Genomic DNA, 144,179 nt, shown 5'->3' on the forward strand with positions numbered 1-144,179 from the left:
ACATTATAATGTATATAATGTATATTATATATTTTATAATGATATTTATATAACTTCATAAATGCATTATTATTATTTAATTATTATGTAAATATTTTAAACTGGACAGATTTTAACTAAGCTGATGGTATGATTTCTGACAAACTTATTTTTTTTTTTTTTATTTCTGACACACTTAAATGAGGCCTGGGTAATTGGTAATTATGGCCTCAGAAAAAAAAAAAAAGAAAAAAAGATTTGTGGTTGAAACAAAGAAAGCACAGAAATCAAATGACTAACTTAATCTGGTCAATTAATAGGAAACCAAGATGGCCAGATTTGTATCCCCAAATCATTAGCTGGTAATTAACCTTCCCCACCTCCACTTTTTACCAGAGCATTTTTTTTTCCCTAGGGAATTCCCATGAAAAATTACAATCATCTATTGTTTTCTAATATGTGTATCACCACCCTTAAATTATCACAATTAAAATAATCAATTATTTCTCTGATGGGACTGCAGTCAGGACTGAGGTTTCTCTAAATGAGATTGGACAAGTTGCGTGTGTTTGTGTGTGTGTGTGTATGTTCCAGCTTTTAAACCAGTTCTTTCCAAGGGGGATCATCAAGACTCGTGCTCTCATGCAGCTTCATCTAGAATTTAAAATCTGAACTTACTCTTCCTTTCTTTCCTGCCAAAGTGAGCACAATGCTCCTCATTAAGAAGAGGAGTAGGTGGTGTGTGTGTTACAAAACAAATGACATAGGAACATGGAATTGCCATATTCCAACAGATTCTTAGCGTATTAGCCCAGTATTCCATTATCCATCTGTATCCTAAAGGATGTGTTTTGGAAATGCAACACTATTATCTCTAATTTCAATCAAAAAGGAAAGGCATTCATCTGTTTTGCTCACAGCTTGATATGGTTTTTATCAGTGACTAATGTGTTTAAGTTCTTCTTCAACCCATTTCCAGGTTAGGGCCATAGATGATAATATTTTACAAATTTACATATTCAAATGGGCATTATCCATTTAGAAGAGTGACTTTGAAACACTACACATTTTCTTAGGATGCTATTAATTCAGAGTGTAGCTAGAAGAATGCTGGATCAGGAGCCAGGCAGCTAGGCTCCTAGGTGTGAGTCCACTACTGATTATAAAGTGTGTCCTTGATCGAAGCTCTTCCCCTTGTCCGCTCTCAGTTTTCTCATTTCTAATGTGAGAAGACTGATGTTCTCTTAAACCCTGCAGGGTCTAAAAATACACAATGCTATAGCTTCTATGTCCCAAACCTAGGGGGACTTTCGGAAATTGCCTTCTGTCCCTTATGATATGCTCTTTAGAATTTTCTTAATGGTTGCAACTTTATTTTTTTTTCCCTTGAAAGCAAATTTGATTGGCACCAGCTAAATATCATTGAGAGCTGAGACAAGGGACTCAAGGCCTTGATCAAGCTGGTTATGAGCACTTTAGGTCAAAAATGAGCTGTGACCATCAACTAATAACATTAGTTATCTCAATGTGTCATGTAAATTTGACTTTGGGAACCTAGCCCAAAGACCAGTTCCAAAAAGAATTCAAGTACTGACAGCTTAACAAGGATTGTTTTGAAGGGAAAATAATTTTCATTTGGCCCAGGACAAACTCAAAATCGTCTCATCGCTTTTTAGGACTTTTTAGAACTGTAGTTTGGATGTAGCAAGCCAGAAATGCTTCTTCTTATATAAAGTAACAAAGCGGTTGTGGCGTAAAGTACTGCCACACTTTTTTTATTATAATAGTTACCCAGATTGTGAAGAGGTTGCTCTTGTCCATTGTTCATTATAATTTTTTATAATAATGGTATTTAACATGTATCTGGCGTGCCTATCTCTTGTATTTCCCCAACTCTACAAGATAAGCAGATGAAGAGACTGTGTGGTTTCTGAGAGGTCAAGTGACTTATTCAAGAAAAAAAATTAGAAATCAGCTCAACAATGTCAGAAAGTTTCTCAGCCCATGCAGTATTCCATGGTATATTGTTGTTATAAATTTAGAAATTCAATTATTGGTAAAAAAAAAAAAATTCTTAATTGTATTTCGCCTCGATCTTAGTCTGTGTTGCTCCAAAATGTAAAGCTCAAGATAAAAACTTGAGTGCAGACTGTTTATTTGGTGATAATATCCAAAGAAATGGCAGTGAGGGAGTTGGAGGGGTGAGGCAAGGAAGGAGGATTATCCAGGTTGCTGCTGGTGGCCACGAGGGTGCAGTTCTGTGGCTCGCTGGAGGAACACAGAGTGTAGCCTGCAGATCTCCGCCCACCACAAAGTGTCCATTGGCTGGGGGTTGCCCCGGCTGGGGGTGGTTCTCCGAACTTCTGGTATCAGCTTGTGCTCAGGCTGAGTGGGATGCTCATGAGAGAAGATTCTACTGCAGAACAAAGATGTGGGGCAAGCTTATCCTGGAGATGGAAAGGGCAGAACAAGATGAGCCTGTGCATTTAAACAATTGTCTAACCTGACTGCTCCCGGGACGTCCACTCCAATCCCTACAATGTTCATGCTATTGAAACTCCCTCTCTTTCACCTTTGAATGTCCTCCCTCTCTTTTTTATTGAAATTCCACTCATCCTTAAGGCGCAACAGTGCCACGTTCTTTGCGAAGCCTCTCCGGCCCTGTGACCTTTTCCCTCTGACTTCCTACTATAGTCCAGTCATGAGGTCATGAGATATTCAAACAACACAAGGGTTAGCGGTGCTGACTCCTGCATTGTTGAAAATCTGACTTGACTCCCCCAAAATGTAATTACTAATAACCTACTGTTGACCAGAAGCCTTACCAATAATATACACAGTCGAACACAGATTTTTGTATGCATATCTATATACATATCTATAGGAATACAGGCAGTATTCCTATAATAAAGTAAGCTAGAGAAAAGAAAATGCTGTCAAGAAAATCATAAAGAAGAGAAAATACATATACACTATGTATTGTATTTGTTGAAAAAAATCCATATATGAGTGGACCTGCACAGTTCAAAGCTGTGTCATCCAAGAATCAATTGCACTTGCTCACAGGCCCGCCTTCCCCACTGAGTCCGAATTCCTTGAGGACAGGAGTTGCACTCATTCATGACCATAGCACAGAGCCAAGACCATTGTAGATCCCCTACACATTTTTATTAATGAAATACAGAAGTGAATAAAGATCCACTATCCATGGTTTCTTGTATTTCCATCCTGATCCCCTTTCCTTCGCTTTCTCAGGCTAAGACAGCAGAGTACTAACCCTTCCTATCATTTTTGGTGCCTTTCCCTGGACGTTCTCCAGACCTCTTTGATCTTGAGATGTGGCATCCAGAACTGCTGAGAGTGTTCCAGGTGACAAGGCACCACAGTTGTACATATCGGGGTAGTCCTGGCATCTGTTTCCCTGCCTCTCGATCCGACAACAGCAACTTCCTCTTCATTGCTGGCAATGGTTTTGATGCCCTGCATTACAGTGATTCATGGACCGGCCTCTCTTCTCTAATGGACTGCAGACTCCTGAGGGGAAGGCGATTGTCTTATTCATCTTCTGATTCCCACACCGGTGAGAAGGTGACATACTGAATGGTCAAGGACAGCCACCTTCTCATATAATAGTAACAATAATGGAGATAACTAACTATGATTAAGCATTTACCATGTCCCGTCTCTCTGAATGCTCAGCACAAATCACATCATTTTCTCACTCCAACCTTTAAGATGGTCTGATTATCACCCCCATTTCACAAGCAAGGAAACTGAGGCTCAGATAAAGAGACTTGCCTGTGAGTATGCATCTAGCAAATGACAGAGTCACAAATGGACTCAGGTCTCCCTGACCCTAACCAAAGTCTGTGCAATTATAAAATCCAATCCTGCATGGTCTGCTGAGGGCTCTCAAAGACAGAAGAGAGCAGAGATCACCAAGGGCATTGAGGGAAAATTTCTGTCTATTCGTTTAGATGAGAGGTTCTCAACCAAGGGCGATTTCACCCTTCAGGGAAACATTTGGCAATGCTTGGACACATTTTTCGTTGTCACAGCTAGGGAAGGGGGACGGGTGCTGTTGGCACCTACTGGGTGGAGGTCAGCGGTGCTATGAAACATTCTACACGGCACAGCAGAGAGAATCATCTGGTCCACATTATCCGTCGTGCTGAGGTTAAAAAGCCCTGGTTTACCTGGAAAAATTGAAGAGGAAGAACGAGGAGGAAGTAGGTCTAACACAACACAGAGCAGGGTGGAATGACCCACTGCATTTCTTAATTTGCCATTCACTTAACCATGCTGGCTCAGGCTGACCTATGGCAGCAACTGCATGTTCAAGTGCTTTGTAAACTGTAATGTTCTCACAAAGGTTAGATTCTTATTGTCAGCACCGCCTCCCTGCTGAGCCCACGTTAACTGACTTCTCAGGACTTCTTTAGAACTTGCCTGAATCTGTTCAAGCTTTCAGAACAGAACTTTTCTGCAACAGAACTCTGAGTCCTCTCTCCTTGACCATCCCTACCACTACTGCGTGAGGTGAACACCGAGAATCTTATCATCTTATTTGTCTCTAACTTCCTTTGTGATTTTTAATGGGGAATGGCCTTCTTAGCTGGCATGGTACTCCAGGCTACTGTGTTCAGGAATGTTCTTGTCCTTCTGGGCCTCATACCTGGTTTGGTTTCATTAAAAATACAAGATCTGTCAACTTGGGTCATATTTATAATCTACTCTGAGAAAGGATTTATTTCTGGACACCTTATTGTTGGCTTCTTCAAATGATCCTGGCATCTGACAAGGCCTCCCATCTCCAGAACTCAAACAGGTCCTCTTCAACGTACATGCTCTGGCCTGACACTTGATGTTGGCATCTAGCATAGTTGTGACCTCTACAGGATTATTCATCTTGACCCCAAGTCTCATTGCAAGCACTACTTGTCTTGAAGGCCTCCTGAGGACATGATACTATGGGTGGGACCTCAGCCTTCTTAGACTCAATTTCTTGCCCAAGCCCCCTACTCACCAGGATAGCAAGATCAGACATATCTTTCACAGTGAGATTGCAGAAGGCCAAGGATCCAGTTTGCAACCAACTTTCGAGAACTTTACTCAGTATTCTGGGTCCCTTTGAAATTTGTAGTAGATGTTTCATCCATGATTTTCTCTGTACCTTTTTGAATTTCTGTGTTCAGGCTGTAATAGGTTACAATCAATCAAACAAGCAAGCAAGCAATCAATAATCTAAAAAAGTAAATAAATACGAATTCTGCAACTTACTTCTCACCACATGAAACAGCAGTGTCAAAGAAATGTTCCAGAGTTGCAACAAACAGGAGCATGTCCAGCTGTGTGTAGTTAGAAGAGGTGTTGGGTGTGATGAGAAGACAAGGGTGGAACATGCACAGTTCCTATAATTCCCTTTTCTCTTTTGCTTTCTACCCCCCATTCTCCTGTAGTTAAATATACAGAGTAGAATGATCTGGGCTTAAAAAAAAAAAATCAAGCTGGCTTGAAGGAAACTAAAGTCTGTAGCTTTCCATACTATATCTGGTATCATCATTCAAACCACAACATTGATTTTTTTTAGTAGCAAAACTGCTGCTTTGAGACCCCAGGCAAGCTACCAAGTACAGAAGTTGGTTTGGCTGGTCCTCCCATCTCCCCAAATTTGTATCCTACCTGCTTTTTTTCTCCATTTATTATCATAGAAGGAGATAAATTTTGAGCACCAAGGGTAGCTCTGCTTCTGCAGCTGGCCATTATGGTCATTAGAAAGGACGGAGTCCTCTTCAGCAGCAGAGACCCCAGGTCCCTTCTTTTTAAGCACCTGGGAAGGCTCTTTTTGCATCATCTTGGCAACTGCTCACTGGAGTTCCGCTTGGAACTAGGACCAAAGACAAGCCAGAGTCAACAGCAGAGTAACTTTATACTGAAGCTATTTATATTCCAACTTTGAGGTCAATTTCTCCATCTTTTATATTCTTGCCATCATTAGATACTGCCAAAAAATTCAAGCCTATTGGTCATTTACTCTTCCATTTCAGGCTTCTCTTTATGCTATGTGATGTTAAGCATTATGTATGTATGTATATATATATATATATATATATATATATATATATGTATGTATATTTTACCAATTTGTCCTACCTCTGCTCCTCTTTCCTCCAAATGCCATCTGGAACCCCAGTTTCACAGTTAACAAACTCCTCTATCTCTGCAAGTCTTTACAGTCCCTTTCCTCTCTCTTTCTCTCTGGCTTTGGGTGAATCCTGGCAATCACTCAGGAAGGCTGCAGTCTAGTGTGGGTGTTAAGAGCTCAGATTCTGGGTTCAAATTCCAGCTCTGCCACTCACCAAGTATGTACGTAGGGCTAGGTACAAAATTTTTCGTAGTCTGAGTCTCTGCATCTGTAAATGAGAGGAAAAGCTCCTTCGGGATTATTATGAGGATTAAATGAGTATATGCATGAAGTACTTAGGACAGTACCTAGCATGTTGGAAGACTTTAGAAACAAAAGTATTTAGGGGTGCCTGTTTAACTCAGTTGGTTAAGGATCTGACTCTTGATTTTGGCTCAGGCCATGAACTCAGGGTCATGAGATCGAGCCCTGTATCAGGCTCCATGCCCAGGGTGGAGTCTGCTTAAGATCCCCACTCTCTCCCTCTCCCCCTCCCCTACCCCATGCACACTCTCTTTCTAAATAAATAAATACATAAATAAATATTTTAAAAAACAATAGTATTTAGTTAGTCCAGCAATGACTGCCTATATCCCGTGCACTTCAGTATTTATTTTCTTGGTGGCTTTCAGTATCCTTTCAATGATGCATTTCCCTCTTCAAGCCATTATCCTTCACTCTTATATAAGAAGGACAGGTGGTAACTACACTTTTCATGGTGAACATGGCATGATGTATACAATGGTCAAATCACTATGTCGTGCACCTGAAACTAATATCACATTATATGTCAACTACACTTCGATACAAAAATAAAAATATAAATTAAAATTAAAAAAAATAAAAATTAAAAGTACCTCTTGCTACAAGGCTCATCATTGAAAGATGGATCGTTCTTTCTGCTTTATCCCTGCCACAACCTCACATTTATTCAGGACTTCTGCATCATGTCACAGCACTTCACTTTTGAGTCCCACCTTCATACTGTGTGACATCTGTGATGGCACAACTGTTCATCCTCCTGGAAGCCACCTCGGTGTGTTGGTTTATCTCCTCAGCACCACAGCTTCATCAGCTTCATCAGCTCCTGAATACCACTGGAGGTGAGGACACACCTTGCTGCCACTCATTCACTGTGAATCAGGATTAAAATACCCTATTTTACTCATCTCTGAGGAGACGAGGCTCAGTCTTTTGCTCCAGAGCACATGGCTAGTAAATAATTAAACCCAGATCTCCTGATTTTACATGCAGACACTTTGTACTGCACCAGAGCTGCCTCATAGGACTTTCTGAAGCTTATGCACATTGGTTTGGCATTTTAGTACCCCAAAGAAACACTCAGTGTCATCTGAAAGCTTAAAGATGCTACTCTTCTTACCTGTAAATTACTTTTTTTTATATAAATGGCCCTCTTTCATTGTCAAATATGCAATTCTTCCATGAAAATTCTATAACTCTCCTTTCCTAGCCTTTGGGGATGTATCTATAGTCCCATTTCTCCGAGCAAAGGGGCCCATTTTACCATGGCAGCAGTACTAGGAAAAGGACAATCTTCTTGGCCCTCAGCCCAGCGGGGTTATCACCCTATGAGACTTACCAGCAAGCTGATTGTCATTCTAGGTACAAAAGTGGCTAATGGCAACACTGAGACAGGGGGTGAATGATCCACTGGGAGTGAGCTTGTGGCTGAGGGCCCATTGCTAGTTGATTGGGTTTTTAATTTTCTCTTTGAAGGAAGGGGAGTGGGCATGGCAGATGGATCACCTAGTAGTCTCGTGGGACAGAAAGTGGCCTGAGGTGTTATCCAAGGACAAATTGATGATATCTTCTCAGGCACAGAAAGTAGGAAATGATTTGGTGCTCGGTGCATAGCTACAACCTTCTGAATAGACGTTCATAGGAGGTGACCGTGAGTATATTGCAGCCTCACATCTTCACATGGAGAGAACCAAGTCAGAGGACAGAAATGTTTATTTTGAGAAAACATGAACTTCTGGAAGTGAGGCTCCAATCACCCAATTAAATGAAACTGATTAATCACAATTAATTCTGTATTAAAGATTTACTGTGTACTGGGAAATAATGAACTTAACAAGAATGAAAAAAAAACAAAACAAAAACAAAAACAAAAAGTATCTTCTACCCTTAAGGAGTTGAATGGGTGACGGGCATGGAGGGGGACACTTGACGGGATGAGCACTGGGTGTTATTCTGTATGTTGGTAAATTGAACACCAATAAAATTTATAAAAAAAAAAAAAGGAGTTTATGATCTACTCTTAGGAACCAAGCAGCAAACAGCAAAGATGATTTCACTTAACCATTGAGGTGGTCCCGGGAATGCCCATATATGACCAAATGTAAACTACCCTCTTAGAGACCACTTAATCATAGGACTTTTTGACTTCAGAGATGAGAGTCCTTTGAGGATATGTGTATTTATTTTTTGTTCTTTATGTCAGATAATCAACATTGTTCTGGTTCACTCCTGAAGGCATGCATCACATTTGTTTTCAGTACTCCAAGTAAAAGAAAGAAAAAGAGAGAACTGATAGAAAATTATTTATCGGGTACTGCTTGTAATTATTTTTCCCAGTCATGTAGAAAATTGGGATTCACAGGAGAACCCAGGTAAGCACTTGGGACATTGAAAAAGTTTACATCTGGGGTTCATGTATTACGGTGCACAGGGGTAAGTGGGGGAGAGACAGATTTTATTCAATAGTGAGAGGAAGGTTTTACTGTGCCCAGAATTGTAGTCAACTGCCTTCCGAGACAGTGAAGGGCTTGTCACTGAAAGTATTCGTGGAGGAGTTGGAAATACACCAACAAGGATGATGAGGATGAAGGCAATTTTTGGGACAAGAGTGTTGATTACTTGCCTGTGAGTACCTTTTTACATCTTATGACATCCAATTGCAGTGAAAAATCCCAGAAAAATAATTCTTACCTAGATTCTTAGATCCCACCCCCCTCCTCCCCTCCAGTCACAGTTCAGAACACCTTTGGAATGTTTCCATAGGAGTAGATGCAGGCTACAGAGGAAAGAAATATTATTTTGCAGCAACTAGTGCTCCATCAAAACAGAGGCCTTGTGAAATGACGGCAGACATCAGTAATCGCCAAAGCGCTGGCCTTATTTATAGGTTTGAGGGAAAGATAAATACTGTACACTCACATTCTAATTAAGGCCAAGAGTTCCCAGCATGCATAGCTCTGCATCTCATTCCCTCTGTCACTGCTGCCACAGCTCTCATATTTTCTGTGGTTTCTCCTGGTTATTAGTAATGCTGTGCTGACTAAAATGGATGGAGTCCCAAGCTGGCTGCAGGGCACAGGGATTTGATCTTCTATGTGGCTACAGCCTGGATTCACAAGTACCACAGCTGCACTTGCCCTTGTCTTCAGGACATTTAGACCGAGGATGGTGATGTAGGGTGTAGGATGACCTGTGAAAGGACTCCAGCTCCACCACGGAACAATGGTGGAGGGTAAGCAGTGAAGCAATCCATAGAAATGGCTCCCTTCTCAATTCCATTCGTGTCAACTAAGCATCTGTTGGGTTGGGAGGAGAGATAGAGTCTGTTTCCATCAGGTACATTTTTAAGATAGATTTCTAAATGGCATGAAGCTAATGCTCTTTTTATAGTCTCCTCTACCTATTACATAATGAAAAAAATTGAGCACGTGCCACGAGCATATGACTAATGGCCCTTAAAGAAAGTCCAATCCTAGCTTTGATCTTTGGGGGATGAGGACATCATAATGTAATGTAGCTAATCATGTCAAAGGCACAATCAATAAGCATACACTGATCTCACAGTGTAATTAAGTCTCCATAAGTTCATTTATGGACCAAATCAATCAAGAGTAGTCAGTCTGACCAGGAATCCACATGGAATCATTAATGAAAAAAATCAAGATTTGTTTTGCAAAATATTAATATATTGTTATTAAAAAACTTATCTATTCTTAATTTCTTATATAGACCCATGGCGATAAAATCTGTGGTCTTTTCTTGGCAATAGCATGACTTTTCATCACCACAGAAAAAATTTAATAAAAGTATTTTCTTCTTCCTATGCCTTTTGGAAGCCCCATCATTTTATTCCAGAGCTATATTCAGGTCATCCTCAGATCACGTACACATAACATAACAAGCAAGGACAAGGCAGAGATCTGGTTTTTTGTTCGTAGCTTTCTTCGGCCAAAGTCAAGAATCAAGAAAAATATAGAAACACAGGAAAACATAGGGCCAACCTAGGGACGGAGCCTGGTTTTCTTCAAGACTTTTGCCTTGAATCCAACTGAAAATGTGTTTGAATTATCAGATAACCTTTCTTCTATTTTTTTTTTTGTTAATATACTGACCAGGACCAGATGTCTGCCTATCTGTATGTATACCTATGTGTGTGCGTGTGCGTGTGTGTATGTGCATGTGTGTGTGTGTTTATGCATATGCAGGAAGGCTAGCTACATGGCAAAAAGACTTACTAATTGAGGAGTACATTTGTTCTCAATGGATATAGCAAATCCAAGTGTAAATCTCAACTTAACAGAGTGTGTTAGAGTTTGTAGTGCACCATTTTTCACTCTCCAAGATTCATTTGGATAATTGCAGAAGCTTAGCACCACATCTTGGGAGGCATCAGCATGCAGTGGGGTGGAGGGAGGAGATTGATATTCATATTACAGCTACATAACCAACTTTATAACTGACAAAGACCAAGATACTTTGCATATTTGGCATCATTTTTTCTACATTGTGAATAGTTAGTTCCTATCTCTCAGCATAGCAATTTTTATTCATATTTTACAGACAAGATTATTAAAGCTCAAGAAATTAAGTAATTCTGCAGTATTTCATGATTAGTTGTGATCAGGGATTTACTCAAACCTCCGGAAATCAGGCATGGGAGTCTGAGTTTATCAGAGAGGACTCATGGATGTAATTTGGTAGGGTCAGAGCTACAAAGGATCATAGCCAATTTTTAGCACAGGGCTGCATACAGTAGGTGGTCCAACAAAACTATTGAATGAATAACTTGGAAATCCAGGCCCATCAACCTAGTTCTGACAGAGTGAAGGAACAGTGTGTGGTGTCAGGGCTAGGACTGCTTAGGCATCACCCCAGGTGGAGAGCAGTAGCCAGAAAGTGCTGATTTGATTCTGCAGACAGGGTTAGAGGTACAGGAAAACAGTCAAAAAAATGAAAACAGTCAAAAAAATTGAGCTTTAAGCACATAAGATTCAATTCAGAGTCAATTGCCATTTATTGAGTAGCTGCTATGTCCTAGGTTCTTATTCTTCTCCACAGCTTTCATGTTCTCTTATTTCACCTTTATAACAATCATGGAGGAAATGGAGTTTCCTGAAGGAGTGACTTTCTCAATATCACAAACCAATGTGTGGTGAGGTCAGTGCTTGAACCCAGGTCTCTTGACTCAACTCTGACGTTATTTATGTAATGTGCAGAGTCTCTTTTTAGGAGGCATCTGTCACCTACATCTAGCAATTCAATGCTCTCTGCTTGTTTTCCTTTTATTTCACCAATAGCTCTTTTTCCATTTCCTCTGTCAGCTCCTTCTCATTCCATTGACTTCTGAACACTGGACTGTCTGTAGTACAGATTTGGTACTTTTTTTTGTTTTCTAACTGCATTCATTCCCTTGATGAGCTTATCTAGCCTAATGGCTTTAAGTGCCCTTGTGATGACTCGAACATTAGATCTCTAGTCCAGAGTTTCCTTGGGAGCTTGTTACAGCTCTACTTCAATGACTAAAACAGCAACTCAAATTTAGCTTGTCAGTACTGCATTCCTGATATGCCCCAGAACTTGGTCACTCTTGCTCTATCTTCCATCTTCGTTAACCTCCCTTCCAGTTGCTGAGGCTCAAGCCACAGAATCATCTTTAATGCTCTCTCATCCAGTCTATCTCTAGTCTGTCAGCAAGTCCTGTTGGCTGTGTCTTCAGAAAATGACGAAGACCTGATTACATCTTACTGTTCCTACAATTATCCTTTTGACCCAGTGCACTGCCAATTTTTTTGGAATATTACAAAATTGATTGAATTTGCCCACCTTCAGTCTGTTCTGCATATAGTAGACAAAGTAACCTGATAAAAGTTCAGTCAAATTATGCCACTTTTCAGCTCACAACCAATTCACTTAGGGCAAAATTCAATATCCTTACACTGGTATACAAGGCTCTACATGATCTGGCCTCATTAAACATAAATTTCCACCTTAAAGATTTTGCCCATGCTATTCCCTTTGCCTGGAACATACTTCCCTAGACATTTGAATTACTTGTTCCTTCACTTTTTTTTTTTTTAGGTCCTTCTTAGCCATGCTATACAAATTAACATGATTTGGGGCACTTAAGTAGTTCAGTCAGTTTAGCATTTGACTTTTGATTTTGGTTTACATCATGATCTCAGGATCCTGATGTTGAGCTCTGTGCTGGGTGTGGAGCCTGCTAGGGATTCTCTCTCTCGCCTTCTGCCCCTTTACCTCCCATTGCTCATGCTCTCTCTAAATAAAAGAAATGAAAAATAAAAATAAATAAATAAATTTACATCATCTTCACAGTTACAACTCTCCATTTTCTTCCTCTATTTTTCTGCATAGCAATTTTGCTGTCTAGCGCTTCACTCACATACTTTTTTAATTGTCCCCCTCCCCCTATAAAAATGAGCACTGTGAATGAAGAAGGTAAGGATTTTTGCTATTTTGTTTGCCAATGCATCTCCAGGAAAGGAGAGAACAAAAAAGAGAGATGCCTGGCACCTAGAAGAAATAAAACAATGTATATTGGTTGTATGAATGAGAGGGAGAGAGCCATAAGGATTCAGCACAGCAGGAAGGGGCATGAAACACAATATAACCCCTGATCAACAGGCAGCAGCCGAAGCAGTTCCAGAGAGGTGTGAGGAGTATCTGCATCAGTCTAGAACCTCACATATTCATTTTTCAGAAAATTGCCCCCAATATCCTGACGCGAAGTTCTTATGTCTCAGGAGAAAATACATTAACTCTTAGAAACCTGATGGATCATGAACCATGAAAGTACTTGTAAACAGCTGTATAGGTACAGAACATAAGTCCTGATTCTATTTCTTCTGTGATAGTGCACAACTGCAAAAAAAACAAAAAACAAAAAGTAGAAAATAGAAAAAAAAAAACCCTTGAGAATCTTTTCATGGAAACCCCCATTACTGTCTTGCCTCCACCCACACACAACACTGTCCCATTAAGGCACTCTCTACGGTGTTGTAGACAGCACAGCCTAGTAAAAAGAATACGGATCCTGGCATCAGAGAGACTTGACTTCACATTGTGGATCACAATACTTGCTAACCACAGAATATTGGTGAATTTTCTTGACACTTCTAGGCCTCAATGTTTATTTGTAGAATAAGTAGCATAAAGTATTCTTTATAGAATAATTATGAAGGTCAAATAGTGTATAACATATATATCTATGTTTGTTTGACACAATGTATAACTGATTAACTATATAATATATATATATGTATGGCAATTAATTCCTATTTCTTAAAATTTGATTGATATTGACTGCTTTGAGATAATAGGAAAAAAAAATATATATGTCTCTGCCCCCATTGCTTGGTTCCTAAAACCCTTGTAATTTCCTAAATGAAAGGCACTAGAAGCATCTTTTTGTTCTGATGTTTGGTCTTTGACCTTGGCTCCTACAGAGTTCCCAAATCCCTTGGAATCTCTTGGGTGATTGCAGTGTCTTTTGTTTTACTGAGGTGACTTTTGGTGGGCTCCTGAATGGGGACCAGTCACCAGAAAGACTAAGCAGAGTGGAAGCTTGGAATTTTTGACCTGACCCTCATTCTCTATAGATAAGGAGAGAGGCTAAAATGGAATTAAGGTTCAATCATACCTACATGATGAAATCTTTATAAAAATCCAAACAGTATAGGATTCAAAGAGCTTCTGGATAGGTGAGTGAGTGGAGGTATTGGGAGAGGCATATGCCCAGAGAGCTCAAGGAAGCTCCGTGCCCTCACAGAACTTGCCCTCTCCATCTTTTCTATCATGGTGTTTATCTGTAAGCTACATCATGTCTGTCCATAATTACCTGGTAAATAGTAAATAAACTGTTTTTCTAAATTCTGTAAGCCACTATGGTAAATTAACTGAACCAAAAGACAAAAGAGTCATGGGAACCTCCAATTTATCACTGATAGGCCAGAAGCACAGGTGACAAGCTAGACTTACAATTGAAATCTCAAGTCTTATGGGAAGTCTTGTGGGACTGAGCCCTTAACTTGTGAGATCTGATGCTATTTTCTGGTAGATAGTGTTAGAGTGAGTTAAATTGTAGGACATCCAGTTGGTGTTGCAGAATTGTTTGGTGCCAAGGAAGGCCCCACACAAGTGGTGACCGAAGTGTTGTGAGTGTGGTAATTATAGTGTGAAAGTAAAGGAGAAACACAGGAGGAATAGAGTGTAGGTTTTCTACACAAGTGCCAGCCAAATATATATATTATTATATATAACATTTGTATATTATATAATATACACATGTATATTATAAATTATTATATAATGTATATTATTACATATAACAACATATCGTGTATTATATATTTTTGTTATTTATTTTTAAAATATATAATGTAAATATAAGTATAAATATATATATGCTACTATAAATACTTGATACTTAAAATTTTCTAAGTTCTCTGTGCAAAGAAAAGAGTATTGATGGAAAAGTGGAGACTGAGACTTAGTGTCGTATCAGAAATAAGGGTTACAGCTCCTGGCCTCATCTTTTCCCACATGTATTGAACTAGGGTCCATGTCCTAAGAAAACATTGGTATACCAATAAGATCTGTCTTAGAGTATGCTGGAAGGTCTAGCATTTGCACTTAAAATTATGTACTATAGTAGTTTCTAAGGATCATCCAGGCTTGGTTTTGCATTTTACAGACTTCAGTCTAAGATAAGTTGGAATCAAGAACCGCACCAAGTGTATAGGCTTTGGCAAGTAGTTCTGGTATGTGACCTGGTGTTATATTCCTGGGCTGGTTGTCCAATCAACACTGACAACTCTGAGCACAGAGGTCCTTTCTGAAAGAAATGTATAGGAAATGGTTCTCCTCAGTTGTCCTGACACCAGCAGGATTACTGCCTCTGGGATCCTCTGAGGTCTCAGAGCATGACAGTAAGAACAATGATTTGTGTGGCCAGCAGAATCTTAAGAAATTTCACTCAAGTCATGATGTCCGTAGGCACCGTGAGAGTAAGCAATGTGATTTGAAGTCCAATTCAAAGGAATAACATTTGAAACTTCTTTATAAAATAATGACTTTTTCCATATCTCATCTTCTTTTAAAATTTCTTCTCAATTTATCTCTCCCAACACTGCAAAAGCCAGCATCTCTTAGCAAGCAGTGGGTAGGCATTGTGCTCTTATCCATATGCATGATCTATTCTATTTTCTTCCCAATTCAGATTCTTCCCATCATTATAAGAAAAAAAATGTGGTGTGGGCTTATTAATAAGAAAGGAATAGTGACCCTCTGGGGAGATAACTTAATCCAGTTTAAATAATTTTTTCTCTGACAGATGTTTGCTATTTGGGTTTTCATCCAGCTTTCTGAAAAGCCAGTGCCTCCCAAACTTGTGTGCACACAGAATCACCCGAGGAGCTTCAAAAACTCCTGAAGCCTTTTCTACCCCAGAGACTGTGATGTGATTGGCCTGGACTTTGGAATTTTTAGGATCATCAGGTAACTCTAATTTGCAGAGAAGTTTGTGAATCACTTCCATGGGCCCATGATATGAACCAGCCATTCATCACTGAAAAGTCCATCCAAATCAAAGTGTTTCTAATTTCATGGAGCCAGAGATACATTCAGGCCACAAATATCTTTGCCAATGTCTGGCATCAGTATATAAAGCCAACATAGCTAATTCTGAAGGCTGAAGGATTATAACTCTCTCTAGTAATACTGCAGTAGCAAATTTATCTAAATTATAGAAGGAAAAAAAGGATTTTTAATTATAAAGGAAACAGGAACACCTAAATTATATGCAGGTTCTCTGTCAGCAGCAACTTAACCATTACAGGAGTGCTATTTGAAGGGAAAAATGAAAAGAAATACAGGCTTTAGCTGGCTGATGGTAGACCTCTGTTTCTTGAACTGAGAGCATATAAAATCAGTTTGGGGGTTCCTGGGTGGCTCAGTCCGTTAAGCATACAACTCTTGGTTTCCACTCAGGTCATTATCTCAGGGTCATGAGACTGAGCCCCACTTTAGGGTCTGCACTCAGCAGGGAGTCTGCTTGAGATTCTCTCCCTCTCTCTCCCTTTCCCTTAGGGCCTCCCTCCCCCAACATAAATAAATAAGTCTTTCAATAAAATAAAATAAGATCGTTTTTGAATATATCCTTCTTAAAACTTATCCCAAGAATCAGGAGTAGAGAAATTAGGAACATCTAGACTTGAATATGAGAACATTAATAATTCTGTGGCCTTTTGTAATTTGGGCTATCCCCACTGGGACTTTGAAGTAAAGATCAAAGCTAATAAGTTTCAAACCACCTTCTACCATATGAACTTTCACAGGAGGTGACCACTCTGCATAGCACAGGGCTACAAGACAGGCCATCATTCCTTGGGTCTATAAGCCCATGAGAACAAAAAGGATAAGAGCAGCCTGACCAGAATTAGAATCCTCATGGGAGGGTTTGAGGGTCTGAGCACTCCTACCACTTTCCTTGTGAACCCATACTCAAAGAGAGAAAGATGTGTAAGACAGTGCTGTTCCATGAAAATAAAATGTGATCCACCTGCATACCTTACAATTTTCTGGGAGCCACATTCAAAAAAGAAACAAATGAAATGAATGTTACTGTGTCTTATGTTACCCCATATATATTACCATTTCAGCACGTAATCAATATAAAAAATATAAAAATCAATACATTAAAATTATTTTACATTCTTTTTTTTTTCCTACCTGGTCTTTGATATCTGGCATAGGTTCTACACGCTTACAGTATATGTCAGTTTGGACTACCCACATCCAAGTGCTTAGTAGAGCCACACGTAACTACCATCTACTGCTTTGGACACTGCGAGTATAGAGGAAGATCACAAGGTCTGAGCAAAAAGACCTGTGTTCTAAGAGGTCTTTAATTGGTGGATTATGTTAAGTGGTCTTTAGAGTGCATTTTAGCCCTTATGTTCTCTGATTCAGTGGCAAGTCAGGAATATGGATTCATCAAAAAATTGGAGGAGGATGGCCAAGCCTCTCTGCAGCTGGGACAGTCCACAGGTCAAGTTCTGCATTGGTCTGCTATTTCTATCTCAGTTTAGGGAAATAAGAAAAAAAAAAAGTGTCTTCATCTTGCACCAAAAGAGCAGATTCTGAGCAGAGGGTGGGATCTCTGTCCCCTAAAGCAAAGGGATTCTCTGGGATGTGGTTCCAGAGAAAATCTCACTCTAGGGATTTGCGTAATTGGAAATTAAACTTTGTTGTTTACCCGAGAGGTCAGGCGATGAGCAGTGTGGCATAAATCAAACCCTTGACTTACAAACAGAAAGCAAAAAACCCTTTTGAGTAGTTGTTGCACAGCTTTATTTAAAAGAACACAGCACACTGGTAGAAATCACGAGGAACCATTGCCCACCCCCACTGCCCTTGGCTTTCAGAGCAATAGGAAGCTCAGGCACAGCATAGCTCTGTCTTGCCTCCTAGCCTGGGGTAGCCCTGGAGCTATTAAAAGTCTCTATTCATCGCCCCACTTTCAGATGATTTTGCTCCAATGGTTGTCTATTTAGACCGCAAGTCACGAAACTTCTGTTTTTACTGGTGTGATGCGCAAGTGGCAGTGGAGAAATACTTGAACTAAATGAGAGAACGGAATGCTCAGCCCATCTGTTCTCCTGAAGCACCGTGTGACCTTAGTCAGATGTCTCCCCACGTCTAGACTTCAGCTCTTCCCCATGTAAAACAAGTAAAGCTCTTTCCCCTTTGATGGTGAGGATCATACTCATGGAATCCTGGCACATTTCACGAGAAGGTTTAAGATAAATGCAAGACACTTTGATGAATCATTTCAACAGACCCCAGGGAAGAAGCAGGATGGTAAATAACTGTCAAATCTGGGTAAACAGTTCAGACAGATGAGGAGCTGTGTGATACCTTGATGGGCAGGTCAAGGACAAAGGGGGAGGCGAGGGGAGAAGGAGGAAGGCCAGGGAGGGGACTGGGGAACGCTCACCGCCAGGACACCGAAGCCTAATGCTGCCAAAGTTTGAAAACCTTGCCTTTTCTGTTCTGGGAGGACTTGAAGAACAAAACTGATTAGCTATAGAATATCATTTAAATCTCCTCTTAAAGCAAATCCAAGTCTTTAATCATTATCTCCCAAACCACCAAACAGCTCCAGACACACACCAGCCTCACTGAGAGACTTGTCAAGACTGAAACAGTAATTCACAAATTCACTAAAATTCCCTGCTCCACGGAGCAGTATGACAGCTCCAGCGACCGCGGTAACATTTCTATTCAAACTGGCTTTGGAGCCGAAGCTATAAATATCCTTGCAATATTTCCTGCTTCAGAACATAAAGACAGCTTTACAGCACTGATAAAATAGAAATTACTTTCTCTCTGAGGTCTTGCTGGAATTTTAATGTCTGTTTTGCAATAAAGCAGCTCCTACACAATTTGATTTGAGGGAAAGAAAACAAACGGTCTAATTTAGTTACAATAATGACTCTTCTTGTATTGTTTGCCCTACTTGCTTCTCTGGCTGCTGGGCTGTTAAAGTTTGTAGTGGAGAGCAGAGGGGATGATGTTTATGAGAATATTAAAATGGTTTCTTTATTATTTAAAGATACATTGTCTCCATCCCTACTCACCACAAAGCAACCTAAATTTTTTTTAAAAAAAAGGAGAAATAGAGAGTAGAAAATAAAGTTTACAGCCCTTAATAGCACTTTGTGAGAATTGCTTGTTAGAACTGTAAAGCTATTGACCAAAGATGACATGAATTTAAAAGGCTTTTGAAAAGCAAAAGATCATAGTGGCTTTAATTATTCCATACGTGTTATCCCAGTTCTTGTTAGTGCCTTCAAAGCTGAGCAAAGCATCTTTCCTTTCTTTCTTTTTTAAATCCATATACACTCCTCTGCTTTCTGGATTACATGACACAGAAGGGGAAAGAGAGGTTTGTGTTTGCACGATGTGGACAATGTGCTGAGGGCATAGGGAAGTGGAGCTGAGAACGAGACGCTAAGGATGGAGCAGGTTGTCTGGGGATAGGAATTAAAGGGTAGAGGGAAGTCGTGGCTTGATTAGATCCTGATTAGAAATGGCACTAACCCAACTTCCTGGCAAAGGATGAGGGTTAGGGTTAGGGTTGGGTTAGGGTTCAAATTAGTGTTGGATAGGTTTTGGGTTCCCACTAATTTATCTTGGGACTAAAAAAGGATTCCTCCATATTTGAAAACGCCAGGACCACCTAACATCCTCCAACCCATTTTTCAAGGAAGGGTATTTCTCCCAGGCCTGATGGCCCCAAGCAAGCCCATTAAGCAGAAGCTTCTTCCACAATCCGCTTCCCTTCTTCCTTTACTCATCTTCCATGCCCTGTTTGTTCTTCTTGTTCCCCTTTGCTTACAACAGATTGCATTACCTTTTCCCCTTTCGTTTCTCAAAATCTCCAATTTCCTTCCATCCAAACGTTCCATCTAGCTGTGCAGACATCCCAAATCCTGATACACCAAATATTCTTGCCCTTATTCTAACTCACTTGGTGCTTCTGTGTCGTTACACACCACAGACCCATGAGATATTTGGTTCAGAAGGGAATTGGACAACTGCCTCTCTTTTGGTTTTTAAAATATATTTCTAGGACCCTTTAGATATCCCAAAAATATCTCAGTGGACTGCCTCTAGGGAGGAAGCTGGGTGCTACACTCTTAACGTCAATCACAACACCCACACTTTTATCAATTTAGTAAAAGGAAGTCTCAAATAGTTTTAAAGTGGTCTGCTGCCTTAAAAAAAGTTGGGAAATGACCTTCTCGTTTTGCAGAAGAGAAATCTGAGTTGCGGAAGGGGGAAATGATCAAATTGCTAAGAGCTGAATAACAGCAGGGTGGAAACGAGAACTCAAGGGGGCGTAGTGTTACAAGCAATAGGGTACGAATCTCCAATAAACTAATTCACACCAAAGTGTAAACATCTTTATGATTTATTCATGTTAGGGATAGCTAATTAAAATAAAAAGTCATGATGATCATAATGCCTTTGCCAAGGAGACATTTTAAGAATAGATAGTGTACATCAGCAGTTCTCAAAGTATGGTCTGAGGATTCAGTGGGGAATGAACTTCTCCACAGATAGTGCTGAGGAAATGAAATCTATACATGCAGTGAATAAAACCAGATCCTTACCTTATACAAAAATGGACTCAAAATGAATCAAAGACCTACATCTCTAACTGCAGATCTCTTAGAAGAAAACATAGGACAAACTTCATGATAGTGGAATTGGCAATGGTTTCTTAAGTGTAACACCAAAAACAGAGGCAACAAAAGAAAAAAAAAATTGGACTTAAGGAAAACTTTAAAAAATTGTGCATCTAAGACAATATCGGCAGCATAAAAAGACAACCCACAGAATAAAGAAAGTATTTGCAAATAATGTATCTGACAAGAGGCTGATACCCAGAAAATATAGAGAACTCCGGAAACTCAATAGTAAAAACCAAACATCTCAATTCAAAAATGGGCAAAGGACTTGAATAGACATTTCTCCAAAGAAGATAAACAAATAGCCAATTAGCACACAAAAAGATGCACATGCACAACAAAACTCATCATCAAGGAAATATAAATCAAAACTATAATGATACTACCTCCCGCTTGTTAAGATGACCCCTATCAAAAAACAAACACAAAACTCAAAAATAAGCAACCAAAAATAACAAGTGTTGACAAGGGTATAGAGAAACTGGAACCCCTGTGCACTGTTGATGAGAATGTAAAATAGCATAGCTGCAGCGGAGGGAGTCTGGCAGGCCCTCAAATTCTTAGAAATAGAATTACTATAGGATCCAGCAATTCCACTTGTGAATCAGAAAAAGTATTTTCAGATGGCCAATGCATGTTGTTACAAAATCATGCCTCGGTAAAAGATCCACTTGAAGTACGAGATAGACAACTAATTTTGACATAGTAGAATACGAAAAGTTTGTCGATATGGTTTCAGATTCCACACTGCAACAGGTTTCAAGAATCTACTGATTCAGTTCCAGTGGAATGTTGAAGATGAATATCTATAATTATGAAAAAGATATTAAAATACTCCTTCCTTCTCCGGTGACATATCTGAATGAAGCCAATTTTCCTCGTATACTTCAACCAGGAAATACACGTCGTGGTATATCTCATATACCACAACAGATTGATGGCAGAAGAATATTTGAACAATACAGCTGTCTTTTATTCAGCCAGAGATTAAAGAGATTTGTAAAAATGTAAAATAATGTGACTTTTGTCACTCATTTTTCCTTGTTTGGAAGTAACAAAGAGGTTCTGAGAGCAACAGGTTTGAGAACCACTGTTGTAGATGTCAGAGATTCTGGACAAAGAATGTCAGTGTTGGATAGGACCTGAGATGATCTGGCTCAGCCCTTCTGTTTCACAGTCAAGGGAACTAAGGGGCTGGCCAGAAAAATGATTTCTCCAGGTCACTTGGTTGATAGTGGCTCTTCATGACACAGGCATCTTGACTCCTTGTTCCTCTCCCATCTTCCCCATGGCTCTCAGCTTTGGGGGATATGCACAAGGAAGCACTGAAATTCCTATTTCTGAAATGAGGCAAAGAGGCCTCATAGCAATGAACAACTTGCCCAGTGTCACAGATCCCATAGTACTAAATGTCCAGTAATTTAATCCTTTATTTAAGCTTCACACACCAAAGCTGAAGCTACATAGGACACTTACACAATATTATACAGAGCCCTCCTAACTGTGGTGGCTTCTGAATCCCAGGACTGTTTCCTTCTCTTGTCACTGGGCTCCCTGTTTCCTGAATGAGATTTCTAAGTGTTTCAGAAGCATTTACAAATCCCCTACAAGCCCACTTACAGCTCTTTGTATTGATTCAACCACAGAGTTGTGGCCCCAAGTGAGAGATTTTAGAGAATAAGAAGGGAAACTTGGTTTCTAGAAGAAATAAAACACAACCCAGAAGCCTCAGCATGGGAAAGAAATGTTTTGAACTAAAATAGACAAACAAAATACTCTTTGATCATTCCTAAAATCTTCCCATGTAGGGATGATAAAAGAGGGCAAATACAATGGCTAGACTGATGATGTGCATTCTGTGCCACAAAGCAGAGCTTCTCCTTGGTTAAATCATTTCAGCGAGCAACTATGCTGTGTATTATTGTAAAGAAAGCACAAAGCCAAGTATTAGAACATATTAGCTCTAGTCCTGGTTTTATCACTCAAAAGCTTTGAGACTGTTAAATATATCATCCATGGAAGATGGTAGATTTCTTTTGTATGCACGGGGTGGTAAATAGGAAGACCATTGGACCAGGAGTATTAGGAAATAAGCATCAAGTGTATCGCAATGTTCCTAACACATGGGAAATGCTTCACTAGCAGAATTTTGGTATTTACTTTGCATTAATAATACTATGGGATCTGTGACACTGGGCAAGTTGTTCATTGCTTTGAGGCTTCTTTGCCTCATTTCAAAAATAGGAATTGCTGTGCTTCCTTGTGCATATCCCCCAAAGCTGAGAGCCATGGGAAAGATGGGAGAGGAACAAGGAGTCAAGATGCCTGTGTCATGAAGAGCCACTATCAACCAAGTGACCTGGAGAAATCATTTTTCTGGCCAGCCCTTAAGTTCCCTTGACGTGAAACAGAAGGGTTGAGCCAAATCATCTCAGGTCCTATCCAACACTGACATACTTTGTCCGGAATCCCTGATGATCCCACAAATGTGAAAACTCTTTCCTAGATTACTTACTATGTTCGAGGCAGAGCTGAACCTAGAACCTAGGTCTTCTACCTTCTGAATGTGTAAGTGGATTATTCTGTCTAATGGGATTTTCCAAGATCACCTGAACACCTGAAAAATGCCATCTCATTGACTCTTTCTTAAAGGTCAAACTTTGAAAACATGAGGGTCTCTGGATAACTTTTACAAAGAAGCCGGGGGAACTTTTTTTTAGTTAAATGAGGAAAGGAGACGCTGTCTCCCGAGAACCAGCTGTCTGGTGAGACTTCAAATACTTCCTAGTTCCAATGGGTTGGAAATGCCACAACAACATTCGTCCTGGTGTCATTTTCTTAGTTTCAGTCCCAACAGCAATCAGAAAGTGCAGAGGAGTGTGGCAACAATGAAACAAGAAATTAATCAATCTCTCTCCAACTGCACTGAATGGGGGAACAGTAAGACCAAAGCTATGACAGGATTATCTGGAGAAACGGAGAATATCTGCTCTATGTCTTATATCCATTTTATTAGAATAGTAATGGAAGTTAAGTTACCAAAAAACAAAAATATACATTTCCTTAGATCTTAGAAAACTTTTAGTTTTCATCCAAATCATTTGGAACAGATTCCATGTCTACATTTATCTTCTATAGGAACAATGAATCAATCTCTTTTTTTAAATTAATTAATTAATTAATTAATTTGATTTATTTATTTTTTAATTTTTCTATTGAATCTTCCTCCCCCTCTTTGCCATGGGAATGATCAGTTTCTGCAGAGTTGATCAGATCAACCAGGCTATTGATTTGATTTGGTCATTGAAATGGTCTCTGAAGTAGATAATTTAATGTTTTTCATCTTATAAATGAAAATCATACTCACCTAGTGTTTCTTAAAAATATGGTCTGTATTCTTCCTGCATCAAAACCATGAGTAGTGCTTGTTGTAAATGCTGATCCAAAGGCCCCCTCCTGAGTCCTCCTAAATCAGAATCTCTAAACGTGGGGATTCAAGAATCTTCTTAACAAGTTTTGCGGGTGATCCTTCTGATGGTCACCAATGTCCTAACTGCCAGACCAATACCATCTTTGTAGTCCTCATCCATCTGAAACATCCTGAAACATTTGATGCTGCAGACAACTTCTTCCTTCTTGTTGCCTCAGAACAAACTTCTAAATCTAGATACAATCAACTTTAATTTTCTGATTATAAATATGAAATGGCTCCAGACATGAATTCATACCATGGAATTCAAGAATTTTGTTGTTGTTGTTGTTGTTGTTGTTGTTCTGAACTCCTATGGAGTCCCTTATATGATAGCCTAACCACAGTGTTCTTTCTTCTATAAATACTTTACACCTTCTTGCTTCTATGCATTGCCCTATGTAAGTCCCTTAAGCAGAAATAATTCATCCATGTCCATCTTTGTCAGAAAAACGATCTTATTAATCCTATTGATCTTTCAAATTCTATTTTAGGTGCTACCTTTTTTAAAATATGTATTTTTTAAAGTTTTTATTTATTTGACAGAGAGAGAGAGAGCACAAGAAGGGGGAGTGGAAGAGGGAGAAGCTGGCTTCCCACTGAGCAGGGAGCCTGATCCGGGGGCCCATCCCAGCACCCTGGGATAAGGATGTGAGCCGAAGGCAGATGCTTAACTGACTGAGCCACCCAGGCACCCCTAGATGCCCCTTTTATAATCAACACTTCTTACTGAGTTACTTCTAAGTGGAAGTTACTGAGTTGGGCATGCAAACAGATGTCCTTTGCCCTTCATGGCCTCTGAGTTTAAGAATTGCTTCATTAGGCCAATCTCCCTCTCCAGTTTTTATTTAAGCTGGTTTACTCCACAGTGGTGAAGCTGAACTCATCCCAATTTATAATTTTTTAAAATGCATTTAGAATATGCCCTACTCCTGTGAGTAGACTGAAAGCTTTTGAGTGGCTCAGGTCAAGCATCAGACAGCTTTCTAGCTCTCAAAGGGTTCATAGTAGCTGCTCAGTAAATGCTTGCTCTGTGAGATTGGATTTAATCTATCCCAAACTCTTAATTTGAGAGATGAAGAGAATGAAGTGCAGAGAGAGTTAAACCAGTACTCAAGGTCGATTAGTTAATTGGTAGTAGAACCAGAACAAATACCTTTATTTCCCTGACCTTCTCTTATTCAAGTCTGAGTCTTAGCATGGAAGAGGAGACTTGCTTGTGTATTTTGACATTTGTTCCTTTCACATTGTGTGTTTGCACGTGACATTCCCATCCCTTCATATGTATAGACAAACTATATTATTGCAGTTTATCCTAAAGCTAATTCTTTCTTTCTTTTTTTTATTCTTGTGATTATTTTCATTTTTGGTCTCTGGATTTCCTTCCGTCCTGTCACACATATCTCTCGCTGAGTGCATCAAGGTTACATGCAGTGTTCCAGCTGCAGCCACATCATGATTCTGTACACAAAATAATAATGTTGTCTGTGCCTTCCCAGCCTCCTTTCTGATCATGTCCAGGTAATTGCTGGTCTTTTGGCAGCAACAGCAGCACCTGGAGCAGCTAGTTAAGGGAATGGATACAAAGGTTCCAACATTCCTATTCCACATTGTAACTGCTATTGAACCCATCATCATACAAATATCATCTGTATTTATTTTTTTCTCTAAATGCATTCTCTACACAAGCTTATACTGAAGCTCGTGGGCTAGATATCTGCCCTGTCTCACAGCCTATAATTTACTTGCATTGGCTCGGTGCATTACTACATGGAATGGTTTAGTTCCACCTGCAAACTTCACTGTGTACCATTTTCAAAATAATTTCTTGAAAAATAATATAAAACACATTCCAGTATCAATATCCCATAGGTTGTTCTGTTTTTGCTGCACCGTCCAGAGAAAGCATCTCATTGACCTTATCTTTTGTTTCCTATCTTTTACCAGTACTTTAACAATATTAAAAGATCTTTTTCCTTGTCCATTCCATGCATAATGAGCTCTAAAAAATCCACTAGAAAATTGACAGAAGGCATCAGGAATTTTTACAGAATTTATCGATTGGCTTTCTGTGTTTATATTTACCATGCTCTTCAAACAGCTCTGGTAGATCGATCAGACATGATTTCCTTTCTCAATACCAAAAAAATAAAAAATAAAAAATAAAAAATAAAAAAAAATAAAGGTAATGTTTACTTTGTATTCAGTAATCCCTCTTCATAGTATAGAATCTTCCAGCCACCTAAGGTGTATGTCACACAGGCTACTCTGGAGTCCCCTAAAAAGTGTCCAGCACAGTGCTCGGGCCATGTAGTACCGAGAGGCTAGTTGTCTTTTCCTTCTGTTCTGATGGTGCCTTTGGTGCCAAAATGGACAGGAAACCCAAGAACTTGGGGCCCAGTCCTGGTTCTCTGTCTGTCTCTCTTTTTCTTTCTTGTAATAGGAGCCCAGAATGATCTAAGTAGCCTCTCCATGGCTTTCCTCCTTTTTAGATCTATATGCACAGAATTTTAGATGAGAAATACATTTGAAAGATACATGCCACAGTCAAAAGAGCATCAAGTTTTTATTCATAAGTCTTACTTAACTGCTCTGACTTTCCATATGAAAAAAGAAAAGCAATGATAAAAATACTAAACACTTTTCTGAAGATTACACAAGCAAGAGTAGCAGGCACACTGCATACGTCTCTGTCTTGATGTTGGTTATTGTCATTATATAGTCCTCTGACCTTCTCGTTGGCTTGGCAGCCCCTAGGAAACTGGTGCTTGGATTCATTTTTGAATTCTAGTTTGCACCCGGCATGTTGTATGTTTTAAAAGAATGTCCAGAACAAGCTTTTCTATTTCCACATAGGCCATCTTTCCCTCTTTTAAAGCACAATGCCTGTGCTCTGACAAAGGCCTCTTTCCTATGATAGCCATTTGCTGAGGGTTTTGTCTGAGTGCCTGTTCAAGCAGAACGTGTGATTTACTGTTGGTTGTGAAGGTGAAAGAGATTTTGACAAGTGGAGAAATGGAGAAAGTCTGAGTTTTGTTCATTAACATGCAATCCTCTTTGTATTTATGTGGGGGGCGGGAGACAGAGTGGGGAGGGTTAGACATATGAGTCCTAAACTTGAAGTCTAATTTGGTTATGGAGACAGATCTGTGTCTGGCAGAAACACATGGCACCCCAGTCCTCAACCATCAGTGTTTGGGAAGCCGGCTTCATTTAATTGGTAAATCATCTGTCTTGCATTGTTCTCCACCAGCATTATCTGTGAGGCAGCTGCCCACCTTGGCTAATTTAAATATGATTTAGCAGGATAGCCTCCTGTCCCTCCTGCCAGGACATTCATAGTACCAAATTTATGTTGATTGGCATCCCCCGTCCCAGCCACTGGTGATTCATAGATAAGTTTCTGTGACTGCTCTGCACCAGGAATTAGATGAGGATATCTTTATTGCCTCCTTTTCATTGGAGAGGACTTGACCCATTATCCATTTGCTAATTTTCTTTATTTGTCTGCAAAATCCATTGTGTGAGCAGCTGTTATGCATGTAAGTGGGGACTCCTCAAAGGATTCTGGGCAAATTCCCACGGTTCCAGGCCACTTTCCTGATTTATCTTTCTCTTGTTCAAACAGTGCAACTAACCCTTCAGGTGACTGGGAAAATTATCTTTTCCCCTTTTGCAAAGTCTAATGGAAAGATCATTCATCTGATGCAGTAAATATGCTTCTAGGGATCACCTTTTATGTGTCAGGCATTGAGCTGGGGACTGAAGGTGATAGATGTGTGGGCCACACACCATGCCCTTAGGAAACAGTAGTCTAGATGTGTCGGTGGGTAACCAACTACGCTCGGAAATGATCAAGAGCCTGAGCAAGATTTTAGTGATATTCATGCCTGAAACCCCATCCACTTTTACCACTTAGATTCTAGTCCTCTATCCACTTCTTTCTTCCCTCTCTGTTCTGCTGTTTTCCTTAAATGTTATTTCAGGTTTCTTTCCCCTGATAGCTTAAGTTACTGTTTTAAAAACTTAAATGTAAAAAAAAAACCTCTGATGATTTTGTACCACTCATGTGCTGCCACATAGGCAATTTTCACATTTGATTGAGAAATTCACTTTACAAAGAAAGTGTTACTGATAAAATTAGTGACTTCGATCTTCTTCATCTTCCATGTCCTTCTTTTCTCTACAGAAGTTAACACTATCCGGAATGTGGGATGTAGGAATCCAATCCATGTTTTGTTTTTCTGTTTGTTGTTGTTGTTGTTTTAAATTTATTCTATTTGAGAGAAAGAGAGAGATTACAAGAGAGAGCACGAGTGGGGGAAGGAGGTAGAGGTAGAGGGAGAAGCAGAGTCCCCGTGGATCAGGGAGCCTGACGTGGGGCTCGATCCCAGGATCTGGAGATCAGGACCTGATCCAAAGGCAGACACTTAACCAACTGAGCCCGGTGCCCCTCAAATCCAAGTTTTTTTTTTTTTTACTTTAACTGTGTGTACATTTATCAATACTAACATGGAGTATCATGACATATTTTTTTAATTTGTAAAGATTATATTGCACTGTAAATATCCTTCTGTGACTTGCTTTTTCTGTCAGTATTATGATTGACAGATCTGTATGGTTACACTTGGTTCTATTTTATCTGTTTTAACTACTGTGTAACATGTCACATACCACTTTTTCCTCTCTTGGCCTAATTTGCTTTTCCTACCTTTTTTTGTTTGTTTGTTTTGTTTTGCTTTCACTATCTGTGACTAACAATGCTTCACAGAATATCTTTGAAGATATCTCCTGTTGCACGTGAGGGAGTATTTTTCTAAGGATAGATATTTAGAGATGGAATGGCCAGGTCATAAGCTATGCACACATACAGTTTTCCTAGATTTTTCCAAATTGCTCTTCAAAATAGTTATGCCAATTCATATTCTCACCAGCAGGGCTTGAGAGTTCTTATTTCTTCTCTTCCCTGCCAAAGCTTGGCAGTGTCTGGCTTACGGATCCTTGCCAGTGTGATGGGGTTAAGGAGTATCTTGCTGATATTTGCATTTGCCTGATTAGAGCTAGGTGGAACATTTTTTTCATATTTATTGTTACTTTGAGTTTCATCTTCTGTGAATTGTCTACTGCATCTTTCATTCATTTTTCAATTTTCCCTATCCAAATTGATTTGTAAGAGTTCCTTTATATTGAGGATATTAATATTTTGCCTTTTACATATGCTGTAAATCGTCTCCCAGTTTGTGGTAGATCTTAATTTTGTTTATGATTTCTGTTGTTCTACAGAAAGTTTACATTTTAAGGATTTCTGCTTTTGTTGTTGTACTTAAGAAGTGCCTTCCTACTTCAAGGTTTTACTATTCCCTGCATTCTATTCTAATAGTTTAATTCCCCCCACACACACATTTAGGTCTTTAAGACATTTGGAATTTGTTTTTGACTTTGGTTGAGGTGGAGTTTAATTTTGTCCTATTTTATATAGGAACAAACAATTGTTTCAACATCAGTTTGATCCCAACTGATTTTAGATGCCTCCTCCAATCATATACCAAGGTCTCAGATACGTCTAGATATCCTCCCGGAGTCCCAATTTTTATTTCATTAACTGTTGTTCCACTACTGTGTTTATACTATGTAATCTTAATTTCTGTGTCTTTTTCAATATAGTTGGTATTTTTCAGGATAAATCTATAATTTTAATTTTGGTTTTATGGGTGTTCTGCTAGTCCTTTCTTCTTACCTTAGGAAAAAAAATTATAACGATGTTTCTTTTTTTTTTTTCCTGTTGCAGTCTCTAGGCTTCAGAATCTGTGTCCTCAAATAAGTCACATAAATTTTACTCTTCTTTATCTAAGTATGAATCCTCTGTGTTCTTGCTTACCTGAATTTGAATCTCAGCGTCTTGGATTTTGATCACCGAATCAAAAGATCCCTACGCTATTTCTTCTAAGACATCTAGGGACCACCAAGGGGATTAGACTCCTGGTGATAATTCCCTGAACTTCCAGGGCAAACATGTTCTCTAAGCTCCCAACACATGACTTTCTGCAATGATATTACCTTTTACAAGGCCAAAATCAAAATCAAGCAAACAGTTATGTGTCCTAGGAGATGTCAGTGTTGAAATGAGAAGTTCAAAATGGAAAGTAAAGATGAAGTTATATCTGGCAGAGCAATCAAAGAAAACTTCATAAGTATGATGATATTTTAGTTGAAACTTTGAAAATAGGCAGGATTTTCACATGTAGGAATTGGAAACAGCATCCCTCACCTAAGGAAACCATGGTTAAACCTGTGGTAACAGAATATAAAATTGGAACTCTGTCGAGTTTGGCTCAAGACCAAAGAGGATTCCAGACCACCTAGGTGAGATTTGCATAAGAGTTGGCCAAAAGTCAGTTCCATGAACAAAACATATTTTCAAAAAACATAATTTATTACTTGTACCTTCAATCTATGAAAGAGATTGGAGAGGGTGGGAGAAATTGAAAAGACTTACGGAGAGAGAGAATTTGTTGAGATGCTCTCCCCTTACTCTCCCATGCACACTGGAGTAGGTGTTGGGGAATACCTACTCCTTACCTTAAGACAAGTGAGGACTTCTAAGAAAATGTGTTAATCATGTCTTTTTATGACACGTTGGGGCCCTGTCGACACTGGAGGGGCTGTCCCTCCCAAGGCTGGCTAATTCCTAGAGATGGCAAACAACTCAATGTGGCAACATGCCTTTTCATATGCAAAACAGCCAGTCCAGAGCCTGTACCCTCAACCACCTTCTTGATCATGCTCTCTCATTCTAGCCACTATTCCTCTGCCATAATCATCCCCAAGGACCAAGTACCTGACAGCTAGGGACAACTTCTACACCATAGAGCCCACTTTAATTATTCAAACAATCTAATCTTAAGCTTGCTTATTCTGCTTGGCCTATTTCTCCCAACAGAAATCACAATAAAGATTCTGAATCATGTCCCTTTGCCTCCTGACAGACCCTGCTGCTTCCCCATGTGGTGCTGCATGGCATACTGTGCTTCTTTTTTCTAACAGTCTATGAGTATAACCAATTTCTTCTTTCATGACAATCATTGTCATGTCTTCATGTCTTCCCATATCTGATTAAACCATATCCCAGGTGCCCTATGACAGGAGACCATTTGGAAGCTTGATGTGGAACATGTGTCCATGATGGATTGAACTCATAATCCGTAAATTCTAAAGAGTAAGCGCAGCCTGTGGTTGCTGCTTTTGCGGAGTAACTTTGCCATTCAGGTCCTCCAAAAAGCCCATGCCAAGATGAGATCAAAGGTGCAAAGTATTTATTGGGAGAGCTCCTGTGAAGGATAAAGGAAGACAAAGCAAGAGTAAACAGAGAGAAGCTTCCACCATGATGTGGGTCTAATGCCTGTGAAAAGAGAGAGGAAAGAATTAGGAAGAGCCTCAGGTTGCTGCTTAGATCTGGAAAGTCTCAGCTAGACTGATGGAGAGTCCTTGAGTTGAAGTCACCTACTAGAAAAATCCTGCATCAAGCAGTACTGCCTATTTCCTAGGACCCTTGCATATGCTCAGTCTTTGTGTAGGAGCAGCCCAGGAGAGAATGGCCTGGGACAAATACCCTGATCGGTCCAGAGCTACAGCACTTCAGCTGTGCCCTGCACAGCAGTTTCTCTTAAGAGACATCTGAATGGAACACTTCCATGTGCACCCAGATTGTGTATTGCTCACGAACTAGACATGGTCACATAAGTGACATATGATATTGCCCAGCAGACTCCTGGAGGTGCAATGAGATCTCTGTAGCAAAAGGCTACAAGTGGGCATCTTCTTAGAGAAGGACAGACAGAAAGACAAGGCAAAGAGACACAGCTTAAGTATAAGTAGATCACATTTCTTTTTCTCCACAGACTTCTCACTTGCAATAGGTTCAGAACAGATAGAGGACTCTCCTAGAGAGCAGTCTAAAATTTAAAATTTCCCCCTTCTGGTTTATTCCTAGTGACATTTTAGTCACCAGTGATGTCTTAACCTTTGTGGTAGATCATTGCTTTATGCATCTTTGCTGCCCTTGGCCTGGCCCTCTCCTCGATCCTGTTATGTTTGATCTCAGGTCTTGGGGCTCTAGACCTCACCATACATTTCTTATCATTTAGTTTCCCTTTGTAATTTCTTACTTTCTTGCCCAGTTTAGATTCCCTCGTTTGTGTCTTCATACAGTCTTTTGACAGATCAGTTCAGTGCCTCACTACTAATAAATCACACTTATGCTTTGGAGTAGCATGGGGAAAACATACAGCCATGCAGATATTACCACTATAAATTTGCGGCCTTCACCAAATGGTTCCTTCAATACTGCTCATTGGACCTCCTGTCTCCTAGTCAGAATTTTTTCTCTACAATTCTTAAATATTTGAAAACCACCTCTCCTTTCATCTCATTCTCAAATACTCTATTCCCAAATCATGTAGAAGGTAAAAGCCATCAGCTTTTATACCGCAAAATGTACCACTTGCAAAATAAATATATAAATAAATAAATAACCACTTGCATCTGGATTATTGCAACAACCTCCTAAACACTTACAGTTTGGTCATATTCCGATCCATTTCCCATTCTGCAGCCTATCGGATCATGTCCTTTCCTTGCCTGAAATCCTTCCAATTCCTAGGATAAAGCACAAACCACCCGACAGGGTGCACGCTCCTTTGCAAGACCAGCTCCCACTTATCTCTATCAGCCTCATTTCTCTCCCTTCATTACTGTATTCACAATTGACATTCCCACTACAGGGAACTGCAGTTCCTAAGTGGACCACTGTATAGCCCTCTCTGACCTCCAGGCCTTCCTTCACATATACCTGGAGCCACCTTCTTTCTCCCTCTTTACCTCGCCAATGGTGATTTATTCTTTATGACTCAGCTTAAATGCAGCCCCTCCTCAAAAACTTTCCTGCTCCCCAAATCTGTGTCTGATGGCCCTTCTGTAAGCTTCGTAGTGCTCTGCATGTCCTTTCATAAGCTGTAACACATAAGATGTGTTAGCATTGCCCTGACTGTCCTAGCTCTAATAGGGGAAAAAATAATGTCTCTCTTATTTATAATTTATTCCTAGATCCAAGCAGAGTCCCTTGCATATAGAAGGCACTCAGTAAATGCTCATTGAGTACATAAATGTGAATAGTAACTTGAAAATTCTTTTGTCACTTAGGAGGAAAATAAAAGCATAGCAGAATAGTCTATAGTCAGAGAAACCTGGCTATGTATCCTCCAAAGAAAACAAGTTATTTAGAAACATACCAGCATAATCTGAACACTCTATGGGTATTTATACATGTGATGAAAGTTGTGAACTCAGGCCAGAACTGGTGCGCTTCTAAGGATCCACCAAATCAGCAGATAATTGTGTACCTTATACCACAAAGAAGCCTGCTATTGCAGTTGGCTGACGTTCATAATTAATATCTTGTAATAACCCAAATGCCTTTATTTCTATCTGAATCTCTATGATAAAACTGCTAATAAACCTCTTTCTCAACATGAATAACGATTACATCTCCTCTGGTAAAAGACATGCAAGTGTATTTCCCTTCATAAATGAGAGTTAGAGTCAATGAAAGCAACAACTCTTTATCTCTACAACTCTGCTGCAGTAAAATGGTCATATAGAATTTTAGCAGAATGCCATACATTATTTCCTCCTTAAAAATTAGCATCTTTAGTGCCACAATGAATACTAATTTATAGACTTCTTAAATATCCTCTTATAACATTTTTTTAGCATAAGATAGCTAACATCTCTGAGTTAAAACATATTAGAATAACATTACCCAAAGCAGCCACTATGGAACAGTACCTTCCCAGCTGAAAGATGTCTTTTCCTGCTGGGCTGAAAACGAATACAGCATTAGGAAAGCCCTTGCTCTTGGTACTTTTATTAGGTGGTAACTACAACCAAACAGGACTAATTGAGTGAGAGAACTGTAATATAAATCATTTTAATCCTGAGCATTTTCACAGACTGTGAAGATAGCTAGCTGGTTGGTTTAGGGATTTAAACTTTTAAATTAATTCCAAATTTAGTTTGTTTGTGATATTAGGCTTAGTTGTTTAAGGGGAAAATAGTTCACCCAGGAATGAGTTATGCTTCAGAAAGTTGGGAAGGGGACCCCCATGGTCCCTTTCCACTGTGCACCTGGGAACAGAAAATTCTTGTGGCAGTAATGTGCCAGCTAGAGGCTGTGGGGTGGGATCTGGGACACAGAAAAAGGCAGAGTTCCCTTAGATACTGTGACTCTTACCTATTCCTCAATCCTACTTTTAGAAGAGACCAAGAGAATCCTGATTTCATGCCCTGACTGAGCAGAGTTATACACCAATGAAACTCCCTCTTCCTGTTTAAAAGAACAATGACAACACCAACATTAATGGAAAACTCAGAAAACTCTTTATTTAAACAGCTCTTACCTGTTTTCCAAGCACTCTCTAGGACTTTAATTTGGCCTTTGCAATAATCTTTCCTCCCACTCTGTATTTTATAAGACAGCAAGCAGAGCTGTTACTTTTCCTATTTTACAGATAAGAAACTGAGGCTTAGATGGTGTATTGGCTTGCCCTGGGTCACACAATTAATTAATGGTGATGTTAATGCTATTTGATTCCTGGTTCAATTCTTATTTTAAATACTTCTTTAGCTGCAATACCCCCTGTTGGCAATATATTACCAAATTTCACGATTAGGAATATATATCCTTCCTGTTACCCAACTACAATTTTTCAATCTTAAGAAGTTAAAGATGGCCTTCTCTTATCTTATTCTCAGTGAAAAACAAAACAAAACAAAAAGAAAGAGAAAGAACTGATACACATATTATACAGGCCATCTTGGTTTATTTCTCTCTAGAAAAAATGGCCATATTTAGCAAAGGACAGGCTAAAATGTTAGTAAATAACAGTATAAGATGAATGCTGAAGAAGCTGAAATAAACTAAAACATTCTGAATCAAAACCTTTAAAAAGTGCATAAAAATATAGAGAAGAGCTTCAGGTAATACCAGATCTCTAGAGAAAGAAACAATTAGAAGCCAGTAAGATGCATTTATCCTGACAGAGTACTTGGAGACAAAAGAATCCATCCATCCAAAATCCATCAGGATTTTTTTTTTCTTTATAAGGGCTGAGGTCACTGTTAGACAGGCAGCAATCCTGGCTTATTCTCCTTTAATCTTCCTCAAATGTGGCCTTCAGGTGGAACAGACTTAGATTTGGTAGCATTCTGATGGTGCAAAGCTGTTGCAAGCAGGAAATGTTGATCTAGGAAGCTAGTTTTTCATGTCTGCCCAAAGGTCATATTTCCAAAGTCTACTGGGTATGAGGACCTGGCTTCCAGCATGAAAGGGGAAATGAGCATTTGACACAGAGGGTAGAATGTGAGGACAAAAATGGCAGAGTACTGATAGGTCAGCAAATGGACACTGACATTGCCAATACTGGTAATAGAGGGCAAGACAAAGAGGAAAAACAGTGAGTCAGTCACTGAAAATTTTAAGGATTAAGGAATGATAATACTAAGCAAGAGGAGCAGGTAATGAGGTCTGATGACCTGAAATTCAATGGAGGAAGAAAGAGAAAGAGAAGTTTTTTGAATATTGGAAAGCAAAGAGCACACCTACCCCTTCTTAATACATGGAGTGTAGGAGGACAGATAACTTTCAAAAGAGGGTACCATTTTTCATTTGGGAATATGAAGAAACCCAAGAAGAGGTGTAAGGGATATAGAAAAGACAATAAATGCCATACATTTCACAAGTCACGTTGGAAATTTTGAGAGGCCAGGGAGAGATAGGACATTGGTGACATTATGGATGTACTGAGCAGTGAATGTGGTACATAGACACAGAGAAGTATTATTCAGCCATGAAAAGGGATGGCAACCTGCCATTTGTGACAACATGGGTGGACCCTGAGCACATTATGCTAAGAGAGATGTGTCAGACAGAGAAAGATAAGTGCTATATGATATCACTTATATGTGGGATTTAAATAAACCAAACTTGTAAAAAAAAAATAGAGAATAGATGGTGGTTACCAGGGATGGGGTGGGAGGGGAGCAGAACAGATGTTGTTTAAAGGTACAAACTTAAAATGAGTAGCAAAGAAGCCCTAGATATATAATGCACAGTACAATGAATATAGACAACAATATTGCATTATAGTCCTCAGACTTGCCAGGAGGCTAGAATTTAATTATTCCAACTACTAAAATGAAATGATAATTATGTAATGTGATAGAGGTGCTAATTATCTCTACAATGGGAATCAATTAACATGTCCTACAACTTAAATTTACCCAATATTATATATTTAAAAAAATGTTGGAGGAGGTCATCAAGAGGATATGACTACTAGTTGACCCACAGGAGGGACCCAGACAGCTGGAGGGTTCTCACCCCCTCTCTTGCCCTTGCAATATATGTTCTACTCACTGTTCCCTTTACGTGTCGTTGAAACCATCTGGACAAATATGTGACTAAATGTAGTTAAGGCCTCTATACAAACTTTTAAGATTCTGGCCAATGGGTTTGAAGATCTATTTGTCTAACAGCTGCTCAAGGAAAGTCTCATAGGGAAGTTTTCCTGCTTATTGAACCTGTCACTCACCAGTCTGGAGTAGTCTGTCCCTTGTACTCTGTATATGGAGCCAGTTTCAGAATTCACCTGGGAAATTCCCGAGTTTGCAAAATCAACAGTTAAAAAAATGAGAAACAAATTGAGCATACTTAGACTTTCTGACTGTACCAATATATTATGTGCATTATAAACAAAATTTTAAAATAACATTAAAATGAGATAAATGATATTTTAATGGTCTTTAAAAAAAGGGTGTGAAGAATTTCAATGCATATTTTACCTGAATTCCCTCATTTTAATATTTTACAGTTGCTTTATAATCCTGTCTCTCCCTGTGTGTGTATATGTGTGTGTGTGTTTTGTGTGTGGACTTAGATATTTACTAGCTCTCTCAGCTGTGAGGGTCTAGAAGCAATGACACTGAGTACCAATGAGCACATCTATCATCCAGATCTTGATTTCTAAATGCTAAATAAACTTTCAAAGAAAATGAAACAGAGTTACTTGGAGAAAAACAGGGAAGACACAGACCCAAAACTTCATCTTGTGTTAAAAAAAAAATAGTGCTCAAAGAATTCATAATCACTAATTTTATATGTCAATTTGTCTAGGCCACAGTACCCAGATATTTGGTCAAACATTATTCTAGATATTTTTGTGAAGATATTTTTTTTAGGTGAGATTGACATTTAAACCAATGGAGTTTGGTTAAACCAAATAACTCTCCATAATTTAGGTGGGCATCATCCAATCAGTTGAAGACCTTAATAGAAAAAGACTGACTTCTCTGGAAGAAGAGAGAACTCTGCCAGTGGATGGCTTTCAAGCTGGAACTGCAACATCAACTCTTCTATGAGTATCTGCCAATCTACCATGGAGGCCTTGGACTTAATAGAATCCATAGATGTGTGAGTTAACTCCTTAAAATAAATCCTCCCTCACCTCCTCCCTCTCTCTCCCCCCCTCTCTCTCCCCATGTACACACACACACACACACACACACACACACACATTCTGTTTTTCTGGAGTACCCTAATATAGAATGATAAGAACATGTCAGGAGCAGCCTGCTTGGAGGGGCTCTCACTGGCCAAATCTGGGAGATTTAGCAACAAAATAAAAATGATGGTTTAGGTAATTTTTACTGAGCTATTTTCAAGTTGATGGTTTTTCCCCAGCTGTGCCAAGAGCACTAAGAAGACTGTAGAAATCATTCTGGATCTCTTACTATGATTTCCGCTATTAATATTTTTAGCATTTTCATTTGATTCTTTCTTAAGGTTTTCATATCTCTGCTAAACTTCTCCCATTTGTTTATACATGTTGTCTCCTTTTACAGCAGATCATTTAACATAACAGTCAGAATTATTTAAAATCATCTGTCTGATAGTTCCATTATCTGGGATCTAGCTGTGTGCGGGTTTTGTTGATTGCTGTGATTTTTGACAGTATCGCATTGTGCGTGTGCCTGAGTATGTCCTTTTTTGTGTGTGTTGCTTATAATGCTGGATTAAAAGTCAGACATTGAGTACAAGACAGTTGAGATTCAAGTAAATAGTATTTATGCCTGAAAATGGGCATACTCTTCTGCTGGGCTTTCAGTGAGGGGAGTTGAGTCAAAGTAGTCAAGCGTTGAGCTAGTCAAAGTTTGGGTTTTGCTGAGAAAGTTTTCCTCAGCAAAACACTCGCTTCAAATTCTTCTAACATTACTTTATGCTTAGGATGGTATCTTGGTTGCTGGTGGATTTTTTTTCAGTGTTTCTTTATCACCTTTAGCTTCATGTTTTTCCTGTGAATCTGCACGTTGAAGTTTCTCTCTCCATGTTCTTGCTCCTCCAGGCAGTGAACTGTTCTTATTTGTTACTATTTGATGCTTACCAGCCTGGTAGTGGGACCCAGAGGGACTTTCTCTGTGGTCTCGGTTCAGCCTTAGTTTTGGACAAACACAGAGCTCCTGAGTCTCTTGGATGGGCTTCCTAAGTCATCTTCCCCTCCCTTGGTGTCAGAAGATCTCTAGAGGCCTGAGCCTGAATGATTTCCTGCCCCTCCTATAGAGATAGTTGTTATTTTCTGTTTTGTTCCCCTAGACACAACAGGTGTTTACCTGTGCTCTGGAGAAGATAGAGCTTACTACCCTCTCTCAGTGGCATAAAAAGAAGGATGTGGGCAGGGCTTTGCATGTTTTCTGCAGTAATGGCTACTCTTAGCCTCCAAGCCAGCAGCACAAAGGATCTCCTTAGAGTCTTATATCCTGCCTCTAATCTTCCTAATGAACCCCCAGTGAAGTTAATAAAAAAGAATTTTCAGTGGTTGCAAACTGTCCTTGTGCCAATGGCTTTATACTCACTCTTCCTAGCAAATTGATAAAAATTATAGCTGAAATGTCTTTGCTTGCATAGTGGCACCAATTTCCTTCTATGTACTGTTCCAAGTAAGGCAGTGCTCACTAACCTCCTGCATCTGCCTGAAGATGTCTGCTTTGCCTTATGTTTTGCATTAGCTGGTCACCGTGCAACTTCAGCTTTCAGATACGTTCAAGAAAACTTGTGGTTTTCACCCCTTTCTTTTTGTGAAGTTGGCAGCAATATTCTTTTCAGCTTTCCACAGCCTAAGTGGAAGTTCGATGTTCTGATGTAATCTTTTTAACAAAGCTGTGGCCATACTCAAAAATTCTCAAGCCACTGATGTTGGGAATCACAATGAGTATGAAAGTGAGGTGACATATGCTCACTGAATTTTAGAATACCATCAGTACGTACACTGAGTATATTGGTTATTGGGACTGAAAAAAGAAACTAAATAATAGCTCTTTGGAATTGATTATCCTTGTCTTTAGTCAAGTTTGGTAAATGTTTCTGGACACTTGGAAAGGTGCATTAATTTTACAGTGATTAAAATCTGCCTTATAGTAATTAAAGCTGCCATTAATTTTTCATTAATAATATTATTTAAAACCTGTGTCTGCTCTCAAATTCTCGAATTGCCAAACTTTTGTTCACTTTGTCCTCATAATTTTAAGTTTGAATAAGAAAAGCTAACTCATCTTAATGCAAAGGAAGAAATTCAGCACAGTCTTCCTTCTTTCAATTTACCTTTATATGATCTTTCTAACATAATGTAAAGTTATCGACTGGGTATTATTTTTCTTAGACACTACTCCTTCCAGCTTTTATTTTGGCACTTATTTGTGTTAGATAAATAATTAAATAAATGTTTCAACTAACTTCACTGTACTTGCAACCCTTTTATCCTCTGACTTCTTTCCTGGGTTTCCACATATGATTTATATGTTTGTCAGCTGGATTACACCTTAGAATAACTTCTTCAGGAAGGATACATGGGTGGAATATTTCTTGAGCTCTTACACATATGGGAATATATTTCTGCTGCCACAATTCATAAACTCCTTTTTCATCTTCAGCCATTTTTGCATTGCTGCAAGTTGGAGGCTTCCAAAGAGTTTCGGGGACACAGTAAGTACTGATGAGATAAGGGATTTTGATGAAGGTCATATCCCTAGGCATCTCGGAAGTCAGTGCCCTGTAGCAGGAGAGAGGCTATCAGGCTATTTGGCTGGAGCATGGACTCCATATATTGAAAATAAGGGTAAAATATATGAGTGGCTAGAAACCTGCTCCCATTCCTTTTTGATGGATTGTTTTATTTTACAATATGTGAATCATTTTTCTATCTTGCCCGGACACACTAGAATAGGAGTATTTCCTCCAAGAAACTCACAATAGTTTGAATGGTGTCATTGAATGATCTCATCATTGGTTTTTGGCAATCTGTTTTCTGCTTTTTCATGGGTATTCAATAGAAGGACAAAATCAAGTATGGACATCTGAACTTTTTCATAGGCTTTAAAGTTACTCCCTTATGGGGTTCCTGGGTGGCTCAGTCAGTTAAACCTCTGACTCTTGGTTTCAGTGCAGGTCATGGTCTCAGGGTCATGTTCTTAGGTTGGGAGATTGATTTAGCCACGCGTCAGGCTCCATACTGAGTGTAGAGTCTGCTTAAGAGTCTCTCCCTCTCAGTCTGCCCCTCCCCCTGCTTGCTCTCACTCTTTCTTTCTAGAATAAATTAAATCTTTTAAGTTTTTTTAATAATAAATTTATTTTTTATTGGTGTTCAATTTGCCAACATACAGAATAACACCCAGTGCTCATCCCATCAAGTGCCCCCCTCAGTGCCCGACACCCATTCACCCCCACCCCCCGCCCTCCTCCCCTTCCACCACCCCTAGTTCGTTTCCCAGAGTTAGGAGTCTTTATGTTCTGTCTCCCTTTCTGATATTTCCTACCCATTTCTTCTCCCTTCCCTTCTATTCCCTTTCAGTATTATTTATATTCCCCAAATGAATGAGAACATACACTGTTTGTCCTTCTCCGATTGACTTACTTCACTTAGCATAATACCCTCCAGTTCCATCCACATTGAAGCAAATGGTGGGTATTTGTCATTTCTAATGGCTGAGGAATAGTCCATTGTATACACAGACCACATCTTCTTTATCCATTCATCTTTCGATGGGCACCGAGGCTCCTTCCACAGTTTGGCTATTGTGGACATTGCTGCTAGAAACATCGGGGTGCAGGTGTCCCGGCGTTTCATTGCATCTGCATTTTTGGGGTAAATCCCCAGCAGTGCAATTGCTGGGTCATAGGGCAGGTCTATTTTTAACTCTTTGAGGAACCTCCACACAGTTTTCCAGAGTGGCTGCACCAGTTCACATTCCCACCAACAGTGTAAGAGGGTTCCCTTTTCTCTGCATCCTCTCCAACATCTGTTGCTTCCTGCCTTGTTAATTTTCCCCATTCTCACTGGTGTGAGGTGGGATCTCATTGTGGTTTTGATTTGTATTTCCCTGCTGGCAAGTGATGCGGAGCATTTTCTCACGTGTGTGTTGGCCATGTCTATGTCGTCCTCTGTGAGATTTCTCTTCATGTCTTTTGCCCATTTCATGATTGGATTGTTTTAAATCTTTAAAGTTATTCCTTTGTTAAATAAATATTTATGAAGTAACTTATTAAAGCCTGCAATATATTTCAAAAAGTTAATTTAAGCCTATTTTGGAATTTTCACATATAACTGCCTATTAAGAAACAATATTTAAGAGTAGATTTTTATGTATGGAATTTCTAGGCCAGAGGTTTAGTCATTTACATCTCTCTCTCTCTCTCTCTTTTCACTTTACATCTTTTGATATATAATGCTGAATTACTTTCCCAATGAAGAATCTGCCACCAAATAGTTATGTTAGAGTTTAGCTTCCCATTAGGGTATCAGAAATTATTCCAATCACCACGAATGTGGCTACCATGAGGGAGCCAATATCAAAGAACTCACTGAGCAAAGAAAACTCCTGTCCTATGGACAATGTGATAGAACTGAATAGAGGCTGGAACACACCCCCTGAGCTGAAGTGTGAGAAAGAGAATCAAATCAGAGATGAAAGTCAAAGGCATTAAAGAAACCAAGGAGAGAAGATGAATGGGTTAAACTGTTAAGAAGAGAGGATAAGATGGAGAGTCCAAGTAAGATGTTGAAGTCACAGGGACAAAGTGTAGATAATGCCAGTGTAATTCTCAAAAGTGAGTGAAAACTGGAAAACAGGCCAATGTGGCCAGATAGACACAGATGCCTTTGTCATGGCTTCTGCAGAGGATTTTCGAGAAATTCTTTCAGAACGGTCAGCAGCTAATCCTTTCTATTCTTAAAAAGCCTTTACTCCTTCTTACAACAAAAGCCATGGCACTTTCTTTGGTGTCCTCACTAACTCAACACAGTACTGGGATGGCAGTTAGTGCTCAGGAAACATTTCCAGTCTGCTCATTGAACCCAGTTTCTATATTGGAGAATTGCAGAGGGGAAGACTCTTATGAACATGCAGACCAGCCATGCCCACCACTTTCCCCTTGCTGGGCTGTAAGTGTCAAAAGAAAAGGAGGAAGTTTCAAGACCAGCCACGGACAAAGACCGATGAGCTCCAGACTGGGTGTCCAAGCCCTTGCAAAGGGAAAGGCTCCGAATATAAAGAAGAGCCCTGGGGCTCGGCTAGAGGCTTCGTTTTTATTTTAAAATGTGATTAGATGCTAAAGAAGCTGATGCTTTTTAAAACATCTTGACTCCAGCACCCACAGTAGCACTGAATCATTTGGTGGCTTAATTTGGAGCAGGCAAGTTGAGCAGCGAGTATTTTTCAGTAGTAGTGGTTGAAGTAACATTTTCCAAAAAAGATTTTTTTTTTAAGCCCACAGAATAGTCACTGAATAGCTCATTATTGCCTCTGAAAAGGCTAGACTCTGCAGGTTGTCCCCACCTTTGCAATTCCCTTGGTGGAGTGGGCTTCATGCAGTTCAGTCCTGAGTGCTCAGGTTGCTTCGGCATAAAAGATCTCTGACTTTGAATCTCTACACCTGTACCTAAAAAACACCTAATGCTGATCCAAACTAATCTAGGCATTTCCAGAGAACTCTAATAATGCAGTGATAACCGCACCTCAAAATTGCACTCCACTATCCCATTTTCAAAGAATTTCACGTGTAAGATTTCATTTATAAAGGTAAAATTAATATCTCACTTTGTGAGAAAGGCAGTTGGATTTTACAGATGAAACCCTTAGACCTAGAGAGGTGACTGACTGACCTGTCCAAGAGAAGAAGCCGGCTAGAAGCTAAATTGGGAAATGGGAAACAAACTGACCAACTATTTCCTCTATAAGCTCACATATTTTTCTCACTGAGGATGGAAAACAACTTAATTAAAGGAAGATGTAAGCACTGGAGGGCAAGTGGGATCTCCAAAGCCTTCTACCAAATGTGCTACTTTTCCAGAACATTCCTGTCTCTTTCAGGGAGGGTATGTCCCACATCCCAAATCTGTTAGCTAGCAATTTCTTCACCAACCAGTTTCCATCAGGCCTTTTCCTGTGAAAAACCAAACCCCCTCTGTCTCTGTCCAGGTGTGTCCGTGAATTACCCTCAGTTAATTCTGACATTAGGCTGTTTGCAGGATTATTCTGTAGGAAGTCTATTTCTGGTGGTAATATCAGAGTCTCCAAAGATGAAAACTTTATATGCCATGTGATACAACAACTTGGGCAATCTCGCGTTAGCTTGGGAGCCTGGACAATCAGTAGCGTGTACTCCTCAGGAGCAAGGGTGGCACCATGTGGGAGAAGGGAACACCAGAGCTGGGGAATAATTCAGAGAGCATGTAAACCAATCTCCTTCATGGACACATGTACAAATGAGACCTTGAGTTGGTGGTAGAGTCATGGTTAGGAACCAAATCTCATGATTCCCAGCTTAATGTTCCCCTTCCCACCACCTACCCAATATCATTTTGCTGATCCAAGTAAGAAGAGAGTAGTATGGGATCTAAGCCTTGTCCACTACCTAAAGAAATGACATGTGGAGGTTTCCTTAGCCTTCCTTGGTGTGATCATTTCCACGCTTACTGGTTCTCCATTCTGGCTGGGACCAACTTCTATGCTCAAAAATCATAATATCACAGTACTAGTGCAAAGGGATGCCTGTCTCTCTCTAACAGTGATGATAGCACTACACGCATGATATTGTGGAAATACAGCCTTATTGATGTTGTCTGCTTAATGGGAAGTTGGCTCTTTTAGGGACCTTTGGAGGAGGGAGGGAATCAAATCTCTCTGTTTTATTCTGTCCACCATCCTGATTTCCGAGTTTGCATTACATTTCAAAGCATGATAACCCCATCTCTTCATCTCTTGACAGAGGCAAGAATAACATCAAACAGATTGATTTCTATTCTCTCCTCTCTCTGTGGCCATTAGACATGTGTTCCACTGGAGCCAGCCCAGTGTGGCCTTGATTAATGCCCACCAGTTACTGTGTACTACTTTCCTTCCTACTGGCATTTAGTTCTTGAAAGGCTGGTCATGGACAGAGAGCATAATGCAGATGCATGCCAATGAATCCTGATGGTGTGGAGTAAGTCAAACTGGAGGCATAGAGCCATATCTCTGTCTGTTCTCTATCCATACAGGCATGGCTTATTTTTTTTTCCTCCTGTGCAAGCAAGGACATTTATTCAAAGGCCCACATCTGTAGTTAAAAGGTCATGATGTATTGAGCAATCTCATTTAATACCCTAAATCTTGACTATCTCTTGCCCAATTCAGTGATTTGCTTCTGTCCAGTTTCTTGCTTCCATAAGGGAGATCCATAGAAATGCCACAGAGACAGAAGCCAGAGGCATATTATGGCTGAACAAATGAAATTCAGGATATATATATAAAAAAAGCTCAGTCCAACCTAGATTCTAATAAGTGACATGAACCTAAAAAGTGGGGAAAAAAATCACACGTATACACACACAAACACATACACATACATATACACACAACTGACCCTTGAAGGAAAAAGGGGGCATGCTGACCCTTCTGTGGTCAAAACTCAACAACGTTTGGCTCCCCCAAAACCTAACTACTAACATCCTACTATTGACCAGAAATCTTACTGATAACAGAAACAATGGAATAATAAGCCCTTTGTATTTGTGTATATTATATACAGCATTCTCAGCAATAAAGTAAGCTGGACAAAAGGAAATGTTATTAAGAAAATCATCAGGAGAAGAAAATATATTTGCAGCAATTTACCATATATTTATTGAAAAAAATTCTGAGATGGTGGGGACAGGAGTGCCAGCAGGTCTGTGGTGGAGGGCCTGTCCTGGCTAATGGTGACGATCCACTTCCTGGAGGCCTTGGATCAGTAGCAGCATCAGTTGCTAGGCTGGCCATGGGTGGGGACAATAGCATAGAGTTGCAGTACAGCTGCCCCATCTGTCTGGAGGTTTACCAGGACCTGTGGCTGTGGCAGCTGCTGCAATAGGCAAGTGCCTGGCCTCCTGGAGCCTGGGAAACCAAGAGTCAGGGGCATAAGAGAAGGGATCTGTGCCTGGCCCAGGAGGGTCCCAGGCTCAGTACTGCCTGGAACAGCTCCAGAGCCAGGAAGGGAGAACTCAGGCGAGGACTCTGGACGCAGGGCTCCCTGTGCAGCACTGTCCTGCTCTCTGAGCTAGGTCTTCTGCTTCGCCTCAGCCTCCTGCCTACCTGTCCCCACAAGGCGCTGGACCAAACCATCCCATAAGTACATAGGACACACTGAAACAGGGCAACCTGGGGTCTGCTGAGCCTCAGCATTCCTCCTGGGTACTCAGAGGACAGCAGGCCAACCTCTATGCCAGTTGCCTTCTTTGGGTCCTGTGGAGACTGTGGTGGGCAGTCGTAAATAAATACCTTGTGGCCTTTTCTGTCAACTCTTAAAAAAATCCTGGCATAAATGGACCTACACAGTTCAACCTCAGGTTGTTCAAGGGTCAACTGTATATGTTAAATATATATGATAAATATATCTTTCACCTTTGCCCATCAGTTCATATGCAACTCTCTATTTCTTCAAGGATAATCTCAATGCAACATTTCCATAAGAATTACCAGTTGAAGGATGCCTGAGTGGCTCAGCTGCCTTCATCTCAGGGCTTGATCCTGGAATCCAGAGATTAAGTCCCACATTAGGCTTCCTGTGAGGGGCCTGCTTCTCCCTCTGCCTATGTCTCTGCATCTCTCTCTCTCTCTCTCTCTCATGAATTAATAAATAAAATCTGAAGGAAAGAAAGAAAGAAAGAAAGAAAGAAAGAAAGAAAGAAAGAAAGAAATTAAAACCAGTTGATTCCTGTGGCAGATTGCAGTCATCAAAAATGGTCACCGCAATATTTCCAACCAACATGCTTTTCCAGAACCTTGCCACTCTGCATCAAGAAGAAAAAGCTGTTTTCCTTCCCTTTGTCCTGCACAGTTTTGTGATGTGTCAACATAGAGAATGTGGTAGATGTGGCAGCGTGTGATTTCTAAAGCTACCTTAGAACAGGAGACAAAGCTTCTGCCTGGCGCTCTGCTCTTTTACTTGTACTCTGCCTTGGAACCCAGCTGTCATGTGAGGAAGCCCAACCACACTAAGAAGCGCCTGTATATGTTCTGGTTGACATTCCCAGTTAATATTTCAGCAGAGCATCAACGTCCATCAACTCCAGACACTTGAGTGAACAAGCCTTCAGATGACTCTAGTTCTCATTATTCAAGCTGCTGTAGGGAGGAGACAAATTATCCCTGCTGAGCCTTGCTCAAATTGCAGGTTCGTGAATAAAGTAAGTGCTGTCATTGTTTTAAGCTGTTAAGGTTTAAAGTGGCTTGTTATGCAACCATAATAACTAGACGGATTTTGGTATCAGAGGTGGAGAGCTCTCATCAAAAACCAAAAGTGGTTTTGGGACCAAGAGGAGGGTAGACATTGGATAGCCATTGAAGAATCTGTTAGTTGAGGTCTGATGGCCCTGAGGAGGTTGTCTCTGAGGGTTTTTTAAAAAATGAGGAAAGTAATAAGGTAAGCTCATGAAAAGGGGCCCTTGTTATAATGTGACAAAAAGTTTAGCAACATTATCACCTATAATGACATAGGAAATAGGAATTTCACCAATGAACTGCAAGATATAGCTAAGGAGAGTCCCAGGCAGAGTGTTAAAGGTGTTATTTAGCTTCTTTTTGTTATTTGTAATGTAATACAAGAAGAAAACAATAAACTGTAGAAAGCTTTATTAAATTAAAAAGAAAAAAAAAAACAAGTCTTGCTGTTTCTCAGTACTATCCTCTCCAAATGGTAAATGATGCTAAAATTAACAAATGGTTTTCAAACAGAAGTAAAATCCAGAGCTGCATCAGAAAGGGCAAAGCTAGGGCTTCATCTAAAAAGGAAACCAATGTTTAACTGAACAAGTATTCAGATCTCAGAAAAATTTAAGATGGTGTCTCCAGCTCCCAAAAATATGTTGGTCCCATGATTGTAATGTCATGCTTTGCAGAGAGTGTCTTTAAAAAAAATAATAATAAAACTAAGAATCTGAAGGGTATTGTCTCATAGTAGACTTACGGAACACCCAAAGTAGAATTTCTCAAAGAAATTTTGTGGCTATGTGGCTACTCTTGTTTGAGGGATTAGACCTTAATGAAATTTTTAGAATAAAACATAAGGTTAAAAAGAGCTCAGCAAACTAGGAATAGGATTGAAGTTCTTCAATCTAATAGAGGATAACCACAAAAAATGTACAGCAAAAACATCAGACTTAAGAGATTGAATGCTTTCCTCCCTAATAATAAGGAACAAATCAAAGATGACCACTCTCACCATTTTTTTTACAACAGATATCTAGTCAAGACAATTAGGCAAAATAAATAAGTATGTAAATAAATAAATAAATAAATGAAGGGGCTCCCTGGGTGGCTCAGCAGTTTAATGCCTGTCTTTGGCCCAGCGCATGATCCTCGGGTCCCAGGATCGAGTCACACGTCAGGCTCCCTGCATGGAGCCTGCTTCTCCCTCTGCCTGTGTCTTTGCCTCTCTCTCTCTCTCTCTCTCTCTCTCTCTGTGTGTGTGTGTGTGTGTGTCTTTCATGAATAAATAAATAAAGTCTTTAAAAAATAAATAAATGAATAAATAAGAAATAAAAGACATCAAGATTAAAAAGGATGAAATAAATCAATTTATCTCTATTTTCAGATGATGTGGTATTGCATGTATAAATTCTTAAAAATCCACCAAAAATTGATTGTTAGAATGAATAAACAGTGTGTGATACATGATCAATCTACAAAATCTATCATATTTCTATATACTAGCAATGAATAATATGAAATGAAATAAGAATAAAGTTCCACTATAATAGTATCAAGATGAGTAGAGTACTTAAGAATAAATTGAACAAAAAAGGTTTAAAACTTAGACTCTGGAAGCCACAAAACATCATTGAAAGAAATTAAAGAAAGCCTAAGTAAATAGAAATACATCCCATGTTCATGGATTGGAAGTCTTACTATTGTTAAGATGGTGATATGTTGATCTATAGATTTAATGCAATCCCTATCAAAATCTCAGCTCTCATATTTTACAATAATTGATACGTTTGAGATTCATATAGAAATCAAAGGACCAAAAATAGCCTAAATAATCTTGAAAAAGAAAAACAAAGTTGGAGGACTCACACTTTTCAATTTCAAACTTACTACAAAGATATAGTAATCAGGATAATGTCATAATGGCACAAAGGTAGATGCATAATCAGTGAAATAGAATAAAGAGTCCAGAAACAAACCTTTTCATTTATGGTCAGTTGATTTGAGACAAGGGTGTCAAGACAACTAAATGGGAAATCCATAGTCTTTTTAATAAATGGTGTTGGAATAGCTGGATATCCATATGCAAAAATACACAAGACACAAAAATTGCCTTAAGGGGCACCTGGGTGGCTCAGTTGGTTAAGAGTCTACCTTTGGCTCAGGTCATGATCTTGGGGTCCTGGGATCGAGCCTCTCATCATTTTTTTTTCAAAATCGATTTTATTGCAGCCAAAACAGTGGAATTAACTGTACATTATATATATATATATATATATATATATATATGCACATTTTAAGTTATAGGGAATAAAGTTTATTTTGGCAGATAGTTTTAAACAAAATTAAAGTTGCATACATTAGTAACATAACTCAACATCCTTAATTTGGTATAAGTGTGACACATTTTCCTGTTTTCCTGTGTTCTGCTAAATCACCATAACCTCCTGAGCAGGGAGCCACTTATCCCTCTCCCTTTGCCCCAACCTCCTGCTTGTGCTCTCTTTTTCTCCACCAAATAAATAAGATCTTAAATATATATATATATATATATATATATATATATATGTATATATATATATATATATATCTTGAAAAGGATCATAGACCCAAAAGTAAAAGCTTAAAATACAAAACTCTTAAAAGAAAACATAGAAACTGGGGTACATGGGTGGCACTGTCAGCTGAGCACCAGACTCTTGGCTACTGCTCAGGTCGTGATCTCAGGGTCATGAAATTGAGCCTCCTGTTGGGCTCTGTGCTCAGCTTAGAGTCTGCTTAAGGCTCTCTCTCCCTCTCTCACTGACCCTTACACCTCAATAAATAAATCTTTAAAAAAAGAGAGAGAGAGGGATCCCTGGGTGGCGCAGCGGTTTGGCACCTGCCTTTGGCCCAGGGCGCGATCCTGGAGACCCGGGATCGAATCCCAGGTGGGGCTCCCAGTGCATGGAGCCTGCTTCTCCCTCTGCCTCTCTCTCTCTCTCTCTCTCTCTCTCTCTCTCTCTCTGTGTGTGTGACTATCATAAAAAAAAAAGGTAAAAAAAAAAGAGAGAGAGAGAGAGAGAAAAAACATAGAAGTAAATCTTCATGACCCTGGCTTGTTAATGGTTTCTTAGGTAGGACACCAAAACAACAGCAACAAAATAACAAATAGATAAATCAGATTTCACCAAACTAAAAACTTTTTGATACAAATGGTTTGATACATCAACAAAGTGAAAAGACAACCCATAGAATGAGAAGAAATATTTTCTAGTCGCATATCTGATAAGGGGATTGCATCCAGACTACATAAAGAACTTACAGGACTCAATAATAAAAATAGATAAGTAACCCAATTTTAAAATGGGCAAAGGATTTGAATAGACAGTTCTTGCAAGAAGATATACATATGGCCAATAAGCACATGAAAATATTCTCAATATTGTTAGTCATTAGGGATGGTCAAATAAAAAATCACAATGAGATAAAACCACATCAGACGTATCTGAATAGTTATAATGAAAAGGATAATAATGTGTTATTGAGGAAGTGCAGAAGTTGTAACCTTCTTACATTGTTGATGGCATGTAAAAATGGTGCTGCCAGTTTGGAAAAGAGTTTGGCAGCTCCTCAAAATGTCAAATGTAAAGTTATCATATGATTCAGCAATTCTACTTCTTGTTATATACCCTAAGAAAATAAAACATACTTTCATCAAAAAAAAAGTCATTACATAAATGTTCTTAGCAGCATTACTCATAATAACTCAAAAGTGGAAAGAACTCAAATGCCTATCATCCAATGAATGGATAAATAAAATATGACATATCCATCCAATGGAATTTTACTTAGCATTAAAAATTATTAGATCTAGTATATACTATAACATGAATGAACTATGAAAACAATATGTTAAGTGAAAGAAACCAGACACAGAAGACCATGTATTGTATGACGTCATTTATATGAAATGCCCAGAAAAGGCAAGTCTTGAGAGTTAAAAAGATGATTATTGGTTGCCTAGTGCTGCGAGTTGGGGAGGACAAATGGGGAATGGATGTTAATGGATAAGGGTTCTTCCGGGATGATAAAATGCTCTTAAATTAGATTACAGTGATCATCATACAATTCTTTGGATATGTTAAAAACCTTAATGGATGACTCGTATGATACGTGAATTATAGTTCAATAAAGCTTTTCTTTTAATTAAAAAAAATCAAGGTTGTGAAAGAAAAAAAAAAACAGACTGCAAAACTGTCACAGGTTAGAGAGGACTCAAGAGACATTATAACTAAATGCAATGCAGTGTCCTGGGTTGAATCCTGGAATTTCAAGACATAAATGGAAAAATTAGAGGAGTCTGAATAAAGTCTATAGTTTATATTAGAAAAGAAAAGAAGAAAAGAAAAGAAAAAAAGAAAAGAAAAGAAAAGAAAAAAGAAAAAAGGCATCAGACTTTCGAATGACTATAGGTAAGAACTAACCACTTTTAGAGCAGGGAAGCATTACGCAGAAGGCAGAAGCAAATCCCAGATGGCAGATCCAATAATAATAATAGTGAATCACTCCCAGGAAGTAGGACCAAGCTCTAATCAGGGATTGACAAAGATTTCATATTTATCATTTACCACAAACCAATGAATATTGGATGCTTCCAGTTTTCCCACTTCATGAATGGTAGATGTATTATGGTACCTGAATGCTTGTCTTACAATTTAGGTTAGTTGTGTAAGGTTCAGACAACTCCTCTCTTTCATTCTCAGGCCTTCATGTGGAGAGGAACTCCACTCAAGCCACTGTACTTGAGGAACACACCAAAGAAGCCTTCTCTACCGATGGATCTGACTCAGACAATAAGATATTAGGCCTTGAACCTGAATATGATGCTGATATGGGATAAGACTTTGAAGGGTCTTGGAGAAGGGACAAGTATTTTGCATGTGGGAGGGAGGTGAATTAGGCCAGATGATAATCTGTGTCAGGATGTATTTTTCATAACAATATTTCCAGTCCTATATACTCTTCTAGAACTTTGCCATTCCCCATCAAGAGTCGAAATCTCCTTCTCTGTCTCTTGAGCCTGGGCAAGCTTGTGGCTACCCCCAACAAACAGAAAGATGGAGGTGATGCAGTGTGACTTCCCAAGCTAGGTTAGAAAAGGTGAGACAGCTTCTGCTTGGATTTCTTTCTCTTGGATATTCACCCTTGAAACTCAGTCATCATGCTGTACAAAAGCCCAAGTCACATGGAGAGGTAATGTGTAAGTATTCCCCTCCACAGCCCACTATTCACTACCAGATGTTTGAATAAGTGAGAGATGATTCAGTACCCAGCCTTCAAGCTGCCTTGGCTGGTGCTGAGTGAAACAGAGATGAACTATGCCTGCTAAGCCCAGCCCAAACTTGAGCAAAAAATATAAGGCCATTGAGTTAAGCCATTAAATTTTGGAATTGTTTGTTATACTGGGATGTACTAGGATGTTATGCTGTTAACATAACAATGAGAACAATCCCACTGGCAACTATTTCTCTGTACCTAGCATATGGCATGGATTACTTTTCTTAATCAAAATATAACTTGAATACAAAAGTGCACAGATCTCAAATTTTCAAGGAATATGATGAGCTTTGACATATATATATATATATATATATATATATATATATATATCCACATCCCAAAAGAAGAAATAAAATGTTTTTATCGTCAGAGAAATTTTCCTCATACTTTCACAGTAGTGTGTTGGAGCCAGCTTGCAAAGCCTCGTAAGAATCAATTGTGTATATCTATTTCCAACTCCTCATGCAGTCATGTCATGGTGGCAGCTGGAAATCTTGAAATTGAGAGTATTTATAGCATGAAAATCAGCAAATGTTATAAATCAGGACTTTAACCCCACCCCACCTGCACTAGTTGTTAAACATTTAATAGACACTATTGCTCATGCCTTCTTCTAGTCAATTCTTCCATGCTCCTGAAGCAGACACTTTTTAAATTTTCTCACTTTAGCTTATGTTGTCTATTTCCGGATTTCTTTTTTTCAGATTTTATTTATTTATTCATGAAAGACACACACAGAGAGTAAAAGAGAGAGGCAGAGACACAGGCAGAGGGAGAAGCAGGCTCCATGCAGTGAGCCCAATGTGGGACTCACCCAGGACTCCAGAATCACACCCTGAGTCACAGGCAGATGTTCAACCGCTGGGCCACCCAGGTGTCGCTATTTCTGGATTTCTTATTGTGGGCTCACACGGTGTGTATTTTTCTGTGTCTACCTTCTTTCACTTAAAATAATGTTTAGAAATTTATTCATGCACCAGCTTCTATTAATAATTCATTCCTTTTAAAATTCTGAGTTGTATTCATTGTATGAATGCAACAATTTCATTATCGTTTGTTGGTGAACATTTGGGCTGTGCCCCCAATATTGAGGTACTATGAATGAGGCATGGTAGTATTATGCCTGTCTTCTTGTGGACATATGTCTTCATTCCTCTTGAGTAAATATCTAGGAAGTATTGCTGGGTCACAACATAGATCGATGTTTAGCACTATTAGAACAAGATCAACAGTTAACCAAAGTGGCTATAACATTGTCCTCAGCCATAGGCAATGTACAGTTGTTTGTAAAGAGTTTCAGTTGTTCACATACTTGTCAAAATTTGTTGTAACTGGCATTTTGATTTTAGATATACTCATAGGCACATACGGTATTTCATTTTGGTTTCACTGTGTGTATCTCTGACAAGATGTTAAGCCTCTTTTCATGTCATCAATCTTGTGATCAATGGCCATTTGTAGCTTCTTTTTTAACTGTCTGTTCAAGCATGCATTTTTTTCAGATTGTTTGTTTTCTTATAATTCATTTGTAGAGGTTCTTCATATATTCTTTAGGCATGTCTTTTGCTCTACCTACCTACCTACCTATTTATCTATCAATCATATATCTAGCTATCAGTATTTTCCTTCCAGTTTTTGGCTTGCCTGTTCTTTTCTAGCTATTGCTTTTCATGTTCTGTAAAAACATAAAGTTCTTTACTTCACCTAGGTTGGAAAGACATTCTCTTATGCTTTCTTCTAGCAGTTTAGAGTTCTAGCTAAAGGTGGGATTTATTAGACATTCTAAATCAATGTTAATGAGCTCTAGCTAAAGGTGGGATTTATTAGACATTCTAAATCAATGTTAATGCATGTTGGTAAGTAAGATAAAGGTTGGGATCACTTTTCTAAAAAAGATTTTATTTATTCATGAGAGACACACAGAGAGAAGCAGGGTCCCCACAGGGAGCCTAATGTGGGACTGGATCCCAGGACCCCGGGATCCCAACGTGAGCCAAAAGCAGATGCTCAACCACTGAGCCATCCAGGTGCCCCAATTTATCCAACTTTTTGTGTCCTATCTAAGAAGACTTTACTTATTCACAAATTATTATTTTTAATATTATTATTAAAAGGATATTAATATTATTAATATAATAATTATATTAATAATAATATATTATTATTATGTCACAACATTTTTTCTCTAATATTTCCTTCTGGAAGTTTTAGAGTTTTACTCTAGAAAATACCCAATAGTATTTTAATAATAGGTTATAATATAACAATTACTATAGTAACATAATGATGATAGTAACTGGTATAACTGAATGAACTTTTTCAGAAAAGCAACTGGGCTTCAACAGCATCTTTATATTGCTTTTGGATTATATTCAATTGATAATATACATCTAAAATTATTTTTTAATTTATGCTAAGTGAAAAAGTCAGACAGAGAAAGACAATACCATATGATTTCACTTATATGTGGAATCTAAAGACAAAACCAAAACAGACTCAAATTCAGAGAACAAACTGGTGGTTGCAAGAGAGAGGGTGGGTGGGGAGATGGGTGAAATAAAGGGCATTGTGTGGTACAAACTTCCAGTTTCGAAATAAATAAGTCAAAGAGATGAAAAGTACAGCATAGGGAATATCATCAATAATATTGGAATAATATTTTATGATGAGAGATGTTGACTACACTTATAGTGGTAAGCACTGAGTAATGAATGTATGGAATTGTTGAATCACTATGTTGTACACCTGAAACTAATATAATATTGTAGAATTTGCTTTTACTTTTAGGACTATAATTCATTTTGTATTAGTTTTTGGTTACAATGAAAGTTAAAGGTTAAGGTTCATGTGTTTCCTTAGGAAGGAGTAGTTGTTCCAGTATTATTTGTAGAAAAGATTCTATTTCCCAAATAAATTACCTGTCCTTTTTGTCAAAAATCAATTATGTGTGGTTTTATTCTGGACTTTCTATTTTGTTTCATAATCTATGTTTGTTTTGCCCTTTAAAAATTTCTATCAGCAATGTCTTATAGTCCTCCACGCACAGGTGTTTTATATATATATATATATATATATATATATATATATATATAGTGAAATTTATCCACAAATATTTTATATTTGGATGCCATAAAAATGGTATTATATTTACTATTTCCATTTCCAATTTCCCATTGCTAGCTCATAGGAATATTAGCCTATTATGCTGCTATCTTTCTAACCGCATGTATGCGGGTAGTTCTTAGTAGATTATTTAGAATTTTCTAAGGTACATGATAATGTGAACTGTAAATAAATATAGTTTTACCTTTTTATTCCCAAAATGTAGATTTTTGAGTTATTTTTCTTGCCTTAGTACACTAACTAGGAGCTCCACTAAGAATACAAGTCATGGGAATGGGTATTTGTGTTTTTTTAGCTTGGGAAAACATTCAATATTTCATCATTACATATGATCTTATCACTAGGTCTTTTTGGTAGAAGCTTCTTATTCACATTAAGAAATATTACTCAGCCATCAGAAAGGATGAATACCCACCATTTGCTTCGACGTGGATGGAGCTGGAGGGTATTATGCCGAGTGAAAGAAGTCAATTGGAGAAGGACAATCATATGGTTTAACTCATAGGTGGAATATAAGAAATAATGAAAGGGATTATAAGGGAAAGGAGGGGAACTAAGTGGGAAAAATTAGAGAGGGAGACAAACCATGAGAGACTCCTAACTCTGGGAAACAAAGAGTTGTGGAAGGGGAGGTGGGGGAAGGATGGGTTAACTGGGTGATGGGCACTGAGGAGGGCACTTGATGAGATGAGCAGTGGGTTATACTATATGTTGGCAAATTGAATTTAAATTTTAAAAAGCCTACAAAATAAATAAATAAAATACTAAAAAAAGGAAATTATCTTGTATTTCTACTTTGCTGAGGCTTTTTAAAAAATGATAAACGTATTTACATACAATTGAAGTACAGCAAACTTCACATATTCAAATTTTACAATTTGGTCCACTTTGACAAAAGTATGCATTTGTGAAGACATCACTACCATCAAAATAATAAACATTTCTATAACTCGAAGAAGTCTATTCATGCCCCTTGATAATCTATCCCTCCACTCCTGTCCCTAAGTGACAACTGAATTGCTTCTTGTCACCATAGAATATTTTCCATTTTCCTCAAGCTGTATATAAATGAATCATCATGGCATGTACTTTTTCATATCTGGCTTCTTTACGCAGTCCAATTATATTGATTTTCACTGAGGCTGTTGCCTATATTAGTAAATAGTTTTTTTTCTTTCTTCTTTGCTTTGTTGTTTTTTTGTTTGTTCATATTGCCAAGTAGTATTCTATTGTATTGCTCTACCATACTTTGTTTATCCATTCACATGCTGCTGGACATTTGGGCAGATTCCAGTTCTTTGATACTACAAATAAATATGCTCTGAACACTTATGTACAAGTGTTTGTATGATCATATGCTTTCATTTCTCTTAGGCAAATACCTAGGAATAAGATAGCTATGTTACATGGTAAGTATGTGTTTATAATTTTTAAAAAAGCTACAAACTATTTTTTTCTCAAAATTATTTTACTATTTAACATCTCATCAGAAATTGAGTTCTATATGCTCCACGATCATACTGAAACTTGGTATGATCAATCTTTTAGGTTTAGACATTATAGGAGGAATATAGATGGTAGGTCACTTCAAGTTTCATGTTCCCTAATGATTAATGATCTTGAAATTCTTTTTGCCATTTGTACTTATTTGATATTTTCATATCTTCTTTGATGAAATGTCTAGTCAAATCTTTTGACCATTTTTTACTTGACCTTCTTATCTTCTAATTATTAAGTTGTAAGAGTTCTTAATATATTCTAGACATATATCCTTTATTGGATATATATTTTGGAAATGTTTCTCTCAAGACTGGGGCCTACCATTCATTTTAGTAATAGTGTTTTGAAGAGCAACTTTAAAAATTAATGAGAATTCCAAGTTATTTAAGTTTTCTTTTAAGGTTCATGCTTTTTGAATCTTAAGACATATTTGCCCAATTCAAGATTTTACTAAGGCTTTCTACTGATTTTTCTAGAAGGCCTATATTTTTAACTTTTTCATTAAGTTTATCATCTTTTTCTTTTGATTTCCTTATTTTTATATACTGTGGGAGAAAAAGATTGAGGTTAATTGTAAATGGCAATCCAATTATTGCAACATTGCATTTTGAAGACTTTTTCCCCATAGAATATTGCCTTAACAGCTTTGTTGAAAATCAGTTGACTACATATATGTACATCCAGCATTCAGTTTTCTATTCTGTTTCATTGGTGAATATGTACATGTGTTTTTGTCAAGCCATACAAAAGTAACTACTTTAGCTTTGCAATAAGTATTGAATCATGTTTTTTTCTTATTATTTTAAAGCTATTTTTGTTATCTTACAAAGTTGCTTTTCTACTCTAGGTCTATTACAGCTATGTATAATTTTCAGAATCTATTTTTTTAAAATGAAGAAGAAGAAGAAGAAGAAGAAGAAGAAGAAGAAGAAGAAGAAGAAGAAGAAAAGAAAGAAAGAGAAGAAAGAGAAAGAAAGAAAGAAAAGAAAGAAGAAAGAAAGAAAGAAAGAAAGAAGAAAGAAAGAAAGAAAGAAAGAAAGAAAGAAAGAAAGAAAGAAAGAAAGAAAGAGCAAAAGCCTACCACTGTTTGGGATTGCACTGAATCTGCAGATTAATTTGGGACAGTTGGCATTTTAAAAATATTGAATCTTCTTATCCATGAACATGACATATCAATTTATTTCAGTATTTAACTTATTTCAACAGTGTTTCATAGTCTCCAATATAACAAATATTACTTTTTTGTAATATTCATATTACATGAATATACTAAGTATACATGATATAATAAATATTTCTTTGTAATATTCATCTTAAGTATTTTTGTATATTAATTTCATATTCTATAACTTATTGGTTTTATATTATTTTATTTTTTAAAAAGATTTTTATTTATTTATTCATGAGAGACACAGGGAGAGAGAGAGAAGCAGAGACACAAGCAGAGGAAGAAGCAGGCTCCGCGCAGGAAGCCCGACTGGGACTTAATCCTGGGTTTCCAGGATCACGCACTGGGCTGAAGGCGACGCTAAACCGCTGAGCTACCCAGGCTGCCCAACTTACTGGTTTTAGTAGCTTTTTTATGGCTTCCATAGAATTTTTTACATGGATGACTGAAGATAATAAGAATTTCTTTCTTTTTGATCTGTATGTCTTTTATTTCTTTTTCTTGGCTTATTGCATTAAGTGGAACTCAAGTACAATATTGATAAGTACTGTTGAATATGAATACCTTTGCCTTATTCCTGATATTAAGAAAGAAGTATTAGGTCTTTCACAATTATGTATGATATCAGCTACAGGCTTTTTTCAGGGATGTTTTTATCAGGTTTGAGAACATTCTTGTCTTTTTAAAATTTGTATGCATGGTTGTTTTTGAATAGGGATTCTAGTTGTGTATTCCACTTTTTGAATACCCTGCTGAGTTCTTACAAATACTCTTATGATTTTTTTTTCCCCTGGGATGCAGTTAAATCACTTGGAAATTGTCTGGTTATTTGTATGTTTTGTTAGTTGAAACCAGAGCAACCTTTAATCTAAGGCTAATTTTTCTCCACTCTTGAAGTAATACCTGTCCAAGTATTCTACTGGTATCCCACAATTTATCAGTTTTTTTTCTATTTGGATTGTAGAAATACTGTTCCTAGTTCTGTGCAAGCTCCAGAGATTGCTGCTTCTGCTTCTATCAGGGGATTCTAGTTTCAGGCAGTATCTTCACATGCATGTGCTGACCATTATTCAGCTGAACATCAGATAGGAAACCTCTACAGAGTCACTTGATTCTTTTCATAGAGTCCATCTCATTGGTGAAACTCTCCATGTATTTGAGTATGTGTCTAACATGTCTCCGAGACCCCTTAATATATTTGTTATAGTTATTTTAAAGTTCCTTTATGATAATCCCAATACCTTGGTCATCTTTGTATCTACCTCTCTTGACCAAGAATTTCATTTTCTTGCCTCTCTATGCATAGGTTGGTAACAAGCTTGTCTCTGAAAGATCACTGGATACTAAAATAAATAATATTATGTCCCAACTTGGACATATCTATTCTGTCAGACTGTGGGGATTAGGTCAATTTAATCTCTAGTTGAGCTTGGTTTGGCTTTTGTTGCAACTTAGATTCAGTTTTTCAATGACTTCAAATGTTTTGAGAACTAGATCAGGACTTTACTACTACCAAGGCTAGGATCTGAGCCCTCGAGAAACCTTACACATATTTAATGCTTTGCAGTTCCACTGCTAGAATCCTGAACCATGAGAAATCCCTCTATTTTGGTCCCTAGAGAGTTCTCTTGCTCACTAGTATCACCTTAAGATCTCAAAACTTCAGAAAATCTATTTCTACTCAGCTGCCTAGCCACCAGCCTTTGAAGGGCAGTGTCTTATATACTATATGGGGTCAGAATACTTTGTATGGATTTTTATCAGATCCTTTCCCATCCACAATCTCCTGAAAGTTGCAGCTGTATTCCTGATGATGGCCTTGCCTGACTAAGGGGAGAATCTCAGTTGTCTGATTCTGCCCTCATCTTTTGGTATAATTCCCCCATATACCCAATTAAGGCTCAAAAGGAAAAATTGAAGGGCTGGCTGGTATCACCCTTGCTTCAGTTTTCTATGTAGTTTTCCTCATCCCATAACACTGGCAAAAATAAGAGCAGTCATGGGCTTCTTCTCTTCTAGGAAGAGATTTTTCGCTTTCTGAAATTTAGATTTCTTGCACTTTCATCTCTCTGATGGTCTTGAAAGAAAAGACCAATTTTATAGCTTATCTGGCTTCTTCTCATTATTAAGATGAAAGTAACAGTCTCTTATCCACAATTAACTAGGAATAAAAGCTACTGTGGGTCTCTTCTCTTTTAGGAAGGTGTCATCACTTTCTGGAGTTCAGCTTTCTTTATATTCTCATCTCTGTTGTGTGTTTAAACACACACACACACACAGTATGTATTTGTAGCACATTTGGCTAATTCTCTTTGTTAAGATGGCAGTAAGTCTTTTGTGACTTTCTACATAGTAGGTAGAAGCAATATTATTTGCACCTTAAACACCCAGTATATGCTTTCCTTACCTAAAATAAACTATATGCTTCTTGAGGGTAAGAAATACAACTTAAAAAATTCCTACATGCCTCGCATTTACTCAGTACATATTTTAAATGTATATCTCACATTACCTAATTTTATCAACTCATTGGTCCCCAAGGAAACCCAGACAAAAAGTAAAATTATTTATAAAATTTACTAGTTGGGCCCTGTCTAATGTAGATCTCCTGGATCCCAATAATTTTGTTGAACTATGTTGTATTTTATTTGTAATCCTAATGATATTCCATGTGGTATTTATCTCCAAGGTGCTATATTATCATCCTCATCATCACCTTCATCTCCTAGGCATGAAGTTTATGTCTGTCAATATCTACCTGTTCTGTTTTCCATAGGAATTTTGTGTCCCATTTTTGCTATTTTAATGGAGTTTTTTCCCACATGACCAATTTTTGAAAAAGTTAAAAATATCAAAGATGGCACTAAAAACTCATTGGGAGAATAAAATATGTAAATACAGACCTAGCCATGAGCTTTTCTATAGACGTGATATAGATATATATCACGTATGTACATCAGCTTGCATCAAATAAAGACACAATTTAAATGCTTTTGATAGCATAATTTAAACACCTGATTCTTTTTTAATAGCAATTTCATTTTTTAATGTTTTACATGCCAATTTTCCTTCTTTTAATCTTGCTTTTCTTTCCAGATACTGCTATCCTGTCTTGAACAGGAGGGCTATTACGGAGCAGGCAAGTACTTCTTTAATTGAAACACTTATGGGGTGCACTAGAAAACTATAAAGACTTTTAAGAAATAGCAAAGCTTTAATAGGTTCTTGTGTACTCGTGTTGTAACCTAATTCAGTGCTCTTTCAGCAATGCTGGAGGATGTTGCTAATTTATGGGTGTGATGAGCAATAAAGCAATAATAGTAATCGAAAGGTGCAATATTCCTTGTTTAGGGGGCATTTATGGTTATGTATTAAAACTATAAATACTTCAAGAGGCTGCAAAACTGATCTATAGAAAATGAAAGATAAGATCTCACAGCCTTCTAAAAGTGCTTTCCTAGCAGAAATCTGAACTTGACTTTATGGTTTATAAATATAAACAAACCAAAAGTGAAATGTTCAACATGTCTACCCCTCCAAAGGGACCACTTAAATAACCACCAGCACTCAAACCTAATAAGGACGGGAAAGTTCCTTTCCCTCTTCTTTTATTTTTCAACTATTTCCTTCTCCTTGTTGCTTTATAAAAATTGTTCTTCCTCTCTCCTTCACATATTTTACACTCTTCCTTCTCTCTCTGTTTCTTCTCTTCTTTCTCATCTTCCCTCACATTACCTCCTATACCCATGTTGGATGAAAGAAACAAACTATGTTGGGGTGGAAAGAGAGTCCAGCCTACATGAGAAATATGAGGAGATCAAAAACACATACATTTGCAGCCCATATGGCAGAAGGCCCCAGGACTCTAGGTAAGTCTTTTCTGACTGATGCTCTTCTTAGAGCAGCCCTAACCTCCAGACTGCCTGTCCAAGAAAACTGTAACATTAATACCTGTTCTACACAGTTATCCAATATCCCTGCCTCTTTTTACTTATCCCTACCACTTTGTCTTGTCCTTGCACATCTCACTTTGACTCCTGTATTCCCATCCTGCCTTTGATATCTGCTATGGGAATGATTCTTTGGTAGCCCATAAGGTACCCTTCTTCTCTTCTTAGATTGCAATTGTCTAAAATATGTGTTTTTGGTATGTCACATCTCAGGCTGGTACCTCACTTGTCCCTATGGACTTCAGTCCCATCAAGGAAAAAGGGGAGAATGCAGATAGGTTGATTGATTTCTAATGCAGTCAACATTCTACTCATTCTTTAAGGTTTGGGTCAGCTTGTTTCTCTGGTTAGGTACTTCCTCTGAGCCCTCTCATGGTTTCCTATGTGTTTTTCTACCATTACCCCTTTTAGGTTATATCTGATCATGTATCACACAGGAATATGAGCTCTGTTTAATTTCTAGCACAGGGCCTAACCACAGGGGTCAGTCCATAAATGTAAATTAAATAATTAATATAATGCTAAGCTTTATTTCCTCAACAAATATTAATTGAACATCTGCTTGGTACTATGTACTGTTTCCAGTTATATGGAATTTAACAGTAAACAAGATAGTAAAGCCTCTGTCATCATCAGACATATATTTTAATGGGGCATTCATACATTAGATAAACAAATAAATAGAAAATGAAACATCATATAGTGATAAGAACTATAAAGAAGAAACTAGAATAATAGGTTGAGAATGATAGGATGCCATAAAACTGAATTATAAACATGAAGAAATCTAATGGCACTATACTGGTCTATTCTTTCACAGAAAATAAAGAAGCCAGAGCCCCTAAACTTGGGGTTTTTAACCTCCTTTCCTGTACTCCTGCTTCTTTCACTGATAAGGAAGTATTAGAAAATTTGGAACAGACATATATCCTGCAGAACTCCTACATGTATCTCTCTCTCTTCCATTGAGTTCTTTCTTTTGGAGTCAGCATCCAGATGGGCTCCTCAGAGTTGAGAATAAAGGATCGCAAGTCCCAGTAGTTTTTGTAGGCTCTCAATCCCACATGCATAGTATGACGGAGACTTCCAGGAGAATCTACCAGAGCAGGTCAAATTCTGCCCCCATTGCAGCTGAGACTCCAGAAACAACAGAGGAGGAGAAGATCATTCAAATATTCGTGAGAGGGAGCAGCATGCATATGCTCCATAAGAATAAAGTGGAAAGAAGTTTTAAAACAGCTTCTGACAGAATGAACAAATAACCTATTTCCGTATTTGCCTTCCTTTTGCTCTTCCATAGAAGTCCAGGCAAGGAAAAGTAAAAGAAACAAGAGAATTATGTCTGCATTAGGTCAGCTGATGAATGTGGGGTTACTTCAGAACCATGTGGCTATGCTATAAGGAAAAAAACTGGGGGACCAAACTCTGATTTGAAACTCTTTTTGGGCAGCCCGGGTGGCTTAGTGGTTTAGCACTGCCTTCAGCCCAGGGCGTGATCCTGGAGACCCAGGATCTAGTCCCATGTCAGGCTCTCTGCATGGAGTCTGCTTCTCCTTCTGCCTGTGTCTCTGACTCTTTCTCTCTGTGTGTCTCTCATGAATAAAAAAAGAAAAGAAAGAAAAGAAAAGAAAAGAAAAGAAAAGAAAAGAAAAGAAAAGAAAAGAAAGAAAAAAGAAAGTCTTTTTAACAATGTTCCCCCACTTAGAGGAAATTTGCAGTGGCAAAATGAGAAAAAAAGAAGAAGAAGAATTAAAATGGAGGTTTGACTGTCTCTATGTCCAGTGCTAGGTTGAGAAAAGTCATCACCAACAGCCCCTTATGGCAAAGGCATCATTCTTAGGTGTTCTGGCTCTTTGTAGACCACTCAAACTTGAAGACTTCACCCTTTCTGTCTAGCATTACCTCCTGGGATCCTCAATATACATTCTGTCTGCTTTTGGATATGTCACCTCACTGTCCTACGACACAGCATGTTCATTCTTGCCCCTGGAAGTAGTAGGATTCAGTGAAAAGAACATAATCTCTGGAGTCCAAGAGATTGGTTTTCTATCTAGGATGATCATTTACTGTGTGACTTTGGGTAAATATCTTACCTCTTTGAACCCATGTTTTCAAGTCTTTAAAACAAAGATAATAATATATCTTCTCAAGTTCTTGTATACAATACTAGAGGCATTGTATACACATGTGTCATCTAGCACCATGTCTTGCACATGGTCACATCTTTGTCTACCCAGTGTGCCCTCGTCCTCCCTCTTTCATCCTACAAGAGTGAGCTTTAAACCCAATCCCTATAACCTTCCTCACTGATCTGCTGGACTCTAGTTTCCTCTTCCTTTGGAGACCTGTAACAAGTGGTCTGCAAAAACAAGGTGACCATTTAATAACCTCAAGTCTTGGCCCTTCTAATGAATTGTTTCTTGGAGAAAAAGAGCATCTTACTCTTCTACATCATAATTGTCAAACAGAGATCTTAAACACAAGCATATTGATGAAAATGGGACACAGATCATGTCAGCTTTCTCCAGTGATGTCTAGGTTTATTTTGATTCAAACAAAATGAAACAGTTTTGAAATTATGTAGATAATATGAATCTCTGAATCCTAGAGACTGGCTACCTGAGATAATTAAGGCAAAAAGGAAACCCTAGTTTGTCATGACATTTCACCTATATTATTTTATTCAATCAACATGACATTTCTCGGGATCCCTGGGTGGCGCAGTGGTTTAGCGCCTGCCTTTGGCCCAGGGCGCGATCCTGGAGACCCGGGATCGAATCCCACATCGGGCTCCCGGTGCATGGAGCCTGCTTCTCCCTCTGCCTGTGTCTCTGCTTCTCTCTCTCTCTCTCTGTGTGACTATCATAAATAAATAAAAATTAAAAAAAAACATGACATTTCTCTGTCTTAAGTGTATTAAATATGTATATTTCATCATAAGGATACTGAGGTCAGGTAATCAGATTATACAACCAACAGAGGTAGAAAGAGGGTGTGTTATAAAAGGAGAGTCAAAACTGGCAATTCTGACTCCAGATCACAAACCCCATGCATCTTATTTATGCAACTTTGCCTCTACCCTTCAATCTCTTAACTGCTTTTTTTAAAAAAATATTTTATTTATTTATTCATGAGAGACACAGAAAGAGAGGCAGAGACATAGGCAGAGGGAGAAGCAGACCCACTGCGGGGAGCCCGATGTGGAACTTGATCCCAGGATCCCGGGGATCATGACCTGAGGCAAAGACAGATGCTCAACCACTGAGCCACCCAGGTGCTCCCAATCTCTTAACTTCTTTTAGGTGTCATTCTCCTGGAGTTTTCTTCCTATCTGCAAATACCCATACTCCAAATATCAAACTTGTCTGCACTGGGGATAAGGGACATTTGGTTCTGCCCATTGCTTCTAAGTATTTAAAGTTTCTTGGCTTTCTCATTAGAAACAAGTACTCAAGATAGCAAAAATAATCCTTGTTTTGATATGCTAGAGCCCATTTGTGTGGTGTCTTAGGGCTTCCGGTTCCTGAGAATTCTCCAGATAGTAGTTTCTCATACTTGCTTCCCTCTAGTAAAAGGAAGGAAACTGGCAGAATGACTATGTTTTACTATTTCAAAAGCTTGAAGTCACTGATTTTCAATTCACCTTCTCACTGCATTAGCCATACCTCCAGACACTGATGGGAGGAGGGATGTCAGTGATTGAGAGAGACAGAGATAGAGAGACAATGAGGGGGTAGAATACAAACCGGTGGCTTGAAGGAATGATGCATGCCTAGGTCTATTTCAAAAGAGACAGCCATAAATAATGTGCTAACATGTGTAGAGACAACAGAGCTGACAGGCCAAATTTTTTGCTTTCTTTCTTGTGTCTCCTTACTCTGCAAATGTGATGCTCTGTTACTTAAAAAGAAAAGTTTTCAAAATGTTGGAGAATAAACTCAAGGCATATCAGTTAGATATAGTGTAAGCGCATGCGCACATGCACACCCCCCCCCTTGCAGGAGTTTAAACAATTGAGCACTTATACTTTTGCATGGCTTTCCATGTCAGCTGGATGGTGCTAATCAGCTCCAGGCTTTGCACATCTCAGCCGGGCTTGTTCATACATCTTGGGTCACCTGGTTGGTAAGCTGTGGACTGGCTAGACTAGAATGGCCTCTCACATGTCTGAATGTCATATGGAGTGAGGGCAGTGATTGGTCACATGTCTCTTATTATCCATATTCCACTGAGGCTTTTCTCATGGCATAGGTAGGAATCTCAAGAGAGAATAGAAGTGACCAAGGCTCCTTGATGTCTAGGCTCAGAAATGGCCCGGTATCACCTTTGTGTATTCTGCTGGCCCAAGGAAAAAAAAAAACAACAACAACAACAACAAAATGAAAAAAAAAAGTTCAAATTCAAAGTGTGGGGAAATAGACTCTCCACCTATTGATTGAAAGAGCTACACAGCCAGTCATAGTGCAGAGGATATGAATTTAAAGAGGGGTGAGGAGTTGTAAGCTATTTCACAATTGACCTGCTGCAGTCTGTCTTCTGGTCACAACTATTCATATCCTGCCCACAAACTCACTCACCATCTCCACAGGTCCCACCCAATCATGGTATTAAACTGGAAGTCTGGGATTTTCTGATTGACATCAAGTCTGGAGGAAGCTTCTTATAATCCGGAGCCTATAAAATAAAAAGATGAGTTATCTGTCACACATACAAAAGATACAATGGTGAGTAGGAATAAGGTGATGACTGCAAACACTTGCATTCAAAAGGGAGATGATAGAAGGTGAACACCATTTCTGAAATCCACAGAGCAAATGTGTCTAGCTTCCCTCCTTTTGGACATCAGGAGAATATCTCAATTAGGCCCCAGTTCTGTGCCATAAAGTGTCCCCCCTCCAGTCCATTACTGTATGTGGCTCTTAGCTTTGTCCTTGGGGGACCTTCTATTTCTGTAGTTTCCTTTATACCTTAAACAACTTTTCATCCTGCTTACAGGTGAATGAGAGAAAGATTATAATATACCAATTACAAAAATGGACCAAGTGCACCACTCCACCCTGTGTTCATGCCATTAAAAAGTGAAACCAATTTTCCTATTTCTTGGATTTGGTCTTCATTTTATTATTTGCTCTGGCTAATACAATGCAGCAAAAGTGATGAGTGTGCTAACATGTGCCTAAGCTTCAAGGAGACCTTTTCTTGGAGGCTGTAAACATCTGTGAACAAGCCTAGAGTAGCCTGCTAAGTGAGAGCCCATGAAGAGGAGAGTTGTGTCACATGAGGTCATCCTAGGCCAGCCAGTGCACAGATGACCTGTCTGCTGGCTGCAGACACACGACTAAGCCAAATTTAGCTTAACCTAACTCAGACCCCCATCAGATCCATAGATTCATGTGATAAAATAAATATTTGTCATTGTGCATCTAGGAATCATGTGGTCATTGTGTAATATACTATGGCAATAGACACAAAAGAGCTTCTCTCTTTCTCTCTCTCTCTCTTCTTTCTTTCTTTCTTTCGCTTTTTCTTTTAAAATGCAACTGTTGGCCTTTTAGCTCAACTTGTTTCTTGGGCTTGGCGGCTGATACTTGAACCTTATGTACCTACTAAACCTTATGTTGTCATCTTTTCTATTCTGTTCTTTTCCATTTCTTGTACTGAACATGTGTATGGAACTTATAGACATTGCCTCAGTCTTTTCTCACAACCACACTGTGAAGTGTACTGATCGGGCATCCATTCCATTGATGCAAAAATTCCTGCTCAAAGTGGTTGAATGACTTGCCAGGTTCACACAGGAGCCAAATGTAGTATGCATTCAGAAGCATTACTAATATTCAATTTTTAAAGAATTATATTATATTATCTTGTCTCTTCTTGCCCCACTTCCCATTTTCTATGCTTTAGTCAAAAGAGATAGTGTGATTTGGGTGACTGACCCTCCATCTAGGAATCATAACTCCTAAATTCTGACCAGTCGTGGTCCTTCCCTCTCAGTATCTGCTTCAGCAAACTAAGTGTGCCTTGGAAATCAGTCACCAGCACTAACTACAATTCAATGATAGTGTAAGGTTAACAGGAGGAAAAGCCTCCTCTTAACTGATGTCAGAGGGCAGAACCAGGGCCATCGATGCTAGTTGCAAAGAGAAAGATTTCAGGTTAGTAGAAAATAGAGCTTTGTAACATGTCATTGTGAAGTTTCCAACATTTGGTAAAAGGGGAAAGTGGATGACCTTTGGGGACCCTCTCAGCTCTAGGCATCAATTATTTTGATACACCAAATTTAAAAAGAAAAAGAAGAAGAAGAAGAAGAAAAGGTCTCCATCACTTTCAGGAGAGTCTAGCTACCACCTAAAAGGAATATCCAGTCAGTTATTACTGAAATGCTTTCTTTGTTTTTTACTCCCTTGTTGAAATTCTCTCTCCTTTTTCTTTTGAAATGTTACTTTGGTTTTCTTAATACTTTTTTGATCATTTCTTCTCATTCTTCTCATCCTCTATTTGTGGCTTTCTCTATTACAGGCTTTCTCTCCTGTACATAGAATTTCCTAAATGTAGATACTTCCCTAGGACAGCATATGTAGCCCCTTTCTTTTCAAGATCAGTATGGTTTTCCTGCATTATCTCCTGCTATAGCTTTATGCCATCTGTATGCAAATCATCCCCAGATCTTCATTTCTGACTCTGTTTTAGTCATTACTGCTATTTCCAACTACTTCCAGATCCCTCTCCCTCCAGTAGGAATGCACTCCTGGCTCCCTGCAGGTGAGTCAAGCCATTGACTAGTTCTTTTTTTTTTTTTTTTTAAGATTTTATTTATTTATTTGAGCAAAAGAGAGAGATTGAGAGAGAAAGAGAGAGAGGGAGAGATAGCAAAAGCACGAGCAGGGGGAGGAACAGAGGGAGAAGCAGACTCCCTGCTGCACAGAGAGCACGATGTGGGGCTCGATTCAGGGATTTTGGGATCATGACCTGAACTGAAAGGCAGACACTTAACCAACTGAGTTACCCACGCCTTACCCCCCCACCCCACCCCACCCCTGCCCAGTACATTCACTAGTTATTTGTAGAAGGGCCACTGGGTTACTTCCTGGTTAAACATTTATTTGCCAGAGCAAAACCTTCCAGACTTTCTTTTTCCTCTGGTTCAATAGCCAACCACTTTTGAAATGGTGACTACTCTCCCAACTTGGGTCTGTGAATGACTACAATGAGTGAAGGACCCCTGTAGACCTGCAAAACATGGCAGAGTGAGGAAGAAATGGGCCGTTGTTATCATAAATTGCTGAGATTTTCATTTTTACCACATCATAACCTAGTTCATCCTGACTGAAAAGCCCTGATATCTATCTCTTGAGTTCCAAATCTACTTTATACCACCCCCTAATATTTCAATTTGGGTGTCAAATGTGCAACTCTAATGCTGAATCCTGAACCAACATCACCATCCCAAAGGAAATCAATAATTTTTTTTCCAAGCTGTGCTTTTTCAGTCTCCCCATGATGTGATGCTCATTTGTCTAACCAACCAAAAGACAAAAAACCCTCATAGCCAATCGAGTACTATGATTTTCCTCATCTACTTTATGTCTTCTTTACTCAGGCTCTCCTCTCTCTGATCAGCTGTCACTGCTCTACTGCAGGTCCTCAACAACTCTGGGTAGATGATGGCATCTGTCTTCTAATAGCTCACTCTCTGTAACAACAAACTGAACTTTCTAGAAAGAACATCTTTCCATGTACATGTTCTGATTAAAATCCCCTAATATTTCCCCAGGGCCTTCAAGATAAGGCTTAAATTGTCCACCATACTCCAAACAATCCTCCATAGTTTCAGGAGTACTCAAGAGAGAAGGAAGGGAAATCAAGGTAGAATGAGCATCATGAGAAAGCACCAGAAGCTGGAAACGATTGATGCATTATAAGAGAATTGCATGTAGATGAGTATGACTTTAGCAGGGGGCCAAATGGAGGATAAAAAGAGAGGACTAGATCTGACCTCTTTGTCCATGCTGTATTCTCCACTGAAATCATACTCTCTTTTTCCTCCCGATGCTTACATCCTCATGGAAACACTTATTGATTTTCCAGATATTTACCTTGTCTCTGCCACTATGAAGACTTTCTGCTCACAATAACACTTTATCAAGCTTATTTTGCATGATTCTTTTCCATCACTAAGCCAGGAGCCTCCTGAGGGTAGAAACAATCCATTTCTCCTATGATTTCATATCTTGGCAGTCAGCACAATAACTGCCACATATCAGGTACTCAAGCAATGATTACTTGAGTGAATGAAAAAATGAATGGATAGAGGCTCTTCTTTTGCATCTTTTGGCTGCTCCATTCACTATTCAAAGTAAGTTACTTCTAGTTCCAGCTTTACGAATGGATAGGGGAGGGGGATACTTTTGCTTTCCACCCCTCCACTCCCATATTATTGACAGTCCCCTCACTGCCCCCACCCCTGCCTGGTGCCAATCTCTGCTTATAGTCCTGTCAGCAGCCAGCTGTTTGGCGCCAACACAGCCAACTCAGCAGCTCTCCCCACACATCCCTGGGGGAATCCATTCACCTTATCACCAAAGAGAGAAAGAGAACTCCCATCTGTTACAGCTCAGAGCTAGAAGCCTCATAATTGTATCAGTGCACAGGCTGCATATCAGATTTTCTTGTTTTTAGGGAGCACTTAGGGAGATTTCACTCTCCTTTTATTGTTGTTTTCTCCCCAGCAAGTGACCGTATTTCATCTCCACCGAGGCACAATGAAAGAAATTTCCAAGCAAATTTGTTGCCTAATGATTCCAGGGAAGGTGCTTAGAACCATAAATGTCTTCATGAAAATCTGTAGTGGAGCCCAGCTCTGTAAACTTTTTAAAATTAGCACATAGTACATGCACAACTCTTGTGCTGCATCCATACTACAAAGATAGCAATGACATCAAGAGGGCTCCCAGAACAAGCATTGCTCTACACAAAGGGCAGTAGTCATTGAAAATGAACCTTCTTTGGACATCAGCAAGGGCAAAGTGGAAACTACATGGCAATTCCTCAGACATGAACGTGTGGAACTTTAAAGTGTCTTAGGGAATTAATAAGCTGGGAAAACATGTTTGCATTTTTTAAAAAAATTTTTATATGTTCGCATTTATAATCAAACATCTCCTGATGCATGTATGATCATAACTGGACTTGTTTCTCCGTGTGTAATATAGAAAAAAAATCCTATTGCCCTTGACTATTTTGCTCTCTAAAAAAAAAGAAGAAAGATGATTGAATTTTGTGAAGTTATTTGAACACTAAGAAAAAAATAATGTGTTTGCTCCGTTAGCATGCAACTGTTTATTACCGACTGTATGCCAGGAGCATGCAATAAGGAAAACAAACATGGCTGATTTCTGCCCTCAGTCTGGTGGAGGAGATGACTATTAAGCAAATCTTCACACAAACATATATTTAACTACTAATTAAATGCCCTGAAGGAAGAGTATAAACTTGCTATGAGAGGTATAGGAGGTGACTTCATTTGGATTGGGAGCTCAGGGAAGCAGAAAGTGGGGAAGACAACCTTGAAGGAAACAGCATGTGCAAAGGCCCTGAGATGGCACATTGAAAAGTAGCAGAAAGAAAGCCATTGAGCTGACATGAGCAAGGTATAAAATGACACTAGATTGGGACACTAGATTGGGTCCTGTTATGAGGGCTTTGGATGCCATGGTAAGAAGTTTAGCTTCTGATGCAAGTGCAAAGGAATGCATGGAAGTGGCATATCCATTTACAATGGATCAGAAAACACTCATAGTGAAGGAATGAGAACAGTATCTGAAAAATATGAAAGCTGATGGTGATTTAGACCAGGGGTTGACAAACCTGTGATTTGACCCGGGGGTCAAATCGAGCCCATCACTCACATTTTTGGAAATAAAGCTTTATTGAGACACATTCATATCCATTTGTTTACACATTGTCTATGTTTGCTTTTGCTCTACATGGCAGAGTGGAGTAGTTGCTATGTAGAGTATATGGTCTGCAACACCTGAAACACTAGCAGGCACTTTCCAGAGAGAGCTTGCCGACCCCTGGTTTAGACTGTAGGGTTGTTGATGTTTCTGTAGATAAATGAATCAATTCAAGATGTACCTTAAAGGTCGATGATAAGACTGTCAGCCTAAACTCTCTCCTTATCTTATTCAGAAAGATCATAAGGGGAAAACGAGAGATTTGAATGAGTTTCATCTTGATAGTGGTAGAGATTTGCATGAGTTTATTCACCTTATACTTGTACACTTTGATCTTCCTGACTGATTTCACAATAGCTTCAAATTAGAGAGGAATAACACTCACTAACTATCATTGCATTTTCATTTAGTCATGAGCACTTTTTGTTTGGATTAGAAATTATTCAGATATAGATGGCGACTTAAGGTCTCTCTCTCTCTCTCTTAAAAAGACATTTATTAGAACTCTCTAAGTATCTGCCAGTTTAGTAAAAAGTCCTACAGGGAGATGTGGAGGACTTTTGTTAGCCACCTTATGATAGTATAGTTATGTCTGGAAGCATGCCAGAAGCTCGAGAACTTTGGGACAAGCTTGCCTTTCTTCAGTTCATGTTCTTTAATGGGGACATGGAATGTTCTGGATGATTGTTCCTGGCTACCTACTCACTGGACAACCCACTGAAGAGCTTCATGGTTAAGTGCTCACATTCAGGTGCTGGGTCACCTGGGTTTGAATATTGACTCTGCCAGAGATTGCTCATAGATAGTCAGAGGGTCACTATGTTACTACATGTAAGACACTAAGTATGGCCACAGCCCATAGAAATATTCTAAAAATTTGAGCTATTTTGTGTTCTTATGCTTTGTAAGAAAAACATGTAATTAGACAGTTGTTGTGCATTCAGAGGCTTAAGTATTATTTAATCCTCTCAAGGAAACTGGGAGGTAGACAATACCATCACTATTTTACAGATGGTAACAGGCATTTTCAAGCTCTCTTGGCCTGTGAGTGTCAAGCCAGGTGTCAAATACAAGTTTGCTTGATTCCAAAGTTTATACTCACAATAGTGATGCTGACTACTTCCTTGACATACCTTTTTCCTGGAGAGCTTGCCCAAACTTTCCAGAGAGTGAAAGACATGTGGGGAAAGGGGATGAGGAGTGATATGTCAGAGTGGTTGACATTTTATGTTTTCCTTAATTCCCATAGGGATTCTGAGTTTGCTTTTTCTGTTGATCTTCTTTCAACTTCATGGACAAAGCCAATGTCCTTGATTAAATGTCACAACCTCTCATTTTCAGCAAGAAAGAGGTTTGAGGGACCCAAATCATGATCTCAGCCATCACTGGAGTTACAGGACCATAATTGGATTAAAATTTTAAATTTATATGGGACTGCATTTAGCACATTTTGATGCCATGTAAGGGGATTTAATAAGTCTGTTACTTGTTTTGAATTTCTAATCTTACCCAGTTAAGGTAGGACCACACTGCTAACCTAGAAGAACTGTTCTAAGTCACCTAATTTCCTGTCCTTGAAAAATACAATCTCCCTAATGTCAATATATGTCCCAGAAGCCTGCACTATTTTAGATTTCCTTGGGGAGGCTATTATTGCACAAACACTGTAGGGGTAACTATAGAAAAGACATAGAATGTTTTATATATTTGCTGCTAATACTAGCCAAGAAAATTAAATTCAACTCCCTGTTTACACCCACCAAAAGTAGGCACTTAAAGGGCAAATGGCTAATATCCACACACTTTGTGATTAATCTAATTCTGGTTTCTTAGTGTAGCTGCCTTCATTTGATATTCCATCCATAAATAATGCACAGTGCACCACTCCGACAATGATATGAAATTAGAGGTGAAAAACATGTGACTCCTAAGGGGAAGAACAAAGGAGGTTGTAACTCAATTTATTTATTTATTTTTAAAATACTTGTTATTTGGGTAAATTTGCAGCCGTCAATAAAGCATTCCTGTAGGGCTCCTTCATTCCTGGGTGGCCTTTAATTTCATTTGCATATTGGAAATTCAGCACTTTCTCTTGCTCTAATCAAACCTGCCCCCCCCCCCCAAAAAAAAGGCTGGCTTTTTGTAACAAGAGTTTTAGACACTGGAAGAAGAGAGTATTGCAAAAAATACAAAACTATTGTAGGTACCTGATTATGAGTGACCATGTCCCCTGTTTGTTGGCCAATGCTCCAAGGCCCAAAGTTTCAGCTTTTAGAGGTGTGAAATCAGGTGCAGTGTGCTACAGAGAAGCACAAGAAGTCTGGAAGTCAGAAGATCTGACTCCTCATCCACCGTGCTCTTCACTAGCCACTGCTCTTGAACGTATCTTGAATATGATTTATATCTCACTTTCCACATCTTTAAAATGAAAGTGTTGGGTTATGGCCTCCCCAGACCATTCTCTTTTATGTCTTTGTTTCTTTTCTCATACCCTTTCTTCCAGTAATTATGTCTTCCTACAGTTCATCAAGGCACGGAATCTTTCTCTCTTTAGGACTGGATGCATTGTGCACAGACTAGACTGAGAGAACTTCCAAAAAACCCATTTTTAAGGAGAGAACAACGAATGACTGACAAATTGCTGTTTAAAAGGTCTCGCTGTAAAATCCTTGTTTTCTCTCAATTTGTTTCTGTACACAGACTGGGAAATCCTTGCCCTGTTAAGTCCCAGGAAGGCAAAAATTAGATGGACACCACCACAAAGCCTTGGCTCTGCCCAAGAAATCAGAATTCCTTCCCTTGGCTCCTGGTTGTGCCCTCACCCAGTTGTCTTTGCAGACACATGGCTGTGGGCTTCAGGGAGCCACAAGAAATCAGGAACCTAAAATTGCTCACCACTGAAGAGCACCGTTAGCACCACAGACAGTACTGTAATTGTGCATTTCTTGTCAGTGTATTGGTGAGGAGGACAATAAGAATAAAATTGTCTGAATGTGTTTGTCTATTTGTGATCAAAATATTAAGAATACACTGCTCTAGGGGCACTTAAGTGGCTCCTTGGTTAAGTGTCCAACTCTTGATTTTGGCTCAGGTCATGATCTCAGGGTCCTGATGAGGGACATCAGGCTCTGCACTGAGTTCTGCTTGAGATTCTCTCTCTCCCTCTGCCTCTGCCCTGCCCCTCACTCACACTCTCTTTTTCTCTTTAAATAGATAAATAAATAAGTCAAATCTTAAAAAAAAAATACACCATTCTAGAGAGAAAGTATCCCTAAATTTCACATTGCTTATAACACCTAAACATTAAATTGAAATTATCTATCTTTCCTATGACCCTAAAGTTCTCAAAAGCAGGAACTTGTCTTATTTTTCTCTGTGTCACAACCCCTAGTCATGTCTGGCGCATGATATGTGCACAGTAGAAGTTGATGGGATTGGTAAAGTCAGGCAATGTAACACTTCGGGAAGAGTAGTTGACAAGCTTGGTGATTTCTGGGGACATTTCTTCACTGAAGCTCTACTATCTGCTCCATCAAATGAGATTGGAACAGATGATTTCTAAGACCCTTTAGTTTTTCCACAGATTTCTCAATTTTTTCCTGTGGATTTTTACTACACAGGGACTAAAAGACTGAACAGTACCCAAGAAGAGAAAATCTAGGGACAGAAGCCCTTTTGCTTGCCCTTAGTTGAGAAGTCTTTTGCACTTTATTATTGCCCTGTGGAGGATTTTCCTGGGGCATTTCTTTACTCCAGCCTCAGTGGATTTTCTTTATCTCATACTTGCTGAAGGAGAAAGAGAAATGACTCCTGTAGGATCAGAATCAAGGGAGTGGGGATTGAGATTCAACTTCATGTGTCTTGCTTCAGTAGTTTGATTTCAGAGAATACAAAATCCAGGTAACAGAATCAGATCACCTAATTCAGATAACCATCCTGGGTCATCCCTCCTTTTCTTCCTACCTCTCTGAATGCACCTAGTTGGCAGATTATACTGCTGGTTTCTGGGATGGAATCACCTAGAATGGGGTAAATATGAGTTCATTGGCCAGGGCTTCACTTCATTTCAGGAAATTTTCTCTTGAGAGCTACTTCAAAGGAAATTTCACAGAGGATCTAAATCTTTAAGGAAAACTTCATGCCCTCAGGTACCGCCCAGGCCGTTGGGCTGAGAGTATCCTGGAGGAAGATGAGATGTGGATCATTGGTCAGGAACATGGGTCACTCCAGGGACACATGGAGCTTCTCATTCACTGCCTGTGCCCTTGGATATCTGGACAGGATCATACCAGAAAGATGAGAAACTGTAACTACATACGGCCCTTGGGCACCACTTTGTACTGTTTATTCTTCCTGCATTCTATCCAAGGTGCAATATTTGGTTCAGAAGACAAAAGCCTCTAATTAATGAAGCATTGTCTTCCCCTGGGGGTGTGGACAGGTTAAACAACCTCTCAAGAACACTTCTGATTTTTACACCTGAGCAGCTCTAACTTTGCAAATCTCTAGATTGTGTGTGTGTGTGTGTGTGTGTGTGCATGCATGTGTGAGTGTGTTATAATTGTTTTTTAAAATTAGAATGTCTAGATAAAATTATCTGAAATATTTAATTAAATATTTGCAGAGGTCCCAATGTCAATGCCTTTAGAGGCCAAGAAGAAAAAGTGTGTGTTTAAAGCAGCCAGACAGAACAACAAACAGAGCGTAGGAAAGACTAGAACAGACTGCCTCGTGCACGTCCTGCCTAACAAATACCATTCCGACCAAACAACACATTTACAGGCTGATTTGCATCAGCGGCCAATCCCTGGATTAGAACAATTGTTGAATCAACCTTCTGGCACACATTCATTAATTCAACACCTATATATTGAGGGGTTACATGTCAAATGTTGGGCTAGACACTTAATACTAATAAAGGGCACAGATCTGGAGTTCATTTATGCATATTGACTAGTTAGTTTTCATTACAAGCGGTTATCAGTAATTTTTTTGTTATTTTTTTGTTTTTTTTGTTATCAGTAATTTTTAAAAAAATTGAACGTAAAGAGAATAATGTAAATATTGTAAGGTATTCAAAGGCACGTCCAGTTTGAACATAAGTCAGCACTTTCTCTTTTTCTTCCCAGAAATTATCCCAAAGCAAGAAGAATGGGAAATAAAGATCCAAACGTGATTTCCAATGACATAAGGTGACTGCTGAAATCTGAAACCATGAAGTAAATGGAAGTGCTGCCCAAAGAGGAGGGGATCAGACCAGGGTGTGAACGAGAGGACCCCGAGGAGGATGAGGTGGCCTCAGAGCTCACACAGAGTCATAGGTGATGCATCTTAAGAGTGAAGAGTGCATCCTGAGATGCAAGCTACGTGCCCCTGGGCACCAGCAGGCTGGGGCTCCTGGACCTGCAATCACACCAGTATCCCAGCCCATGGTGGGGGAAAGCAGGGTGTGCAAGGGGCCACAGAAACCAGTCAACTACTTCCAGGCTGTTTGCCGAGCATCAGATCTTGAACTGTGGAAACCCACACATTTTTGTCTATTCGTTGACTGGGGAGAAATCAGGGATAAAGAACTCACATATAAGGCCCTAGTCATGAAGAAAATTCTGGCTACTTTGGGACAGGGCTCTGATTTTTCCCAACATAAACCTCCAGCAAATTGCTGGTTTGGAGAGAAAAGAAAAAGCTCCTTCAAAAACGAATAATCTAAAAGGTGCCACTGGAGGATCTGATCTAGTCATATCTTTTGTCCAAATATAAAGAAGGCAGGAACTGAAAGAATATGTGACCTCCAAACCAGCTCTGCAAGAAATTTTAAGGGGGACTCTTAAAACTCCCCTTTAAGAAGAAGTTCAAGTAACTCTGAACGTGAATGGGCTTAATGACCCCATCAAAAGGCGCAGAGTTTCAGACTGGATAAAAAAACAGGACCCATCTATTTGCTGTCTACAAGAGACTCATTTTAGACAGAAGGACACCTACAACCTGAAAATAAAAGGTTGGAGAACCATTTACCATTCAAATGGTTCTCAAAATATACCCTAAAAACTACAGAACACTTCTGAAAGAAATTGAGGAAGACACAAAGAGATGGAAAAATATTCCATGCTCATGGATTGGCAGAATTAATATTGTGAAAATGTCAATGTTACCCAGGGCAATTTACACGTATAATGCAATCCCTATCAAAATACCATGGACTTTCTTCAGAGACTTAGAACAAATTATTTTAAGATTTGTGTGGAATCAGAAAAGACCCCAAACAGCCAGGGGAATTTTAAAAAAAGAAAACCATATCTGGGGGCATCACAATGCCAGATTTCAGGTTGTACTACAAAGCTGTGTTCATCAAGACAGTGTGGTACTGGCACAAAAACAGACACATAGATCAATGGAACAGAACAGAGAACCCAGAAGTGGACCCTGAACTTTATGCTCAACTAATATACGATAAAGGAGGAAAGACGATCCACTGGAAGAAAGACAGTCTCTTCAATAAATGGTGCTGGGAAAATTGGACATCCACATGCAGAAGAATGAAACTGGACCACTCTCTTGCACCATACACAAAGATAAACTCAAAATGGATGAAAGATCTAAATGTGAGACAAGATTCCATCAAAATCCCAGAGAAGAACTCAGGCAACACCCTTTTTGAACTTGGCCACAGTAACCGGAGAAGGACAAACAGTGTATGTTCTCATTCATTTGGGGAATATGAATAATAGCGAAAGGGAATATAAGGGAAGGGAGAAGAAATGTGTGAGAAATATCAGAAAGGGAGACAGAACATAAAGACTTCTAACTCTGGGAAATGAACTAGGGGTGGTGGAGGGGGAGGAGGGTGGGGGGTGGGGGTGAATGGGTGACGGGCACTGAGGGGTACACTTGACGGGATGAGCACTGGGTGTTATTCTGTATGTTGGTAAATTGAACACCAATAAAAATTAATTTATAAAAAAAAAAAAAAAAACCAAATATAAAGAAGGAACAACTAAACTTAAAGCAAGGACTTCCAGGAAGCAAGAAAGAACACACACACGTATAAGAACTTGGGAGGACAGGAGCTGGCATGGGATCTAGCAGAAAGCAATCAGGAAGTGGTGTGGAAAAATGATCATGGCAAGGGAGTTGAAATTGAAAGGGGAATGAATAAATTCAAAAGCTGATTTTGCAATAAAATAAAACCTAAAGCTGTTGGCTAATCTAAACGAGAAAAGGGGGGCACAAGTAGACAAAAGAAGAAATAATAAGAGGTAGCACTAAAGGCATAGAAGAAATTAAAAGAAATCGCTGAGCCCAATTTTATACAAGTAAACTTGAAAACATAGATAAAATGAAGTCTATATTAGAAAATATACTAGAAACTTTAAACAGACCAGTTAGTACACATGAGTTAGTCCACATCCAAAGGCATAAAATCCAGTTCTTGAAATTCTGCGAAGTCTAAAGAACAGAAGGAAACTCAATGAAACCATTTTTGAGCACGGGCAGGGTGGTGGGGTGGCGAGAAAGAGGACTTCCAAACATTGAGGATAATCTTCCGATGAAAATTTATACCCCAACTTGATAAGGATGACACAGAAAAATAAAACTATAGCTGAGTCCTATGTATCAATATCAACACAAAAATCCTAAATTAATTAAAAACATAAACTGCTCTGACCAACTGACATTTATTCCAGGAAGAGAAAGGTGGTTCTTTGAATATATATTTCACCATTTTTATGGAGCAAAGGAGAATAGGCCTTTGTAGGCTTCTCCAAAGGTACTGAGAAAAAAGGCACTTTATATTCTAGATTTGCTTTTCAGGAGAAGAAAAAAGTAAAAAGGAAGAGTTTGCGAAATAGGAATAAGTAGAATTTCTTTAATGTGAAAAAGTGTATCTCTGCTGCAAAGTCAGCATCATGAGTAATAAGAAACAGCAGGAACATTAACCAGCAGAAAGTACTGGAGTCCCCAATCAAATGTCCTACGTCACCACTGCTCTTCAACATCATCGGGAAGTACTAGCAAACGCCATCCTTTAAGAGGCAGGAATTAGAGGCATATAACGTAGAAAGGAATTTGTAAAGTTATTGTTACTTGCATACGATATAACAAAAACCTATTACAAATGGGAATTCAGTGAGATGAAACGAAGAAAATCAATAACTTCCTTAGGTTAAAAATAGCTTCCTTCCAGCTAGTTAAAACTCCAACAGAAGAAAAGATGCAATTAACTATTGTATTTTTAAAATACAAAATACCTGGTAGTAAATTTAATGGGAAATACATGTACGTGTGCCCAGGTGCAGTGTGTAAGATACGCTACTGAGGATGTGTGACGATTTACACAAGGTGATAGGCACATCATGTGTTGAGATAAAAAGACTCAGCAACACAAAACTGTCAATATTCCTCAGAGAAACATATACTTAACATAATCTCAATATTTTAAAGAGTTAAAAAAAAATCTGTTCTTAGGCACAAACTGATTCTGAAACTCAAGTGGAAAGATAAATGAAGAAAAGGAAAGAAATGGAAATAAATAAAAAGGAGAGAGAAAAACTAACATTACCGGATATTAAATGAACTTGCCAGGTTGCAAACATTAAATTTTTGGTCCTGGCATGTGAATAAACCGGCAGTCAATGAGACAGAATTGGAAATCTAGAAATAGGTCTGGAGATGTAGGCAACTTCAGTATATGATAAATTTCCATTTCATATCAGTGGGAAAAGATGAATTATTCAATAAATTTTATTGGGAAACTGGGTCACTATATGGAAAAAATTAAGTTGGATTCATGCTTCAAGTCTTATAAGAGGATAAATTGAAAATAGATCAAAGACTAAAGGGTGAAAAACAAAACAACGGAAGTACTAAAAGAAACCAAGGAAAATTTATTTTGTAATCCCAGAGTGCTAAAGGCCTTTCTAACCATGTTACAAATTTCAGAAACTAAAAGGAAAGATTGACATATTAAATTACACTAAATTAGAAAACAAATGTATATTTATAGCAAAAGCACCATATGCAATCAAAAGTTTCATGATAAGCTTTGAAAAAAATACTTTCAAATCTTATCACAGACAGAAAGCCAATTTCTCTAATATATAAAGAGTTAATATAAATCAATAACAAAAATCCAATATCCCAAAAGAAAAAAATGGATAAAAGATATGAATGCACAGTTCACATGAAGGGAAATAAAAATATAGCTATTGATCCATGTGAAAAGACACTCAACTTTATTCACTTTAAGAGACATGGAGGGGCTCCTGGGTGGCTCAGTTGATTAAGCATCCAGCTCTTGATACGTGATCTCAGGGTCCTGGGATCAAGCCCCACATCAGCTCCATGCTCAGCAGGGAGTCTGCTTGAGAACAAACTCTCCTTCTCCTTCTGCCCCTCCCCTCATGGTATTCTCTCTCTCTCTCTCTCTCTCTCTAATAAATAAATCTCAAAAGAGAGAGGGAGAGAGAGAGAGATGTGGAAACAAGACTACAAAGAGATATTGTTTTTCACCTACCATATTGTCAAATTTCCAAAAGTTTCATAACCTGCTATCTAGGTACGAGTGTGGGGAGATAGACTCTCAGACTTTGTGGGAAAGTTCAAGTTGGAGCTACATGTATGAAGGGCATTTGGCAGTATTTTTTAAAAAGATTTTATTTCTTTATTTGACAGAGAGAGAGAGAGCACAAACAGGGGGATCAGCAGGCAGAGGGAGAGGGAGGGAGAAGCAGACTCCCCACTGAGCAAGGAGCCCAATGTGGGGCTCGGCCCCAGGAACCTGAGATCATGACCTGAGCTGAGGACAGACACCCAACTGACTGAGCCACCCAGATGCCCCGTATCTTGGCACTATTGAATGAACACACCTTTATAATCAGTAATTTCACTGCTAGAAATTTAATCTAAATATTTACTTTTACATGAGTAAAATGGTGACTGCATAAGATTAACCACTGATGATTGTTTTCTGTAGTGAGTGGGTTGTCACACCCTAAGTATCTATCAGTAGGAAACTGGTTAAGTAAATTATCCACATGACGGAATACCATGTAATCATAAAGAACAAGAAACTCTCTCTGGGCTCCTAAGGAAAAATCTCTACAATTTGTTATGTTAAGAAAGAGAATGGAATAATAGTGCATTTAGCATATTACCATTTGTGCAGTAGACCTAGTACACACACACACACATATTTGTGTATACATAAAATCTCCAGAGGTATTCACAAGATAGTAATTGTCTGTGGGAAAGAAAGCTAAGTAGCTATGGAATAAAAGTGGAGACAACTCTGACTGAAAAGAGGAAAAAAAATGCTCTTTTTATCTTTTAAATGTTTTTTTCTTTAAATGTTAAACCATGTTGAAAGTACTATTTATATAAAAATGCAATTCAAAATATTAATTAAAACAAAGTTAAAAATCAAAAGAAGTAATTTTCTCTAAAGCTCAATTTATTCAATGTTCATTTTATGTCAAAAGGTCTCACTTTTATAATATAGTGGTGATTGTTGATGGAAGATACTTTTTTATTAAATGCCTTTAACTTTCAAAATAAGAAGAAACCCTTTAAAAATATTGTATCTTGATATACGGGTCGGGGACACCTACACACGATCTTGATATTTTAAAACATCGGAATAAATAAAGAGGATCAAATAATATACACAAGAAAAAGGAAAATGTGAATAACAAACAAAAGTGACTTCTTACATCTTCATAAATAGTATCAAAAAGCATCAACATACTCTTCGATGGTAGAGATGGGGACATCCAATTATTGAAATAAAAAGGGGCATAAAATAGGAGGAAAACGCAAATACCTCAGAAGAACTATGGAAACAGCTGTTGCTGAATAGTAAAGGAATGTAAAATACTGAAAGTTAATTATATGCTTTTTATAGCAATTTGAAATGGACCCAGTGATCTGATTCCACAGTTTTAAAAACATGGACATATTTTTTTTCCAGCTCTGTAGGGTTGGGCTATGAGAATGTGACTGTGGCCATGGTGAAACTAGCTTGTAACTTACACATTTCACTTCACAGTTTGCAAATCATTTCCATTTACATGATTTTGATGCTTCATTCCAATCTTAAAGGCTATTCAAGGCAAATATTTTTATTTCATTTTTTACAGACCTGGAAGTGAGGTTTGGTTTGCTTAAGTGACTTGCTCACAATGATATAGCTAGGAATTGTAGAGTTAGAACTCAAAAATACCCTGACTACTCTCTAGTGTTTATTGCTCTAAATCAAGCTGTCTAACTTAAATATTTCTTGTTTCACGGAGCCTGCAGGAAAGTCTCTCCTGCAGAAGCAGGCCACCAGCATCGAGGAACACATTCAATCATTCTTGCATTAAACCCCAATAGATTTCTCAAACACAATCTTCCTCTAATTGTGTCTTCTATGTGAGCAGTCATTTCTTTGGTGTGTAAGTGTGAGTGTGTATGTGTAATGATGTTATCTATATGCCATCAGGGCACCTGCACATTTGCATATTGGGAAAGAACTGAATAAAACATGAGGTGCTTTATTCCAATGGGATGCAAGATCCTCAAAGGATATTTACAAATGTACTCAAGTCCTCAGAATCAATCAATCCCTGAATCAACAAATGTTTTTTGATTCCCTGAGCTGTGCCTAGCACTAGGATAAATGCTGTAGGAGAGACAATGAAGCAAGGAGAGAAGAATCCCCTTCAGAGCATCATCAGCCCCGCACCCCACCCCACCTGCCACCGACTCAGGAAAGCTTCGGTTTAAATCAGATAAAAGAATGAGACTTATGGTGGTCTCAAAGCAGTGTCTCCAGAGCACATATTCACTGGGTCTCCTTCTAAGGGCTCCAATTGGGTAGAAAGGAGGAGCAAGAAAAAGCTGTAGTGCAGGTGTCCACATCCTAGTGACCATTCCTCAGAAGGTGATTAAGGAGAAACTTGAGACTTTCCCTGTAACTGATGAAATAGGGCACATTGCCAGCATAGAGAGCTAGTGATGCATGTGGCCTTTGTCATGAATAATCCTTGGTACTGTTGCCCGGTTTCCTCTCCTGCTTCTCTATAGTCTATTTCCTATCCAGTCAACACAATATTTCAAAAAAGTGAATTCGGGGTGCCTTGATGGTGAACTCCATTAAAGCATCCAACTCAGGTCTGACCTCAGGGTTGTGAGACTGAGCCCTGTGTGGAGATCCATGCTCAGAGTGGAGTCTGCTTGAGTTTCTCTCTCTCCTTCTCCTTCTGCCCCTCAAATAAATAAAAAAAAAAAAATAAAGAAGTGAATCGGATCATGTTGTTCTTGTGCTTATGGTCTTAATATGACTCTCTTGTTCTTAGAATAAAATTTAAACTCTTCACTGTGGCCAGCAAGACCATTATCCAACCTCTGACTCCCTCTCATACCACCACCTCCTCTTCTCACTCATGCTTCTGATTTTTCTTTCTGTCCCAAGTTCTTCCCAACTACAGGTTTGTTCCCTTGTTGTGCCCTCTTCCTGGAGTATTTGGACCCAGGTCTTTGAATCACTGGTTCCTTGTCACCATTCAGGTGTCAGCTCAAACACTGACACTAAGAGGGACCCTCCCTACCCAACCCATCTAAAGTAGCTGCTTCACCTCTTGTCTTACTCTCTATTTATCAACAATCTTTTCTTTTCTTACAGTAGCTATTACTCTATATAATTACCTTATACATTTGTTTGCTTGTTCAGTGTCTCCCCCAACTAGAGTACAAAAGCTTTATGAAAGCAGCAGTCTTGTCTGCTTTGTTTATTGTTGTTTATGCAGTTCCTAGGATGGGATGTAGTAGCGCCTAACAAATATTTATTGAATGAAAGAATAAGAAGGCTCAGAAATTGAGTGTTTATGACTTTCACTATCACCTGCATCCCTTTACAACCTGAGTATTTTGAGCTATTACCCAAGAGTCCCCGCCACCCACTGTGCCCACCTCACCTCCACAAGGCACTCTGAGATGCTCCCTCTATTAAATCAGTTGCACCCTTTGCTCCAGAGAAGATTAAGATTATTACAGCAGTAATATAAAGAGAAAAAAAATAACTGTAAGTCCTGGATTTTTTTGAGTTTCTAAATGGATTTTTTAAATTGTAGCTGTTGCTTTACAAGAGCCAGACCCTTTTGAGTATTAGAGGGAAAGTCCTGAAGTAGACATGGCATAAAGTGCATGTCATAAGCAAGTGACTAGAAAAAGAATAGAAGAAGAATATTTTATCCAATCATGGAAAGAGGATAAAGATGGAAGTTGTGAGGGGTGGGAGAGGAGGATGTAGACAAGGAGACAAGGACTGGTGGGGGGCATGATGAGATATTAAATGATAGTTGACAAGGGGCCCAGTGTTTTTCCAGCTCCCTACTGGGCCATGCTCTGTAAGACAAGAAGGTCTCAGACTAGAGAAGAGTCAGACTTCATTATGCTGGTAAATCTGAGGAGTCATGGGGGAATGGCTACATGCCCCATGGTGCAATATTCCTAAAGCAGAAGAGGTAGTGTCCAACAAAGCTGAATCGGAAAGGGCCTTCCAGATTTCTTTAGAAGTATCCAAATGGAGCATATCGAATTTTCTGAGCTCTCAGAAAAGGAGTGAAAATGCTTGAGGGATACCTGGTAGTCTGAAAGTGGGCTGACAGTCAGGATTAAAACAGAGAGGTGCCTATGAGTTTTGATTGTGAAAGGTCACTACCGGGCCATGGACAGTAGCAGTAGAGTCCCAGGCAATCAGTACTAATGACCAAAGACCAAGCAGCAGCATCTGCCAGCAGAGGGTGGAGGGCAGTGAGTGGTAAATGCAATGTTTCTCCCTTGTTCTCATTTTACCACCCCTTGAATTTTTGTAGGCCCTGCCTCTCTCCCAAATACTAGATGGCACTTGGGTAGAAAAGGAACTAGGGGCTGAATTTTCAATATGGCTGAATTTATATCCAAAATGTTTCATTCTAATTTTGTGAGAGCATACAAAAATGTCCAAACTGTTTTTTTTTTATTTTTAATTTGTTGTACAAATTAACATTAGTTCAAAGACAGTTCCAGTTTTTTCACACTTGAGTTTGTTTATGGGAAACTTTTACCCGTTTTAGATGTATATATATGAAAATATGTTCAGAAGTCTCAAAGCTAGCATATCATTAGAAGTTGGCCACTGTAAAGTGTTACAACAAAATACATGGCTACCTCACAGAAATAACTGTTTTGCCCCTAATAGTGGGCTAACACTTTGGAGCAGGGCTCTGAAACCCAGGCTTCAGGTCTGGAGTCAGACAGACCTATGTTCAAATCTCTCCCTTTGGTTCTTATAAGACAGTAAGTTGAGACAAGATATTTAAACTTTGGGGATTTCAGTGCCTTTGTCTATGAAAATAATATCATCTTTAAGAAACTATTTGGAACTTAAATAATATAACATATATAACTGCCTAGAAAATTTCCTAATTGTCAATAGAAACTTAAAATGAGAATTACTATTGTCTTCATAAGTGGGAATAACTTTTATTTTAACCAAACTTGATGTGTTCTTTTAACCACAAGCATCTGATATGTTGTTCATGAATTTCCAGTTATGTAAAGCAGTATTTCTTTTAAGTAGAGCAATTCACGGAGGAGGAATTAACAACATGGAAGATAACAGTGGTTCAGATTGTGAGTTAACAAAGACAATTATCATAAACTATAAATCGGAACATTTATATTCTCACATTTAATTTAACCTCCTTTTAGAAGAAGAGAAAATAACAATAATAAACAAAAACTTATTCTCTGCTTCAGTTCTCCTTAGTAACCAACAGCATCCACATATAGGAGATTTTTCTAGGAATTCATGTTACCCATTGCAGATGCTAAAGTTCTAGAATTTGAAGAGACTTTGAAGAGACCTTAGAGAATATTTGGCTTCAATCTTATATTTTATATAGGAGAAAACTGAAGCCTTGAGCCGAAGTGACTTGGTTGGATTTAGCTAGTTCTTGATAGAATTAGAATAAGGTCTCTATTAGTTGTATTTTGCTGTGTCACAAACCACTCCAAAATTCAGTTGTGGCTGGCCTGGTTTTGGCTGGGCTCTATTGGGCTTGGCTATAAGCTTCTGGTTGAGTCCAGTACTGTTCTATATGTCTCTCACCCTTGGATCAGGGGCACAGGTGCATATTATTCTTATAGTGGAGCACTGGAGTATTGGAAGGCAAGCAGAAAAATGTGCTGCCTCTTGAGACCACAGCCCAGAACTGAAATACTTTAACTTCCACCCACATGCTCTCAGCTAAATAAAATCATATGGACTGAATTCCAAAATCAGTGGGTCAAAGAAATATACTCTATCCATTCTAGTGGACATTACTTCCAAGTCACAAGACCAAAGACGTGGATACGTAATTCTAATAAAGGGAGGGCATGAGCCCCTAGTTCTCTTTCAGATCCAGTTTACCAGAGGGTCTCAGTCTTCAGATTCCCACATGGATTTTCCTTCCCCTCCATAGTATTCTAAGTAGGCTTCTAACCTAGTGAGGTACCTACCCATTTAAAACTGTTTGGTGCTGGACCACATAGGGCCAGCCTTGGCAGCAAGTTATTAATATTACTTGTAGGCAAAACAACCATAAAGTCTATGAGCAGTTACATAGAGATAAAGAAATTTTTTTTAAAAAATTGGTCATAGACCAAAAATATTTTCTACCTCCCTTCTATAAAACTGAAACTCTTAGTAAGTTTTCCCTTCAGCAAGAAGGGATTTATAGCTTCAGCTCTATCAATTGTTTTTTAATTAAAAATGTATTGAGGTCCTCACAACTGGAGCACATAAAGCAGATATGCCAATGCTTGGCACAGTCAGCTCACTGTGTGTATAAATTATATCCAGGGTGACTTGGGCCTGGCTGGGAGACACTGCAGCAACTCTGAGATACACTTTCTCTGACTAAAACTGACCATGCTTTAGTACAATATTGAAAATGTCTATCGTAGGCCTGCGAATGGATAACTTCCCCCACCCTATCCTTCCTTTTACAGTTTTAGACGCTGACCTTACTTGCCATAAAGTAAGTTTGCTCCCATCAGCCCAACAGATACCAACTTGTTCCAAGAAGAGATGATCTGAATGTCCTTCAGCATCTTGCACTAACATCCAAATTAGCAGCCAAACTCTGGTTATAGGTGCCTTCACTGTCTTTGATGGCATTAAAGTGAGAGAGGCTAAGACTTACTACTGGGCTCCAGGATACAAAGGAGAAGCCCAGTGACTTGTAATCCTCCACCCACCTATTCACTGACATCAACATTTACTGGGATTCATCTAGAAGGCACAGGTTGCTGTACAATGGAAAGGGCATAGATTTTTGCCATCAGGCCCACCTGGTTTCACATTCAAGTCCAACATTATCTAGGAATGTACATTGGGAAATTACATTCATTCATTCACCAATCATTTACTCTGTGACTGCCGTATTCCAGACACTGCTCACTGGGCACTGGGGTCCTGCCCAGTGACATGCCTCTGAGGCATGACTACTGAAAGAGAAGGCACGTAGGTCCATAATTATATTACCATGAGGCCAGTGCCAAGATTGAAGTTAGCACAAGGTGCTCTGGCGTAATGGAATGTTTTTCTCTTAGTCTAAAAGCAGCAAGCAACAACAACAAAGCAAAACCTCTTCATTATAAAGTAATATTATAAAGTAATTCTGTGAAGAACGTTTGTTGAATGTGTCTTGTTCCTGGTAAGTTACATACACTCACTTATCTTTACAACTTGGCTTTTTGTTTTGTTTTGTTTTGTTTTTTCCAATCACTGTCCCATCTTACGCATGAAGTAACTGAGGTTCAGAGAGATTGGGTAGCTTTTTCCAGGTTACTCAGCCAATGGTGGAAGAACTGGGATTTGAAGCCGGGCTGCAATGACTGTCTGTCACGCAGTACCAGCAGGCTTTCTCTTCAGTCTATGGGCCCTAATCCTTCTTATCTAGCGCCATGACACAGATGTCACCAACGGGCAGTAGTTCTCTTGAGATAATATGACCAAACCATGTGAAAAGCCAGTTCAGTTTGACCTCTCTGCTCTGAGAGTTTGCCCACATTAGCAGTGAGGAGGAATCTGTGCAAAAAGAGGGTAATGGGATTTGGCTGCAATTTAGTGCAACTTTGATGGCTGGGATTTCCACCCCTGGAGGCCCCAGCTCACATTTCCCAGTGATCTCTCCTCTGCAAGGTGTGCTGCTCCACATTACCATGCCCGATGCACACGTAATGCTAGAGCAGCTGCATTTTATCCCTGTTCCTTACACACAAACTGGAGTGAAAAAAAAAGTAAGAGTATGTAGAGAAAGCCAAGTACAAAACATAATTCAGAAATGGTAATGTAACAGGGCCCACCACGGCTGCTGACTAGTTGCATTCGTAATGGTTTTCTCCAAATAATGCAAACACTATTTTTTCCTGAGAAAATGAAATATAGGAGTGCCACATTCCACAGATGATAGGGGAAAACTCATAAAAGATTTTAATCTTTCCTTGTCAGGCTTCAGAAATGCAAACGGCCTCGTCCTCATTTTCTTTATGCCCTGGACTTCTAATTGAGGAAGCCGGCATCAATTATGCATGTGGGTACCGCTGGGGAGGGAACTAGAATAAATATTTGGGGGGTATCATTAGCCAGAACATCGCTTCATCTTCGTGTCACCATAATTCCCCATGTCGTAGTGCTTGAGATTAGAACATATGGCAATAAGGTAGGTAATGAGAACAACAATTTTCCGAAACAACATTATAACTTTTCCCTCTTTATGGTCACATTTAGTTACAGTACATGCTGCCATTTAGGTGTAGAGGTTTATAAAAGCAAATCTCAGGGAAAGGGAGTTCAGAAGCAGGAGCCTAGGAAGTCTGAATGGCTGGGCCCAGAGCCAACCCTGCAGATGGGAATTTGGAGGTGTGGGCTACTTAGCTTTGGCTGCAGCAACAACTCTGGTTTTGAAGGGGCCTTAGAACAGCAGCGTTTCTTGCATTTCCATGTTACATGAGGGCCGTGAGTCTCCATGAGGCAGCTAGGCTCAGCTTTACCCGCCTGCTCATTCAGAAGCCAGGGTGAAGGAGTGGCTCCTTTCTGGGAGATACTGCTGTCATGGTGGAAGCTTCTAGATTAATTACTCAGAAGCATTTAAGATCTCTGCTCAGAAGGGTGTATTGCGTAGCCAAGTGCAATCCTCTTTCCAAAGCAAGTCATAGGCCGAGCCTGTCAATCAAGTAGGGAGGCGTAACAAAGATGGGGATGTGTAATATACACTATGGAGAAGGGCAGAGAGTGTGAACCCTGATACAGTCGACCACAGGGTGATCCCTCAACTGTACCCCACCATCACTGGGGGAACTGTTTTGGGGAAATTTAGTAAATCAGCAAGTGAGCAAAGAGAGCCACCATCAGTTGGTGTTGGGTGGACCTGGAGTGTGGAGTGCCTGCAAATACAAATCTGGCAAGTAGCTCAGGAGTACCAGTCTAAATGTCTAAATGGTACAATGCAATGCATTCTGGGGAAGTAATGCTGAAGAAGATGACCCCTGCCATTCAGGAACTCTGAATTTTAAAGACACAATAACCAGGCCAGGAGTGAACCCAACTCATGGGCAGAGGGGGAAAAAGTACTCCAGAGGACCAGGAAAAGGGGAGAAGGGAAGAAGGATTTACCACACTGTGGTAAGTGTGTTGTACACACACACTATCTCAGTTAATCTGCCCAACATATGGAGATAGGAAAGATGCAGAGGAGCACCTTGGGCATCAGACAAGTTTGATGACCTGCCCGCCGAACAGCTAGTAGGGGCTGAAACTGGGAATGAAGTGAGTGGCACTGTGGGAAAGGTAGGCAGAGCACTTCCTTCTGCCCGAGAGCAAGTGGGAAAGGAGCCACAATCTGGAGGCAATGCTCAGACAGGTCTTGACAAACCAGCAGTGTCCATCCAGGGAAAGACAGACAGAACATCCATTGAGGGAAGAGCATGGGGATAGCCTCGGATGCATGAAAGAGCCCAGACTTTAGAAGGAACAGCCAGGACAGTCCTCTGGTGTGCTTGAGGCATAAGGTAGGATCGAGGATCGGGTTATCCAGGGTGTGCAGTGTGTCTCATGTGGAACATTTTAGACTATACTCTGCAATTCATGGGATTATTGCAGAATTCTGAGTAAGGACTGTTGGGATCTCAGCCGTATCTGTAAAAGAATCATTCAGTTAAAAAGTTCTCCAGGGAACACCTCAGGGACAGACCCACTGACCTCTTAGATATTATACACTCCCCTAAACTTGTGTGAAAAGTTTTTCTGAAATATTTACCCCTCCAAACCTTCAGAGATAAGGAGGGACCTTGAGAGAGAGTTTCTAAATTCAAGCCTATATTTGATATGATGTTAATCAGATGTCTGCTGGTTAAATATGAGGTAGTGCTGTCCCACAGATGGGTTTACCAGGCTTCCCAAATTCCTTAAGGTTGTCCTCGCTGGGTCTTTATCCTTGTCCTGTCAACGATCTTCATGTTCCAGCCCCAGATCTGCCTCTAAGGAATAGGTACCATTATGAAAATAAAACATAAAACACAAACAACACCCACTTCCCCAACCTTATCCTGTAAAATACACACACACACACACACACACACACACACACACACACATATTCAGCACACAGACACAATTTAAAGAGAGAAAAACTAGTGAGAAGAAGCTTCATATGAAAAACAGGATCCTAGGGGTTCCTTCTTGCCAATCCCTCTGGCTCTTGTCCTTAGAATCAATGCCCAGCCCAAAGGTAGGCAAATTTTTTTTCTCGATTCTCTTTAGTGGAAAGATGAGGTTGGTATTTAAAAAATAAATGTTTAAGGCAAAAAAAATGGGAAATGAGGTGTAATCATTTTCCTGAATCTGGAAATCCCAGTGTTCTGACTAGCTTTCCTCAGTCCTATGCCCCTTATTCGAAGAAAACTGCTAATACTCTTGATGGTGGATGCTAATCTTTCCTAGGTCTCTCCTCTCTGACTTTCCTGGCTGTCTCACAAGTGGAAGCCACCATTCTGTGTCCCACAGTATGGTCTACTTCAACATCTTTCCTATACCAGGACAAATGTCAAGAATTTCTTACCAGCTAGCATCTTCTCCCCTGGTTCCAAAGGATTTTTCCAATTTCTCACTTGATATGCAAGAAATGGTGACTAACACCCAAACACTTCAAGTAATGAGAGAGGCCAGTGGTTCTCAAGCTTTAGCCTACCTGGAAGAGTGGATAAATTGTATTTCTGAGCTCCATCTTTAGGAGTTTCTGCTTCAGGTGGTGTGGGATGGGACTCAAGAATGTGCATTTCTAGCAAATCCTCAGGTGATGCTAATGGACTGGCCCCCCAAATTTTGAGAATCACAGATGAAGCCAATGAAGCCCAAGTCACCAGCCTCACTCTCCTGGCGTCTCCTATAAATCAGTGCAGGATGGTATGGGATGGAGATGGGAGTGCTTCAGTGCTTTTTAGGCCTGAATCTGAATCCTGGTTCTTTTACTAGTTAACCAAACCATCTAGGACAAACTGCTTAGCCTCACTGGGACTTAATTTTCAAACATGAAATATAACAATTCAACTCTCAAGCTTTTTGTGAGGAAAGAATGCAGCAAATATAAAGTCTCTAGAACAATGTCTGATATGTGATACGCATTCTGTAAATGTTAGCTTTTGAATTCTCTTCTTACTATGGGACCTCATTCAGGTGAGAGTCTTCCATACTATCAGACAGAAGAGTGATCCTGCACTAGTTCTTCTACTAAGATGGACCATAAAACAGTGCAGTGTCTATAACATGTAAACAGCAATGGTTTATGTGTTATGTTGACATGTTATACTTGAATACAGCATCTACTAGTCTCCATTCTGTGGCTCAGCCCAAAGGAATGATATTTCCATATGGAAGTTGCAAGAAAGACAGCCATAAACCATACTAATGGAAGTCTAAATTCTACTTTAATGACAGCTATATCTTCAACATTAAGTACAGAATGCCAGAGAAGGATGGCTCTGCTTTAGAGGCAAGGACTGGAGTTATTTCTTACTGAGTAGATCCTGCATGAGTCATACACAGTGAGGGGTGATGTGGGAGTGAGGCTCAGACTCATGAGGAAGGGTAATCAATGACTTGAGCACAGAGGGGGATAGTTGGCAAAAAGCTATGCAGAGCCATGAAATCAAAAGCTGTGACTTCGGAAAATTAAAGTGTCTTGGAAGCTGAAGTTTCTCAGGTTTATCTTTGGAGATAGATAGATAGATAGATAGATAGATAGATAGATAGATAGATAGATGATAGATAGATAGATAGACAGATAGATAGATAGATGATAGATAGATAGATAGATAGATAGATAGATAGATGATAGATAGATGATAGATAGATAGAACCGATAATATTGGCATTAAAATTCAAGCAAATACAGAGAAATGTATGAAATATCCAAGGGATTATAAGCAGGGCATTTGATGGGAATAAAACGTTTGAACTACCTCTCATCTTATTTAGGATGATATTTCCGGAGGAAAGTCCTTAAAGAAAGGAGATAATGCATAATTCATAGTGTTTTGTAAAGGCTAATGAGATAATGCATTAAAGGAGCTCACCAAAATTCTTGATGTCTCCTAATCCCTCAATAAATGATAACCATTAGTGATTGTTATTCTGAAAAGCATATTTGTATTATAACGAATTGCTCAGTGGTCATCCTACCTTAGTCCCCCACCAGCTAGATTGCAAGCTCCAGGAAGGCCAAGGTTTGTTGGAGGCTAAAAAGAAAGAGCAGACTCAAGAGAAGTTGGAAGATTTGGGTGTGGGCTCCACCATGGAGAACACATGGAAGAATAAAAAAATGTGGGGAATTGTGAATGGGAAAATGGGATAGAAAACCTCTGTTGACTCTCAACATTAGAGAACATTTCCTTTGTGACTGTCTTATTACTACTTGCTTTTTTCTTTCCTCTCCATTGCTCACCATGGAATGCCACGTGTTGACCTTGATCCTTCTAGTGACTGGTTATGGGTTCACCCTAAGGTTTCTCAACTGTCTGAATCACCTGAAACTCCATGAAGGCCACCATTAACCTATAGGATATCATTGAACAAATTAGAAAAAGTTGCCCCTTCTTACGGGTGGAAGTAGCCACCAGCTAGCTAGTAGGTTCTTTTTTTAAAATATTTTTTTTAATTTTTATTTATTTATGATAGTCACAGAGAGAGAGAGAGAGAGAGGCAGAGACACAGGCAGAGGGAGAATCAGGCTCCATGCACCGGGAGCCCGACGTGGGATTCGATCCCGGGTCTCCAGGATCGCGCCCTGGGCCAAAGGCAGGCGCCAAACCACTGCGCCACCCAGGGATCCCCAGTTAGTAGGTTCTATCTGGTGAGTGGAATGTGGGCTGGGATTTAGGCTTCTCCTACCCCTTATTCCTATTACCCCTTTAGCCAGGTCCATTCTTTCCTTTTTTCTTTTTAAGATTTTGTTTATTTATTTGAGAGAGAGCACAAGCAGAGAGGAAGGACAGAGGGAGAGGGAAAAGCAGATTTCCCACTGAGAAGGGAGCCTGACCTGGGGCTCGATCCCAGGACCCTGGAGTCATGACCTGAGCCAAAGGCAGATGCTTAACCAACTGAGCCACCTAGGTACTCCACCAGGTCCATTGTAATACAGTTCTTATTGGTGGGCCAAAGCTCCTTTCCTCTTCAGCTGTAGCAACACGCATTTATTGAGTGTGTATTTATAACGTGTGGGCGCTGGGGCTAAAGTGGTATGGCACACATAGCTCCTGTCTTCATGGAACTTATTCTGTAGCTAGGAAAGTGGCAGCAGACAAAATGGTTGAGACACATCTAACTAAGGGTGAGACACATCTAACTTGAACATGATGCATACAGTCACCAGCTGTGCCATCTTGAGCAGGTGATGGGAGCTTTCAAAGCCTCCATTTTCTCATTGTGAAAATGGGGGAAATGACACTATATTCCTCAGAGGCTTGTGGCATTGAAATGCAAGGATATGCTATGATCTGAATATATGTCTCCTGCCTAAATTCAGATGTTGAAAACCTAATGCCCACTGTGATGCTATCGGGAAGTGGAGCTTTCGAAGGCAAGGACATGAGGGAAGAGCCCTCCTGAATGGGAGTAGGGTTCTTACAAAAGAGATCCCTAGCCCCTTCCACCAAGTGAAGACAGAGCTGGAAGTCAGTAGTCTGCAACTTTGAGAGGACTTTTATTAGGCATCTAATTTCCTGGCACCACAATTTTGGACTTCCCAGTATCTAGATCTGTAAGAAATAAAGTTCTGTTGTTTTTAAGCCACCTAGGCTATAGTACTTGGTTAGTAGCTTAAACAGACTAAGAGGGAACATGTTCCATGTGTGTTAGCTACTATTATTATTATTTTTTATAGAATCGGTGATATAATCATGAAGAGAGCAGAGATAGCCTTTTCAGCCAAGACATTCAGAAAAAGCATCACCAAAGCAATATAACTTAAGATCAGTAACACAAAATGCCTTCAGGGAAGACACAGGAGCAAATCTCAATAAAAGAGGCCCAGTATCAAGCAATAAGGGGTGGTGTGGGGTATGGCAAAATAGAGAACTTCAAAAACATTCAGCTTCAAATGTTTGAAAACATTACATCATATGTGAGGTACGTTCTGCATCTCCAGGTTGGGCAGAAATATATAAGCAACATTGGATAAGAAAATGCCCAGTCCTCTCAGAGACACAGGCAGAGGGAGCAGCAGGCTCCATGCAGGGAGCATGACATGGGGCTTGATCCCGGGTCTCCAGAATCAGGCCCTGGGCTGAAGGCAGCGCTAAACCGCTGAGCCACCCAGGCTGCCCCACCCAGTCCTCTCAGAAGTTTCATTCTTTGTAATCAACTGCTGTGACTTTCCCCCCTCATTCCTCTAGTGATGTTTGGGAAACATCTTTAAGGCCCTTAAAATCCCTTATAGCTGTCTTGCTTGACAATGCTATGAGCCCAAAGCTACAAAGAGCAGAGCCACTGTTGCAGACTAAACAGTGTCCTGTGCTTGACTCTCAGGACTTCAGGCCTTTTCTCTCCCCCCACCTCCCCACCACCCACTCAATCTGAGATGAGCCAATGACAGAGACTTCTTGCTCGCTCAGAGTCCATTGTTTGAAAGTTTGTGTCATAAACGTATTGATCCTGCCTCATGTTCCCAAACAGAATCTCAATGTTGAAGCACTCCTTTAATCAAAAGTAAATTATGTACAGGCCACCGTAGGTCAGCTCAGCCGGGCTCACAAAAAAGGCAATCCATCATTTATTCGTAAATGTCAGTGAAATCTGGGGATCAATACGGGCGCCAATGTGGATTATGTTTATTATTTTTCTGTAAATATCAATGCTGAGAAATACTTCAAGAGAGCACGTAGGTGCCATGGGAAATCAGAACCCAACCTAGGGTAGGTGGGAAAGTGGTGGATTCTTTCCAAATGGGTTTGATCTGTTTAGGTTTCTTTGGAATTCCTTTGCAGGTGGGTGAGAACTGATCCATGCTTGGTCCTGTGGGAAATAAAGGAGAAAAATATAGATTAAGGTGTCTGAGAAAATTCCAGAATGGATGTAGCTTACAATGAGGTAAAAATGACTTCTCCTTATACATTTTGAACACTGAGTTTGAACATAGAGAGTAAAAGTGACTCCCAAAGATCTGGTTCATCTACAAGATTCCTGGAGCCAGAAGGCAATCTGTAGTCCTGTCCTAAGTTTTTTGTTTTTGTTTTTGTTTTGTTTGTTTGTTTGTTTTTTGGTGTATCCAGATTAGTACACCATATATGCGATGCCAAAGTCCTGTCAGTAGAAGCAGCAGCAAACAGTTGTTTGAGAGGAAAGACCTGATTTCTTACTTCCTAATTTTTTCTTCCATTTATTATAGGGGTGATACAGAATTCTGGAGGTTTTTGAGTCAGTGAAAGGCATGATCAAAGTGGTACTTAGGAAAGAAAAACAATAAAAATTTAACAACCAATACTGGAAACATAAGAGATTAAAAACAGAGAAGCCAATTGTGAGGTCCAGGCTGGATGGATAGACACTTTTTGTAGTAGAAAGATCACGAGCTTTGGAATCACATGTTAAGACTTGACGTTGAATCCTCTCTCTATTAATTGTTAGACACAAATTACAATACCTTTCTGGGTCTCTGTGTCCTGCTTTGTCAAATGAGACTAATGACAACAGCCGTATCAAGCAGGATAGACTAGGTTCTGCTGCAGTAACGAGTAATCCCCTGACTCTCTGTAGCTTAGAAAAAGGTTCCCTTCCCATTCATTCTTCATGCCCATCTTAGGTCAAAGGGGAAGGGGTGCCCTGTAAATCATGTGCTGGCTCTTCCTTTCAAATAAAGCATGCATTACCACAGGGGTTTGGGAAAGTACAATCTTACACTGTGTTCACAAGGAGAAGACTGGAGTATGCTTGGCAAATAGGACTCATGGCTATCACACCAAACCCATTGGGCTTGGAGACAAATTAGGAGTAACATGTAAATATGAAGCAGGTACATGGCACAGGACATGGGGTCAGTAAACCATAGCTGTTTACATCAAGCCAGTCCTTTGATATCAGATTCTGAAGCCTGGATATGATCTGAAGGACAGCATAGTATCTTCATAGGTGTAAAGAAGCAGTATGGCTAGCTTATGGGCTTTTGACATTAACTTGGTCTAAGTGTGGAGAGGCTGAAGGCTTTGAGATCCTCTTGGAGGTGACACTACAGACCTAGGCCTGTGGTAATGAGGCCAGGGAATACCAGTTGACATTTGGGTTCTTGTAGTCCTACTAAATGTGAAGCAGAGATCTCTGGAAAAGGATTCCATGAGCATACCGACTGTTCTCATGAAAAGATCAATTTAAGCTGTGGCCAATCATCCATAGTACCCAGTATATTTGAGATAACTTATATTGCTCTCTTCCCCTAAAATTCCTTCCTGGTCTTTGCTTCTCCATCAGAAGCCTTGCAGTTGTGTCATCCTGGATTAGGTAATAGAAGACCTAAGATCTAGGCATATTACTTAAATTGTCTCTCTGACCTTGATAAAGCAGTCCCATTCCTTCTCTGGGCTTCAGTAGACTCAGTTGCGAAATAGAAAAGTTAAATACATCATCTCTAAGGTCTCTTTCCACATCAAGTTTACAGTTTTTTGACAAGCGGCAATGAGTACATGATCACTCTTCTTTTGTGCCAGTTAACTGTAATAAAAGATAGTCTAAGAATATCCGATTTGTTTGAGCATTTGTGCTTCAAAGAGCCTATTTGCTCCATCCAGTGAAGGATTAGAAAGAAACAAAAGGAAAAAAAAAAGTAGAAAAAAATCAGGATGTATGTAATTCATGACAGTTCTTTTAAAGTACTGGAAATAATTAAAAAGTGATAGCTCAATTCATCGTTTTTTGTTTGTTTAGTTTTGAATTTGGGAAGATTCCTGCAAAGCCTTCAGTAGGATTCCCTCAACCTAAGCAGGACAGGGAGAAAGACGTGCTTGCTTGGTCTCCATGGTATATCTGTAGCACCCAAGCTCCAGAAAGGCAGGGATGTTGTCTTGTTCATTGCTGTGTCTTCAGCACTGAGGATAGTGGGTGACATAAGTTAGGTGTCCAACAGATGTCTGTAGAACAAACACATGAATCGCGGGAAGGAAACTAATCACATACAGGTCCTCCCATTCATAGTCCTTTTCCAATTCCCCTCTTGTAGGCCAGAGTTCTTTCTCTTATGTATGTCTCCATTGTTCTCTGCTCCATCCTTCAACCAACACATACAAAGCACTTAATCCATGCTTAATCCTACTACGCGTCCTTAATAAAACATGTGCTAATCTGCTTTTCGCCACCTAGTGTACAAACTTGCAAACTGACTGGGGCTGAGCCTTCCTTTGCAGAGAAATAGAAGTTTTGAACTCTTCTCTATGTAGGTTTTGGGGACCCATAGAAGTATCTTTTTCTTCCCTTTTCTCTTGATTAAAAAAATGCAAATAAATAAATGAATGAATGAATAAATAAATAAATAAATAAGAAAGTACATATTCTTGCCAGGTGAATTATTAAAGGAAATAATAGTGTTTTCAATGAGTATTTAGCCCTATGATTAAAATAGATTTGGAACCAGATAAGGTGGTATGAATCCCAGTGCTGTCCAGGTCTTAGCCATGGGAACTTGACAAATTGTTTGCATTTTCTTAGCTTTCGTTCCCTCCTTCCTAACGTGGATAGTAATAGTAGCACTTCTCAAGATAATCTGTAAAATCAAACTCATGGTAAGTGTTCATTCATTTATTTATTAAACAAATATTAATGGAGTGCTTTCTATGTCCTAGACATTATTTGAGTCTCGGGGTTATAGTAATTAGCAAGCAGACAGAAATCTCTGTCCATATTTTGCTTAGCTTCTAATGTTCAATAAATATTAGCTATTATTCTCCTTGTTATTAGTCTTATGCTAAACATGAGTGATTCAGAACTTTTATCTAGATGAAGTCTTTTTTTTTTCTGATACCGATCAGCCAATTGCATTCGCTTAGTAGTCACAGAGCACAGAGCCACGGGCTGGGATCTACATGAATGCTAAAGTAGGGGGGAGAGAACGGATTGAATTCGGATTAGATGAGCACGTCTAGGTTAAACACACTACTGCACTACCTCTTCTTGTCTGTTCCTTTTTTTTTTTTTTAAGGTTTTTTATTTATTTATTTACGATAGTCACAGAGAGAGAGAGAGGCAGAGACACAGGCAGAGGGAGAAGCAGGCTCCATGCACCGGGAGCCCGATGTGGGATTCGATCCCGGGTCTCCAGGATCGCGCCCTGGGCCAAAGGCAGGCGCCAAACCGCTGCGCCACCCAGGGATCCCTTCTTGTCTGTTCCTAACTACCTTACAGTAATAATAAGAACTTGAGCCGATTTTCATCACTGTCCATTGTAATTGTCCACAAAACCCACGGAACCACTCCTAAGGGGTCTAGGAAGAGAAAAGCAGTGGCTATATCTGAACTCCTTGAGAAGGAGCATAGTTTAATGACTAAATGGATGCATGTTTCTTAAAGTAATAGGAGTTCTTCTCAAATGCGCATAAGGCAACAAGCAGATGCATGTCAAAGTTGCGTATCTGATCTGTAACCCAACCACGTAACTGTGAGCTCAGAGAAGGTGGGCCTCTGAAGGGGGTATCAAAAAGCCCCCTTACTCAGACCCTTGATTTGACAGATAAGGACCTTGATCCAGGGAGGACAAGACTGTGAGGCTGGTGTGCGGACCACCTAACCAGACCCTCAGTATCCCCGTTCCCCACCCAGTGTTTTCATAGCCTCTGGAAGTCTCCTTTTGTCGAACTTTCTCTGAAAAGCCCTAGAGCCCATAGCCTTTTCACTAAGTGGTTTGTTCTGGACTCAGCCTGGCCGCAGGTTGTGAGGGACTCAAAGAAGGAAATTTTCTGAGACAGGGGGGGCCTGCCATGAGATGAGACACATCCCCAGTGAGGGAGCAGGAGAGGGGGCTTTGTACCTACTGCCTCTCCCATCGCTCTCTTTCCCAAGGACCCCTCAGAATGGTTCAGCAGGTGTTTTTCTGGACAGACTACCATGGGCAGGGATGGAAATCCACTTCATGTTCTCACCATCACCCAGAGGGGACAGGTGACAAGCAAGAAAGGGGGGTGTGTTTCATGTATGCATGTGTCTTAAACTCAAGAGTCCTTGTGACTCTCTCAAGGGTCTCTTGTCACCAATGAAGCGAACGGGGACTCGAGACTACCTCCTCTAGAGTTGACTAAATCCCTCTCCGATGCCTTTTTGCTTCTGGAAAGATCCCAGGTTCGCTCGGGGAAAGTGGGGAGAGAGTTTGAAAGGAGGTGCCACCTAGTGGGCTCTGGAAGGATCCGCAGCCTACAGCAAGGAAAGGCCCATGGCTGAGCCGAGCAGCTGCAGCCATTCATCTCCAGCCCTCCTGAAGGGCCAGGAGAATCATAGAATGTTTATACTGGGAGCGACCTCCAGAGACTTTCTGTCAAGACATCTGCCTCCAGTCAGCACGAATAATAAGCGTTCCGCTTATGGTGTTGTATAAAACACTTTTACAAATATTAGCACGTTTAACTCTCGCGCCAGCCCTGTGAATTTCTGACATAACCGTCTATGTTTTAGAGGTGAGGAGATGGTCAGTCATAATTTAGGTTTCTTCAACCAAAGCACTCGACTCATGAGAGATTAACCAGGCTCCTGGTGCAACCCGGGCTGTCAGCCCACACCCTCCTGCTTGAAATCCCCTGTCTCCCAACCCCAGGGAAACCCCTGGAAACCTAGAGACCTAGAGGGACAGGATCCTCAACGGTCTCACACCCCCACCCTTGCACAAGGATTGGGTCCACATCTGAAGGCAATTCCTCAGCAAGACTTTTGAGTGAGGGGAAAGTTTTTTCCACCTGCAACTCTGCTCCAAATTCCCCCTCAGCATGTGGACACATCAGTCTTGGGTGGCAAGAATGGGGGAGGTGGGGGGAGGTGGGATGGAGGCTTGACAAGAACCCTGGGGTGGGGTGGGGGGGCTGCTGTGTCCATGTGGCAGTGAACGATGGGGCCGTCCTGGAACACGGAAGAGGCGGCTGGTTGTGTCAGAAGAGGCCTTGTAAGAGGAAATTAAGCCGGATATAACCCCGCTGTGAAATCACTGGGCATATCTCAGGTCCCTGTTTTAAATATTCAATAGTCTTCAGGGAGAAAATGAATTAATGAATAGGGTCATCTGACAGTAGAATGAAAAAAAATATTTGGACAATTTTTTAAAAAATATTCCATCCCATCAGCTTGCTCAGTGCCTCCCTCTCCACAGAGGGGCCGGTTCCTCACAGGTACAGGAGTGTGTCTCGTTCTTACCCATCCCCTCCACCTTCTCCCACCCTGGCCCACTCGGACGCTCATCACACCCCACTACGTCTCCTGGGACTGGGACACTCAAGGACAGGGGCTCTTAGCCGCCTGTGCAATCACGGGGCAGTCTCTGGAAGAGAAACGATCTTGCGTGGTTTGGTTGTTTTAGAAAGAAAGCATTGTTAATGGAGGTCTTGACTTGTGGGCTGAAATAGCAAGCTAGGGATGTGTTTGCTTTTTCTGGCTGTTCCTTGCTGGAGAAAAAATATATTTATGAGGGAAAAGGTCATCCCTACAATCTCCATGTTCCCAGGGGCTCGGGCTGGGCCGGAAGCTTTCCAAGATGCAAGCCAGCGAAGAGCGCAACCCTTGCAGCCCCAGGGCCTCTCTTCAGACCACTGTGGCGTGGACGTCCAGACGTTCTTCACTGAAGGTTGGCAGGGACGTTCCCTCCCCTTAGGGAAGAGGCTGTGGCTGTGTCAGGTGCGTCCTTACGAGGGAATGAAGCTGGATAGGAAGAGCCACATGGTATGTTTGGCCTCTTCCTCAGTCCATTCCCTGCACTTCCTGATTCCCAGCCACCTCTTTTACTTCTCAGAATTCAGCCAGTCTGGTGTCCATCTCCGACATCCAGGAGGACAGAGTGAAGTTAGAGATCTTTTTTTTTTAATTTTTGATATAAATTTATTTTTTTATTGGTGTTCAATTTGCCAACATATAGAATAACACCCAGTCTCATCCCATCAAGAGCCACCCTCAGGGCCTGTCACTCAGTCACCCCCAACCCCACCCTCCTCCCCTTCCACCCACCCCAGTTCGTTTCCCAGAGTTAGGAGTCTCTCATGTTCTGTCTCTCTTTCTGATATTTCCCACTCATTTTTCTCCTTTCCCCTTTATTCCCTTTCACTATTTCCTACATTCCCCAAATGAATGAGACCATACAATGTTTGTCCTTCTCCGACTGACTTATTTGAAGTTGGAGATCTTCAGGGTTAATGAGAGACCAAAAAGTTTCTTTATCTTCTTTATCTCTCTCTCTCTCTCTCTCTTCTTTTTTTTTTTTTTTGGTGCCAGTCTGACAGGAAACAACATGGCGATGGGAGTCAGTTCACTATGGACAAGTGAAGGGACAGTCTGATAAGTCAGGGCATCCATTTAGCCTCAGTGGAGAAAGTTCAAAGAAGTGATTCCAGAACTTCCTCATCAGCCTGAGGCACTCGGGTCTGGGAGGGAATTCCAGTGGCCTGCTGATGCGTCCCTCTGCCCCCCACCCCCCCTGCCCCGGGCAGAGTGGCCATGTGGACATTGGACGACTCCTGGGATCTTGCCAATGCCAACTGGCGTCACTATGGGACTGTTGAGAGCGCAAGGGCAAACAAGACACTAGGGACTTGGGTTTGACTTCTTCCTCTCTTCAGTGAGTACCCAAAAATAGATGACAGTCAGGTGCAACAGTTGGCAAGTAACCTGCTCCAGGAGGCCGCACCTAACCTTGACCCTCGGGGGCCCCACAACCTAGAAACAGCATCTGCCTGGGATCCCTTTCGGGGAAGCCGGCTGCACAGAGGCCGCCTGTGCCTTCTCACAGAGCTGCCCCTGTGAGGACAGGAGGCTGGACTGCACCCGTCTCTTCCAGAGAGGAGAGAAAAATGATATGAGAGCAGCTTGGATGGGAACAATATTTCAGGCATGGCTAGCTGTTAAAAATGAGCTAATTCAGAAGAGGCACATTTAAATAAATATAATGCAAAGGCATAATGGTACAAGATAATAGTTTTGAATGGGGAATTCTAATGACTTCAAGTGCATTTCACGGGGCAATTAATACACATGGCAATGCTGCAACGTTCAGCAAAAGGGGAGGGGAGAACTGGGGTCGGGAGCAGAAAAACGGAAGATGACAGCACCCGATAAAAATAGGATTTGATTTTCTTTGCAGAAGGAGTAATGCTTACAAATATAATAAAAGAGAAAAATAAGTGTGTGTCAGTTTTTATAATTCAGCTTGTAAAATTCAGAATGATTAGTTTTTGAAGAGGGCAATTAGTCCTCTTTTGCATATTCATGGGGATTTAATGAAATAGGGTTGGGTTTTCTCCATTCTTTCCTGGTTACCCCTGCATTACCCCTTCCCCCACCGCAAACTAAAAATATATCTGATATCCATCACACTGAGGCCTCGTCCCCTTCAAATCATACAGGAGGTTCTCTCTGCTGATTGGTACATGTACCAAATACCCAGGACTATCTTGAAGAAATTACATGTTTTTAGTGCCTCTGCCATTAGTTAACAGATGAGGTGTGTGACGCTTTGGAGCCGAGGGAGAGACTTTTGATGGCAGCCAAGAGGGAGGAATACGCAGGGCAAAGGCTGGCCCCCGGGGACAGACAGAGGACATCTCATTTGTCAGTTTCTTCTTTTTCATTTTTAGTGTGTGCGTGTGTGCGTGTGTATGGGTGTGCGGAGGTATGTGCATCCGTAGAGAGGAAAACAGAAGACTTAAAGACAGAAAAAGAGAGAGAAGGAGAAAAAGAAAGAGAAGGAAGGAAGGAGGGAGGGAGGAAGGAAGGAAGGAAGGAAGGAAGGAAGGAAGGAAGGAAGGAAGGAAGGAAGGAAGGAAAAAGGGAGGGAGGGAGGGAGGGAGGAAGGAAGGGAGAGAGGGAGGGAGGGAGGGAGGGAGGGAGTCAGGAAAAAAGGGAGGGAAGGAGGAAGTGTGGAAGAAATTGAAGAAGTCAGGGAGGAAAAAAAGAGTCTGAAGTGATCAGAACCTTTGCTGTCCGGTTTGGTAGAGGCCTGGTGGATAATTTCCAGGCAGCAGACAAGTGTGGGGATTTTTTCCCCCCTTTTTGTTTATATTCTTTTCAAGTGTTGCCTAGAGCAAACACGAGTAGAAACCAATGAACAAACAAACTCCACAAGCCACACACAGTCAAAAACCACCTCAGCACAAAAGAGGGAGACCTGATGGCCCATCTGGTTTGCTTACATTTCCCCAGTGCACCCCAGTGGGCTGTGTGTGTGTGTGTGTGTGTGTGTGTGTAAAATGCAGTCTTTTTCCTAATGTCTTCTACTCAGAATCCTTTGGGTCACTTCCCAAATCTGTAGTGCCAGCGTCCTCCTCGCACCCTGATCCTGGGAAGGGTTCCGTTCTTCCCAACCTTGCCTTGAGTGTTCTGTGTTCTGTCCCTCTTCTCCCTTTCTAAATGCTTTGTTTTTTAAATGCGTTCCCTCCCTCTTTGATCTTGAATTGGGACAAAGTGACCATTCTAGTTCCTCCCAAACACAAAAATATTTACAGATTTTTATCCGCACAAGATCTTGTCCATGAAGACACCAAGGCTGGGAGGAGTTCATCATTCAAGATCACAGAGCTGGGAAGTGGTTGAGGGAGAGTCTGTGTTCAGGTCTGTCTGCTGCCACGTTCTACACTCTTAACACACCTATGGCTTCCCAGCTTCTCCGTCCTGAACACTTTTTATTTTTTTTTAAGATTTCATTTATTTATTCATGAGAGACACAGAGAGGCAGAGACACAGGCAGAGGCAGAAGCAGGATCCCTGTGGGGAGCCCGATGTGGGTCTCAATCCCAGGACCCTGGGATCATGACCTGAGCTGAGGACAGACACTTGACCACTGAGCCATCCAGGTGCCCCTGTCCTGAAGACTTTTAAACAAGTTCCAAAGTTTTTTGTAAAGAGAAATTGCCTTTGATTTGCCCTAAAAGGAAAGGGAAATGGGAGAAATGGGATTGGCCGTAAAACAATACTTGCTTTCCATCTCTGATGCTCCTTTGTTTGGAACAGTATCTCTTTTGGGGCCCCCTTCTCTATCCCTTCTCTTTGGAATCCACCTGCCTGTCGAGTGTGCATTCCAGGGGCCTCTGCTATGGAAAAGTTCAGTCTCTTTCCAGAATAGTCCATGTCTAGAAGATAAGTCTGTAATTCTGGGGTTCCATTTTAGGAAGCCCAAAGTCACATTTTCCAACAATTCTATAATAATAATAATTTTAAAGACTGACCTTTGGTCTCCATTTGCCTACCTCCAGTCTGTCCTTTAATTGGTTTAAAAATCAGGTGAAGGAAAAAAGTATTATTTATTGGACCTCATCAAACTTCAATGCTGATCTTTATTGAGTGCCTCCACTGACGCAGTCATGGTGCTAGACTCATATTTGCTACCTTCGTGTTGGGATATGTCACCTAGTGGGTGTGCAAAAAAAAAAAAAGTGCTAGCCTTATCATTCAATTGCCTGTGATGTTGAAAACACTCATGGGAGTCTGAACCTGGCTTCAAATCCTGGAATTGGAGGATAGGCAAGCGAGTCAGGATAATTACATTTTGTGTGAATATGTGTATTAGGTATTTTTCTAGGAAAGGCCCACAGCTCTAATCAGATACTCAGAGGGTCTCAGATCCCCTAAACTAAGCCCCGAGATTGGAAAATCATAGATACCTACAGGTACCAGCTTCAAAATAAAAACTTTCAGATCAGCTCCTCGATTCTTACCCGATGTGACTATTACCACTTTCCCTATTTTCAGTGTCTCCAGTTTCTGGCCTGGTAATTGTTTCTTATCCATGAAACTGCAGAGTATAGGGAGACTCAGCTCCTAGGCCTTGGAGTCCCATACTGTCTCCTCCTCCCTGTGTCTTCCTGCTTATTTCCTATGGTTGCTGTGTTTTCCATGTGACATGAAAACATACCTGCCTTGGTACTAAGAGAGTCATTTCCCCCTTTTGCCTCCCTCTTCCCTTTTTGGAGTCCCATTAAGGGATCTCCTGCAGAGAACTTGCATTCTCCAAAGAAGGCCCCCATGCTGTCCTTGAGAGGAAACTCGACTTTATAGTGCATGGCAGTTTAATTCATAAATAAATATTACATGTGCTACCAGATGGTTCATTAGCCAGTTGTTATGGCAATCAGCATTTCAGCCAATTAAAAACCTTTCCCAAGACTTTAAAATATGTTGATTGTGGAAACATGAAGTGCCTGAAGACCATGCAAATACACTTGAATGCAAGAGGCATTTCTGCTTTGGGATAGGAGGGAGCAGGTGGGGTTGGAAAGAGGGAAAGCAAGGGGCACATCAGTACAATACAGACACCAGAATGAAGATAAAAGATGTTGAAGGAAGAAGACATTTTTATTCACCTCCACCCTACATGTGTAAAAACTCTTTTGGCACAGTCAAAAATTAAAGGGGCTATTCTTTTTTTTTTTCTTTTTTTGAGTAGATTCCTTGAAGGCAATGACCGTGTCTTATTGACTTTTGTGTTTTCACTGCCTAGAATACTGCTTGGCACATAGTAGGTGGCGATGTATAGAAATAAAAGACAGTTTAAGAGTCATCATCATCATGAATTATAATAAATGGTAGAAAAAATAAAGTATTCTTGTCTTAAAATAGAATCCAGAGATAAAGCACGTTACTGGGTTTAGATAAAAGCCAGCAAAGGAGGCTGCTGCTGTGTCCTGGGCCATCTGGCTGGGACTGGAGAACCTCATTGGTTTTGCATCGTCAGCTAGGATTGGGTGGTCCGGAATGAAGCTGTGGCTTAGAGACGTGAAGGACAGGAATGAGCCCTCCGTTGGACTTCCGCCATGGGCTGTCCTGTCAGTCTCAATGACCCAGGCAAGCTTAGGTGTTCTCTCCCCCCACCTGAATCTAATCCTCTCCAGGGCTGGTATTTAATGACCCCACTCAAGGGGTCTGGGGGTGAGGCTGGCCTGGCTGGGCAGTAGCTAAGAGGCAAGCATCAGAGATTTGATTTGGAACAGCAAAACCTAAGCTAACAAATTTCTATCCAAGTTGCTAGGAGATGAAGAGGGCCGGAGGCATGAGTCAAGATAAAGTCTACAGGGAAAGATTCAGATCCACTAGGAGGATGTGAAGGACCCCAGATGGTTGTAGAGAGGGAAGACTCTGACTTACCTGAGGAAGAAGACAGAGAAAGCAATCAGATAGGGCCCATATTCTACTCATCTCTGTAACTCCATCACCTTCTTTTTTTTTTTTTTTTACCCCATCACCTTCTACACTGGCTGTCACATAGTAGGTGCTCAGCCAAAATTGATTAAATGAACAGGTTTTTGGTTTTCTTAGTCGTCTCAGTGTGTGCTAAACCATGTCATGCATGGGTGACTGAAAGAATCAAAATTCTGAAATCTATTTTGGGCTTTTTCATTCTCTCCCTAGAGAATCCTTTTCCAATTATAATACTCAGAATTGAGATTTCCCTTCATTTGTACTCTCTGATCAAAGGAATTTTCTAGGGAAGTGGACTCCCTCAATGCCAGGAGTCGAATGCTTTTCAGGGACCCAGTCCAGGGGACAGTGGAAGGTCTAGGATTCCCACCTTACCGCTGCCAAGAGGTCTGGCTCTGCTCCCAGGGATCCGTGAGCCCCCACTACCTCCCCCTCCCCCTGTTGTCTGCACAGAACTGTCTGGACCCCTCCACCCGGAAATCTGCTGCCTCTGAAATGGCACTGATACAGTGACGGGAAAGGAGGCGCGAAAAATAACTTCCCTAGACAATCAGAGCAGATTATTTTAATGAGGGCTTGGAAATGAGAAACAAACAGCACCAAATTAGCCTCCCTCCCATTCGTCAGCTCCGTTGGAGAAGGCTTAGTGCCTTGGTCTGAGTCAGCAGTGGGGGGGCCGAGAAGCCTGCCTCTGGTATCAGGAAGCTTCTCTCACAGGAGTTCCCATTCTCTCTCTCTCTCTCTCTCTCTCTCTCTCTCTCTCTCTCCCTCCCTCAGCTGCTTCTCTCCTATCAGCTCAACAGCCTCCACTCCAATAGTGTTGGGGCTGCCAGGGACCCATCATCGCTAGCCCTCAACTGCTCTAAACTTCCTCTGAGCTGAAGTGCAGATCACTGAAGGGAAAGAAAGAGGGCCCCAGAGCCCACCTGTGACTCAGGAAGGAGGTCGGTGATGGACATGAGCTGCTCTAGTCTCCCAGACTCGGGGCCTAGGCCAGGGACCTCTGGTGGGCCACATAGGGACTGTTTCCTTCTCAGGAACATATGGTTGTTCTCTATACTGTCTGGTGTCGTCTCCTGGCAGCCCCTGGGTGTCATCACTGGAGGTCACCATCACTGGCGGGGCTGGGGCAGACCGTAGCTCCAGGATTCCCAAAGCGGAATAGCACCCATACCAGTTCTCCCACGTGCGGCTGGGTGGGGGAGCTTGAGCTCCTCTGAAACCCGGCCTCAGGTCACAGAGGTGAACGGAGAGGACTACAATAGATTATTACATTAAGCAAAACGAAATTGTTTCCCCGCTGGAAGGAAGGAAAGTCATTAACTCGGAGGGTCCAGTTATCAGAGAAAATGATATCACATCTGCAGTGTGTTTGGGATTGCAATTGAAGAGGAAGAATTGGAAGAGGATTTGATGTGGGGTGAAAGGTGTGGGATTGACAGCTCAGGGAATTAGAATATGTCGTTTCTTTGCCCCTCTTTTGGTCTCTTTCTGGTTCTTGGTCCCCGGGTCTCAGCTCATCTACTCTGACATTCCCCCCTCCCTCTCCAAAGGAGCCAGTGTGTGGAAGACACTGAGGTGAATTCAATCTCTTTCTGCTTCTGAAAACTTGGAGGTTCTCTATTTTCAAATCCATACCCAGATTCCAGCTGGGCTCCTTGCTTATGGGAAACTTCCAGGGCCTGCTGCCTGCTTTTGCTACTTTGGGGGCCACTATAAGAATAGCTGCATTAGGACTCCTGGGTGGCTCAGTGGTTGAGTATCTTCCTTTGGCTCAGGTCATGATCCTGGGGTCCTAGAAGCAAGTCCCACATCGGACTCCCTGAAGGAAGCTTGCTTCTCCCTCTGCCTATGTCTCTGCCTCTCTCAGTGTGTCTCTCATGAATAAAAAAAAACCAAAATATTAAAAAAAAAAAGAGTTGTTCTAGAACAGGGCAGTGGCAGGGGAGGGGGCATGTGTAGCCCAGGAAACAAGGGAATGTTCATAGCAGAGTAAGTAACTTGGGGTTAATTGCTCAACCAAAAATATTTTGCTGAGGCCTTACCATGTGCAGAACACTGTATTCCATGCCAAGGAAGGCAGAAAGATGATCATGACCTAAATCCCCCTCCAGATGTTCAGCATCTAGATAGGCAGATAGCACACGCATTACAGGGTAATCTAGAAATACCTGGCAGTTGATGGCCACAGTTACTGAAGAAATGATCTTCTTTTTCCATTGTTGAATTTATATTCTGATTTATGAAGTGCCTGGTCTTGTGCTGACACAAAAATAAACAAGAGAAATCTGGTTTCTTTTTTTAAAAATATTATTATTTTTTTAAGATTTTCTTTATTCATTCATGAGAGAGACAGAGAGAGAGGGAGAGAGGCAGAGACACAGGCAGAGGGAGAAGCAGGCTCCATGCAGGGAGCCGGATGTGGGACCTGATCCCGGGTCTCCAGGATCACGCCCTGGGTCGAAGGCAGGCGCTAAACCGCTGAGCCACCCAGGAATCCTCGAGAAATCTGGTTTCTGTCTTCAAGTGTCTTCCATTACTCTTTCAGTTACTCTTGCTTCTTGCCCACTCCTTTGTTCTCATCCAGGTTCTGTCTCAGTCTTGACCTGGCTCTCCTTTCTGGCCCATCCTTTTCCCAAAGACACCTGAGATTGTTCCAACTTCATCCTTGCACCCTGCTCTCTTTCCACCCAGACAGCCTCATTATAACCACACTTGATCATTTAATTTGCGCACTCACCAAATTATGCATTCGTTAAAATTCAGGAGTCTATTTCTACTCTGGGCAGACTCTGTTCTAGGCACTGAGGGCACAGCGGCCAATCACATAGTCTCTGCCATCCCAGAATTCACTCTTCCCTGTTGAGACAGGAAGTAAACGAATAAGTGCGCTTATAATTACAGATTGTACAAAGCATCTTGGAAAAATTAAAAAAGAAAAGGGCTCCACAGGAGAGGATAACAAGGAAGACTTCCTTAAGTCTGGAGTTAAGTAAGTCTAAGACTTCCTTAGTCTGAGGACATGATGTCGACTCTAGAACCTACTGGAAGAGCAGGGTTATCCAGGCAGAGTGAGGAGAACAGCATTTCAGGCAGAACAGCACATCTGGGAAACCCTGAGGTGGAAAAGAGGTTGGAGCAAGGTGACAGACGCATGGATTGTGTGGACACAAGAGACGAAGAGAGGGGATGGGGGGAGATCTGAGGGGAGGGCGGAATGCAGGGCTTTGTGAAATAGAAACATACCAAGGATTTTAACAAACACATTCTATCCTAGGTAAAGTTCGCTCTACTGTGGGGAGAATGGATGAGAAGGTGGAAACCATGAAAAACAAAGAAAATGAGTATCTCACTCTCAAGGAATGAGGGGGGCCCAGCCCAGGGTGGGCACGGTGATGGAAAGAATGATGGTGTCTCACCAGACTAGAGCTCATGTACCATTCACCCTCCAACTATTTTTGTAAAGAAAAGTTTATGGGAACACAGCTACTCATTCATTTCTGTCTTGTCTATGGCTATTTTCTATCTCCAATGGGAGAGATGAATAGTTGCAAGAGACCGTATGGCCCACAACACCTAAACTGTTTACTTTCTGGCCCTTTACAGACTCTGCTGAGTCCCATTCTAGGCAAAAGACTCAAAGGGTATACAATGTACAGCAAAAGTCAACCTACCTGCTCAATGATCTTTTTTTAGTTTTTTTTTTTTATCTTTTCTTTGATATACACTCGGAATCTCATCCTTTCACCAGCTTGAGGCCAAAGAAGAAAGAATTAAAAAGAATGTCCTGGAAACTAAGAAAACACTGAGAGTAGGAAGGAAACTGAGATAGCCACAGCCATACTGAATTTCTCTTAAGTGTTCGGGGGAGCTGCTGACCACGCACAGATGCCATAACTATTGGTGTTTTTCCATTAGAAATGTCTGGCGTAATCCCCATACCTTCAGATATCCTTGTAGTTGCAATAGCATGTGCCCTGCACACTGAACCAGCAATCTGCCAAATTATTTCTTTCCTCGACAAACATCACTCTATTCAGCCCTATTATGGCTGGAAGGCTTTTTAATAAAACTGTCTATAAAGATTACAAAATAAACCTCTGGAGCAACCTCCTCATGAGTTCCTTCTGTTTTCCCACAAATTTCCCTCCCTTTCCCACAGAGAAGGTTTGTGTTTCTAACCAGGTGCCTCTTCAGAGCTCTCATACAGAGTGGCTGAATGCAGCAATCTCTGCCTATCCTCAATGCAGATGAACTTCAAGGAGCTGCCTTTCACAAATGATTTGACATTGAAGCACACATCATTTTGGCTCCTTCCTCAGAAAGCATCCCTCTAGTCAAGGCATTAGGTATTTTTCATTCAAGCTGGAAGTCAAAAATAATCTTAAGCCTACTACTTTAGGTTTTTTTTTCCTACAAGATGTATCTTCTGTATTAAGAGTATAGGTAACTTATCTATCTTTTAGGCAAATAGCTATTATGTTCCCACCCAAGGTGAGAGTCCGTTTTTGTCCAAGGAAAATCACTTTAAATTGATTTAGAAGGAGAGGGATGTAAAAAGAGAGACAGGATTCCTTAGCTATGAGAGAGAGATTAACAAATCAAATGAATAGACACAAACAGCATGGTTCTGGCCAAATTGATGCACAGAGCTCATGCCAGAGAGGATGGTGAGCTAGGGGACTGGCCTAGAATCCAAATCGCTGGCTTCATAGGAGTGTGGGCTTAATATTTAAGGCATATGGGTTTCTCAAGGGAGGTTGTTTAAATGCAGTTCTGTTTCAGTAGGGTCTGAGGTGGCACCTGATATTCCACAATTCTAAGAAGCTGCCAGGCCATGCCAATGCCATGGGTCCATGGACCACACATCGAATACCAAGGGCATAAGGATCTCACTCTGGGGGTTCCAGATATTGAAGATAACATAGTAGTTATTTATATCTATTTAGAGTCTAATTCATCAGTGCTCATAGAGGAGGAGGATGTGTGTGATTTCAGAAAGTGTGTGGAGTTAGGAAACTTAGGTAACAGAGAAGTGAGCAAAAGGGTAGTGGGTTCCCCAGTGAACAGGCTGATATTATCTGACAAAAACTTAATAGGTGATCTCGGCCACAAATATCTAGGCAAAAGGGTGGTTTGCAAGATTGGCCACACCCAGGGCCTGAGCCAGGGAAGCAGGAACACTGGAAGGCTAACCCCGGTACTATGGGAGGGCTACCTAACCCTATTGTCAGGGACACTGGACAGGAAATCTGGCTCCATCACTCTGAGACTCTTTTGTCTTATCACTAGAAATTTGCCTCATGGGTCCATTGGGAGCATTAAATAAGAAAATCTCTGTGTTTTAGCTTCTAGTCTCTCCAAAGAGACCCTGAGAGGGCGACTTGTGGGCAAGTGACTCACTGCACAGTGCTCCTAGGCAAAACCAGTAGGGAAGCAGGAAAGTGGGACCTAGAAAGGAAAAGGAGCCAAGCCACTTTGATAGTAAGCAAAATTCCATGAGAATAACTGTAGCTCAGTCCTGCAAGGGAGCACTACGGATAGTCAGCTGCAAACCGAGAGTCCTCCTGAGCTGGAAGCAGGGTAGCTGGATTATTTATCTCCTTAAGCCCATCAGTCATTAAGGACTGCCCCCTACGAGATATAAATTCCCAAGCACTTCTAGTCCTCTGCAAGAAAAGAAGGTTTTGGAGCCTGAGGGCAGCTCTCTGACAAAGGGTTGGGGTCTGGTTGTTGGGACCACAAGCACACCTGAAATTGTTTGCACACAGTTGGTAAACAGCAAAGGATCCAAGGGGATAGAGAGGCAATTTGCACTTTCTGCTAAATCATGCAAAGACCATAGCATGGTTTCTGGCAATCCTAAATCATCAGTAAATCTCCCTTTATTATATGCAGTGTATAAATAAACATTATCTTAGAAGATGAAGACAAAGAAGGACAAAGGAAAGATGAGACACCCACCTCACCGTCCACTACGCAGTGGGAGTAGGGCGGACTCTGTAAATGCAACATATCACTAGAAAACCTGGAACACAGTCAGTGAGTGATCCAAATGATCAGAAATTTTTCAGAGCCACCTCATGTTAACAGAAAAGCAACCTCATGAACTTCCTCTTCTTCTTCTTCTTTTTTTTTTTCATTCCAGGGATTTGCAGACTCTGATTCAGAATTGAAAGTACTTCTAGATGTGAGTGGCCATATTTGATTGTTTATGGCCTCAAGAGTGGATAACCTCTCTGGACTCAATTTTCCCATCCTTCAAGTGAGAGGTCCTCTAGCTCTACAATGTTGTGATTTGACACACCACTAGATACAGGAGGAACACTCCATAAATATTAAGCCATGTTCCTCCTGGTGGCACTTCTCCAAAGTTAGGTATTTTTCTTCCTCACCGACAGTGTCACAGATAGCAGACGTTGGTCTTCTGCATCTCTCCTTTGCAGATCTATATGGTACTCACCCAAACTGGCTCCTTGTGGCCGCTCGTGTCATATATTCCTCCTAATTGTGATCAGTGTTTGTGTCTTTGTCTTTTTCTCTCATTTTCTGTGCGTTAAAAAAAAACAGCTGAAGTGCCTTTTTGCTCTGATTTTGGAGATTATAGCTTTTAGGATGTATGGGTTAAGGGAAGAAATGGGAAGCAGAAAAAAAAATGTACTCAGTCAGGATTCTGATGCTACTAATTACTTACCAAGATATGGATAAGACCATTTTTGCAAGCAATGAGTTGGCTCATTTAAAATTCCTTTGTTTTTGTTTTAGAAGAAAGAAAAAAAAAAAGAAAGTCAAAGGATGAGAGAACAAAAGAAGCTCCCCATAGAAAGACAGAATCTTTTGCCAGCACATTTGAGAATCTAAATGGTGCCAAGTGCCAGCAGATAGAAGGGCTCTGCTTGCTGCATAGTAAATAAAATGGAAGGCAGGAGAAAGTAGGAATCCAACAATGCTTTCTGAAGGAGGGACAAGGCTTCAGAGCATTCAAACCCCAACTTTCTTGCCTTATCTGGTAACACAGCCAGGCACAAAAGGTTATCTAACAGAAATGTGGTAAAATCAACTGGAATCAGACTTAGAACAGACCCCTTCTCGACATAGGGGAGTGAGCTAAGCATTGAAGATAGACCTGGCTGCAGCCAGGTGGGTGGCTGGCGGTGGCCAGACTCTCAGATGGTGTCAGTGAAGAGAGCAAGAAGGTTTTGATTACCTATTACAGGACATAACAGTGGAGTGTTCAGGGGAGGCATTATTATGAGCTCCAGGCAGGTAATTTCTTGTCGGCAGGGAAGACAGATGGTGAGGGGTGAGAGCTGGAAGGCCTTGGTCACATTGCCAGAGCTAGTAGGCAGATTGCAGGCTCAGGGTGGCAGTTCCAGAAGCAGCACTCCTGTCCAGGGGGCTGCAGAGTGGAAGGGGAGTTGATAAGAGGAAGGGCAGTTGTTGAGTAGGTTCCTATAGGAGTTTTCTAGAGCTGCCATAACAAAGTACCACAAACTGAATGACTTAGAACTATGGAGATGTATTATTTCACCATTCGGAAGGCTAGAAATCTGAAATCTAGGTATCAGCAGGATTGGTTCCTTCTCTGAACTCTGGGGGAAAACCTGTTCCATATCTCTCTCCTGGCTGCTCTTGGTTGCTGGAAATTCATGGCGTTGCTTGGTTTATAGCTATATTACTCCAATCTCTGCCTCCACCATCACATGGTCTTCACCCTGTGTGTATCTGTGTCGGTTTTCTCTCCTTATACAGACATAATTCATTGGATTAGGATCCACTCTAATCCAGTATGACTTCATTTTACTTACTTATTATATCTTCAATGACCATGTTTCCAAATAAGGTCCACGATGCTGGGTAGACACAAGCTTGGGACTAGGGGATTGAAGAGGCAGGGGGAGACACTATTCAACTTGGTATAGTTACCAAAAGAGACTGAGCCTCTAATAGAACAATATAGAAACATATTACTAAAGCAAGGGGCATGACATTGTGCTCTGATCTTGGGAACAAGGCCGAAGTCAAGTTATGACCATAGATGTAGCGAAAGTATGATTCTGGAGCTGATGACGGAAGCCATGGAGTGGTGACTCTAGTTTCATGTTTTAAGAAGTAATCTTAATGGTCAGTTCACGTGTTTAGTCTGAGCCAGTGTTGAACTCTCACTGAAGGGTCCTACCCAAATTAGCACACCTCTCCTTCCTCATCAAGATTCTGGTCCAACCCAGGAAAGGTATCATCATTTCTCCTTACCACCCATCCTTTCCTCACAAGAATCACTGCTATACTGAGCCATCTCTCCTAATCGGAGAATGCCAAACTGCCCCAGAATTGGAGGGCTGCTGCTATCATAGAATCCCATCTTCTGTGCACGAGGAAACTGGGGATGGACATCCAGGTACTGTGAGAAATCCTGATGGCCTACTTTCACACCAGCCGTGCCTGGATTTTCTTAGATTATTCTGCAAATGATAGGACGGACACCTCTGAGACTCTGAGAAAGTTCATACCTTTGGAGAGAAATAAATAAAGACTCTCAGAGTCTGTGAAGGAAAGAAATGCAAGACTTTCCTGCCGAACAACTCTGACAAGGTTAATGGTGTCAACACCGCCAAATAGAGTCGAGAACAAGCAGGAGGAAGGAGTGATTTATTAGCCTACAGGCAGACATGTTGAGATGAGAAGTTGAGTGGAGCTTCTGGGGAGAAGCAGGTATAACCACTATGAGCAAAAATCTCTAACAGATGGACTTTCTCTCTGTGTCTCTGAGAGGTCTGAGTGTTCAGGCAAATGCTGGGATTCAGAAACCCCATCAGTTAAGTCCATTTGCCAAGCTTGAGCCAATAAAGCTAGGGGTCATAGGAGAGACTCGAGAGCCCCTGAGAGGCAGGCCACCTCTCAGATGAGGACAAACAGATCATCAGCATGAAGTAGAGTGTCTGGGGGCTTCATCCAGCACAGTCCTTTTTCTTGTCCACTTGACGTAGACATGGGTAACCCATACCCGTGCCGAGCACCTACTACTGTGCAACATGACAATGGAGCCTTCCTCTCTTGTGATTTCCTCTTCCTCTAGCAAGCTGGGTAGACTAATAATAGGAGAGAAGAACGGAGAACAGAAAGGTGAGGAGACAAGAAAAAACAAGGACTTACTTTTAAGATACTAGGTGCAACGTGCGGCTGGATGATATTAACAATAAGAAAAAGAATTTCATCACATTATTAATTGCCTCCTTTCTCTCCTTCCTCAGCGCTTTAAATCCACCTTTTTCTGAAAGTTTTCAGCCTAGTTAGGAATAGTCACTGCGGAATAGTAGGGCCCACTAATTTATAAAACATACGTATTAGTGTCACTAGCTTTCAACAGCCCTATGAGGTAAGAATGACTGCTAACCCATTTCACAGAGGGGAAAAACAACATAAGCTACAGCCAGAAATAAGCTGAGGCAGGACTCGTATCTGGGACTCCGGATTCTAAATTCAGTGCTATTTCCACACATCACACTTCACCAGTGTGAAGAGAGGAACCATGGAAGAGAACGTCTGTCAGTTTTAGAGGCAGTGAACCAGTGATGATTCCCCACGGCAGGGCTCAGATGCCACCCTGAAGCCCGGCCTGATGGCAGAGCTGCTGGGACCAGAAGGGCTGGAACTCAGACTCTGCTCCCAAAGGCGCCAGAACAGCTGAAGTCAGGAGTAGCTCTGCTACCTCCATCACTTAATTAGTGGAGGCCTACACTCCATTTGCTGGGGTCCCGAACACGCTTGCAATTGTGTAGCTTTCCTGGCTTTTCATTTAGTGAAAGGTTCTTTCATGGGAGCTCCTCCAGCCCCTGGGGGAGCCGGATAGGAAGGGAAGAAAGAGGTGCGACGGGGATTCTCTGAACACGCCCCTGTATTGGCTTCTCCTGTGATCTCCCGGTTTCTATTGCTGTCTCCCCTGGTGAGGTTCCTGGGGAGCCACCTGAATGGAACATAGGAAATGCGTTTGAATCCCATCCTTCCTTATGAAGGTATGCAAGCCGCAGCTCTGGCACCTCACTGCCTTGCTCATTTAAAATGCCTTTTGTTATTTTTCTTTTTTTAATTTAAGCATAAAAAAAAAAGAAAGGAAAAGAGAGAACAAATGCAGTGGATGAACAAACAAAGAGAACCCCTGGGTCTAGAGAGAGACGTTGCTAATCCATTCACAACTAACTCCCAGACACTGCCGGAGTGCAGAAGTGATGCAGGCAGGTCACATGCAGCCGGCCGAGGGGCCCAGGGGAGCCAAAGCTGTAAAAAACCCGCTCTCAATTTCAGAGAAGCACAAGTCTCTTCTCAAAGGTATTGAGAACTGGCTTCGGTTGCCTCCCAAGCTTTAGTAAAGGAAGCATAAAATGGCTGTCAGAGATGAAAGGCCCATATGAATGGGCTAAACCAGACCCTCTTAGCTCTTGGTCCTTAGCACTGAACCCAAAATACTCCAGGGCTGGGCCTTTGGGCAGGATGACATGGGAGCGAATTGGATCCAGGCTGCCCAAGGATGGCCCAACCTTCTAAACAGTTAGGAAGAGAGGAGAGGTCAGCCTCAGTGTCCTCTTCTGCATGCCCACGTGGAGCCAGAGATGACAATGAACCCATCCTCCAGTGGCGAGTCCCTGGGCCCAGGCTGGTCCTCACTGCTTTTCTGACTACCTCCCCGCCCGTGGAGCTTTCCTCCTCAACTGCTCTTGCTGCACAGCAAACCTAAAAGCACTCACTAGGACTACGAGCCCTTCTTTCAAATACCGATGAGAATTCATCTCAACGATTCCAGACTCTTGGGTCATCTTCTGACGTGGATGAGGACATAGGAGAAGAGGCACACAAGGGAAGAAGAGAATTGAAACTCAGCGTAGCAACCACCCTGCCTACCCCCAGCCCTGCTCCTTCTTTTGTTTGTTTAATTTCCATTGCCAAGAGGGAGAAAATAAATAGACTTCACGCCTTCGATTTTATCTTTCCTGTCTAACCAGTATATTTTCTTTCCCTCTCTTCACACCTTCCTCCTTCAGCACTTCCTTCCTCCAGGAGTGACACTTGCATAACATCCGCTGATAGTGGAGCTTGTTTCGGTGTGAAAGGTCTTTTCCAAAGTGGATGTGCAACAGCCTAGCAAGGGTTCAACATTGAAGACTTTGGAGGAACTGATGGCTTGCTTTCTTAGGGATCTGAGAATATCAGTACTCTCACTGCGTCCTTGATTCTGGGGGACAGAGGGGAGAATGTAGAAGTAATCTCCTTTCAAGGGCCCAACAGTAATAACCGGTCTGTTTAAAAGTTCATGAATAAGAGATTGTATATAATCTCTGTGCTATAAATTATGCACGGACTGTGGACAGAAAGAGATAGGCAACTTCCCACTTGACTCCCCTTTGCCGATTTCACCTTCCCTTCTGACATCCTTGCATGGCGGCATCCATCATATCTACTTCCATCTATTAAAAAGGAGTTGGTCCAGGAAAAGAACACTGCTAACATCAAACATCCTTGACTTTGGTGAACTCTTATAATTCTTAAAATTTCTTTCCCTCGATACTAATTTCAAATCACCTAAACTCATTTCCACTTCAAAACTCCTGACAGAGACTTCAAATTGCAAATCCCAGTTGTTAACCAAGGGAAAGAAAAATATATGAAAAAATGGGGAAAGCAGCCAGTTAAGAAAAAAAAATGGGTAGAGAAAGACAGAGAGACATGGAAATACTTTATATCATGACCAGCAAATAACCTTGATCCACATCTGGATTTGGAGTAGAATTCAGCTGCTACCTCAAAAAATAATGTTACTAAATCCTTTGAATAAACATAAGCAGCTAGATCTCAGTGAGCCACATCTTCCACACAATGGTGTAATCTGGCCCCCTCTCCCATTTTAGCTCTGACAGTAAGCTGAGTAGCTCAGCAACAGCTGGAAGCTACACACCCTGCATCTGCCCATCTTGCATAAGCCCAACGAATCCAAGAACGGGCTGCTGGGTGCAGGCTAGTCACCAGCACTTATACCCAGAACACCACTTATTCATATTCTCAGAATCCTTAGGAAATCAGGGCTTTAGGTTAGCATTTATGGGGTCTAGCCTGTTACAGTTTCCAGCAGAGAGAACTCCTTCTTTTCCTGCTTTTCTCTGTAGCCAATGTCAGGGTGGGGACAGAAATGATACCTGTTAGTTTATCACATAGCCTTATAATATTCCAGCACTAAAAATAACCTCAGGAATCATGTTATCCTCTCCTGCCTCTAAGTAAATCTGCCCTTATATGATCTCAAACAAAAGCTGTCCATATATATTTTTTAAATAAGATAAAGGAATGAGGATGGTAGAGAGGGAATGTTTGTGTCCCCACAAAAGTCATATGTTGAAACCTAATCCCCAAGGTGACGGTATTTGGTGGGGGAGAACTGGAGAATTGATGGATCCTGAAGGTGGAGCCCTCATAAATTCGATCAGAGCTTCTTAAAAACTCCCCAGAGAGCGCTTTCACCTGGCCTGCCATGTGAAGACATAGTGAGAAGATCGCCATCTATGACCTAGGAGGCAAGCTCTCACCAGACACGGAACATGCTAGTGTCATGATCTTGGACTTCCCAGCTTCCAGACGGTGAGAAATAAATTTCGGATGCTTGTAAGCCACCCAGTCTATGACATTCTTGTTATAGCAGCCAGAACAAACTAACACACAGGAGATTAATATTTTTGATCGTCCAACATGTGCCAAATAGTATATAAAATATTCACCCTGACTGGTGAGACAAGAGTGGCTGTCGAAATGAAAACTGTATTTCTGGGAGCCAAATGATTTGCTGTGTTTCCGCAGCCGAAAAGTCTCAGTGTTTGGAACCCGACTGGTCTTGTGTCAAAGACCACATGCTTTCTTAATGGTTGTGGCCTCTGCCCCAAGAGTTTTAACCTTGCTTGGAAGGCTTTGCCAGCGCGTGTGTCACCATATAAAACCGAAAAGCGCTTTCTTGTATCTTGCCCAAGTCCTTCCCATTGTAGGATATGTGCCTCCCACTTTTCTTTCTCCTCTATCTCCAACAGATCTTTAAAAAATTGACTTTACAGCCCTTGGGGGAAATACCATCTAATTCTCTTGGGGCTATTGTTTCTTTCCTCTGACCATTAGGAGCATTGAGTAAGGTCGCAGCAGGGTTAGGGTACTGAAGTGAAGGGCAATATTGGAAAGAGAAAGAATTCTGACTCATTGCTAAAAGTAGGATGCTCCCTGGCTGAAAAATCTCTCTTCATAAGTTCAGATACAGTGAGCTATATTATCCATACCCCACGCTGTAATCCATCCCTATCTCCCAGGGGCTCCCCATTACATAGTGAATATTTTGGGGGGTTTGCTTTAAAGCCTTTCATTATCAAATAGTGTTAGGGGAGCCAGTGTGTAATGAGGAAATTGGCAGGCGTCCCAGAGTGATCTGAGGGCCTGGGATTCAGAATACTAAGCCACCATTCAAAACGTAAGTAATTAAAATTAATTAAAAATCATTAGATAAACTTTCACTTTTGCAATTTCAAGGTGCAGCCCAAGTCACCAGAGCTCATAAAGGATGTGCATGCTGTCACGTCTACGTGAAGTATTTCCATGACCTGACCATGGACAGAGGGAGGGACTGAGCTAGAGGAAGCTGCATCAAGGAGCCATGGTGAGTCAAAACCTTTGTCTTAAAAAACGAATAGATAAATCAGTGTGTATCCGTACGCATGGATCCCTGACTGCCACGGCCCTGCTTGATGTGCTCGCTTTCAGATCAACAATCAATAGTACTTATTCTGTTACTCTCCAGTGCTCAGCAGGCCCCAGAGCTCTGCTAATTCAGCAGTGTAGAGAGCATCAAACCTCCCCTCAGGTTACTTATGATCCCATTTGGATGGGGGACATGTACCAGAAGCCAAGAGTAACACAAATGAAAGAACGTAGAAGAATGTATCCTTCATTCATTCAGCACACGTTTCGGAGGGCCTGCTCTCAAAAAGGCAAGCGTTGTGTTAGGGCGTATGATTAGAGTCCTTGCCTTCAAGGCCTGCAACCTGCTGCGTAGAGTCAGGACTACTTGAGGGATGAAGGGTGTTGCGCTCCTGGATTTAAGCACGAGTGCAATGTGTTTCTGTGGTGGGCTGACAACAGTAAAGATGCATATTAGAGATCAGTAGGAAAGAGCACTCCTGCAACCCAATGATGGGTGAGATGAGATAAGGATCAAATTAAGGGAAACCTTCATAACCAAGGAGTGCTTCTCTGTAATCATGTCTCAATTGGGATTCCACATACAAGGACTTTTTAGGCCAGAAGTGACCTGAAGAGGGCATGCCCTCCATTTGAGAACCACAAATGAATGAGAACATCCATTATATAATTTCTACACTACCTTCAGGTTAAAGTGTCATCACATTTATTACACTGAGAACAGATGGTCGAGATGACCATGTTCTTTATACAGATTGGGAAGTCAAACTCTCGTCTCCGTTGAAGGAGCCAGGGAAATTTATTATGAAGGGAAGAAGGGATTAGTAGATGGAAATAACGGCTACTTTCAAACACTTGAAGAACCATTTCTTAAATGGACAAAAAATTCTTAATCGTTATTTTTTTTTCTTTTGGATAGAAACCCCTGGCAAACAAAAATCTAACTCTAAAATGTGAAGAAAAAAAAACTGAGCAAGATAAAAGGAAAAGGGAGAAAGGGATGCTCAAATTGAAGCAGGAATGTTCCAGGAATGAGAAACAGCTCTCTCTTCTCCTCACGGACAGAGGTGGGGGGCTCCCCAGAAATCCCAAAGCCAAATGGAACACTCTTTGAAAAACATGCACCAGAAGCTAAAAGTTGCATTAATCAAAGGATGCATGAAATCAGGGGTTAGAGTTTGACTCCGCATTAGGAAGAACTTTCTAATAATTTCTAATAATTAAAGCTTACCTACAAGGAAATGGGATGCTCTGTAAAATAGGGGCTTCTGTGTCTTTGAAATGATCAAACAGTAGCTAGAAGGCCACTGTCAAGAAAGTAATAAAAGTATTTCCTGCTCTGAGGAAGAAGAAAGATGACATTACCTCAAATTCTTTTTTAACTCTCAAGTTCTATGGCTCTTTGCCATGTTCTAAATTATATTTTGAGGCAGCAGGAGGCCCAAGAATTGAACCTAAGCCTTGGCCTCTAGATCTTGGAAATTTTGAGTTGGGCATCAAGAAAAGTTCGAATGCAGGGTTTTGCCCAGGAGCAAAAGAAAAAAAGGAAATGTCTGCACATCCAACCTGATGGCACATGTTCTGGGACCTCATTATCATCAGTCTTCCTACCAGGACCTCAGGAGAAGCTGATGATGCCTCTCCTGCCTCATAAACATATTTATAGAGAATTTGTCTTTCCATGTTCTGGGGTTCCCATGCCTTTTGGATGACCTCCCCTTCTCCAGACAGGGAATTCAATTTATTCTAATATAAGTGTTTTTCTGTTGGTTGGATTCCCTGCCCCTAGAAAAAGATGTGACTAAAACTGTGGCCACAGCAGGTGTAATTAGTTAAGATGAGGTTTTAACTACTACTCCAGTCCTTCCATTTAGGCCTCAGAATGTTTTGGGTTTTTTTTCTTCTGGGTAGCATTTGCCTGTTTCCCTCTTGGTGCAGCAGCACTAGGCTGTCCCAGCAGCATTACAGGGTTGTTCAGGAAGGGCTAAGGACCAGAGCCAGGTCAGAAGGATGGATGGACCTGGAGCATGGGTGAGGTTAACTACTAGCACCAGTAGGATGGGCCCCTAACCCAATATGATTGGTGTCTCTGTATGAAAAGAGCCAGGTCAAGACAGAGATGCAAGGAGAATGCCAGGTGAAGACAGAGTATAGGAGTGATGCATCTTTAAGCCAAGGAATGCCAAACAATGCGAGCAACACTAGGAGCTAGGAAGAGGCAAGGAAGGATTCCCCTACAGGTCTCTGAGGAGATGTGATCCTGCCTTGATTTTAGACTTTAAGCCTCCAGAACTGTGAGACAACAAGCTTTTGTTCTTCTAAGCCCCCAGCCTGTGGTGCCTTATTACTGCAGTACCAGGAAACTGATACAGTGACTTACCCCACAATGGTCTCCATGACATAGAGCAGAATTGCTTCTTTTCCTTCCAGGTCATGTCATAGGGCCCATGATGGGCAGAAAGTTGGCAGGTAGTTTTCTCTGCTTTGCACCTCCCCTCCTGTGTCCTATCAAGATCATCCTCCCAAATCTGGAGAATGTTGACAGATAAGAAAGCTGGGGTGAGTGTTAGGGCAAGTGGGCACTGTCTTGAAGCTGGTCTTGGTTTGATTGACTTTGGTGCCTCATCATTTTGGAATTTTGTCTGGCTGTCTCTAACATGCAGATCATACTCCTATTATACTCTCTGCTGTTCTTGTGGTCATTTCTCATGGGCACAAAAAGGTGACAAAACCTTTGACCTGCTCAGACAGGAGGGTAGGGGACTCCAGCACAGGCAGCCCTGGGCTGTCCCTGCAGCATCACAGGGTTGCTCAGGAAGGGCCAGGAACCAGAGCCAGGGCAGAAGGATGGATGAACCTCGAACAAGGGTGAGGTCAGAAACAGGGGAGTTGTTAGTAAAGCAGAAAGGACACATGGGTATCATGAATCCAGGAAAGAAAGCCAAGTTCAGACTTCAGCATGTCAGGCCAGCCAAGAGATTCCACAGCCAAGGTGTGGAATCTAGCACAATTAGTCCAGGTTAATGGGTAGCTAGCCAACTGGGCAGGGACATGGGTAAATGCAGACGACACAGAAGGAAAAAACAGAACATTCTGAGGCCTAAATGGAAGGACTGAAGTCAAGCAGAGTGACAAGGCAGCCCTTGAGGTTCTACAGGAGCAAACTGGATTTAATCACTATTCCTCAAACTGAATCATTTACCTTCTTTCCATTTATAAGAAGGCTTCTTGGTCTGCATCCATGAAGGCCAGAACACCATGCAGCTTTTGCTTCTAAGAGACTACGTGATTAAAGCCTTGCATTCAGTAGGAACACAATAAAGATAGGTTTTGAAATTATAATTATTTCTCAGGGTGAAACAGGTTCTGTGGGTGATGTGGCTGCCATATACATTCCACACCAGGCCCGGCCCTCAGGCTACTCTTATATCGAACTGTATTGTCTGTCTTAAAACAATAAACACAAATAGATTTCAGGATTAAAAAAAGAAGAAGAAAAGAGAAAAAAATACCCACAACACCTAAAATCCACTGCAGTTTGAAAACAGCCTGAAATTCACTATCTTTCTGTGTTATTTTCTCATTAGAGCTTTAACCTACTGATTTCTCAGCTGTGAGCTTCAAGTTTTTCAGTCTGCAAAAGAGAGGCATTGCGGTAAATACCAGTCAGATAAGGCCTGAGGTTAGCACATCGCAGAAGTCATAAGCTACTGCCATAAGCTCCCCCTGTGTGTGGTTATGGAGAGAAGAGCCTAATAACCCCAAATGAGGACCACGTCTGGACAAGTGGGGTGCAATGTCTCCCGAGAGTTCAATGAGAAGCAGCACACAACCCAGAGAAGCTGTTGTATTCTTCAGTCAGTTGGTAGGAATGTTTTTTATTTCATCAAAAGAGGCAATGAAAGAGATTTTCAGGAATAGAGACAGAGAAGCTGAATGCCCTCCGTAGCACTCCTCCTCTGGGATGCGCACATCTTCCTTCCTTTATAGCTCACTTGTCAACGTTTTGGATGAAGCAACATATTTTTCCTCTTTTTTAGTAAAAACTGCATGAATTCTAGCCAACATAATTGTTTTGTCAGTCACTCCCATATCTGAGCATGTTCATGGGCACCTATAGTACCATTTATTGAGTGCCACTGTATGCTACATCCTCCTTGTGCGTTATCTCATGGGATTATCCTAATAACCCTCTGATATAGATGCTAGCACCTCATTTCATCAGGAGAGGAATCCGAGACTCCATATGGTTAAGTCACATACCCAAAGCCACATGCTTCACAAGCACAACTGAGATGGGACACCAGGATGGTCACAATTGAAAAAGATCTCTAATGGTGGAATTTGTTATGAATGAATCATGAAGTACTTTCGGACTGAAAGAATTTCCTGTTGAGAAGCAAGTCAGTGAGGTGAAAAGAAGGAAGGAAGAGAAAAGAACCAACATGCATTGTGCATCCCCTCCGCGGAGCACTCTTGACATACCTTTCATTCCCATAGCATAGCAGGCTTGTCTAGCACTCAGTGTTGGCACTTTCTTTGCTACTTTACACTCCTTCTCAGCAAGAATCGGGTTCTCACTTGTCTTATTTTGACTTCTAGTCTTGCATCTCCCTCTCCAGACTCTCTACATGCCCAACTGACTTCCCAGAATGTTGGATCTAATGGTTATGGTAGATAATAATTCAATGCGACATTTATGGCTCACTTTCTAGGTGCCAGTCTCTGTGCTGAGCTCGTTATGTGGACTCTCCCTTTCAATCCCCCCTAAAAAGCCACAAAGAAGATGGCATTATTGTCCTCATTTTAGGGATAAGAATATTGCCATCATCTTTTTTTCTCTATCTTAGTCCCTTATTGCATTAAAATATTCCCTCATGGGGCACCTGGGTGGCTCAGTGGTTGAGCATCTGCCTTCGGCTCAGGGTGTGATCCTGGGTTCTGGGATCGAGTCTCGCATCAGACTCCCTGTGGGGAGTCTGCTTCTCTCTCTGCCTATGTCTCTGCCTTTCTCTGTGTGTCTCTTGTGAAGAAATAAATAATATCTTAAAAAAATAATATCTTTTTAAAAATAAAAAATAATAAAATATTCCTTTGTGGACTCGGGGATCATGACCTGGGAAGGAATACAGATCCTGCTAGAACTAAAACAGTGAATACAGACACAACTGCCCTTTCCCCAACTTGCCATCCAATGATGAGCTGCTTCCTTTCATCTGCATTTATCCTACCTATTCATTCATAGCAGCCTCAGAGTCAGTGCACAGGTAGGACTGCTCAGGTTATTTAGATTCTCATAGCACAGCACATAATGACTAACGTTAAGACCTGCCAAGGTGCAGTGGGTGCCACATTAGTGCCTTTATTCAGGTGCTGATAGAGAAGACTCGTCTCCCCCCACCAAAGTTCTGTCCTACCCCAGTGAAGTCTGTGTTTGGAAGGGGATCCTGACAGGCCTACCTAAAGAAGATGAAAGAGGCAGCAGGGCAGGGGACAATGGATCGGCTAATGTGCAAGAATAAACTTTACAGCTCTGGGGCAGGGCCACCATAAACCTCCTCCACACTGCACAGCACAAGTTGCAATGTGCCTTGGGTGGTGGTTTTACTTGGGACCCTCCAGGGAATTCTGGTTTGCAGACATGCTAGGCTGTCTCCTCTCTGCCGCTCAAGGGTCCCCATTCCTGAGCTCTGCAGCAGCTATAAACTTTGGGACTGAGAGATGGGGTCTGCACTTCTCAGCAGGAGCTTCAGTAGACTCTCATGGCCCAGGCAGCTCTATGGGATTGGAATTCGAGTTTATGGAGGATCCTGTCTACAAATAAAACCTAGTGACACATTTGAGCACATTTCAAACAACTTCTTCTTGAAAGATTTTATTTATGTATTTGAGAGACAGAGTACAGCAGGGAGGGGTGGAGGGGAGAAAGAATCTGAAGCAGATTCCACATTGAGTGCAGAGACTAATGTGGGGCTTGATCCAGTGACCCTGAGACCGTGAGATCATGACCTGAGCCAAAACCAAGGGTTTGACGCTTAACCCAATGAGCCACCCAGGCTCCTCCCATTTCAAACAACTTAAAGGTCATCTTATCCATGTCCCTCTCTCTTCTTTGGATCAATTCAAAACCATTTCAGACCCAAAAATTCTGTTTTCAAAAACTGCCAAGTATACAATTATGTGTGCAGGTTTAATAGCCTTAGATGACCAAAAAAAAAAAAAGTTTCCTTAAGTCTAACCTTAACCACTCATGCTTCAGGAGCCTAGGCTATTTCTTCGTGCTCTGCCTTCTAGAGTGGTAAAGGATATTTCATGGACATCTTGAATCATTTAGAAGGATTCAGGATTCAATTTAATACAATAAATATTTACTGAGATCTTCTGTACCAATACTGAATGGGACCAAGGAGGTCACGAGGTTGATATGACTGTCTTCCACCTATTCTCAAGAAGTTCTCAGGCTGGAGAAGGAGGACAACTCCGACGTCACTAATTTTGCAGAATGTGGTAAATGGCATCCTAAGGCCACGTGAGGAGAGATTTGGGGCCGCTGATTTTTACCTGGAACCAGGCAATTGTATGGCGCAGACCCTTGGGAGAGCACTCATATCCCATCAGTGCCAAACAGGTAGGAAGGAAAGTCCGGGGGAACGGTGGCACAGGTATCTCCTCAGAGGAGGAAGCTGGTGGAAGCAGCCTCAGCCGGCCGTGGCTATAAATCTGGATTCCTGCTTCGGTGCTGGGCTGAGTCTTCTCCGTATATCACTTTCTGCCTATGTAGCTTGCATTTTTCCTTCCCCCATTCATTGGTCTAATTAATATTTATTAAACACATGCCTACTGTGTTCTTGGCCCTGAGCTATGTGAGGAAAATTCAGCGCTGAACAAAACAGACAGATGGGCTGATCCCTGCCATTGTGGAAGAAGGCATAGAAATAAGAATAATTAATTAACACACATGCATTCAGCATAGTCCATGGTGCAAAGGACTGCAGAGAGGCAGTGTTGTAAGGAGCCCTCAAGGCCCTGGCAATGCAGTGAAGGTGGTAAATGTTACATTCTGAGGTCCTCTTAAAATGCTGCTCCATCTTTACCCCATCCCTTCACTATCAGTCACATCATGCTCCTTTATTCTTCATCATATCCATGCATACCTAACATGACATGACGCTGTTTATTGTCTGCTTCACCTGAATAGAAACTCCATAAGGGTATGAGATTTGTTTTATTAAATGCTCTATCCTTATAACCTAGAATCATACTTGGCACATGATAGGAACTCAAATATATCCTATATATCTATCATCTATCTATCTATCTATCTATCTATCTATCTATCTATCATCTATCATCTATCTATCATTATTTACCTACTCCTTTATTTACTTATACCAGCATATAAGAGCTAATGAATTTAAAGGCAAATAATTATTTCAAGAGTTTAGAAGAAGAAGAGGTACATGAAAAGATGATTAATTAACATCATTAGTCCTTACAAAACTGCAAATTAAAAGCATAATGGGAAGCCATTACACACCTGTTAGAACGGCTAAAATTTAGAAGACTGACCCTACCAAGTGCAAGAAAAACAGGAACCCCCCCAGTGCTGCTGTGAGAGTATAAAATGATACAAGCACTTTGGGAAAGAGTTCAGCAGTTACTGAACAAGTTAACCATACGCTGATCATAAGATCCAGCCAGCCACTTCTATGTGTTCCTCCAAAATAAATGAAATCATATATTCCTACAAAGACTTGTACAAGGATGCTCATAGTAGCGTTATTTGTAATAGTCAAAAACTAGAAACAACCCAAATGTCCATCAACAGCAATGGATAAGCATGTTGTGGTGGGGACTCTTGACACATACGTATCATGGATGAATCTCAAAATAATTGTGTTGAGTGAAAAGGTGTTAGAACCACAAGAATACAGAATGTATGATTCCATTTATATAAAATTCTAGAAAATGCAGACCAATCTATAGTGACAGAAACAGATCAGTAGTTGCCTGGGACTGAGGTAGGGAGGGTCCAGGGAGGGGCACGGGGTGGCATAAGAAAGCACGAAGAAACTTGGGGATAGAGAATATGTGCGATATCTCAATTGTGGTGATAGCTTCATAAGTATCTACTTACATCAAAACTGAAATTAGAAAAATAATTATAAACTTGAAATATGTTTAGGTTACTATGTCAATTGTGCTTAATAAAGAATAAGGAAAAATTAAAAGCTACACTTTTGAAAATTTCAGGATTGCTCTATGAATATACAAATCAGACAAGAGATGTGCGTGTCTTACAAATTGGACCATAAGAATAGGACATCTTTCTCTAACTAGAGGAAGTATTAAGAATATTAGTTAATATGTTTTAAGAATCTGTGATGTGCCTGTGATAAGACTTTCTGCATTCATTATCTTAGTTAAGCCCCACAACGACTGTGAGGTTGGTACTTTTATTACTCCTGTGTTCAGTTATTAAATTGAAAATCAGGCCATTTAATGATTTGTCAAAGCCTCAGTACATAACCAAAATTTGAAAAACAGGCCCATTTGACTTTTGAGTTTAAACTCCTAATCACTGTGCTGTTGATGAAACACATGTACTATTTGAAAGAATTGGGGGTTGGTTTTGGGAGAGTGTGGATGACATGCCTGAGTTTAATGCTAAGTGTTCACTCTTAGTAAAACACTTAATTTAATTTGAATACTAATCTCCCAATTCAAAAATAATAAAGTGATAACAACTGTTGTAATTTCATTATTTATAAATCCTAAAAATCATCTTCTTACCTCTCTCACTTGCTCCTCTGGTCCTATATGCGATCCCCCCTCCTCTCTGCCTGCACAGCCGCTCAGCCGCCCGGCTGGTCTATTTTGTTTGTATGGCCCACCCAGCAGCCTGAGTGATGGTCTTGAAATAACATCTTCCCACTTGCTTAAAACCACCTTCTTGTGGGATGCCTGGGTGGCTCAGTGGCTGAGCGTCTGCCTTAGGCTCAGGGTGTGACCCCAGGGACCTGGGATGGAGTACCCTGTGGGGAGCCTGCTTCTCCCTCTGCCTGTGTCTCTGCCTCTCTCTCTGTGTCTTTCATGAATAAATAAGTAACATCTTAAAAAAATAAAATAAAAAAAATATAAATCCATCTTCTTGTTTCCCAAGACACTTAAAATACAAAGTCCTAATTCTGACATGATGTCGTTGTATACCAGTCTCTCAGGCTCCCTCCTCCTCAGATCCACCAACTACCTCTCTGCTTCTCGGACACATAACATGAGGTCCCATCCAAGGGCCTTTGTAACTGATGCCCTCTTCTCTTGAAATGTTATTTCTGTTGGTTCCTGGATGGTTCATCTTTCCTTATTCCAGTCTCAATTCAAATGTCTCAGTTCAAATGTCAAGCCTTCCTAGGTAAAGAAGTCTCACACTTGACCCCATAGCTGCTTTTTTTTCTTTTTTCATAACATTACCAAGTTTTGTTATTTCTATAGTATTTACCACTATCTGAAATAATCTTATTTATTTGGTTATCATCTGTTCTGTCTCTCCTCAATTGATATGCTGTCCATAAGAATAGGAAATATGTCGATCTTTGGTTACTGTTGTATCCCCCGTGCCTAGCATAGTATCAGGTGCATAATAGTTGCTTAGTAAATATTGAATGAGTATATTGACTCCATGGAAAAATAGTCCATGATGAGGTGCAATCCCAAACTTCACCAGGAGGTGTTATAATCCAACATTTGATAGTTTCCCCAGCCAATCTGCCTTCTTGGATGGCAGCTACTACCAATATGTCAGATTCTTTGTTAATAATTGAGTTCCTTATCTTTTCAGTTTAAAATTCCATATAGTGAGTGACACCAAATAGACAACCTCTAGTAAATCTGATGCAACTTGAAAATCACAGATCGTCCTTTGCTTTAATTGACCTAAATCCGCCATCAAATACCATGCTTTTATGCTTTCTTGGGGTTACATAGGCCCAGCCTAGCCTCGAAGCACCAGTAAACACTGTCAAGAAATACCTTTTCTTATTTTCCACTTTCTCTCCCTTTGAAACTTTCTTCTCTGGTGATTTGTTGGCGAAATAACCTCAACCTCAAACCTGAACTAGTTGAATATTCACAACTGCTTCTGAGTATCACAAATCATTTGCTTCTTTGGTGCTATTCTGAGGACAGGTCTTGATAGTGCCTCTCTTTGGATTACCAAACCTGCCACTTCTCCCTTCTGGCTGCCAAGAATTAGCAGCATCAATGAAAGCTCAGGAAACTGCAGTAAATAACCCAAATTTCTACCCATTATAATTAATCAATAAATTATGGTGGTGCTGGACAGCAGCCCACCTTATTAGGGTGATTACAGTTTTTCTAGAACCCAGGTTTGAGGTGACTCTTTTTGGTGGTGGGCAAGATGCACTAGAAAGAAATCTAGATCATAAAGTTGACAGGGCCAGAGCTAAATAGACTGACCTATCTTTGAATTATGTGGCATTTCTTTAAAAATCCACCTTCATGAGGGCTGTTTCCTAGCTGCAGAGAACCAGAAAGGAAAGCAAAGAATCTTCTTTCTTTTTAAAAAACAAACAATTTCTTCCTTCTTTGTATATGGGTGCTGTTGAGAACACAGATAAGACACAGGCCAAACAATGAAGCAAGCCCCCTGCCCACATGAAGTCAGGCATTTGGGAACAAAACCAAACCAAAGCAGAGCTATTGAACAAATACAACGGCCTTGTCTTTGGCTTTCTCTGAGTCCCAAAGCAGGACCAGATAGCACTGTTCTCCCCACCCCCACCTCCACCCCCGCCCCACTCCTCCCTAGTGTTCCAGCTCCCTGGCTACCTGCTCTTGTTTCTCCTTTCCTCCCAAGGCCTGGTGTTGACCAGCAGCTTGAGAGTCTATATTGTACCTTTAATCCACCAACTAGCATTGTAGCCACAAAGACAGCGTTGTAATCTATAAAACAGAGGAGGAAAGAAATTGGCCTTGTTTATAGATAATGAAATCTAAGAGAGTGATCCCGGGTGGTGGGGGTGGGGGGACCCCTAGGGGATCTTAAGAAGGTGGTGGTACCCCCCACTCCCAGAGTCTCCTTTGAACTGACCTTACTCAGGAGACTTGAAAGCCCTTCAAGCTACTTCCTCAGAGCTCTTGGCATAGCAGTAACTTGGAAAGGTTTTATGAAGGCCAAAGTTCAGAGGCCTTGGCTATAACAAAGGCCCCCCAGGGCTGGAGAAAACAGTAGCACATCTCTGGTTGTAGACTCCGGTGTGTAGGAGTGTGTGTGTGTGCATGTGTGTGTGTGTGTGTGCGTGCACAATGACAACTGGCATGAGACCTTGAAGTCAACGTGGATTTTAAAAGTATTTGTTGCACAAATGAATAAATAAGGGAAAGCTTATGATATGTTGTAGCCTATAGTTACCAGTCATAGTAGACTTCTCTCTGGGCCTTGGTTTCTTTCCCCCACAAAGAAGGTAGTGCGTGTATATCCTCAGAGGATGAGAGTAACGCTTCTCAGAGATAATCTGTGTGAAGGTATTCTGCAAATTGTAGAGTGTGCTACAGACAGACCAGAGTTGCCATTTTCTTCCTCTTTCTGGCCCTTGGACAAATATCGTAGTGAGTATGATGAGCTTTGTGTTCAGACAAGGTGGCCCCACATAAGTTTTTGCCACTTCCTGTTCCAGGATAGCCATGGTTATTTGTGGTTTCTGGACTCTGATGGAGAGGAGAGGACTGTCCCAGGTGCTGAAGGCAGGGGCAAGGCTGCTTCCAGAATACACCATGGTGGTTCAGGCCCGAGACAATTGTTGGTTTTCAGTTGTGGGTTTACTTTGGCACTTAAAATTAAGCACAATGGGAGTTGCTTGATGTTTGTGTATTTGTGTGTTTTACATAAGACTTAAACAAGCCATAGTCATAAAGCAGCACTGGCTCCCAAACCCCGAACACTATGCAATCAGACAGCAGGCTAGTCAACAACTAGATAATCCATTGAGTGGAACTCCATTCAGATTCATCTCCACAGGACATAGGAAGCTGAGGATTTGAGGGGGAAAAAAGAGTGGGTATGCTGGGGAGTGGGAAGGAGAAGAGCTAGAATGGGAGCATGAAACAGGCATTCTTTGGATATAGTTATAGAGGCAAAAGTAGCAGATGGGCGAGGGATTTTGGAAGGTCAAGGACCAGTTTTCGAAACATGGCAAAACAATTTTGCAGCTTAAGGATCGTAGAGCATTTTGATGTATGACTCATATTTGACCCATGGGATTTCCAAATAGCTGCAAAGTATCAGCATAGACTTAAGGCCACTTAACATCATTGAACTGGATACATGCCTATGAAACAAAACATTTCTCTTCATAGAAAATTCATATCAAGCTTTACCTTAACCCCAGTTAAGGGGTGGCAGAGCCTTTCTCTCTGGTCCGAATATCTAGATCCCGTGGGCTCTCCATGAGTTACCATGGGCCCAGGTTCCCTGGATGAACCCTGCATGGCTGGGAAGACTTTAATGTTGCCTGTAGTCATTCTTGCCTTGCATAGTCAGGAATCACAGAAATACAAAGTAAAATGTCTGGAAGGGATTTGAGGGATGATTCGGTCCAATGCCTTCACTTCACAGTAAAGAAGATGAAATCCAGGGGGGAGAAGAGGCATGCTCAGCACAGGGCTGCAAATGAGCAGTTAGACTAGATCCTGACTTCTAGTCCTGTGGTCTTTATAAAATGGGGAGGGCTGCCACCCAGTTCTTTTTAGGAGAGCATAAAGTTGTTATTTTCCATATGACACATTTTACATAGCAATCATTTCCTGTGGTCTCCCATCAGTCCAGCAAAGACACAGAAATATGCCATAAAGAGATAAATATATCATAGAAAGTGCCAGCATAAATGATGCATACTTTGAGAGGCCAAATTGAGTTTTCACCTAAGCAATGTCTTCACATTTCACCCCTTAGCCTACTACTTCCACCATTCTGAGCTGGCTCTCATACAAACTGCATCTTCACTTTCTTTAAAGTGGATGCACACATACATTGACTAGGCCACTAATCCATCTATTCAAGGCCACTGTACTGTCTCATAGATATAGGAGCCTTATGTTTTAGGAAGGAAGAGAGGAGAAAGGGAGGAAAGAAAGAAGAAAAACAAAGGAGACAATGGCAGATGTAAAAAGGAAGGATGTACATGAACTTTCTGGTCTACCTAGAATAAAAGGATCCACTAGACAAAAGTTTCTCAGTACCAACCCTGCAGTGCCTCTCTTATATTTCAAGCTGTGGAATACGAAGTTTTGCTTTCTCATTTCACCACCCAAAATAAAACTCAAACCTCTCACTTCCTCATTTTTTTCACGTCCAGCTCAGAACTTAGAAGCAGCATCTTCCACACCTACCCTTGTGTCATGTCTGGCCCACTCCCCTGCACCCTTGAATGTCACAAGAAGTTCTGAAATTTGCTCAGTCGCAAATATATTTTACCACTTTCTTTGCAGCTCCCACACATTCTTGGATTTCCAAAGCCACGGTGGCATCGACCAGGAGAGGAGCTTTTCTGAAGTCCAGGAAGCTGTTGCGAGGTGACATCATAGCCCCCAAGGCCCACTGAGCAGAATCTGGCACCGAGTGATGCTTCTATCTGCCCATCATCTTACCCCTTAGGTATGTGTCACAGTGACCATCCCCAATTTCAAAGTCAGGCACTCCTTCCTACATTATTAAGGTACAAAGACATTATTGGAGATGAGCTATAAGTTTATATGTATAAATTTATCTCTGTGCTTGTTACTTTTAGCTTCAGAATCCCTCATCCTCAGCTGTCAACTCCAGCCCAACATGGTTCTGTCAACCTGCAATATTGTGATTTATAAGAATTATATATTTGTATTGTCATCCAGATGACCGAAATATATTTCTCAGAGATATTTGGTCTTCAGCCATTGCTCTTGGATCATAGCTCCTTGGAATTTCCTGAAGGATAAGAGCGATGGGAACACCTTTCATTATGATATTTGGTCGCTTGTCCACAGTTCCTGAAACCACCCCATAGCCACAAAGGTGAAGTAGTTGTCTTGTTATTCATAAAAAGCTCCTTTCCACCACAACTAGGTTTATGTTAAGGAAGTCGACTTCTGCAAAACAGCTAAGGATGGGGCCAGTTGCCAGAGAACCAACCACTAATAGAGGGTTAGAACTTTCTATCCCACTCCCTGATTTCTAGGGGAGGGAGAGGGGCTGGAGGTTGAATCCATCACCAATGGCCAATGACTTAATCAAGCATGACTATTGAATGAAGTTTTTATAAAAACCCTAAAAAGACAGGGTTTGGAAGGCTTCCAGGTTGGTGAACACACGAAAATTTGGGGAGAATAGCCTCCTTTGAGATTATGGAAGCTCTGTGCCTCTCCCACATGCCTTGCCCTGTGGCTCTCTTCCATCAGGCTGTTCCTGAGTGATACCCTTTTATAATAAACAGGTGACCTACTAAGTCAATTGTTTCCCTGAGTCCTGTGAGCTGTTCCAGCAAATTAATTGAACCTAAGGAGAAGGCCCTGGGAATCTCTGATTTATAGGTCAGGTGACAACCTGGGCTTGCAACAGGCATCTAAAATGAGGTGGGGGGCGGTGACATAGTCTGAGGGGACTGAACCCTTAGGTTGTATCAGAATTGAATTGAGTTGTAGGACATCCTGCTGGTGTGGAGAATCGCTTGTTGGTATGGGGAAGCCTCTACATAAGAGTATGTGCGCACACACACACAGACACACACACACACACTGAAATTGGGCCCAGGAACTCTTCACAGCTCTAACCTAAGATGCCATACAACATGACTTTCGAAACATGACAATTCCTTGTGCCCTGATATCATGGGTTCCCAGGCCCTATGCTTTCTCTGCTTCGATGGGTCTCCCTTTAACTTCATAGTTCACCATACTGCAGTTTTTCCTTTGTTAATATCTCACTTCTCCCCAGACCCTGGTTCCAACACATTTAATTCATCAAGCACCTACTGAGGTCAGACACCAGAGAAGCACTTCAGGGTTTGCAAAAAGTCAGACACAGAGTCTCTATCCTCAGAGACCTTCCAATCTAGTAGTAGGAGTCAGATCAGCACAGAAATAATTGTGAACCAAGAAGAATGTGATCATGCATTGCCTTCTAAAATGTATATGAAGTCAGATAAGGAGGGAGAATCACTGGTTTGAGTGGAGGGATGTGACATTTGAGGTGAGTCTCATAGAGTGTGTAGGATTTCAACATGTGGAGTTGGTAGGAGGCATCTATGGTGGCAGGAAGTGCAAAAGCAAAGGCAGTGAGGTAAGAGTGTGGGAGGGGTGTGTGCAGTAATTTCTCACACCTGCTGCATCAAGTAGGGTTCTATAGACTGCAAGGAGCAAAAAAAAAAATTAAAATTTATCTAAGAATAAGGACATTCATTATCTCCTATATCAAATAAATGGTTCCAGAGTTGGTTAATTTAGCAGCTCAGTGATATCAGGGTTTTGTGTCAACTTCTCTACAATCTTCTTGAAGCCCTTCTCATATCTGAAAGATGGCTCCAGAAGCTCTTGGCATCATTTCCTTCATGCAATAGAGTTCAAAGTCTAAAGAGGCTTGTCACTGTCTGCAATTCGTTTTACAAGTGTGAAAAACATCCCCAGAAGCCACAGCTGACTTCTCATCATTGGCCAGGACAGCATCTCTTGTCCATGTCTTGACTGATCACTGGCAGTGGAGAATGGGATTGACTTAAACAAATCAAAATTCACCCCTACTACCTGGGGAAGGTCTCATGAAGCATTGGGCTGCCAGATACTAGAGTAAAATGGGCATTTGAAATAGCAAAGAATAGGGAGTTTCTGCCCCTATATGTTTGTTTTCTCTCATTTTTGGAAGTCTTTGTACAGACGCTTCTTTCTACCTAGGATACTATATTGACACTTTGACCTTCCCATCAGGGGTTCCCAAAGTGTGCTCTATGCCCCTGAACACACTAAATTATAGCAATGATTTTATTGCTTGTCAACTCCACTCAACTATGAGCATAGTTGAGAGTAAGGACCATTTCTTATCTACTTTGTATGCCTAGCACAATGCCCAGCCTACATTAGGTGTTTAATGTATGTTTGTTGAACTGAATAGATGTTTAGTGAATAAATGAATGGCTGAGTGGGGTAAATGAAACTAGGTGATTTAGGTGGAGGGAGGTACCGTTTGAGGTTGGTCAGGTAGGAGAATTTGCAACTCTTCTTTCCTTGCTTCTATGATTAACCATTATCTAAACTCCACAGCAGATAATGGGGTAGCTAGTGCCAGGCAGCTCAGCACAACCTCTAATAAGCTTGTGTAGCAGAGAGAGGTAAGTAATTTCCAGGCTGTAACTTGATAGAAGGTAAGTAAGTGAAGCCAGGAGGGGGAGGTGAGGGAAGGGGACGTCCTCCCCGGAGAAATTGATGAAATATTCTTGGCTATTTAATAGGCTCTCAGAGGTACTGTCCTGTATCTTCATCCTCACCTTCACTTTGATAATTCACAGCTTTTAATTCCAGGTGAGAGCTCATAATGAATTGATCACAGCCACAGACCTAATGAGGTTGAATATCTTTGTGTTGATAAAAGCTTCCTGTTTCTCTCGATAAGCCATCACCAAGTATGTATAGCCAATAAAGCCACTTGAAGCGTTGACCAAATTCACATTTTCATCTTAACTAGACAGATTGCAGGCAGTGGGCCTATAACTATAACAAGCCCCCCACCCCCAAATATAACCCAAGCAGGAGGGATCACTGGATCTTCGGGGAGAGAGCATCAGTGCTTTCATCCTGAGCTGTGGGGTGTGGCCTCATCTCCATGCTCGATCATAATTCCCTCCATCACTAATTCTGAGGGAAGCAAAACATAAGTAGGCCATTGGCACAACTTCACTTCTGTCCTCCTCTGTGTTAGACACCTTTGGTATCCAGGGAGTGGAGGGATGTGATGTGAAATGGGATGCTAAAACTAAGGTTGCGTCAGGAGCATTAGTATCGTATGGGGGTTATGAACCTGGACTTTGTAGCCAGAAGCACCTGAGTTTGAATCGTGACTCTGCCATTTGTGAACTTCTGATCTTGGGCAAGTTATTCCCTAGACCCCTTTGAGGCTGCTCTGTAAGATGAGGATAATATTAGCACTCTGCTCATAGGGCGGCTGTGATGAATAAAAGCCATTGTGTATAGAGAGCCAAAAGGAAGGTGCCTGTTACGGTTGCATTCAATAAACATTATCTTTTATTTATTTTTTGTTATTCTCATAATAAAAAAGAAGGCCTGAATTTGTTTATTTGGTGGTGGTGGGGAACCAAGGGGAGGTGAAATAAGCAGCTTCTTGGAAAAAATGAATGATTTTATTCCACACGGAGCTGCATGAATTCTGTGCTCAAAAACGTCCTCCCAGGAAGAGGAACAAAACAAAGGTACCACCAGAGAGTGAGGCTGATTTGTTTTGAAAGAATCTTACGATTGGAAAAGAAAACCAAATCTGCTCCATGAAATTGAGCTACGGATAATAAAAGTGTCAACGTGGGACAGTGGTCAGAATACCGACTCTGTTGAAAAAGAGAATTCATCATAGTTCAGAAAAATATATATTCAGGCACCTTGTCAGTACACATCTCATCCCTCTCTGTGTCACCCTGGCAGTGGATCTGCTCCGTTTACTGACAACAAAAGAAGAAAATAAAAGAAGAAAGTTTTTTATTATCTCCCAGCTGAGCGCTGCGGGGCCAATATAGCCGTGGATGGAAGACGGCGCCAGCGCCCCGTTCCCAGTCTCATGCATCACCAGCCAAATCGACAGCTGTGTGCAGACTTCATGTTCCTTTTAGACTCTGGGATGAAGAGCAGAGTGAGGCACAGAAGAGTCTTCCTGTGAGGAGGGAGAGCTGGAGGGTCTCCCTCAATCAGCCCTCTTCCCTAGAACTACAGGCATCCCTGTCAGCCTGGCCATAGCAGGGGCTGCGAGACCACAGAAAAGGCTCAGCCTGGTGGTGCAGCTGCATGGAAGTTGAGAGCCTCCCTGAAGCCCAAGTGACTGTGACTTAAGAAGTAGGCACATGCCCTCTTCTGGAAGTCACAGCACTGTGGACAACCCCAGGTTGGCCTCCCTCGGTGCTGGCTGCAGGACCCAACAGAGCATGTCCAGGGTGAGGGTAGGCAGGTGCACCCTGACTCTTGCCCCCTCTGTCCCCCCTCATCCCCATGCAGACTATAGGCTCTTGCAGGCAGGAGCAGCAGCTTAGTGGCTGTGGTGCCCACATGACCTCACACAGGGCCTGACTTCTAGTAAGCTTTCAATGCACATTTGATGAACTAATGAAATGGAACTGAAGGGCTGTTTGGAGGAAGAAAAGGGACAGGGGTATGTTTCTTCTGGACCTTTCTGACACCTCTGGGCCAATGACAGCTCTAAGGAAAACAGTTCTCAGATGTATGTCCCCATCACCTGGCTTCTGTTTGAATATGCAAATGAGTGGTCTTCATGGAGGCCCATAGAACCTGAATCTCTTAAGAGTGAGGCCTAGGTATCTGCTTCTTTTTTAAAGGTCCCCCCACCAAAGGTGCTGCATAGCTAAGACTGAGCCCCACAGGAGCCTGGCACTGAACTGCACCCAGCTACCAAAAGCTCATTTCCTCTGGAGTATCCAGTCAGAGAAGGCATTGCATTGGGCTTAGACAGGGGCAGGCATAAGGAGGGAAGATGGTATCCTTGCAATGATTAACTGTTTCCCTTGTGGGTTTTGTTTCATTATAAGAGCAAACAGATCCTGCATGTTTCACAGTGATCAGGAATGAGCTGATCCATAGCTGAGTGTTCTATCCAGACACACTACATTGCCATTGGCTGTGGAAGCCCCTTTGACAACCTGACCTAACAGAGAAGATATGAGTTGCAGCCACAGGCCCACGAATCAAACACCCTGGATCGATGAGGAGGGGCATGTATCATATGCACATCAACTCTGCATTTCTAAAACCTATAAGCAGAAATCCCTATGCTATTTCAATCCGGATCCCCTACTCCAGGCTCCAGCAGGATTCCTTTTTTTTTTTTTTTTTAAGGTTCATTTTTTTTATTTGAGAGAGACAGAATGCAAGCATGGGAGGAGCAGAAGGAGAAGTTAAGAATCCTCAAGCAAACTCCCAAACTCCCCAGTGATCGTGTAGTCCGATGTGGGGTTCAATCCCACCATCCTGAGATCATGACTTGTGCCAAAATCAAGAGCCAAATGCTTAACCAACTGAGCCACCCAAGTGCCCCTGAAGTGAGATTCTTATTCCTAGTTTATTGCTTTCTGAGGGTTGCCCTAGCCTATAAAACAGGCCTGATAAGGTTCTTCCTCCATGACCCAGAGCTCAGTTAGCTCAGGGTTTGCAAACTTTCTCTACAAAGGATCAGAGTAAATAATACGGGCTTTGTTGGCCATGCCATCTCTTTTGCAATTGCTCCACTCTGTCAGTGAAATTTGAACTTTATATAATTTTCATGTGCCATGAAATGTTATTCTTTTTTTTTAATTTTTATTTATTTATGATAGTCACACAGAGAGAGAGAGAGGCAGAGACACAGGCAGAGGGAGAAGCAGACTCCATGCACCGAGAGCCCAACGTGGGATTCGATCCTGGGTCTCCAGGATCATGCCCTGGGCCAAAGGCAGGCACCAAACCGCTATGCCACCCAGGGATCCCCATGAAATGTTATTCTTATTTTGGTTTTTATTTAGGTATGTCAAAATGTAAAAACCATTCTTAGCTCTCTGGAAAAAAGAAAAAGAAAGAAAGAAAGAAAAAAAAGAAGAAAGGAAAGAAAGAAAGAAAGAAAGAAAGAAAGAAAGAAAGAAAGAAAGAAAAAGAAAAAGAAAAAGAAAAGAAAAAAGAAAAGAAAAGAAAAGAAAAAAGAAAAGAAAAGAAGGAAGGAAGAGGTAGCAGGCCAGACTTTGCGCATGGGCCATAGTTTGGGGAATCTTACGTTAGCTAAGGGGATGTAGCCAAAGCTGGAGATGGGCTCTGACTGAACCTATGTCCTCAGGCTGTCAAGGACAGAAGGAATACAAAGAAAACTCACTCCAGGTGATGACATAGGTTGGCTCTAATCAAAAAGACCAATGTTAGACAGGAAAGCATCAACATCCTAGAGGAGAACTCAGGCAGCAACCTCTCTGACCTTGGCCATAGCAACTAGACATGTCTCCAGAGACCAGGGAAACAAAAGCAGAAATGAACTATTAGGACCTCATTGAGATAAAAAAGCTTCTGCACAGTGAAGGAAACAATCAACAAAACTAAAAGGCAACTGACAGAATGGGAGAAGATACTTGCAAATGACATATTGGATAAAAGGTTAGTATCCAAGTTGATAAAGAACTTATCAAACTTGACACCCAGAAAACAATCCAGTTAAGTAATGAGAAGACATGAATAGACACTTTTACAAAGAAGACATCTAGAAGGCTAACAGACACATGAAAAGATGTTCCACATCACTCATTATCAGGGAAACACAAATCAAAACCACAATGAGGGCAGCCCGGGTGGCTCAGCGGTTTAGCGCCACCTTTCAGCCCAGTGTGTGATCCTGGGGTCCTGGGATCGAGTCTCACATCAGACTTCCTGCATGGAGCCTTCTTCTCCCTCTCCCTCTGCCTGTGTCTCTGCCTCTCTCTCTCTCTTTCTCTCTCTCTCTCTGTCTCTCATTAATAAATAAATAAAATCTTAAAAAAACTACAATGAGATATCACCTCACACCTGTCAGAATGGCTAAAATTAATAACCCAGGAAACAACAGATACTGGTGAAGATGTGGAGAAAGGAGAACCCTCTTGCACTGTTGGTGGGAATGCAAACTGGTGCAGCCATTCTGGAAAACAGTATGGAAGTTCCTCAAAAAGTCAAAAAATAGAACTAGCCTATGATCCAGGAATTGCACTCCTAGGTATATATTCAAAGGCTATAAAGACGCTGATTTGAAGGGGCATCTGTTTATAGCAGCATTACCAACAATAGCTAAATTATAGAAAGAGCCCAAAGGACCATCGACTAATGAATGGACAAAGACAATGTGATTATGTATATATATATGTATATATATATATATTCATATTCAATGGAATATTTCTCAACCATCAAAAAGAATGAAATCTTGCCATTTGCAATAACATGAATGGAACCAGAGTGTATTATGCTAAGTGAGGCAACTCAATCGGAGAAAGACAAATATCATATGATTTCACTCATATGTGGAATTTAAGAAACAAAACAGATGAACATAGGAAAAGGGAAGGAAAAATAGAGTAATATAAAAAGATGCAGGGAAGGAAACCCTAAGAGACTCTTAACTATAGAGAACAAACTGAGGGTTGCTGGAGGGGATGTGGGTGGGGGAATGGGCTAAATAGGTGACGAGCATCAAGGAGGCACTTGTTCGGATGTTGTATGTAAGTGATGAATCACTAAATCCCCCTCCTGAAACCAATACTACACTATATATTAACTAACTTTAATTCAAATAAAAAATATATAAATTTATTATAAATTTTGATAAACATGTACTAAAGAAAATTTAAATTGTCTTTGAAATTTAAAAAAGGCACCAAGGAAGGTGCAGGAGGGACTCTCTGAATCTGATTTTCATGCTAAGACTTTGTATTCCCACTGAAGGAGGGAGTTGTGCAGATGGACGGGGTGGAGGGGGATAAACAACAGCTTTAAATGTTGAACTGGTGTTCGCAAGTGTGGGGTCTGCTATAAGCATCTGGCAAACCCCAGAAAAGGCTCCTGATTATGCTGGCTGAAACCTATTCACATGGTGATGCTTTTTTAGGATATTAAAAAAGAGGCAAAATGCAGGAAGAAAAAAAAATACTTAGGAAGAAGAAAACCATCAGTTTCTATTTCTGCAATAGGATCATCATTTGAGAGACAGACAGACAGACAGAGAGGGACAGAAAGTGAGAGAGAAGCATTTGTTCTCCTAAGTATAAATATATGTATGTCTCATATCACTTTCAGATCACCCTCAACATATATATATATATATATTTTTCTTGCTCTGTGATCATCGTCAGGCTCTGGAACTCCACTCAGTTGCTCAAGTCACCGGTTGAAATAATTTGTCTTCCCACAGTCTCCTCCCAAACCCCTTTTCCGTCCTTGTGGCTGAAGACTGAGACATAAAAGAGGCACACAACCACAAAGGAAGTGTGCATGACACGGAGTCCTGGCGTGTGCACTATTACCTGTCTGGGACTCCATCCGTGGGGAAGGTTGGAGGCATAGTCTAGTTGTGTTTCCAAATAGCCGTAGGGACCCCGGGGAAGGCTAGAGATGTCAGCCTCCAGAGAAGGTTAAGCACATGTCTGGCAAATGGAAATCATTTCTTGCCCTGGACTTCCCTTCCTTATCTGTAACCTGAACTCTGCTTTTGTTTAAAAACCCTGCATTCCTAATTGGTCAACATGTTGGGCAAACCCAAAGCCAG

The sequence above is a fragment of the Nyctereutes procyonoides genome, unplaced genomic scaffold, assembly GCF_905146905.1.
Source record: "Nyctereutes procyonoides isolate TBG_1078 unplaced genomic scaffold, NYPRO_anot_genome, whole genome shotgun sequence".
Classification (NCBI taxonomy): domain Eukaryota; kingdom Metazoa; phylum Chordata; class Mammalia; order Carnivora; family Canidae; genus Nyctereutes; species Nyctereutes procyonoides.